Source organism: Diplotaxodon limnothrissa, linkage group LG11 (genome assembly GCF_057381915.1).
Source record: "Diplotaxodon limnothrissa isolate DT_005_m linkage group LG11, D_limnothrissa_male_GT1.1, whole genome shotgun sequence".
Taxonomy (NCBI): Eukaryota; Metazoa; Chordata; class Actinopteri; order Cichliformes; family Cichlidae; genus Diplotaxodon; species Diplotaxodon limnothrissa.
The window spans coordinates 26,328,406-26,468,881 of NC_140606.1; the positions used below are offsets into that span (position 1 = coordinate 26,328,406).

At 40.1% G+C, this 140,476-nt stretch overlaps 12 protein-coding genes across 19 annotated transcripts in view; 7 read left to right on the plus strand and 5 right to left on the minus strand.

Moving 5' to 3' along the window:
• The window catches only part of fam131bb (family with sequence similarity 131 member Bb), a 30,495-nt gene extending 22,007 nt beyond the window's left edge, over positions 1-8,488 (plus strand). Inside the window, exons 7-9 of the mRNA XM_085364917.1 lie at positions 1-112; positions 881-1,144; positions 8,273-8,488. The exon at positions 1-112 is cut by the window's left edge and continues 196 nt beyond it. Coding sequence (XP_085221043.1) covers positions 1-112; positions 881-1,144; positions 8,273-8,488 — 592 coding nt within the window. The remainder of the gene's footprint in view (positions 113-880; positions 1,145-8,272) is intronic.
• A 5,434-nt stretch (positions 8,489-13,922) lies between these two features.
• clcn1b (chloride channel, voltage-sensitive 1b) lies at positions 13,923-46,203 on the minus strand. 3 transcript variants are annotated; one of them, XM_085366463.1, is made up of 23 exons: positions 45,690-46,203; positions 32,497-32,719; positions 31,413-31,544; positions 31,158-31,286; positions 30,890-31,023; positions 29,577-29,654; positions 26,374-26,452; positions 24,533-24,658; positions 22,517-22,601; positions 22,275-22,376; positions 21,728-21,812; positions 21,214-21,369; positions 21,010-21,079; positions 20,816-20,926; positions 19,051-19,264; positions 18,824-18,957; positions 17,387-17,568; positions 17,217-17,301; positions 17,041-17,123; positions 16,710-16,754; positions 16,488-16,592; positions 15,804-15,890; positions 13,923-15,514 (listed from the first exon to the last, which is right to left on the minus strand). In XM_085366463.1, exons 1-23 carry the CDS (start codon positions 45,738-45,740, stop codon positions 15,059-15,061), a joined length of 2,952 nt encoding a protein of 983 aa, XP_085222589.1. In that variant the 5' UTR covers positions 45,741-46,203; the 3' UTR covers positions 13,923-15,058. The 3 variants fall into 3 exon arrangements, with proteins under 3 accessions (XP_085222589.1, XP_085222590.1, XP_085222588.1); XM_085366464.1 differs by lacking the exon at positions 45,690-46,203 and adding an exon at positions 39,195-40,716; XM_085366462.1 differs by lacking the exon at positions 45,690-46,203 and having other exon boundaries at positions 32,497-32,834.
• Positions 46,204-48,497: 2,294 nt separating this feature from the next.
• casp2 (caspase 2, apoptosis-related cysteine peptidase) lies at positions 48,498-55,960 on the minus strand. Of its 3 annotated transcripts, none has more exons than XM_085365506.1 (11): positions 55,786-55,960; positions 53,869-54,039; positions 53,699-53,773; positions 53,048-53,117; positions 52,521-52,612; positions 52,086-52,268; positions 51,409-51,537; positions 51,203-51,293; positions 49,436-49,624; positions 48,949-49,058; positions 48,498-48,844 (listed from the first exon to the last, which is right to left on the minus strand). In XM_085365506.1, the coding sequence occupies exons 1-11, from the start codon at positions 55,933-55,935 to the stop codon at positions 48,710-48,712; spliced, it is 1,395 nt and encodes a 464-aa protein (XP_085221632.1). In that variant the 5' UTR covers positions 55,936-55,960; the 3' UTR covers positions 48,498-48,709. The 3 variants fall into 3 exon arrangements, with proteins under 3 accessions (XP_085221632.1, XP_085221631.1, XP_085221633.1); XM_085365505.1 differs by having other exon boundaries at positions 49,424-49,624; XM_085365507.1 differs by lacking the exon at positions 53,699-53,773.
• A 2,703-nt stretch (positions 55,961-58,663) lies between these two features.
• rap1gapl (RAP1 GTPase activating protein-like) lies at positions 58,664-65,839 on the plus strand. Its single transcript, XM_085365508.1, has 19 exons — positions 58,664-58,734; positions 58,886-58,918; positions 59,039-59,129; positions 59,326-59,361; positions 59,455-59,502; positions 59,619-59,816; positions 59,897-59,994; positions 60,454-60,532; positions 62,018-62,071; positions 62,329-62,412; positions 62,522-62,622; positions 62,707-62,836; positions 62,988-63,149; positions 63,910-63,981; positions 64,999-65,085; positions 65,200-65,355; positions 65,441-65,524; positions 65,639-65,658; positions 65,749-65,839. Exons 1-19 carry the CDS (start codon positions 58,664-58,666, stop codon positions 65,837-65,839), a joined length of 1,695 nt encoding a protein of 564 aa, XP_085221634.1.
• Positions 65,840-67,654: 1,815 nt separating this feature from the next.
• On the plus strand, positions 67,655-76,377 carry LOC146622908 (glutathione S-transferase kappa 1-like). 3 transcript variants are annotated; one of them, XM_085366468.1, is made up of 8 exons: positions 67,655-67,716; positions 68,059-68,166; positions 68,245-68,326; positions 68,436-68,564; positions 75,037-75,179; positions 75,264-75,380; positions 75,478-75,571; positions 75,926-76,377. In XM_085366468.1, exons 2-8 carry the CDS (start codon positions 68,098-68,100, stop codon positions 75,973-75,975), a joined length of 684 nt encoding a protein of 227 aa, XP_085222594.1. In that variant the 5' UTR covers positions 67,655-67,716; positions 68,059-68,097; the 3' UTR covers positions 75,976-76,377. The 3 variants fall into 3 exon arrangements, with proteins under 3 accessions (XP_085222594.1, XP_085222593.1, XP_085222592.1); XM_085366467.1 differs by lacking the exon at positions 67,655-67,716 and adding an exon at positions 67,733-67,943; XM_085366466.1 differs by lacking the exon at positions 67,655-67,716 and having other exon boundaries at positions 67,953-68,166.
• Positions 76,378-79,675: 3,298 nt separating this feature from the next.
• styk1b (STY kinase 1b) lies at positions 79,676-83,506 on the plus strand. Its single transcript, XM_085365509.1, has 9 exons — positions 79,676-79,730; positions 79,960-80,127; positions 80,692-81,027; positions 81,121-81,302; positions 81,449-81,523; positions 81,653-81,861; positions 82,051-82,091; positions 83,109-83,205; positions 83,314-83,506. The coding sequence occupies exons 1-9, from the start codon at positions 79,676-79,678 to the stop codon at positions 83,504-83,506; spliced, it is 1,356 nt and encodes a 451-aa protein (XP_085221635.1).
• An 845-nt stretch (positions 83,507-84,351) lies between these two features.
• On the minus strand, positions 84,352-91,259 carry phc1 (polyhomeotic homolog 1). The gene is made up of 14 exons (XM_085365510.1): positions 91,156-91,259; positions 90,329-90,450; positions 90,081-90,194; positions 89,917-89,982; positions 89,429-89,572; positions 89,073-89,216; positions 88,218-88,964; positions 87,984-88,116; positions 87,702-87,880; positions 87,549-87,612; positions 87,374-87,461; positions 85,550-85,721; positions 85,113-85,344; positions 84,352-85,024 (listed from the first exon to the last, which is right to left on the minus strand). The coding sequence occupies exons 2-14, from the start codon at positions 90,443-90,445 to the stop codon at positions 84,873-84,875; spliced, it is 2,352 nt and encodes a 783-aa protein (XP_085221636.1). The 5' UTR covers positions 90,446-90,450; positions 91,156-91,259; the 3' UTR covers positions 84,352-84,872.
• Positions 91,260-93,654: 2,395 nt separating this feature from the next.
• On the minus strand, positions 93,655-97,902 carry m6pr (mannose-6-phosphate receptor (cation dependent)). The gene is made up of 7 exons (XM_085365511.1): positions 97,613-97,902; positions 96,015-96,187; positions 95,687-95,850; positions 95,403-95,512; positions 94,891-95,039; positions 94,679-94,805; positions 93,655-94,559 (listed from the first exon to the last, which is right to left on the minus strand). The coding sequence occupies exons 1-7, from the start codon at positions 97,616-97,618 to the stop codon at positions 94,437-94,439; spliced, it is 852 nt and encodes a 283-aa protein (XP_085221637.1). The 5' UTR covers positions 97,619-97,902; the 3' UTR covers positions 93,655-94,436.
• Positions 97,903-104,016: 6,114 nt separating this feature from the next.
• arhgef5 (Rho guanine nucleotide exchange factor (GEF) 5) lies at positions 104,017-116,820 on the plus strand. Its single transcript, XM_085365512.1, has 14 exons — positions 104,017-107,359; positions 108,140-108,185; positions 108,924-108,973; positions 109,644-110,005; positions 110,856-111,016; positions 111,634-111,786; positions 114,350-114,479; positions 114,573-114,647; positions 114,799-114,888; positions 115,049-115,191; positions 115,385-115,528; positions 115,618-115,688; positions 116,442-116,546; positions 116,644-116,820. The coding sequence occupies exons 1-14, from the start codon at positions 104,017-104,019 to the stop codon at positions 116,784-116,786; spliced, it is 5,016 nt and encodes a 1,671-aa protein (XP_085221638.1). The 3' UTR covers positions 116,787-116,820.
• A 6,932-nt stretch (positions 116,821-123,752) lies between these two features.
• LOC146622913 (gamma-aminobutyric acid receptor-associated protein-like 1) lies at positions 123,753-128,031 on the plus strand. The gene is made up of 5 exons (XM_085366469.1): positions 123,753-123,947; positions 124,846-124,935; positions 125,590-125,668; positions 126,496-126,614; positions 127,418-128,031. Exons 2-5 carry the CDS (start codon positions 124,846-124,848, stop codon positions 127,481-127,483), a joined length of 354 nt encoding a protein of 117 aa, XP_085222595.1. The 5' UTR covers positions 123,753-123,947; the 3' UTR covers positions 127,484-128,031.
• A 2,419-nt stretch (positions 128,032-130,450) lies between these two features.
• LOC146622914 (C-type lectin domain family 6 member A) lies at positions 130,451-135,891 on the plus strand. 2 transcript variants are annotated; one of them, XM_085365514.1, is made up of 7 exons: positions 130,451-130,607; positions 130,855-130,953; positions 133,886-133,993; positions 134,277-134,405; positions 134,771-134,922; positions 135,058-135,155; positions 135,436-135,891. In XM_085365514.1, the coding sequence occupies exons 1-7, from the start codon at positions 130,517-130,519 to the stop codon at positions 135,563-135,565; spliced, it is 807 nt and encodes a 268-aa protein (XP_085221640.1). In that variant the 5' UTR covers positions 130,451-130,516; the 3' UTR covers positions 135,566-135,891. The 2 variants fall into 2 exon arrangements, with proteins under 2 accessions (XP_085221640.1, XP_085221639.1); XM_085365513.1 differs by lacking the exons at positions 130,451-130,607; positions 130,855-130,953 and adding an exon at positions 133,608-133,805.
• Positions 135,892-136,158: 267 nt separating this feature from the next.
• trpv6 (transient receptor potential cation channel, subfamily V, member 6) overlaps positions 136,159-140,476 on the minus strand; it is an 8,705-nt gene continuing 4,387 nt past the window's right edge. Inside the window, exons 6-16 of the mRNA XM_085365515.1 lie at positions 140,089-140,264; positions 139,848-139,994; positions 139,662-139,741; positions 139,421-139,556; positions 138,565-138,651; positions 138,394-138,470; positions 138,136-138,301; positions 137,917-137,983; positions 137,550-137,818; positions 137,349-137,455; positions 136,159-136,390 (exon numbers count right to left, since the gene is read on the minus strand). Coding sequence (XP_085221641.1) covers positions 136,159-136,390; positions 137,349-137,455; positions 137,550-137,818; positions 137,917-137,983; positions 138,136-138,301; positions 138,394-138,470; positions 138,565-138,651; positions 139,421-139,556; positions 139,662-139,741; positions 139,848-139,994; positions 140,089-140,264 — 1,544 coding nt within the window. The remainder of the gene's footprint in view (positions 136,391-137,348; positions 137,456-137,549; positions 137,819-137,916; positions 137,984-138,135; positions 138,302-138,393; positions 138,471-138,564; positions 138,652-139,420; positions 139,557-139,661; positions 139,742-139,847; positions 139,995-140,088; positions 140,265-140,476) is intronic.

Genomic DNA, 140,476 nt, shown 5'->3' on the forward strand with positions numbered 1-140,476 from the left:
GCAACAGCAGCAGCAGTTCACTCTCCAGCAGAGTCAACTACAACAGCTGCAGCAGATCCAACAGTTTCAGCACTACCACCAACAGCAGCTTCTGCAGTATCAGCAACAGCAGGTGATTGATTGAGAGTGCCGCCGTCTGGGTTTTAATCCAAATGAGACACTACATGTTGCTGCTAATGCGTAAGGCTTGAGTATCAGAGATGGTTGTTATAAAATACTGTCTGGTAAAATAAATCTATCAACACATTATTTTATTTATTTGTTCACTTTTGTATAGGCACAAGTACAGCACATGAACAAACCCACACATCACAGCATTTATAGACTAAAAAAGCTGGGCTTTTATTCAGAACATGTTCTCAGAAACTCTTACCTCCTGGGTTTCATGCTCAGTCTGAAATTCGCTCTTGACTGTGGAAATAGAAATTCAACAAAATAATCTTAACTCGACATTTTTCTATCTAATCATCTCCTTTTATTCGTTTTTGTTTTTGCATTACTTCATAGAAAAGATTTTAGCCTAAGCAATGACTCAACCGCATCTGATGTGAACGCTGACACACCTCACACTGTTGAGTCATCACTCTTGTCAAGAATCCCTCATTAAATGCTCAGCTGAACCTGCAAAAATATGACATTCTTCCAAAGGGACACATCCAAATCATTTTTTAAACAAAAATAAAAAGAATTCCATGCATGAGGATGGAATTTCTTATACTGTACAAAAAGATCTGCATATCACCTCTGTTGCCTAAGGAAAACAAAGTCAGCTTACTGCATACTGACATGGGGAGCATGTCATGAAACATTCAAGCTGGCAAACAGGTCGCACTGCTCATTCCTCACATTTTACTGATTAGTCTTTTCTGTGTGTTTCAAGTCTCTGGAGCACAGGCTACACAGTGCCAACCACTCTTTGCAAGCAACACCCAACAGCACCATCCACAGTCTGGTTCATCAAATTCACCCTCCGCTGGTTGATCTGTGGAACACGGGGCAGATGGAAACCTATCAGGCAGAAGCCGGCGGGTACATGGGTGTGGCGGCGACAGTGGAGCCAAGCCTGTGCGTTCCCACTGGTGAAGAGATAGTAGGAACGGAACACTCCCCGCTACTGGAACAGCAGGAGGAGGAGGAGGTCAAGGTGAGTTGAACATGGGGTTGCATTACATAAAATTATCTCTTCAGTGATTAATATTTGATTTTGTAGCTTTCTAAGCGAGTTCTCAGAGGCACCAGACTGGAGGTTTAGTTCTGCTTACTGCAACATGTGTGTCATTTCTGTTTTAAATCTGCAGACTGTACTTAAAGTTTTGTCTCGAATCATTTAATCATAAGATTGGTTTGATTTTATGCACGTGTAGCAATCTAAGATCAATTTGTCAATAGAGGGGATACTGATTGACATTTTTGAAAAGAATTGTCTGCCAGTACTTTAATTCAGTTCAGTTTTCTTTGTACGCATAGCACCAAATCACAACAACATTCACCTGAAGTTACTTTATATTATAAGCTAGAAAACCTACAATAACAGAAGAAACCCCAACCATTAGATGACCCCCTTTGAGCAATCACTTGGCAACATTGGAAAGGAAAAACTCCCTTTTGACAGGAAGAAACCTCTGAGTGAACCATGGTCAGGAACGGGCAGTCATCTGCTGTGGATGGTTGGGGGAAATGGCAAAAAGAGGAAAGTGAGGATTTCTAGCTTTTCCTTGGGTACATTTAAAAGTTTTATTACGCTAGCCGGGCAGCTGTGTTCTTGGTTAAGATACTGAACCCATTTTTCCCCCGAGACATCGATCAGGGTGCGAGTATGTGCATGATTGTTAGAAGGGTTAACACCATCACATCCAGAAGGTCCTGGATTAGGATTTGCTGGTCAGATGGGGCTTTCCCATGTGGAATATTCATGTTGTAACAACTATGTCTATGGCTATTGATGGAATTTTGGAATGTTTGACTATTGAGATTATGAATGACAAAAAGAGAAATGTTATAATAAGTTGCATATATCGGACACCCAGTTCAAGTATTGACACTTTTAATGAATGGATAGAAAAAACGTTTGCTTCGGTGAACCAAAAATTACTATTTATCTGTGGTGATTTTAATATTGATTTGCTAAATCCAACAAGGTTAAAAGCCATTGATGACTTTACTGACACGATGTACAGCTTATCACTATATCCAACAATAACAAAGCCAAGCAGAATAACTTCACATAGCGCCACTATTATTGACAATATTTTTACTAATGTCATGGATTTCCAAATTAATAGTGGCCTGCTTGTCTGTGATATAACTGACCACTTACCAGTTTTTACTTTGTGTGACTGTGATTTAAAAAAAATAGATACCAAGATCATGATAGCAAAGCGAACAATAAATGAAAAAGCAATTCATGCCTTCAATTTCGATTTAGCACAACAAGATTGGAGTTCGGTGTATGAAGAGTCAGATGTGGACAAGGCTTATGATAATTTCCTAGATATTTTTACTATGTGGTACAATAAACATTGTCCTGTAAACGAACACATGACAAAGAAAAAAAAGATAAAAAGTCCTTGGCTCACAAAAGGAATTATTAATGCTTGCAAAAAGAAAAACAATCTGTATAAACAGTTCATCAAAGTAAAAACAAAAGAAGTGGAACAAAGATTTAAAGCATATAGAAATAAATTGACTGATATTATAAGAACGAGCAAACAACTTTATTATAGAAGAAGATTATATGAAAATAAAAACAATATAAAAGGAACTTGGGATGTGTTAAACAACTTAATTAAACAAGGATCTTCTGGAACATCATATCCTGAATATTTTACTGATGCAAATGGTGAAAATCACAACATGAGTAATATTGTCGATGGTGATAGGTTTGTAGCTTGAACCCATCCGCTGGAACGTTGAAGACAATATAATTACACTGCAAAGCAAGACACAAGTAGGCAAGCTTCTTCATGTTTCTCGTGCACGGGAGAGAACCGGACAGGCACCGTTCCTTTGCTTGACCCCAGTTGCTCTCGTCCGTTCTCCCGTACCACTGTTCTTTTATTGAGGTTACATGAATATGCATAAGTTCATTAACATATGACGTCTACATACACACAAAGAGTACCGTGTGTGTGTGTGTGTGTGTGTGTGTGTGTGTGTGTGTGTGTGGACTGCTGATCAAAGGGTCAAACATCCTTGGTCAGGAAGAGGGTAGCCTCCCCCTCACCCTAGATGGTTCATCCTAGATAACACGGTGAGGAAGTCCTGCAGTTCATCTAAACAAAGAGCACTTAGACTAGAACAGACGCAACTACGTTAATCCTACCATAAAACAATAAGACACGGTATGACCTCTCATGCTCCCAAAGTGCTGTCTAATACACACAAAGTTTGCAGACTATCAAGGATCAAAACCTCTACCAATCTACAACTAATTACAAAACTCTAAGCATATATAAGTAAATATTTCTAAGCATAAATGACAATCAACAATACAAATCTAACAGATGGGTTCAATAAATTCTTCATAAATGTTGGCCCTGAACTAGCAGCAGACATCCCGTGTCATAAAAATGAAAATATCAGTAATATAAAATCAAATCCCTTTTCACTGTTCCTCTCAGCTACAAATGAGCAAGAAGTAATAAATATCACATTAAAATGTAAAAGTAAGTCTTCAATGGATTATCATGACATAAATATGTCTGTAGTTAAACAGGTTATTCTGAATATTGCTAGTCCCTTAACATATATCTGTAATTTATCATTTCAGTCCGGTTGTTTTCCAAAAAAAATGAAAATTGCGAAAGTAATACCACTATATAAAAGTAATGACAAACATAGTTTTACCAATTATAGGCCTATTTCTCTACTGCCTCAATTCTCAAAAATTCTAGAAAAACTTTTTAATTCAAGATTAGAAAAATTCCTTGAAAAACATCAAATAATAAATGTTGGTCAGTATGGTTTCAGAACGCAAAGAACCACTTCAATGGCGATAATTGAGGCAGTAGAAGAAATTACTGATACACTGGATAAAAATAAATATGCAGTTGGTATTTTTGTTGATCTCAAAAAGGCCTTCGACACAATCAATCACTCAATATTATTGGATAAATTGGAAAGATATGGTATTCGAGGGAAAGCTGGTAACTGGTTAAAAAGTTACCTAACGGGTCGGGAACAATATGTTAGCATAGGGCATTACCATTCAGAGAAACTTGGTATTACATGTGGTGTTCCCCAAGGGTCAGTGTTGGGACCAAAACTTTTCAATGTATACATAAATGATATTTTTGATGTTTCTCAAGTACTTAAACTCATACTGTTCGCAGATGACACCAACATATTTTTCAGTAGCGATGATTATACTGATCTTGTAATGACCGTAAACAGGGAGCTAAAATTAATAAAAAAATGGATGGACATAAATAAATTATCATTAAATATAAATAAAACTAAAGCAATGTTTTTTGGTAATTTAAAATATAATGTAGAATTACCAATTATCATTGAAGGTGTACCAATTGATAATGTGAGTGAAAACAAATTTTTGGGAGTCGTAATTGATAACAAAATTTCATGGAAACCCCACGTCAGACACATAAAAACCAAAATTTCCAGAAGCCTCGCAGTTTTGAACAAAGTGAAACCATACCTTGATAAAGATGCACTTCGTACTCTGTACTGTACTCTGGTTCTTCCATATCTTACATATTGTGTGGAAGTGTGGGGAAACACATATAAAAATACAACTAATCCATTAGTCACAGTACAGAAACGAGCACTGCGTATTATTCACAAGGCTGGTTATCTAGATCATACTCACAAATTCTTTCTTCAGGCAAAGTTACTTAAATTCCAGGATCTGGTTAATTACAATACATCCATAATTTTGTATAAAGCTTTTACTAAACTTTTACCGGCAAATTTACAAACTAGATTTGAAATTCGAGAAAAGGTTTATAATGTGAGAGGCTTTGGAGAATTCAAATTACCCAGAACTCGAACAACCCATAAAGGTTTTTGTGTGTCTGTATGTGGTGTGAAAATCTGGAACAGTCTGAGTTTACAATTGAAACAATGCAAAAATATTCATAGATTTAAATTTCTCTACAAACAGTTGGTCTGGTCACAGTATACTCAATGATGCTTTTAGTGTGCTCTGTAATGTCTGTCCTCTTACCATTGCTGGTATGGATTCCAAAAAAAAAAAAGTGTGCGTATGTATGTACATATATGTACATGTGTGTGCAGATATATATGTATGTATATGTATGTGTGTTTGTTACTTGTAGTTATTACTGCCTGTTACCTGTGGTAATGCAATTTATAATTTATATATTCTGTATTCAGTTATGAAGGCTCTAATTGTTGTTTGCGAGCTGCCGTTTAGATGCTTGTATGTGCCCGGGGCTGTTGATGGGTCTGTATGCAATGATGGGCGTAGCTGCGGGAAGTTTGTTTTTTTTGTTGATGAGTGAGTATAGGGGTGGGATTTAGTAAGTTTTCTTCGTCTCACTCCTTTTTCAGGCAATTTTTGTTTTTTGTTTTGTGCATTTTATGTTCAATATAGGTATTTGTTGTGCCTGAAAATGAACAAATAAATGAAATGAAATGAAATGAATGTTCTCCCTGTACCTGTGTGGGCTCTATATGGGCACTCTGGCCACAGTGCACAGACGTCCATATTAAGTTAATTGGTGAAATAGGTGTGAATGCTTATCTGTCTCTCTGTGTTAGCTGTGCGACAAAATTGGCAACCTGAGCAGTTGTACCCTACCTTGGTATCGGCTCCGGCCTCCTGACCCTTGAATTAGATAAGCGGAATAAACTGAATGGATGGATTTTTTAACTTTTGACCTGCCGAAGACATATACTTTTACATTTCCATTATTTTGACTGAATTGATGACAACATTAACTGATGATAAAAATATTAGATTTGTGGCCTCAATAAGATAAAGTTGGGGATGGAAAAATTTGAATAGATTAGATAGCAGAAATGTCAGGAAACAAGAGGGAGAGTTGAAAACCACAGTTGCGACAGGCCTCCAAACTTCAGTTATTTTGGGGATAAATTATGTAAAAGGTGTGAAGCAAAAGGGACTGCTATGAAAGTTTTCATGAAAATTGCAGGGAGCAACCTTATTAATGCACAAAACAATCAGTCACCTATATATCTAATTCATGAAGTCCTCATCTTCAGGTTGATTTTGCTGTGCAGCTCAAGAAGGCAACACTTTTTAGCAGCTGAGCTCTTGTTGGCAATCCATCATTGAATAAGCAGTGGTATAGGATTGGCTGCTCTTCCTTATGACAAAAACCGTAATCACAATTATTTTGGTCCATATAAATGGACTGAATGCTGAATGGTACTTATGTAGCACTTATCTGTTCTAACTGAGCACTCAAAGCATTTTATACTACGAACCTCATTCACCCAATCACATACACATTCATACAAATCAACACCTAAGCGGTTTTATCTAACATTCACACAGACACGCCAAACTCTGATGGATGCGTCGTGACTGATCTTCTGATTGGTCAACATCTTGTTCTACATCCTCAGCTACAGCTGCCCCTATAAAACACAATCATATAACACAATAATTGTTTTTATCCCAATTGGATATATTGAATATAATTTTTGACTTTGACAACCTACAGTGGTATCATGGTAGCACAAAAAGCTTTAGGAAAAGATTCATTGGCTTTTCCACCCATGTCAACAAACATGCTAACATTTCTACCTGTTAGAGAGTAGTAAGCTTGTTCCTACTTGTTTATGTCACAATATAACTGCAATTTTACTGAGAGAAATGGGGGGAAAGGGGGAAAATGGTAACAGCCACTAAAAACGGACTATTATGTATCCCAATAGTGTTTTATTATAGTGCAGAGAGGCTGATAGGTTGGTCATTCGATTTCTGACTACATTTAAGAGTCTTTGAGCAAAACACTGAACCCCAAGTCACTTCAGAATGTCTGTGTGAATGACTGCAAAGAGCTCTGCAGACACAGCTAAAGTTAAAAGGCATGCTAAGTGCAGACCATTTACCATTAAAAATTAATTATTTGGACTTTGGAAACCTTGACTTTAAACCAGCATTGACTTGAGGTCTGCAGAGAAAGATTATGTATTGCAAGCTTCAAAACAGTTTGACAGTTGGCCTTGAGTTGAGACTGTCTTGACAAAGTGTACTTTGATGCGTCACGGTGATCTTCATATTTGCCAATCAGTCTGTTAGCTGATACAGTAGGAGAAATCTGAGGATGGATTTTGGCCCACTCCTCTTTACAGAAACTTTAATTCCTTCAGATTTCTTGACTGCCCATTGGCAACTTGAAGCTTCAGCTCCTTCCACAGATTTTCTACAGGACTGAGGTCTGGAAACTGGCTTTGGCTCATTGTTTCTCTTCTCCAAAAACAGCGGGTTGAGTTGATACCAAAGGTTTTGGTTTCATCTGACCACACTGTTCACTGTTCAGTAGAAAACCTAAGACCGATCTTCACATGTTGCTTCTTGAGCAGGGGGGACCCTATGGCGTGTGTTATCAGTGGTTTTCTTGGGGACTGTAGTCCCAACTGCCTTCAGATCAGTAATAAACTCCACCTGTGTAGTTTTAGGCTGATCCACCACCTTTCTCATGATCATCCTCAAAACATGAGGCAAGATCTTATGAGTGAAGCTCCAGGAAAAGCGCAATTGATGGTCATTTTATATTTCTTTCATTAGCAAATAGTTGGACCAAGAGTTGTCACCTTTTCACCAGGCTTCTTGCTGATGGTCTAGTAGTATATCCCAGCCTTGTGCAGGTCTATAATCTTATCCACGATATCTTTTGACAACTCCTTGGTCTTTTCATAGTGGCGGAGAGGCTGGAAAGAAAGAAACTGACTCTGTGGACAAGTGTGCTTTATACACATAATTGAGATCAAGTGCCTCTGTTATTGGTTGCTTGGTTGACTGGTTGATTGATTGGTTGAATGATTATACGTATCATGCTTACTTCACTCAATGCTATGCAAATCAATTTATAACTTTTATATAATGTGTTTCCTGGATTTTGGGGTGATATTCCATTAAAATGAAAATATCATAAAAACCTGAGACTGTTCATTTCTTTGTAAGTAACCAAACTTACAAATTCAGCAGGGGATCAAATATTTGTTTTCACTACTGAAGAGGACAATAGGTAAAAATCTATCCACATACATAAGTTAGTCATCTAGTTGACCTTGTGTGTTTCACTCTTTCTGCCCTGATCAGGAAGAAGATGTGGCACTGTGCATGGAGCAAGAGTCGGCCACATTGACTCCACCCACACAACAAGGGGATGCTTCTGGTGGCAGTAGTCCGGGGCAGCTGCCAGCAGAGCCAATCACAGAGCGGAAGTTGTCTGATGTCACTTCTGGTCTCATTCAGACACTAGAGGAGAAGGAAGAGCCAGAAGAGGGGCCTCCTGCTTCTGTGGCAGCCAACTGAGTTTGTGGCAGACAAGAGACAAATGAAGAACTGACTGGGGAGTCAGCAAGAAATGAGCATAATAACACAATATATCTCTATTACTCTGTTCCTTTTCAGGTATCAAAACCACAACTTTTTTGGTTGCAAGGTCATTTCTTCAAAATGGTGAGAAATAGATTTGGTGGACTCCCAATAACAGTAGAGCTGATGCAACAATGGACACCTGTTTCTTTGCAAGCCTTACATCCCAAAGGTAACTGAAGAAAAGACAGATGAAGGCGGAAGAGAAGCACCAACCGAGTGAATTATATCCACCGGGAAACTGCACTGAGACAAAAAAGAGGGGAATGGAAACATGCATGCTTTTTATGAGACAAGCAACTCAACCCTGTCATCATCTAATAATGATAATAGAAATCTAAAGTAATAAAAAAAATAACAATAATTTTGTAATAAAAGAAACAAAAAAAAGGACAACAATCTATGTATAAGTGTATGATAAGATATGAGATTTCCAGTGGGAGAACTACTCTGTTTACAGCTGTTATTCAACACATAAGATAGAGTTTAGTCAAATTTATTTCCCCATTGCATCAAACACATGCACTATACTTTACATCTGGCAACCCAAGCACTTTCACAGATGATTGAAGTAGGCCCAGAAAATCTCAGCATTTCAGTGAAATGCCGTTTTCCCCGAGGCACAATCCAGGGACAGGCTCGCCCTGCTGACTGGACACCCAAAAACCCTGCACAGATAAGGATTGTACTGTATACCGTGCTTCCTACTCTGTCTCTCTGTATGCATGTTTCTTCAGAGTACTATGGAGTACCTGTACTATACAGCTCTGTATAGACTTTGCACTGAACCATAGTATCCCAGGTGTGGCCACAGTGGCCCTGCAGTGGGCCTGCGGTGGGTTTGAGCGGTGGCTTTCATGACTCAGAAATAAACAAAGAGCTGCATATGTGAATCTCTTTTGCACTGATGCAATCCCAACAGATCAGAGGTTCCCTTTGGACTGTTGAGGTTACCCAGTTTCCGCTCTGAAAGCTTTCACCGACAACCAAAACCGAGCCACTTGACAACGCGAACCCTCAGCTGCTTTTTTTTTTCCATAGACGTAATCGCGATGAATAAAGGATGATAACCACTATTTTGAATGTACTGGAAGACAGGCGGCAGTACACGAGTGCTGCTTTGATGCCTCCTCCGTGGTCCACAAGAGAGAGAAGGGAGCGCTGTTCTGTTTTGTGAAACAAAAACAAGTGGGGGAGTCTTTCAACCATGTTGGAAAGTGGATTCACTGCTGGCTCACCAAGACCACAACAACACACACACACACGCACACACAGATATGAATATCTAAATTGTAACCAGCAATAGGCAGGCGAGACACTGGCTTCCCAGATCAGTGTCAGCTCTGTCACAAATATGTAAATATTCTGAGTAAATAAAGAAATTGCCTCTCGCTCACAATCACAACTGTTCTATTACAGTATGATTTCTTTATTTTTGTACACCTCTTGGGTCCCACCTTATTTTGGGGATTGCTCTCAAACTCACAGCTTAGCCTAGCAAAGTTTAGTTTTTTCTTCTTCTGTGTGCAACAACACAAAGACAAAATCGGAGGAAATGGGAGGGATGTTGTGTTTTAAGTTGGGTGATCGAATCAAACTGAGGGGCATTCAACTCGCTGAGACCATCGGCGGTGGAAAAAGTTTGGCGACGGCGACAGGAGGTTGCCATTCAGTCAGCCAATCAGGGAATAGAGCGGACGATAAGGACTGAACACTGGAGCTGAAAAGATCGGTGTCTTCCTGCTCATCGTTCTTACTGTGAAGCAGCTGCCTGGATGTTTGACAAGCATGGTTTATTTTTTGTGGGTTTTTGTTTTTCTTTCACTGGAGGAAGGACGGTGTTTGCTAGCGAGACGTGGAGTTAAACAGCGGCGGTGAACAAAGTGGACTTTCCGTGCATGGCTCACTGACAAAACTTTACGACACTACAAAACCACTGTTTTCTCTGTTGGAGGAGCACCTTCTCTCACTTTGATGATTGTGTGAGAAACTTTTAAGATGATAAGATATATGGTTCATTGACTTGAATGAATTTATTTATTGATTGCTTCTTTATGCAATGTTGGGGACAATGTTTATTTTTCTACTGACCTGCTGAATTCTGAGTTAGAGTAGGTGTCACGGCTGTAAAGCACTCTCGTTTTGTCTGGTTTTGAGCACTTTAAACCAAGAAGAGATGGAGCAGTTTGGCAGCTCACTGTTTTTAAAAACTTCAAGAATTTCAGTAGTGCCAGGTGACAAAAACAACTTGAAGACTGCTCAAAACTGCAAACAGAATGTCTTTACGCAATGCAAATATTAATTTATTTATTGAAAAATTACTTGGTGGGGAGGAAAAATAAGACATCTTGTACAGAGTATAATTTCACGCGGGTACCAACCCTTCTGGGAGCAGTATCTTTTTTTTTTAATGAGTCAGATGACGTAATGTGGTGGAAAGACCAATGCTTTATATATATTTCTTTGACCATCGCAGCTTATTTGGGCTTGACTGTTTGCTAATAAGCTACATCACAAGGAAACATGCATGAACTCCATTATAGACACTGCTTCGCTTTGGGTTATTTTTATTTATCTTTTTATTTATTTTGTGTTGTTGCTTTCTTTCTTTTTTTTCTTTTTTAATTAAATCTCAATGAATGAATAAACAAATAATAAGAAGCCAAAAATATTTCTGTGGATGTTAAGGTTTACTGATCACATCTTTGTTAACCTACTGGTTTGCAGTTGAGTCACTCTTTTTGTATTTCTACTGCCATCTTCCAGTTACAGTTACAACTTGTCTGCAGGCATGATGCTCAAAACCTGCTTCTGGTCCTCTGCCTTGCTCCTTCTCTTCCTTTCCGTCTATCTCTTTGTATCTGCTCTGTATATTTGTGTCTGTCTGTATGTCTGTCTGTGTACAGTAAGATGTCCACTGTCTTGTTGGAAAAATCACTGCCAACAAAAGAGAGAAAAAAAAACAGAAAAATAACTTGACGTTTTCACATCAGTCATAGGGAATTTGATAATTATAATCTGGAAGTGTCTGGCAAAAAAAGTAACTGCTGTATAAAACGCTGTATAAAATTGGATGGCTTCTGTAAAAGTCTGCATAAAATTGGATTTGTTTGAAATGAGGCAGTGTGACTGGTGATACCAGTGAACACTTATAACACTCCCACCTATGCATGCTTGTTGGATGGCTGTCACAGGATGGTTCTTCCGTGCTCCCCCCTCTCTCTCTCTTCTGTCAACTCTCTGTTTCTTCCCGTTTCTCTTCCTTTCCCCTCTTTTTCCTGCACGACCTCCTATTGACCCTCCGGCTCCTTTTACCTGCCTCCTCTCCTTTTCCTCCGGTGGAGAAAGAGCAAATAAACAAAACCAACAAACGGCATTTCTTGTGCACACGTGTGGTTATGTTTTCATGTTTTCACAGGTTGGAAATAATTAGATTCTCACATGTTCACCTCCTTTCTCTCAAGAGCTTAGTGATATGCTTTTGGGGGAGGGGGGGGGGGGGGGGGGTCTTTTTCTTTTTTGGACTGACAGTGGGTGTCTGCGACCATGTGCTTGACAGGCAAAAACAGCAGTCACAAGGAGCTGGCAGCAGAGTAATCCAGCCTGTCATGCTTTTCCAAAAACATCCCTCTCCAGTCCTTATCAGGGACTTTTATGCCAGGAGAATATTAACACAGCCAGGCCTCCTCCATAGGGACTAACTGCTGATTTGTTCAAGCTCACATAGGAATCAGAGGCTGGAACACACTGCTGACCTTCACAGCACAGAAATCTTTATATGCATGCAGATGTTCTCTTTTTAGACTTTTTTTTTATTACCCTCCTTTTCTTGACGTAGTATATCTCAACAATTACAAAACTAATTTGTACAAACATTAATGCTCCTCAGTGGATAAATAATTGTGTTCCACTTAAGCTTTACTTTTACTGAATGTGGAGTATTTTAAAAAATATGAAGTACGCTTATATCATGTATAGATGTAATATATACTCTATTGATACATGTTGTAATTTTCAACAACTTATTATACTTTGGGTTGTTTAATCTGTGATCTATACACCTTGCAGTAATTATTAAGTTGATAACTACATTATGGAACCCAGAAACTCCAAACCAAAGCTCAACACTAAAAACTGTGAGCGCCTTAAGAAGTTGCTTTGCAGGTGCTAATGTTACCAATGCTAAACATGAAGTCATGGGAGTGACATACAACAAGACAGTTTTTAATTTAAATTTAACCTTTATTTAACCAGGAAAATCCCACTGAGATTAAAAACCTCTTTTTCAAGGGAGACCTGGCCAAGATATGCAGCAGCAAGTTACAGATTTTTTCCAAAAATTGCCAAAATGTCAATAAGATGGCCAACCTTTTCTCAGATCCTGCAGATTAAAAAGTCTGTCAAATTTTAGAAAAATGTCAGTGGTGATAAAATTGTGCGTTTAAAAAAAATAGTGGGTTCAGCAGCAGGTTAGAGAGAAATGCTCCCCCACGCACACTAAATTTGTCCACTCCAGCTCTGAAGTTTCTGTCTCTTTACCTTATAATTATGATAATTATTAATACTATCCCTCTTTGGCTTTTTTGTGACAAAAAAATTGCATTGCTTTACAATAACTGTGTCAAACAACAGATCAGTGCTATGACATAATATAGAAATAGAGTACTAAAGGTGAGTACAACCGTGCTAAAGAACACTACTTCAGTAACAGCACACTGTTGCTCTCTGCTGCTGACATTTTCCTAATGTTTGCATGCTAACAGACTAAACTAAAGCCAGCTCAGGCTAAACTTGAAGGTGATAATGTTACTAAAACCATCTGAGTACAGTGTCTTCAAATAAACCTGATAAATATAGAAGATTTCTCTTTATAATTAAAAATGGATTTGCAGTTAGCTGGATAAAGTTTTATTTGTTTTATTAGTTGTTTTATCTTCTCCTGGGTAACGCTGATACAGGATTAAGTAAACTGGGGGTGCTGCAAAATTGCTGTTTCAGACCATAAAGTCAAATCAATCATTCTCCAAACTTTTGTTTTCCATCTGCTAATCTCAACCTTCTATAAAAACATTTCCTTTTTAATGTGTTAAATATTTCTTCAGTGACAAAACCCACATTTTCAGCATTGCGTCTCAATCCAGAAACAAATGAAAATATATTTATTTTAGCATTTAGCTGGAAGCACTGCTGCATCCAGCCTCACTGAGAAAGATATTTAACAGCAGTAAAGAACTCAAATAAGTTAGTGGACAAATATAGTATTTATTATTTTTTTAAAAATTACAAACCAGTAATAATGATTTAGATTCACAATACAGAAAATACATAATAAACATGTTATAACAAGTTATAATTTTAAATTAACCTCAATCAGTAAACTTTAAATGTGTGATCTCTTTGACCCATCAGTCAAATTAATTAAGTCTTAATCACTATATTATTTCATTATAATACAATTCTTTACTGTCAGCTACCCTACAGGTACTTAAAGGTATAATATGCAGGATTTTCCTAAAACAGTAAAATCTCTCAGTTTTCCTTTACTGTTGTATTTATCTGCACAGACTGATTTAATATATTCTGTTTTTCCTGTTTTCTGTACATTCCTGGGTTGCAAGCATTGGGCAATGATTGTGTAGCCCCCAGCTAATAACAACAGGAGGGCGGGATTACATCACTGCCTCTATTTCTTTCCTCATAAATATTATAAAAGAGCTGTTGTGATGTTAGTTTTCATTGCATGTTTTCATTACACCAATATCCAAAATAAGAAAGAAATTTTAATAATTAGACTGGAATAACTACTACTGACTGGCACTCATGTTTTTATGGTTTCCAGTGTCACACACTGGGCAGTAGCTACTTAAAAACTACAGAAAGTATTAATGCAATGTTATCTGGTAATGTTATCATACGTGTTATAGTCATTGTCAACACCAGTTTATAGCCTAGAGCCACACCTAATTCACACTAAATTAAGAAATGCAGCACCTTCCCTGCTGACTTGTGTGATTTCTGCTTCAGAACTCAATCATTGTAAAACAATTAGAAAATTATGCTTCATTGCTTTTTTCTTGCTAAAGCTGTTCCCTCCATCCTCATTCTCAAGGCCAAGTTTACAATAACTGACCATTGCTGCATATTATACCTTTAATGACATTAACAGATCTTAATACATGTGAAAATCAGCTGTTTTCGGCATTTCAGAGATACGCTTGGAAGATTGAACTTCGGTGAAACGGTTGTCAGCAGTTCAGAAGACATGGGAAAGCACCTGAGATTTTAAAGAGTGGAAAAGTGAAACTATCATCAGAATAGAAAAAAATATCCTGTACTAAAAGTTTCTTGAGCTTTGTGTGCACCAGTTCCTCCTGCCCACCGAGAGCTGAATGTCTGTGACAGCCGCAGGTGGCTTTGACTCCTCCATCTAAACTGCAGCTTTGTCTTTTCGGAAAAGGAGTGACATTAAAAGAAGGTAAAAGTTTTTCTTCTTGAAAGCCACTTCTCCTAAATGGGCTCATCAGAGTCCTCGCTCTCCCTCTCCTCCTGCAGGGAGGACAGTGTGAGGACAGGGCTTGTGGCTGACATGGGAGAGGCAGGGGCTGACGGCGAGGTAGAGGAGGAGGTGGAGGGGGATGCTGCCTCCTGAGCAGGGCCTTCGGCCCCTCTTGTGGAGGTGGAGCTACTATTGCTCTCCATGGTGCTGGGGGAAGAGGAAGCAACGTCACACCCAGGAGCTCCTCTTGAAGGCTTCCCTCGGGAATCGTCTTTGGACTCCCTCCTCACCAGCTCCCCTTCCCTTCTGCTACCCTCCCCCCACAGGTCTCTGTCCTGTGTTGGCGAGGAAGTGGTGGATGAGGGAGGCTGGTGCTTCTTGGCTTTCCTACTGGTGTCTCTGAAACTGGCCAGAGGAGGACGAAGCCTCACCCCGCTCCGAGTTGAGCCCTCTATGGCTTTCTGCAACTGTTACAAGAGTGAACGAGGTTTAAACATCCACAGAAGCAAAAAAAACAAAACCCAAACATACCACGAAGCAGAGCAACAACATAAGATCATTAAAGTGAACATCCAGCGAGATGAGTTGTGAGGGCGGTTAGTGGAATAACTGCATGAATCAGAGCGTAAAGAATGATGCACGCGGTGACAGAACAGCTCACAGCTCGTCATGCCACATTACCGGATCAAATCCAGAGAGGTGACAAAAAACAAGCCGATAAATTAAAACAAAATGAAAAGCAAAAAGTGACTTTACCTCTTTCAGTGCCACAACACCCACCAGCTTACCAATGCTGGTGACATAGGCGTGACTGAGACCCAGCAAGGAGAACAGAGTGTGGGTCTGAGTAATGAGAGAGGAGAGAGAGGACACGATCCAGTCAGTGTTAGATGTGCTGTACTGTGACAGTGTTCTGCTTGCATGACTGCACTGTTTCTCATAAGCAATTTTTCTGCAACAAAAGAGGAAATGCATGGCTTTGCTACATAGATGCATAATAAAAAAAATTCAAGTTTCAAAGTTTTATCATATGGACAAAGAACAAACAGGGCGTTCTGTTTGTTCAGACTCTTAGGCCAAGCTGAAATGAGTCTAATGTTTCATCACAGCTTTCAGAAAGCTCCTTTAGAGCTACAGTTGGCAGACAGGTGGACTTGGTATACACTTAAAAAACTGAAAACTGAAGCTGGGACAGATGAATCAAAAACTCACAAAGTCACACACAACAAAGCTGGTTCAAAGGGAGCATAGCATTTATGGGAGAGAGGCTAAACAGTTTGTTTCAGGCAGAAGATGAACTTGGATATAGTTTCAGTATAGTTTAGTTATGAAGAGTTTTTTCCCCCCGTTTCCAGTCTGTGAGCAGAGATCATGACATGAAAATAAGTCATAGTTGTAAGTGTACAGAACCAGTATGTGTATATGAGTTTTGATGATCACCTTATGCAGAGACGTTCTTTCCACCAGCTGAAATGGAGAGGGGTCTATGCGTATCTGCTCCATATCAATTGGTTTGTTCAGCTCTGCCTCTTCCCAGGCTTTGATCTGCAGCCAATCACAAAGCAGAGAGACGAAGGCGCAAACTAGGTTGTAATTATCAATTAGAGTGGTTTGTTGGTCCATCGTTGAGTATGAGGCTGCGCAATCAATAGTGTAAAGTACCTCCTCTGGAGACATGGTGTCAGTCAGCTGAGGGGTTGTGGTCTCCTGAGAAAGGTGGAGGAAGAAAGAGATGATAGACCAAATGATGAAAAGAAAGATAGATGCCCCCTGCTGGTTTTAAAGTATTACCTACTGCAAAAGTTATCACTAGGTCAGCTTCAGGTTATGCCCCCACCCCCCTCATCACATTATTGAGGCTGGCTTAGACTGCCATGCTGGACTGATATCCCTGTCTTAGCTGTCACTGCCAACTCAGTAGCAGATCACTGATGCACTGCTTCTTTGAGTGTTTAGCCTCAAAGCAATGGATACATAAGGTTGATCCCAGTACCTGAGTATCTGTCTGGCCTGACAAAGACGTGGAGGAGAAGAGTCTTTGAAGGGTCCTCCTGACAGATGGCAGCTTGCGCTTGTCTGGGGATGTGGTATGGCAACGCATGTCAGAGTAGAGACAAGTGACATGGATGAGCGAACCTGTCCCTGTATGTAGTGGAAATAACGTGTTACCTGAGTCTGTGTGGTTGGCGGAGGGCTCCTGAGGTTTGGGGGCAGGAACGGGTCCATTACATTCTTCCTGCACAGGAGTGGTGGTCTGATGGACACAACGCTGTCAGTAAGGGGGTTGCAGACACAAACAAACAACACCTGATGGTCAGGAATAGGTCACATTTTTCCACCTTGTCGGGGCTTTCCTCGCCTCCCTCCTCATCTACAAAGGTGAATGACTCCCAGCTGATTTTGGAGGCTTGACCCGGTGAACTTTGACCTCTTTCAAAGACTCGTCTTTGAGGTGAAAGCCACCAGTCCAAGAGGGCTTGAAGCTCTGTCCTCTCAATTGAACCTAGCAGAATCATAGATTCTGCAAAAAAGGAAGTTTCACAGAGAAAAAGTTTGGCATTCAGGGGGAAACTGTTGATACTTACATGAGATCAGCTTAGCACCAAGTCAGAAAAAATAAGTTTAAGGTAAAAAACGAATTTAATGGTCCTTATTTTCTGTCATAAATATATATATATATATATTGTTACAATGGATAATGTTGACAGTGGCCAAGGTTCCAAAAAAGAGGTGAGAGTAATCCCTGTTAGACAAAAGCTCAGGCTTCAGACAGTAAAAGCTGTTTTCTTAAAATTTTCTCTACTCTTGGCTCCATATGATATCATTAGGAGCTGATATCTCCCCAATATGATCATCTCATGGACACAGCTTTGCCTCTGCGCACAGAAGCTCCACCCACATGTGATTAAACCCTTCTGTTTACGAGGGCGGCCAATCAGAAGCTTGTTTCAGACGGATAGTCAACTGAAGATCTGCACCAAGGCTAAGAGGAATTATTTTGAACTGTTAATCATGGAAAGCTACTTATAGACCTGGTCTATCCCATTAGTACTAAGCCTTTTAAAAGCAAAATAAAGTATTATTGTTATGGTCCTGGGTCGGTGACCCAGTGTTTTTGGTTTTTGTACTTTTACTTTTGATTTCATCATGGTTTGTGACTGTTTGTGTTTTGGGTTTCTATCCTAGTGTTTCTAGCTCCCTAGTTTTGTGGTTCTGATTTTTAGGTTTCGTTCTTTGACCTCCCAGTGTTAATTCCGTGCTCCCTCTGTTCTGTGTCATCCCTACCTGTGTATTCCCTCTAGTGTAGTCTCTGTGTAAAGCCCGCGTCTCTGAGTCTGTGCCTTCGCGCGTGTTTTGAGTTTCCTGTTTTATTGTGAAAGTCTGTGTCTTATGCCAGTGTGTTCGTTTGTGTTTCCCCTGTCTCGTCTTGTTGATCATAATCAGCTGTGCCTCCCTCCTGTGTGTCGTTTCCTCGTTCCCTTCTGTGTATTTATAGTGTGCGTGTTCACTCATGTTAGTTGCTAGTCCGTCTCGGTTTCTCCCCTTCGTGTTTCTCCCAGTCGTCCATTCAGGTTCGTTTTGTTAGTCATTCCCAGTTTAAGTCACCTTGAGGTTTTGCTTTACTCGCTCTGTTTGTGCCACCTGTGTTAAATAAAGCTCGCTCACTTCCAAGCCAGTGCCTGCGTCTGGATCCTGTCTCACACTCATCACACGTCTGCCCCCGCAGCCGTGACAATTATGGCTCACAGAGACGGCAAAGATGTTGGTCATCCTACCTTTGGAGTCGACGATGGGGATGGTTTTCAGGGTCGTGGTGTCAAGCAGATGGTTTAATTCCCGAAAGGTGGCTTGAGAAGACAGAAATCTCACTTTGCGCACCATAATGTCCTCCACAAAGATGTTATACTTGCTGGGAATGACGGGATACAACAATAAGCACAGGTTGTCTTTCATGACAGCGATATGAAAACAAAATAAGGACTTTTAGGTATTTTAACTTTACCTTATGTGCCCAAGGGCCAGCTCAGGCAGGTAGGGTAGCTTCTTCACCTGGATGATGGAGTCGTAGAGAGACGGCTGTAGACCCTGCGCCACCATATTAGCTAAGATGACGGCCACCATCATGGGTAGGATGTGGGAGATTTGACCAGTGAGCTCAAAGCAAATTACTGCTGTGGAAACTGTATGTGTGACGGCCCCCGTCATCGCTGCTGCACCTGTGATGGGGGTGTGATATAATTCCTCCTGATTATTGTACATCGTCATTTTCAGAGGAATGGTTTTGTTTGTTAGTCCACTTAAAACTGACCCATGAGTCAAGCATAAAAAAGACACCAAATAAACCTGTTTCTATCTACACCTTAGCAAAGAGTCCATTTTGAATTGTATCTTTAGACACTTTGTTACTAGCAACCTTGAGTTCAATCTGCAAAAAAATGCAGGCATGAAGTCTATCTCAAAGTCATGCCTTTAATAAAGAGAAAAATATTCAGTAACGATCTGACACAGGACCTGATAAATGTCCTTCATGCCCTTCAGCTGATCATCTTCTGTTCACCGAAGCAAAAATGGACACAGAGGAAGGATGGCTATCAAGAAGCCATTATTAAGGAAGGGAAACGGGTAGAAAAGGCTGAGATATATGAAACTGATGAATCCAAATTGAAATTTTTGGGTCAAATCATCATCTGTACAGTCAACTTAAATGTACTTTTATTCAACCAGCAAGTTTTTTATTTTGTTTTTTTATTTTATTTTTTTCCCAGAACGATGCCTCTTCATCGTCTTATCATCTTTTGGGAGACGCCTGTGTCATTTCTGGTCAAAAAAACCAAAAACTTGCCTGTTGAATAAAAGTAACTTTAACTCAAAATTTACCAGGGGTATGAATAATTATGGGCTTGACTGTATATACAGAAAAGGTCAGGAGAGAGGTACAACAGCGAGTGTCTACAGCCGTCTGTAAAACACTGACAAGGCTCTGTCATAGTTCAGGGCTGTGTTTCAGTCACTGGTGTTGGGGATTTTACAGTGAAAAGTACAGTGAGATTTTGATCCACCATGTAACACCATCTGGAAAGTGTCTGATTGGCACTAACTTCATTTTTCAGCATGAAAGTGATCCCAAATGCACCACCAATGCAGTAACAGCATATCTGGATAGAAAATAGAAGAGCCTGGACCTCATCATTATTGAACCAGTGTGAGATCATCTTAACAGAGAATGGGACAAAAGGCAGGGGAACCATCCTGAAGATTACTTAAAGAAATTATAAGAAAGTTTGAAAGAGTTCAGACTGTTGAAACTTTTACTTTTAAGCTCGTTAGAATTGTACAAACTCTGTTTTCTGTGTATTTCAGTGTGGTTGAATGTTTTAGTAAATCACTACACCTATTTCAGCTAAATAAAACAAACCATCAATTAGCTTTGAAAGCATTATACTATTTATGACACAGTAAATCAGAAACCTTTAGGAGCGTCAAGAGTTTAGCGGTCTTGAGAGGCAGATAAAGTACATCTAGTTTTAAAAAACACTCAGTTGTTATCAAATGTAATATTTTGTAATGACTTTTTAAATTATAATTTGTTTATTTTAGCACACAAACTGATCATTTGGCATGTTGGGGGTGATTTCTGCTGCTAAATCTGCAGCTTGAACAAGAGAATATAAAACACCAAAAAAGGAAAGAACTTTTCTTAAACTTTTCTTAAATCTACAACTCTTCAAATAGCCTTTGGGGACCTGGGGGAAGGTTAACAGACTGACCAATGACAGCGTAACCTCCTGGCAGGATGCGGTAGACTATCCCATCAAACAGGATTCCATTTGGGAACAGAGTGGCCATGATCTCCCCGACAAGGCGACCGAAAGCAGCTCCTTGAGGAGAGAGATAAGGCACTCTGGTAAAGACAAATTGAACTGAAGATCAGCAGGAGACTCGCATTACAAAATCCTCTTACCTAATATGAACACCGGCATAAAGGCACCTGAGGGGATGGGCATAGTGGTGGAAACTGCTGACATCCAGAACTGCAACACAAAAACAGGATCAAAGTAGGATCGAGACCGATCCCAGAGGTTTTTCACGCTATCGCACACAGTGCTTTTCAAGGCAAAACCCACTCCATACACAATGTGAGGAGGAGGCAAGAAGGAAGAGATACCTTCATGATGAAGAAGAGGAGAAGGATGATAAAGACACTGACACGAGGATGAAGCCACGCGGCAGAGCGACCCAGGCCGGGGGGAGCAGGGTATTCTGAGATTTTGGTCCAGGTGAAATTATCAAAGAGTGAGTTGATACACTCTCTAGGCATCAGCTGCAAGAGGAAACACAAACACACAGAAAAAAATTGTCCTAAACAAGGTTTACATAAACACAAAATCATCACATCCTGATGACGCTACATGTTCATAATAAAAAAACCTAAAATGTGACATGTAGTATAAAAAATATTCAGGAAGAATAGAAATTATATATGTTCCAGGCCATTTACATTAAAAGAACAATCCTATTAATTTACAATCATGCGACAGACAGCCACACTTTCACAGGTAAGGTTTTAGTGTTTGCGGACTTAGTGAAAAGTCATCTGATTCATATCAGGTTTTAAAAAATACCACCAGAAATGAACATGAAAAAAGTCAGAGAATTGATGAAGATTGATGAATTCTGACCTCTCCAGCCATAAACTGTCCAAATCCAGGAGGAAACGTGATGGTGGCGATGATCAATGTCACTGCACCTGGATAGATCAAACGACTGGGACAACACACAGACGGAGACACACACGAGTTCATTAAAAGCAGCAGTGTATCCCCAGAGGACTACAGTTGTCTTGTCATAGAAATAACCAGTGTGTGTGAACCAGCGCTGATTGTAGAGCTCTCTTGATGCTGCTACTCTCTTTTCTCTAATGGTGAAGACTAATGTTCCCTGACTGTTGAGTCTCAGAGGGTAAGTGAATCTCCCCATTGAGTGAATAACTGGCTGAAAGGTTGTTAAGGCTTTGCTGCTGTCCTGACCAGTGTTGTGAGACTGATGAGTTTGGAGAGTGGAGCTGAGAAACATTAAGAGGAATTGGATTTAAATGCACAAATGGTTTCAGTTCCAAGAAACAGTTTCTGCTACCAGAGTCACAGCAGTTTAAGGGCTGAGCGCCACATTAATCCACAGCAGCGGGGAGGTCTCTGTTATGTTTCTGCGTCTGTATGGGGATCTTACTGTTTGGTTAGAAAGCGTGTAAGAGCCGTAGGCCTTCTCATGAAGAGAACCACCTGTCTGTTCAGGTAAACGAAGAACGCTCCCAAAAAGCCGCACGAGATCCTGAAAGACGAAAGAAAGCTGGGTTAAGGAGCAAGGATGCAGCTTTTACGTGACTATCTCAGATTAAAGGAACCTTGCTGACTCATATTATTTCAACACAAACACATGCAGGCATGCAAGTGCTCACAAAGTCTCCTCACCCTATTATTGCAAATGCAGGCAGCTCTTGAAGGTCAAAGGGAAAATCCATCCGAAAGTTTGTTTTGAAGAGGGCTGTGATTGTGACTGAGAGGAAGAGAGAAATAACTGTTTCCCACCAAGTGAACATGTGGTCTCAGTCTGTCATTCCTATGCTAATACTTTGACAACAGGGACAACAAGATAAATTAAACAAAGTATAACAATAAAAAACAAATACTCCAGTCCACCTGATGAGTCTGAGCCCATATTTAAGCTCCCTTAGCTGTTTTTATGTCTCCATCAACTCCTGAAGGAAACAAATGATTCTTTATGTGGCTCGTTTCAGTCCACAATGTGCTGCTATGTAATATGCAATGGGTTCCCTAACTTTTAAAAACAACTCTCTCTCTCTGACAGTTTATTAGGTACACCTGTTCAACTGCTTGTTAATGCAAATATTGGCTCATCCAATCACGTGGCAGCAACTCAGTGCATTTGGGCATATAGACACGGACAAGACAGTCTACTGAAGTTCAAACTGAGCGTAAGAATGAGGAAGAAAAGTGATTTAAGTAATTTGAACATGGTATGGTTGTTGGTGCTGTACAAGCTGGCCTGAGATCTGGAATTTTCCCATCCAACCACCTGCAGGGTTTGCAGAGATTGGCTGCTTGATACCAGAGATCAGAGGAGAAAGATCACACTGCTTTGAGCTGATTGGAAGGCAGCAGGAACTCAAATAACCAGTGATTATTTGAGCAGAAGAGAATCTCTGAATGCACTTTATGTAGATGGGCTACAGCAGTACAAGGCCACACTGCGTTTCACTCCTGTCAAATAAAAACAGGGACCTGAGGCCTCACCAACATTGAACAATGGAAGATTGAAAAAACCTTGTCTGGCACAATAACATTCAAACATTAGGGTCAGAATTTAGTGCAACCAACACGATTGCATGGATCAGTCCTGCCTTGTATCATCGTTTAGGCTAATGGTGCTGGTGTTTTAATGTGTGGGGGATATTTTCTTGGCACAAGAGTAACAACTGAGCATCATTTAATCACCGCAACTTACGTGAGTATTGTTACATGCCATGTCTATCCATTCATGACCACACTGTACCCATCTTCTAATGGCAGCTTCCAGGTAAGTAATGTGCTATGTTACAAAGCTCAGATCCTCTCAAACTTGTTTCTCGAATATGCCTCCACAGTCAACATTACTCAAACCAATCCAGCACTTTTGGTATTTGGTGGAACGGGAGATTCACATCATGAATCTGCAGCAGCTGTGTGACGCTATCATAATAATACAGGCCAAAATTGGTGAATCTATGCCATGAAAAATGAAAAAAAATGAATGAATACTTTCTGAAGGTAAAAACAGCCCAACCCTACCAAGGTGTGCCTAATAAAATGTCCATTAGTTGTATATTAAAAGAGCAGTAAACAGTAAAGTTGCAGGCCTGAAAACCAAAACAATGAAAACAGAGCTTACAGATACTTAAATACTTTGAGGTACTTAAATACTTTGAAGTATTATACTTAAATAATGTAAATACTGATTAACGGAGCTTCAGTGAAGAAGATTCATGAACAGTGTATTCTGAAAAATCGAACCTAATCTAACTGGTTATGTTTGCAATAGAGAAAAAAATTCACCCTGGCACATTTCTGTAATATTTTAACATAAATTCCATGAAACTGAGGTTTCAGACTTTAAAAGATGAAGATTTCCCAAAATCTGTTTGGGTAAGAGTGGCTATGTAATGATCACCCCTTTCTGAGTTATATATTATTTATAAAATTACACTGGAAATGTGAAAATATCTAGTATTGTAATAAAGAGACAGGGTCACCTGAATGCAGCTTGTAGGGATTTTAGGCTACAGGGCTGCTGGGCTGCTTTAAGACTGCGATGATGTATTGAAACATCAGCTGTCATATTCAGCTACTTTTAATAAACAGCAAGCTCAGCTGTCTTTTTTCCAGTAGTTTGTGTATATCTGTTGAATATGCATTTCCTCTGCTTCTCACCAGCATCCTTGTTCCAAACAGACAGCACCCGGAATATGAAGGCACTGAATGTGGCGGCAAAGTATCCCCGCCAGTAATTCCTCACCGCAAAGTAGGTAGACGTGACCTCAATACTAAACAGCACCCCTGGTGATGGTGGATCGACAGAAAAAAAGGGGAGGAAGGACAGAGGGAGAGGAGGGATTACAGAGAGGAAGAGCAATGAGGATGGGCAGTGAGAGAAAATGAGGGGGAGGAAGAGGAGAGGAAGAGAAGGGAGCGAGAGAGAGAGAGGACGGTATTATGAGTTAAAGCAACACAATGAATTCAAAAACACTTGAAGCTGAGGGTGTAATTATGCACACCAGGAGAACCACGGGGAGTTAACACACATTCAAACGCAGCTAAACACACACTTACATGTAGTCTCGCTCTCTGACACACAAACAGAGACATAATCAGCATGTGAAGCTATAAAACAATAATCAAAGCTGTGTGAAGCTTCTAAAAAAAGATTTAAAAAACATATTTTGGGACCAACATTATGTCAGCAGTAAATACATTCTAGTTTGTTTTGTATACATCTAGTGACTTAAGTATAGTGCTGTGCAAAAATTGTAGGCATTTCAGAAGTTTAGATTCTTATCTGTCACACACCCATCCGCCCTCGGGGAGAGCTTAATCGTCCCAAAATTATTCTGCAGCGTGACAACAGGGCCAAACAATAAGCCGCTGTCATTAAAAGAGCCACATTCGACAGTAAGAGCGAGCCTTGCAGAAGACGGTCTGTCCTTAATCCCCTCAGCTCAGCATTACAGGAAGAGACAAGAGACACTGAGACAGACTAATTACCCAACAAGCACCTTGAAAAGCTGAGAAGTGGTCAAAGTTAACTAAATACTATTCACGGCATTATCTTTCAAACTTTCCTTTTTTTTTTTTTTAATGCCTAAAACGTTTGCACAGCATTCGATGTTTTGTTGACTTTTGTACTTTGGTTGGTACTTCAGCTCATGATTGTTCGCACTGATAATTAATAAACAGATTATTAACCTATTCAATAAATGATCTATCAAAAAACTGGGATCTTTACAAAGCTTTTCATTAGAAGAGTTTAATTATTGGCTTACTAACTTCAGCTGATTGGACCGTTGAACTGTTTAACCTCTGTTACTGAGGGGGATTTATTGATTTTTAATATGAACCAGTATTGAGTCTTTGAATTACTCACACTCTTTATAACTTTCAAGTAACACTTTATAAAAAATGGAAATTCAATATATTTTATTTGAATTTACAGTGTAATACTACAAATACTTAAGGGCATGTACACTGCAATAAGGGGGTAAAAAGTCAGGTTTTTACAGGAAACAGAGATAATTTTACTGTAAGTAAATTGAAGCACTAAGTACTAAGTTTAGTCTTGCTAGGCAAGATCAATCCACTCCATAATTTGGCCTAAAAAGTGTATTTACAATGTGAGATGGGGAAGTATTACCATGAAATTATGCAGAACGTTTATCATTGTGGTCACAGTCACTGGTTTGGAGGAGAGTACCTTGTAAGAGTACATATTGCTTCCACTGAAGGTGTGGCTGACCTGTTTGAGCTATTTGATTGCTCACATGTGTATCTCTTAAAATGGCAACTAAGTGCATATTTGTCACTGGTCTTCAGTAACTGTAATAGTAATGCTCACGTTCAATAATTCACAAATCAGACATATTATATATGTAAAGAAATAAAGACAAGCATAATGTGTCCCCTTTGGGAAACAAACAGGTCTAAGAATCTGATCCAGTACAGGAGGACGGTTGGTGCAGAGGTTGTGGCTGAGAGGCAGTGTGGAAGATGTACAGTACCTCCTAGTGGAGTGCCAAAACAGCATCCCACCCCCACGGCACAGCCAACAGTCAGTATATCTGTGTAACCATAAGGGTTCTACTGACACAGAAAACAGAGGGGGGGGGGGGGGAAGGTGGAGGGGTGAGTCACAGAGTGAGGGATGAAAGGCAAGAGATGATGAGGGGTGGTGGTGGTGTTGGGGGGGGGGGGGGGGGGGAGGACAATAACAAGAAACATGAGTGTTGACAGAAAGACAGCAGAGTGAGTCGGAAAGAGGGGGAGAGAAAAAAAGATCAAGGTGGTGAGGACAAGAGGGGGACACAGAGGGAGAAATGACAGAAAAGAAAATTGGAATAAAGTGAATAAATAATGTTCACTAGAGTGTGATTAGAAAAGTTATAAAGGAGGGGAAATTACACCACGAGGATATGAAGCAGAGGAGGCGCATGCCAGTGTGAGTATACAGACTTTGAGGAAGCAATTAAGCAATCAGGAAGCAAACCAAGTGGTCACATTGTCCTTGGAGACAGATCCCTGCAACTGATTGCAGACTGAAAATTGAAGGTAGCACACATGAAATACTTCCACTGATTATTCATGACCTTGAATGATGAGCTGCTGTTTAACTTTTTAGGATAGTTTTAAAGGAATAATCTGCAATTCTTGTCTTTCTGCTGAGAGTTAACGTGCAGTGAAAAGTATTAGCCCCCTTCCTGATTTCTTACCTTTTTTTTTGCCCATTTGTCACCCTTATGTGTTTTAGCTCATCAAACTAATTTTAATATTATACAAAGATAACCCAGGTAAATAAAAAATCCTGTTTTTAAATGATGATTTCATATTTCAAGGGGAAAAAAGCTATCCAAGCACGCCTAGCAATTGTCCCCTTGGTTAAATAATGAATTAACTGTGATTACCCACATTTATGTTTTAAAAGCTGAGTTCAGAATGATATCATCATTTAAAAACTGCATTTTGTATGTACTCAAGTTATCTTCATATTCAAGTTTGTTTCATTTGCATGATCTGAAACGTCTATGCATGACAAAAATATAAAAGAAAGATAAATACTTTTTCGCAGCACTGTAGATGGAAAAATTTATGCCATATTTATATATGTATGCTAAACATAAAGCTTAAGCCAGCAGGCAGTTGAATTAGCCTAATTCAGTCTTAATGTACCTTCTAGCAAATACAGCTAATTCACAAGTTCTCATTAAATTTGTCTGAACCATATAAACGACTGACTGTGGGCTATTGTGCAGTAATTCAATTCAATTCGGTTTTATTTATTTAGCGCCAAATCACAACAAATGGGGCCTCAGGGCACTTTATATTATGAGGTAAAGATTCTCCAATAATACACAGATAAATGCGTAACAACATCAACATCGGGGATTCAAATTCAGTTATCCCAACTACATTTACAAAATCCAATATTCACCTGACATTGGTCACTTTTGTGGTGTTTAATGGAGCCTATTATCGCTCCATATTTTTATTATTGTACTCTGCCAGAGGGGTGCCACAGTTTTGTAGCACTGTCACCTCACAGCAAACAGAAAGACTACGGGTTCGAAGCAGCTGCAACCAGCAACAACTGGGATGGGCTCCAGCTTCCCTGCAACCCTTAATTGGATAAGTGGGAAAAAAAATGGATGGATGAATGAAGTCTACTAGAGCAGATCTTCATGACTGAGAGAGCAAACTAATCCTTATTTATCTTATTTAGCTGGCCCCTCAGCTCCTAAACAAGCCTCATTAGCTCCAATCCCCCTCCCTTTAAAGCAGCTATTTTTCTGATTTGCTACCATGTACAAACAAAAGGTTTGAGGAACATCATACTGTCATATTTTCATGACAGACAAGACAGAACAGTAAGTGCCCCCTTTAAAAGCCACCTCGTGATTTAAGGAGGCATCCATACAAAACATCCATACAGGGCAATTTGATTATCTGCACAGTTGTCAGCAAAAACAAAGTGGATCTGCGCTCCATATTTGTTTTATTCTACATCCTCGGCCCTGACTGCTAATTTGTATTTCTTATCCTGACCTTTGCATCACGTCCAGTCAGAAAGAAAAGAAAAGCAGCTCTTCCGTGATTTTGCTTTCATATTTCCTAGAGTTTAAATGTGGATTGTGTCAGACTATAACCTTGTGAAAACACACTATGTTTCAGTAGCACAAAATGTATGCAAATGAAGAGCCAGCACCTTTAAAATATCCATTGCAGGTGTAGCATTGATACTGATTCTAAATATAAATGTTTGAATAGTGGTTTGGTTCACTTTCAAGTAGTGCAGCACACTGATGTGAGGCCAGTTTTAACCTCCAAATTAATTGTAACTGATGTTTCTTGATGAGGTCAAAGCCGACCGTAGACCTGAGGCCGAGCGAGCAGAGCGGGACTTGCCTCCGATCGGGGCACCGAAACAAGTGGCTACTCCTACAGCACACGCACACACCAGCAGGTCCTGGTTATGGGAGCCATTCTGGGTTAAAGGTCAAGGGTGAATGCAGAGATGAATGAGAAAGCCAAGGGGAGGGAAGGGGGGGGAGGGAAAGAGGGAGACAGGGAGGTCACTGTTAATACACATGCCAGACATAACGGTCACACTATTAATACAGTGAGACAAACACAGACGAGGCGTGAGGGGGCGAACCAAAACAAAGACACGGGAGAAACGGGGAGGGGCTGGCGTGAGCTGGATGACAGAGACAAAACACAGCCACGGGGTTCCCACTTTTTCATTAGTGTTAAAGTTCTTTCAAAAATTTCAGGGACTCAAAAGTAGCTTCATTTAAAATTCTATAATTAAGGGTTCAAGTTCAAGGACCCTGATATGAATGCTCAACACTGACCTGTTGATATTACAGTTACAGCGTTCTGCTCTCCCAATCATCGTCTATCATGGTGCTATGATAACATTTAAGAAACAAAGCAAGGTTCTCAGGGATGTTGAGATAAATGGCACTAAATTTAAAATGAGATAATTGTACATATCTAGAAATACCTGAACTTTTTCTGTTTTTCAGATTTTAAAAAATAATGAGAAAAATAGTGGGAACCCTGTAATTACAACAAAGATGTCAGCAACACCATAAGTTATTACAAAAACACTGCATTCTTCATTTAAATCAGCATGTTGACTGTGGTCAGTAAAGAGATGGGGGGGTTGTGGGTAATGTAGTCGGCTTTGGTCAGGGGCTCAGCTTACCTCATAGACTCCAGAGAAGATGGACATGAATCGACTCAACACTGCGGCGCAGATGCTGGCAATGTGGACAAAGGGACCCTGGGGGTGATGGGAGGACATTACTGACACAGATATGAGTGACGTGTAATGTTATCTACAGAGACACAGAGTGCTGTCTGTAAAAACAGAGAGTCTAAACTGGGACATATTTTATCAGAACTGATAAATCACTGTGTAATTACTGGATGTGACACTTTCCATGCTACTGTAATAAGGAAAACGAATGTGGTTCTTTGCTGAGGACTGGAGTAATTTGCCTCAGTCCCGTGAGAAGAGGGCGAGAGGAACAACATGACAGAAGATGATTTATTACCCCCTCCCAGTTGGAGAGTGAGACAGAAAAAGGACTGAAGATGTGGAACAAGATGCTGAATGAGTGGGGATAGACACAGAAGCACACAAGTAGTAAGGAGGTGAAAATACGTGTTTGCTTCAGTGCTGGATTTAATGCAATGCAAAGCAATGGGCTAGAGTCTGTAGTAATACAACCTGTTAGCTTTGCAAACAATCGCTTATTAAGCTGTTTTTTAAATATGTGTTATTATTAACATATTACCACATTTTCCTTCTCTTTTGCAGTGAGGAAAGAATAATATTTTTCTACATCCCTGTGAATCCTTGGCATGCATAGTGGAATGTATCTAATCCTACAGTTGTGTTAGTGCTGTAGACTGATGCAGCTCCTGGGTCTGCAAGATGAAGCCAGTGCACAAGTTTCTTAAAAGTTCCCTGTTGTATAAAAGTCTGTGATAAACGGCCCTTTTTGCTCCTTAACCTCAGTAAACACCCATGACGCCTATTAGTAGATAAATCAGGTTTATGCCTTACACACTATTATCCAGCAGAACCTATGGTGAGTGCAAATATTAAGATCAGCTTTTGTGACGACAGACAGGGTGGATGTTACATTGCTGAGGTATTTGAATTATTATCATTGAGTGTATTTGAGCTGCCAAGGAGCTCTATGTCATATTTTTAAAAAACATCTGTAAGCTAAAACACTGGTAGTGAAGCAAACTGAGCAGATGAATGATGCTGGTGCTAAACCTGTCACTCTGAGGGAAATGAATAAGCTTGTTCCTGTTTTATGGTGGAGGAAATGCTGCCAGTACCAACTTGCTTTGAAATGAGGTAAAGTTAACATAGTCAGAAGTAGAGCAGTAGAGGCTGATCTACTCTAAAGAGTTTCCTCAGTCGGAAACGCTGTAACACAACTGATCTTGTAATGTAACACGATAGTTTTTAAAGTAATGTTGCCTAACACGGGGGTTTACCTCTTTGCCCACAGGCATCCCACTGCCCAGGCCAGCGGTTAGGCCGATGACTTTAGCTATGAAGGCTTTAAGGGTCAGATATTCTTTTAAGACTACACCTCTCAGGATGGTTTTCAGCTCAGGGATACCAGAACCTGTATTTAAAAAACAGAGAGAGAAGTTATCATGTCAGTACTTTACAATAGACAAAATGAGAAAAAAGAAGCAAATACAGGAGGAAATATAATGAGAGAGGATAATAGAGGCTGACAGGTGATGGAGGGCTTACCGATGGCCTGCGGGGAAACCAGGTGACAGAAGAGCGAGGCGAACATGACAAGGATCATGGGATACGTAACCCAGGCGAGGTACTGGAGCAGTACATTGTCCTTAAGCTCCCCATGCACCCATTTATAGGCTGCAAGACAGAATAACAGTAGAAACAGAAAAAAACAAGAACAGGAAAAAAAGCACATTACACAAAGGAGCAGTGCAGAGAAAAACTGGAGATTTGAAATGGCAATAATCTCCATGACAGCTCTACCTTGCAGGCTCTTGGCACTAGCATAGTCCATACTCCAGCTAACTAGAGCCATAGTCAGTCCCAGAAGAACCAGGAAAATCCAGTCCTCTCCCATTTTTGTCACTATGTAGCGCCGCACACGAGCCAAACAATCTGGAACAGAGAGATAAAATCAAAGAGTCAGGGAGTCACTTAGTGAGATCATGGATGAAACAGATGCAGTAAATAAAGTAAATGTAGACTGATAAGTACAGATTAACTCAGTCAAATAGTCAACAAATGCAACATGAAAGATCACAAAGTCAAAGCAGTGTAATTATTTACACAGATAGAGGTGACACTCCTATAATATAAGAATCTCAATATTCCCTGCACTAACTCCCACTTGATACAAACTGCATATTTATTTTCCTTCTCAAAATCATTGGAATTGGCTGAAACAATGACGATGAGGATCCTGATTTGAGGGGCCCTCTAGGTCAGTTTAAAAAAACTCAGACAAAGCTGCAGTCACTCAAAATGTATTAAAGTCAAAATAGACATTACAGCAAAACCTAAAACAGCAGCAAGAAGGTCAGAGAGGAGACTCAACCTCCCTGACACCATGTCAACATAAATACACACCAACAGTTCAACTCTGTGCACATGTTCACAATACTGAGCACAACTCCTTCAAGTGCTTACTCTAAAGTCCCTCTTATGTCATAATCATCTGCATTTATAGCCTCCAAAATATAGCTACAAAATACCTTCTATACCTTAAGATTTGGGTAAATGTTTTGAGTCTTGCACCTTTAGAGATTTTCTTTTTATAACTCTGGGTAGGTTACATTTAGATACCCCATCGCAGTAGCCCTTAAGTTCAAGTGGTATTAAGTCTAAGTGCCTCGTGTAGCCTGATTAAACTACCGTGCTGCCTCATATTTTATGAGCTCATCATGTTGCATGTAAAATCATAATGTGCAAAGTAACCAGAAATTGAAACCATTAGACAAATGCAAAGCTTCACTCTTTGAAAAGTCATGTAATAAAACAACAAAGTGTGTGGAAGTGGCAAAGCAGCCAAATGTTTCCATATACATTTTCATAACCACATGCTGGTCACCTTGGCATTTGGAGTAGGGACGAGGCTTCTTGGTGGAGGAGGCATGGCTGTGATGCGACTCCAGGGTCACAGGGTGCTGATGATGATGCCGCCGGCCGTGGCCTTTGCGGCCTGTGGCTGCGGTATTGTCCCCTGCCTGTCTTCTCCATTGTCTCTCTGTCAGTAAACGGGCAGCCTCCCGTCGGGCGAAGTTTCCCAGCTGCTCCCTGTACTCTCCGTAGAGCTGTAACCAAGGGGACACACTGGCAATCACTATGAAACGAAAAGCACCCAGTCGAGAAATCATGTGTTTCTTGGGCTGCACAGAAGAGAAACAACACGCTAGAATGGAGAGGAGGGAGAGAACGAAAAACAGGCGAAATACCTCTGACAACTGAGACTTGGAAGAAGGATAAAACTGGATCTAGTGTGAAGAGTCTTGAGATAACGAGAAAGAGATGGGGAATGTGTGGCGTGTATGTAAGGGATACACACCAACCTGAATAGCCTGACAGACAGAAATAGACAAAATGGGCATAGAGATTGGAAAATCCCCGCCCTGAGCAAAGGAACGGTCTGGAAAAAAGCCAGAGGAAGATATTCGGAAAGAGAGGACATTCCACACGTTCCACTTCCGACTGCGTGTGCATTTTACACCTATGACTACACAGACACCTACACACATGCTGTCAAACACACACACATACATTCGGTCAGCTTGCACCGGACTCGTTAAAACTGTAGAAGCTGTAAAATACTGCAGATCCGGATGCAGCTATGGTGTGTGCAACTGAAACCTACAGATCACATGCATCCCACCACACAGCAAAGCAAGAAACTGAATCATACAGAGAGCTGGCTGCCACACATTTCTGTCTCATGTTCACACAGGAAAGGAGAGCGGCCACATCCAACCATGAGGCCCAACTAGGACAAAAGCTCGGCTAACTGAACATAATTATGTGCTGGTGAAATGAAAGAAAGGTGAGACAAAAATCCACATCTTCTCTAAAAGTCTTTACGTCTACAGAGCACAAGTTCATTTTTCTCCAGTTCAAGTGCACACAAAAAACAGCCTCACATAACCAGTCCACTGCAATACATGACTCACTACAACCACATGACAACGTGACTGATATAGAAGTTTATAATTAATACATGAATATACCACATAGCAGGTGGCCAAGCAGTTACTGCTGGAGGCTTTTGAAAACCTTTGATGCCTCTAAATCGTCGAGGAGGTTATTTTAAATCTCACTAAACACCACAAACTGTTATTCAGAACAATGCTGCACCACTAACAGCTTAATACTCCTGTCCTTCAGCCCCGTAAAACCTGAGCTAACAGCAGGAGAAACAAAGTATTGTCAGTTATTTGTTAATATGCAAAGAGCTGGTTGAATATTACCTCCTCAAAACGGGTTGCAAGAGTTTGCATCACGCGGGAAAACGTATATTTAAAGTAAGTTACATACAAGTTTTTCTGTGTGATGTGAAGATGGAAACTGATGAAAGTTTTTGCAACGGAAAACTTCTCCTGAGTTCTGCTGCGATTATTTCTTCCAAAGGTTATGTTTTTTGACAGCAACTGAAGGTACCGTCTTGTTTCTATCTGCATACACCCACTGGACACTTTATTAGACACACCTGTTCAGTGGCACAGGCAATGGGGATTTTATTTATATAATACATTTAATTCATTATATGTAAACTGAGTAGCACAAAAGATAAAAATACAAAACTCCATTTAGGTTTACAGTGCCTCAAGACAATGAAAACAGCGAAATAAAACATTAAAAAACGCAGGTGTAGACCTGTGTGAACAAAAGAGTCTTGAGTCTGTTTTTTGAATGTTGGCACAGATGTTACTGATCTCAGGTCAGCAGAAAGCTTGGAACAGGACTACAGGAACTGAAAGCACTCTCAGCTAAAGAAGCAAAACAGAGAGGTGGAGTGTGCGGAGGAGCTTTGTGAACATGTGAGATTACCATCTAAGATCAAACAGACTGTCAGTCTCTGACTTTTTGGACCAACAACAATATTTCTGTCTTGTCTCTGTTCAGTTCTAAAAAGTTTCGAGACAACCAGCAGTTGATGTCATTAATGCAGCTCATTAGCTAATAAACAGAGGTCAGATCTTCAGAGGAAACTGATAGGTACAACTGTATATCATCTGCATAAGAGTGGTAGGATATATTATGATTCGTTATGACAGTACCAACTGGGAGAATGTAAATTTTAAAGTCTGTGAAGGTTCTCAGTCATCCAGGTCATCGTAGTCAAAGGAGCTTTCAAAGAAAAGCGTCTGGACTTCTTTAAGTTGCTTGAAGACGTTTCACCTCTCATCCGAGAAGCTTCTTCAGTTCTGGCTGATTGGGACCCAAACCCAATTTCACACCTTGGCTCAGGCAATTAGAGGATCATCAGGGGGTCCTTTTGTCCCTCTGTGGGGGGAAACTCCCGCTAGGTTTAAATCTGGGACTCTCCACCATTTGACCTTAGAACTGAAGAAGCTTCTTGGATGAGAGGTGAAACGGCTTCAAAAAGGTGTCCAACCAGTACTAGCAAGGTGTATCTAATGAAGTGGCCAGCGAGTCTATAAGCACATAGGAGGATCTTTTCCTATCACTTTTTTAAATACAGAATTTAATTTAATTTCACACAAATGTCTGTCCAAGTTGTGAACAATGGAAGAACATAGTGAGGGAGATCTTTATAACAGAGAGGATGATTTTGTCGCTGAAATCTAAAGGAGGCACCTTTTTACATGAAAGTGTGGGAGAAATGCAGGACTGAAGAGGACTCAGATGGTTAGGCACTAAGATAATATATTATGAAATGTTAGATTATTGTTTATAAATTTGTTCAAATTTACTGAATAAATAATTAACAAAGAAAAAAACCCTCCATGTTTGTTGTTAGAGTTTTGTTCTGTTGCTCTGACGATGGAAACAACCTAGGTAAGGGGATTAAGTAAAAGAAATAAAACATATGACAAGAAAATAGAGCTGTGCTAAAAAGATATCGTACTGAAGAATTTTCTGCTGCAAGTAAAGATAAAACGGTCTCCACTCATGACACTGACATATCTTATTTTCCTTTCTTTGTCTACAACCTTAAAAATGAGGAATGAATCCGTCAGTGAGCTGTTTGTGATTGTTTATTGTCTGCACTACAAACGAATAAAAATGTTCTAATGTGAAAAAACATGTTTTTATTTTGGGGCAAACCAGTTTACCTTCACATTTTGCTGCTTTAAAGGCAACAAGAACTCACATACTTTTACAGTTCTTCAGTCTAGCAAAAGATCACAGAGGTCACTGCTGATTACTTTCTAATTTCACCGCCTGCAAATGTATCACACAAATAACAGTGACCTCTGTCATCTTCCGCTGTATGGAAGAACAGGGCAGGTAAACAAGCCGTATTTTCATACGTTTATTAAAAAAACAGCAAATATTTAACAATATGGTTTTACAATACAGGTTTCTTGATTTTATATGTCAAAGTACACAAATCAGTAAAATGATCAATCGGTAAAATGTTGGAAAAGAGAGCTACGAAAAGAAATAGAGATTCAAATTCAGTGCATGCATATGATCCAAAGTGAATTTTGAAGATTAGAGAAAGACAGCAGAGGGCTGTGTAATTAAGTCATGGCAGAGAAAACAGAAAAAAAGAATCAACCTCTGACGAGCTACAGCCTTCGGTCCTCATGTCTTTACCTGGTTCTCATCACCTGTCTGTTGCATGATGCTGCAGCAGCTCTGTCTCTGTTCTGTCTCCGTGTCCTGCACTGCACGCAAATTCACCACTGCACTACACATTAGCACCAAAGCCCTAATCCATCAACATCATCAAACAGCCGCTGGCACCAGACAGCATCAAAACCAGGGACAGAAACAACAGGAACCTGTGCACTGTTCATAGAGAGAGAGGAAAAAATGTGACCTCTCATGCCCTGCCTCAAGGAAAAGAGAAAAATAACTGCAGCACAGTTGATGATGTCTTTCAAGCTTCTTCTTCCTAGTGTCTATCCTTGTTGAATAGGTGTGTTGCGTATGAACACGGCTGACAGATCATGACCATTGTTTAAAAGATAATACCCAACCCACTCCCAGATTGAGCCTGGGACCCATTTAACATAGTTAGACATTTTTTATTCTACACTTTCCCTCAGTTCAAATGAGATCCAGGTTGCCTTGAAGCTGCTGATGGAGCCTCAAAATGAGCCGAGTGACCTTCAGATGTCTGATAAGATTTTTTTTTCACTACCACACTGTGAACCTCAAACGAATTACAAATCTCATGTTGTGTAAATATAATCTTTAAAAGTAAATATCTTAACATATTCCTCTTGTTTTAAAGTAATTATTTTTAATTAACTGGAATTATTACTCAGCCAAATCCCACTTAAGTATAATTTTACTGGTCTTATCACTTTCACTAAAGAGGTTGTGTTTCTGGCAACGTTTGTATGTGTGTGTGTGTCATGCTGCCTGTAAACACGAGAGCTCGAAAAGAGTTTAATGAATTCTGATAAAACTTTGTAGGGGTGCAGAGGGGATCCATTAACATTTGGCTTACATTCACCAAAGTCTTCAAGGTCAACTTGAGGATTTATTGGTCAAAATTCTTAAAAGTGTGGTGTTTACTGTCAACATATAGAAAGTACTGTGTAAGGATTTAAAATATCATGCCACATTTGACCTCTGACCTCTCATTCAAGATCAACAGATCGATCAAAGGGATAAATCAGTGATTGCTGCTATTAATTATTTAATTAATTAATTAAGTTTTATATCATCTACATAGTGCAGTGGATGCACCTCCTTCTTCTGCTGAGTTTTATTTGTTTGCTTGCTCAAAATCTCAAAAAGTCTAAAATCTTTGTTGTTTCAATCTCTTTATCTTTGTGTTTTATGTTAGTTTGGGGTTTTTGCATTTGTCTTCATGTCACAATCAAAAACAAATTCAACAAGTGTGAAAAGTTTATTCAAAAATGTCATATTTGGGCATTTTTGGACTATTAATAAAGAGAAATTCACGATGTCACTTTGGGCTTTTAATATTTCTGTCACAAACTGAGCCGCAGCTCCTGCATTGTCAGAAAGTCACCTGACTGTGAAATGGTGAGACATAAAGACAAATAAAAGGTGAGAGCAAGCACGTCTCAGCAAGACAACAATGCCGACTGACAGCGTGAGAAAGACACTGAAAGCCGCGATTTATTAATGTCAGGTGACTTTGCTGTTTTCATCCCTCAGCCTTATGTTTACACTGTTTCGCATAACCTTGCATGTTCATTACACACCGAATCTCACAATCAATCATCATCAGTAACCACAGTTTGTCCAACTTTCACATACTTTTTGCACATTTTCTGTTGCCATTGTTTGGCTCCCAAATGTGGAATGACCTTCCCACTCCAAGTCAAGAACACAAGGACATATCCCTGCCTCTCCAAACTCCTCTTCCTCCTTTTCCCACACTTGTTTACTCTCCATGAGATTCCTGCGTAGCTCTCCTTGCTTTTTTCTCGTTAATCTCCGCGGACACACGGACGTAGCCAGGCGTTACTGTACGGTCCTGACACATCTCGTTATTAATTTCTCGCAAGAACCCGAGCTTCTACTGTTGTTCTTACTGCAAGTCTCACGGGATGAAGGAAATCGGAAAAATGTAAAACATCACTCCCTCGGGTTTGTTAAGACTAAAAGCCTGTATTCAAATTACGCCGGTGAGCAGTCGCGAGCTTTTAATTTGTTCATGGATCTGTTCTGTACGAGTTGGCTCGAACAAGATATTAAATATTGTAAAATAAAAGAAGCTTCAAGTGTAAACAAAACAAACAGGTTTGCAGAGAGAAAGAGAGAGAGAGAGACATGGAGAGAGAGAGGTTCAGTCACAGTGAGAGCTGCTGATAGATGCAGAGGTTGAAGGGCAGTGTGACATTGAGAGTTAATTAAAAAATACAAGCATATTCCTGTGTCCCTTGTGAGGGAGCACTGCATATTCATAAATATCTGTGTGTGTTTGTGCAGGTTTCTCAGCGCACAGAGTCTGTGTTTGTGTCTTAAATGAACATTACGTGTGTTTGTTAAGTGTGTGTGTGTGTGTGTGTGTGTGTGTGTGTGTGTGTGTGTGTGTGTGTGGTGAGGCCTTACAACAATATAGCCCTGTCCTGTAGCACAAGGTTAATGATAAAACCTGACCTGCTCACTGATGGACAGATCAGCAGATTACCCCCCTTACACACACACACACACACACACACACACACACACACACACACACACACACACACACACACACACACACACACACACACATCCCAGCTATCACACACACTTCCACGAGTGTCTCCATATGCATACACTAATTAGCCAGCACAATAACAATTCCATGCCTCATCCAAACACTGTTCAAGCTGTCATTTTCTAATTAAGGCAAATCGAGGCAGCCAAAAAACAAAAAAACAAACTGTGTCTTACATGCGAGACCACACTTCATGTTACCACCAAGAAATTCAGAAAAATCAAACCAGTGAGGCCATTAAATCCTATCTAAACCTGGTTCATGTTCAATAAATAAAGGCACAACATGAAATTTAAAGTCGGCGAAAAGAAAACGGAAGCTAGAATTCAATTACTTTTGCATACATGCATTTCATCTTGCAAAAGCAGTTCACTATTTAGGGAGGAAATAGTGAGCCTTACCAGAAACTGATCGATATTCAGACCTGTCTGAAAAGTATTGATGCGCTCCCTCATCTTCTCAGCTCTTCCTCCTGCTCACTGTCTTGCATGTGTCCAACACTCAGTAATGCCTTCTCTGAATATCTGTCTTACAACTGTCCTTCCCTGTCTTTGCCAGTGTGAGGGACACGTACCTGCTACCTGCTTCCATACAGTGAAAGAGTGTAGTGACTCTTAGGTGAGTGTGCGCGCACACACACACACTAAAAAGGGAAAGCAGCAGAGGTTAATACAGACACTTGAAGCTTGACAATAAATTGTCAGCAGCTCTTAATTCAGCAGGGTAGATTCCCAGTCATGCAGCCAATCTGGCAGATTCCAGCAGCAAGATCATAAATGATACCCAGCAGGCAGGATGCAAGCTCAAGGCATGAAAATAATACCTGCTGACTGAGAGAGGACCATAAATATATTAACATTGTGTATGGATAATGCTGCACTGCTCTTCAAGTGCCTTCAGCATGAATGGCATGCTTCACTAAAGCCTGGCTGAGCCCCGGTACAATGTGCCATATCATGTTTTTATTCCTCTGTTTCTGTACACAGAAGCCTTTTTTGGTGCCATTAATTAATGCTTAAGTTACATAAAAACATGATGTGAGACTTTACACACAGTAAACCTTACTGTAAAAGCACAAATTAGCTTCCTTTAATTATAAAATACAGCCTATAAAACAGTTTAATCTTCTATAAAATGTTCATTACAAACTCAAAGCGATTTCTTTGGTTTAAGTTGATGACCTCAGCTTCTGTTTTCCCAACTGTGGTACTTAAAATGGGTCAGTCTGGTGTTCTGTTCTGACCCAGCAATTCTCACGTGGTTTATGTGCCATTTGGGGAAGAGGCAGTCTGATTTGGGAATGTTGAGTTTGACGTGGCGATTTTATGGATTTATAAACTCTATAATTGTTATTCTGGATTAGTTTGTGTTTATGTGTTTACTCCAGCAATGCACTTCACAGATTAGTTAATAGCTTACTGTGAAGACACCTCTCGACTTTGTTGCATATGTGCTGCATGTTCTGCCACATGTGCTGTAGAAGGTGCTGATAGTATCGTAAACAATGCCTTTGGAAACACACTAAATTACCCCAAGTTATGGTTTTCTTTTCTCTTCTGTTTGGAGAAGCATACGCGTTTTTGTACACATATTGCACAGATATGAACTGTGATGCCAGTATAGCCGCGATAAGCCGTGGATATCAGTCGGCTTCTATTTTGGGGAGCTGATGATTTATGATCCCAGCAGGAAGCAGTTTGTAATGTTCTTGAGATCTGGCAAAAACAAGAAACGTCAGTCAGTTTGGAGGGCTGTCGGGTTGTATTTAACTTGAACTGTGGTAGTATAGGATCCCCTATCATCACCAGCAACTACAGTTAGCCCTGCACTTTTATTAGTAGTTATTATTTTACCTGTTTGTAAGAAATATTTCACTTCATATGTGTAGTAGAAGACAGAATCCAACCACTCTTCTTTGCACAAGCATGTCCCAAAAAAAGACAGATGAAAGCAGATTTTTAATAGAGAACTAATGCACATCAGTCTGAAAAAATATTAAGCCGCTGTGAGTGTAATGGATGGCCTTCTTTTTCCTGATGTAAATATTTCAGGTATCACTCAGTATTTTGGGTATTTTATACCTTATTAGAGAGGAAATTAGTGGAAAGAAGAGACGTGGTGGACTGACACTTTGACATAGTCTGACTGTGGCTTAAATCCTTAATCCCGCCCCCTTTGATATCAGTTTGATTCATTGTTTAACATTTATTATTTGTTTACATTTGTTCTCTTCTGGGCAGTCTAACAACTCTACATTTGTGATTTTTAAAGGGGACCTGTAATGAGTTTTTTTTTTGCAGATGTTCATATATGGCTGAAGTTTCCTGTTGTCAGATCAACATATGTCCAAGCAATCACTGTGAACCAAAGGGTCAGAGTTCAAAATATTCAAAAAGCTTGGTTTCAGGGGTTATTTTCTACTCTTGTTAGGTGAGGGCTGTGTGCGGACAGGGATAGGACCCAAGGTGCAGACTCCAGAGACAGATGTGAACTCAAAACCGCTTTAATGTTAAACTCAAATATAACATAACTGGAAACAATCAAAATAAACTAACACCGGAGGACTGACAGAACACACAGCTTGGTAAACAGTAGATCGCGACACGGAGAAACACAGGGCTTAAATACACAGAAGGAGCAATCAGGGAATGAATAACAGGAGGGAAACACAGCTGGGGCAAATCAGAACTGACGAGACAAAAGGAAGCGTAAACTGAACACACTGAGATAAGACAGAGACCTTCAAAGTAAAACAGGAAACACATAACACAGACTCACATGCAGGCACTACAGAGGGAACAGAGACGTGGGACCAGGGCAGACACAAACACTGACTGAACACGGGGATATAGGAACTAAGGATACACAGAGACGCGAACTAGACAAGGGGATACAGGTGATAGGGGAGACAGAGCAACTAAAGAAGACAGAGACATAAACCATAAGACAGAACTCAAAGAAACCAAAGACTAAAAAGTATAAATAATATAATAAACTCAAATACCCTGGGTCAACGACCCAGGCATCCTAACAACTCTTGGCTATGAAGTAGAGTGGATTTCCATAAAATCCCTTAAACAAAGGAGTAAAAGGGGCTAAAACAGCTTATTTCAGACAATAGTTGAACACTGGAGCGACATCAAAGTCCGGTATGAGTTAATCAAGGCTTATTGTGACTGAATTATGCAAAGCTACCCTGAATCTGAAATTAAAAATACAAAGTTGGAAAAAAGTACAATGGGTTTCTTTTAAAACTGATATATTAATAGAAATGTATTCATTTATTAGACAGAAAGCGTTTAAGTACCAAATTCCCACGAGTCCATTTTATGGAAGTTTGTTTTTGGGTTTATCTGAAAAGCTCAAGTTATGCATCTTGAAATTCAGAGTAATTAACTCAAAGTTGTAGTAAAATTTCAACATTAAAAAAAAGAAATTTAAACAATCCAGTGGTGGCAACAAGCTTTCATATTTTCAGTCACCAGCAGTATTAAATGTTCTATTTCTTGTGATTTTGGCTCCACTCTCCATAAGCAACACAATGTTTTATGATTTTCCACTTTCACACACCCATAAAGGTACCGTTACAGATCAGAAATCTGCGTTTATGAATTTCAGAAACACAAAAAGTTACTTTTTTGTCTATTTTTCCAAGCGGTCTCTCTTGCATCTGGACTCTTTGGAGACCTTTCACCTTTCTGCCTCACTCTTCACCCTCAAACTTTCCCGTTCACCAACCCTTGTCCACGTCCATCCAACCCCCCCACCCCTGAGGTGAAACCTTACTCGTCGATAAATTTAGCAGCAGTGTGATCCAACGTTCACTGACACACTTCTCCCCAGTTCTCCCTCTGCCTCTCTCTCTGACGCTGTTTGCCTCTCTTTCGGGCCATCTCTCCCAGGAGGCTTGTTGAACAGACAGATGGAAGGCTTTAACCTTTACACAAAACAATAACAAGCTATTGACACTATTTAGCAATGTGACATTTCACCTTTATGCTATGGAAGTAACATCCAACTGTTTAATTATTACATTAGAACTACCCCTGTAATTGAAAAAACGTGTCCGCATTATCGTATGAAATTTAATGGCTTAATCGTCTACATTGCAGTCATTCCAGCCCACGGGACATTTGGCAGGTGAACGTTATCCCTTTTAGTAGCCTGTAACATTTGAGACTTATGGGATCTATTTCACTGCTGTTGACATTCTCACAGATTGAGACTCGTCTCCTCACACAACCTCGCTTTTAACCTCATCCATCACATCAACTGTTACACACAACCAGATGTAAAAAGCAGGCACAAATATACACTGTGTGTGTGTGTGTGTGTGTGTGTGTGTGTGTGTGTGTGTGTGTGTGTGTGTGTGTGTGTGTGTGTGTGTACATCTTCACAAGCAGCGATTTGCTCTTGTCACTGTGGAAACGTCTGTCAGTGTGACAAGAGTCCACAGAGGGAGCTTCCTCTTTGGGAAAGTGAAGAGTCACCAACAGTTGTGTGATTTTAAATTAATAAACACTACTCTGCAAGGCCAGTGAGCATTAATTTTTGTGGGTGGATAATTTAAAGATCCATCACTTAAATGTCATTAAATATCACAGAAAACCAGATAAACAAAAAAGAAACTAAATTAATTCAAATCTTTTATTAGCTTTTGTCTAAAGTTGAACTTTTCTAATTATTATATTGGTATTTTTAAACTTCTCCATATTCTCTACCCTCATTGGACTGACAGTGCAAGTCTTTTGGTGTTGCCTGGGCTAAACTGTTGACTACACCTGATGAGGTGTGGATAAAGACATGCCCGAGGCCAAATTGAAGGGTGGACAGCATTTCTTTCCAGACATCCTCATGATCTCTTCACTGCCTTTTTAAAAAAGATTTTTTAGCTGAGATTATTAAGCAATTTAACAGAAAACCCATAGGTTAGTGGTTTCCACATTCACAGAAGGGTCCCTGGTTCAGTCCCAAATCCTTTTGGTTTAAGGAAATGCATTTGGCGTAAAAATCTGCCAAATTAAAAATTTGGTGCTAACTGTATTGGCGAATCATTGCGAATAAGGAAGCAGCTTAAAATTGCTTTTATTCCTAAAAGCTCTGGTCAGTCCGCACACTTTTGTGCCAGGAACCTCCAGAAACCACTGCCAACCAGTTGGGGAAAACACATTTTTCCAGGGCAACCAGTGTTTGGTCCATAGCTCGAGAGTAATCTGCGCATGAGGTCACATGAGAAAAAAAAAAAAAAAAAAAAGAGGTCACACTTTTGCTTGTTATGAAAATGTATAAATCAGTCGACTGGTGCCACTAAAATCTTTCGTCACCTAGTTTGTGTAATTTGTGAAGAACCAAATCATGTAAGTGAATGAAAACTAAACATTAACCTTCTGAGGGCAAAGTTACTTTTTTTTGTAATACGGCTTCATTCATCACACAATCCTCTAAAGCAAAAACTGACCCTCGAGTGCTGTTTGAACATCATTGAAAGGCTTGTTGTGAATTAAGTTGAAATAACAGTTATATGTGATCTAAAAGCAAATCTCAGGCGTAACATCAACACTTACTGCACCTAAAAACAAGCACTAAAAACAGACAGTCATCTTCAGTTTAAGGCACCGGTGTGAATCTGTGAACCAGCCAAACTAACCACAGGAGAGTTCTCCTGATCAATAAACAAATTATATCAGGACGATCTATTAACAGCTCTGCACATAAAATCCTCTGATCCTTCAAGGCTCGAATTTCCTCTCACGCAGACACAGCTTTCACACCTGAGAGATGTGTGACTTCACAGAGACATTAAGCTTGTAAACAGCGTGATTTAATTAATTGTCTTATTTATATCTGACTTGTGCAGCACCAAGGGACTGAAGGAGGACCAGGGATTTGGGATTTGCTCTGGACAATCGTCCATCTTCTCAAAGGCGAAGAGGAAGACGAGCAGAAGGACGGACTGACACACTGCTGTTGCTCCTCCGCACTTGATCAGTTACATGAATATACACAGCCCAGCTGCTCCAGCCTCAATTGCTCATTGTCTTGTCTCAAACTCACAATCAGCTCTGCAGAAAAGAGCATGCTGAAGCTGTTAGTAATCTATGACCACAGCAGAGAAGAGAATAAAAATGCTAAAAAAAAAAAAAGAGTCAATAGTGGCTAAATGTCACCAGACATCTTGAGATGCTCCTGGGAGGAATGACTATCATTCTGGATAAGCATTTAAACAGATGAACTGGAGGATAAAGTGACATGACTTCATCTCACCACGTACATCTAACCTGTCTGCTCCGGTTTCCTGTATATAGGTATTTATATCCACCGCCACATGTAAACAGCAATGACTTTACAAGGCATCAGAAAGAAGATGCACATGAGTCGCAAAAGAAATGTAAACGATCGAGGGTTTTTTCCATTTTCCCAGGGATGACTTTCCATTTATCGCCTTCACTCAGCTGGTTGAGGCGTGGGCGGTGAGAAATTGTACAGACTGTTCGTGTCTATCCGAGCTGCAGAAATAAAGTTGACATGAAGTTGCATAAATCTTGTTCGAGAAGAAAAGACAGAGTTGGGGTGGGTGGGGGGAGGATGAGAGCGGAGATGAAGATTATTGATTTAGTAGGAGAGCACGAGGAGGACTTTGTATGATGGAGCAGAGAAGCATGATGGGTAGAAAAAGTAGGCGTAGGAGAGAAGTAATGAAGGCTAGACCAAAAAAAAATAAAATCATTAAGAATGAAGAACGGTTTAAAAAAAAGGGTTTGAAGAGAGGAAGTGACAGGTGAATTGATGGAAAGATGAGAGAGAAGCAGGACAAGAGAAACGAGGGAAAACCTTTGGAAGTTAAAGATAGGACAGCATACAGGCAGGCAAGTAAAGGAAGATTGGGAAAGACCTACCAGGGTCTGTTGGTATCTCAGAGCCTTCCTTTGCGATGCATCTGCAGCCATTGACACGCTGTCACTGATCCAAAAATAATCTCGCTGGACACCCCAGCATTTCTAATGGCGTGGGCAACAGCAATGCCACACACACATACACAAACACACACACACGCTGCCTTATTGTATACCCACTTCACACCAGGTCAAAAACACCACAAAAACATCTAAAGTTTCTCAGTCTCAAACACACTCATTGCATAGAGATAGTCCGTAAGCACAGGTGAGGTCCATCCCGAAAGCGCCTTTCTCCAGATGACCCACAGTCTAAGAGCCATCCAGCTCCACCGCAACACCGACAGACACAGACAGAAATCAGAAAGGCAGACAAAGCAGAGCAAAGCCATCTGATGAGGCAGTGAAGGACACACTGCTTTCCTTTATTAGAACTGCAGACACCTAATAACACACACACACACACAACTTGTTGCCCTAAGCAGCACCCTCCCTGCCAGACGGCCATTAGGTGTGTGTGTTTGGATGGCCTGTTCTTGTTTGGACAGGAGTGTTGAGAGGGGTGGTAGTTGGAAGGATCCCCCCCGCCCCAACATAGGGCTGCCCCTGCAACGTGAGCAGGAAGGTGCACATGACACCCCTATGACAGCCCGCACCTATTCAGCCAATGCCGCAAGGCAATCCCCGTAACACTCACATGCTATGGCAGCCCTCTCTTAGAAGGAGGGGGAAAGAAAAAAAAATCACCCCTAGACACACCCCCAATAGCAAGAGCTCAGCTCATACTGATCAGCTCTGCACAGGCTCCAGGTACCAAGAGGATAAGCGAGGAGGTGAATTTGTGCTTTACATCGGGCCTTTGGTGTGCTCAGCCAACATCCCATTCAAGCAACTTTAAATTAAACATCTCTAGTTCACTGGCGGGTTTCTCCTCTGGTTCCTCCTCCTAACCCGTTGACACCGGCAGCTATTATGACAACCACAAAGGCACAGGCAGATCCCCCCCTAACCCAGCCCTGCTTTGTGGCCCACACGCTAATGCATAACAGCCTGATCTCACAGCTATACCGGAGGCCAGGGAGAAATGTGTTACACAGACCACCGGCGTGTGCGTGTATGTCAAACGAGAATGATTGTGGACAGCTGGCCCGGGGGGCTCTATCTGATACACTAAGAACATTATCAGTGGGTGGCGGGCAGTGTGAGAGATGTGTACGTTGTCCCGGTCGCAGCACGACCTGAGCACAGCGGAATAGTGGGGAGCCAGTTATACTATACCTGAGAACGGAGGGGGACAGGCTGAACTCCGGGAACAACACACACAAACACAGCAACAAGGAGGATCAAATGGAGCGGAGCATGCACAGGAGCGGCAACAGTGTACATTTGAGCAGAGGGCCTTGACTTTACGGATGCAACGTGATCTAAACCTGTGCATAAAAGCTGTCGTTGCAGAAAATGCAATTACAAACACAGCTTTAAGAACAAACACAGACATTTTTTATTGTTTAAAACCCACAGCCTTTTATTATACTCAACATTTGGCAGTAATTAATATTGAAGTCTCTCCTGCCCCCTCCCCACCCTACATCACATCACCCTACAAAGCACTTCAGCAGAGTTTGGCAGCAAAACGTCTCATTCTACAGGAAAACTATCCTCTTATAACAGTCCAATCTTTTCCTCTCTTAAGTTATGTTTCTTAATTATTAAAACTAAAACCTAAGTGGAGTGAGCACGCTTCAGACCAGGGTAAACTCTGCTAAGACCGCCTCATACACAGGATCTTTAAAATCATCCCTTTACTGATAGTTAACAATCAATACTGTTTCAACCACTGTGCCCCTCACTGCAACACTGCTGTAACTAAAACATACTTTGCCTGGTCAGTTTTCTTTTCTTTCTGGGAACCATAAATTCTGGAGCAGCTTTCAGAAATACTTTGTTTGGAGGTGTGCCAGAGACTTATAATATGCTATGAAAGCAGCACCATGGTCATAAACTTATCCAACACATCATCCTCAGCTGGCACAGGCTTTTTTTAAATGGAAGACACTTTTTTATGTGTTGTGCATCGATTATAGTAAAATACAATGGCGAGACTGACTAAATATGCAGCTCCTATGCAGGAACAAACACTACAAGTAAAATGTGTAAAGGTCAGAGTTCATACTGTCTGTAAGTGACCCTACATGTAGCACCAGACTGCACTCCACCACCCTGACAGAGAAATTTACTAAATATCAGTAAATGTCAATTTAAAGTGAGAAGATAAACTTCATACTGAAGCTGCCCTGTAGGTGTTGTTCTTTTCGTAAGGCAAACTATGTGAGGAAAAAAAATCATATATTTTAATTTAATAGTTCAAAAACTCTATTGTTTAATTTTAAACATAGCTGTCTGTAACCATGGCTGCCATGACAATAAAGCTCTTCTTCAACTGAAGGAGATGTTAATATTGATGAAATCAAGATGCTGAAATGCATTTTGCTGCGCTGCCCCCTGCCTGTCACTTCGTTAATAACAAGAAATGTTCATAACATTTAACATACATTATGTACAAATATAAGAATGGGCCTTACAATCCTTATAAAAAGAATTCCATACAAAATAAAGCCACAAAAATAGATCTGTGTACAAAATACATTTTAAAAAGAGGCTTGTGAAAGCTCAAAGTAGCTGTGCAGTTTGACTGCAAAGGATTAACATCTAAACCCTCTAACTGGCATAGACACAGACACACAAATATATACATGAGCACATTGTATGCCAATAGGTTGCCCATTTCCATGTACATGTAGATTAACAGAAGCTCGCTCCTTTTTTCTTTCCAGGATTTGTGTATATGTGTGTGTGCTTGTGAATGTCTAGTGGTTTGAATGGACAAATTAAAACCACTAGACATTTGGATGTCAAGTTGTAACAGGGGGGAATGTGTGAGTGTGTGGTGTGCAATAAACAGCTGTGATGCCCTTACTCCAGGCTTCAATACAAGGAATGATCTGTGTGTGTTAATGTGCATATTAATACTGGGGCTGGTGTTTGGGGAAAAAGTAGAGGTCTTTGCACAATGAGCTGGTGAACTCTGACATTTCTTTGCAGCGGTGGTGGGCAGTACCTGGGGCGTAGCCCTCCCTCTCCTTAATACGACTGTTCACCTGGGAGAAAAAGAAAAAAAAAAGACATGTTGGTTTCAAAAATGTATTATATATCAAAATAGCAGTTTGTAATCTGCAACTGCAGTCTGAAAAAACATGTTTACCTGCACCAATATGTCCGCAAGGTGGGTGTCTCTGGCGTGGAGGCGGAGTGCTGAGTTGAGTTCCTGGATAAACCAGGATCCTCTCTTAGTGTTTCGCATGGCTGCTGTGCCTTGAGGAGGAAAAGATCAAACAGCAGAAGTGTAATACATCAAGATGAGACACAGAAAGACGAAGCGAAGGTGTTGTCTGGTAGAGCTTTACATAATAAAGCTTTACATAATAAGAATCAATTTCAGATCCACTTTTGATTCGCTTGTGCACAAAAAAAACCCTCTCAAGCAGAAATTTTAATTGCACTGCACAAAAAGCAGAAATAATGATTAGGGCCAAAGATAATTTAAAAAAGAAGAATTACAAAACCATTACTGCTGATCCCGATGGCCTCATTAGTTTTCCTCTTACACCAGTGTTTCAGTTAATGAATAAAATATCATATATAAACCCACCCCAGAATAACAAATTAGATAAACTTACAAATTCTCTGACCTTTGAGAGACGCAAAGCCACAGATCATGTCCGACCGCTGGGGAAGTTTAATCCTGGGTCTTCCTGTGTCCCCCCTCTGTCTGGAGTCTGCATCCCCCTGTCCCTCCCTGCCAGCATCCCGCTGTTCACAGCTTGGTGAGCACGTCCTCTTTGGCCCGTCTATCTGCTCCACGCCACAGTCCATCTCCTCTGGAAGACAAGTAAGTTTCAATTAGGCCCAAAAAGATCTAGCAGCAATATTATTGCAATAACTGGGTTGGATTACTGCAGTTTTTAGTCATTTGTCTCAAATATTCTTTAATAATGAATGCAACTGTCCACCAAAGGGGCAAAGCATTTTATTGACACTATAGGCCAGTGAAAACAAACCAAAGCAGAAGAGATTAAAACTGAAAGATTAAAAAATGCATGTGTGATTCAACGCTGCACTGTAACACCACCTGAGCAGACATAGATGGAGCAATGAAGCTGTGCCTGCTCAGTTAGCATGCTTCTCAAGCTGTTGCCCCAGTCTTAAAAAAGCTAAACAGCTTGAACTCAATGGGTTTCCTGCAGCTCTTTGATAAACTCAAGTATTATTCCAAATGAATTCTGGAAAAAGTCTGAAAGCGAAGCTATCACTGGCATTTAGCATGAGCCCTGGTTGAAATGTTTTTCTAAACTTCTGAACGGCAGAAAACGAAGAAATCTTGCACTGAAATATACATAGCACTTTTCTAGTCCTCCTGACTGCCCCCAAAGCACTCTACACCACAAGCCACATTCACACAGCACTACGCCGCAGGCACTTTGAAGCCTTTAGCTATCCATCCATCCATTTCTTTAACCGTTTAAAGGACTCAGGGTCACAGGAGAGCTAAATCCTATCCTGGCTAACATTGAGTGAGGAGTGGCATACACCCTGGACAGGTCTCCAGGCTATCACAGAGACATTCACACCGGCGGCCAACTGGGAATCACAAATTCCACTAACGTGCATGCCCTAGACTGGTGGAGGATCCTGGGTTACTTGGAGGGAAAACCATGCAGGCACACAGAGAACATGTATATTCCACAAAACAAGGACCCTCTTGCGGTGACCTCACAGTGTTAACCACTGTGTTGCAAACAACACTTACTTATTTTTCTTACTTATTAAGAAAAACTGGCAGTATACCAATGTATCCATGAACACTCTAAATAAGCAATATCTGAATTTCACTGAAGCTATTTCCAGAGCTGCTAAGCACATCTAATAGCCTTTCAGCAGCACACCTGTGTTGGGCTCTGTGTGCAGGGAGGGAGTGTGGGAAGTAATTAGGTTTGCTCCTGAGGGGTCTAAGGATCTGTCATGAGCATCACTGGGTGTGCAGTCAGGCCATAACCTCCGTCACAGAGACAGAACAACTGACTTGGAGCTTGTTAAGCCACAGATTCATTTTATTTTTATTGTGCTGAATTTGTTTGAAGTTTCATCAAAATATTATAAAGAAGATGAAAACTGACACAAAACTGAGATTTTGGCACAATCCACAGCTGGAACTGTAGAGTAAATGGGCGATTCTGAAACTGCCACCCACTGTGATTCTCTCAGTGGGCATGACAATGACAGCAGACAACATCTGGCCATGTGAAGGGGAAGATTGGTACCACTATTTCATAATGCTGCACGGCTCTGAGAGATTTTACCCAGGTAGTTTCTCAGAACTGTGGACAGTGCAGTCCCCAGAACATGTTTACCGTATAATTATTTTTTATTGCTGTGCTGCACAATCTCATTCATCTTACCTCCTCTGCAGGCCTGGATGAAAAACATCTTTGGTTTGTTTTGTAGAAGTGGACAGTGTGCATTGTCAAAGGCCTCAAACACCCAGTCCAACTGAAATTGACCAAGTTAAACACAATTAGCATTAAATGTCAGAAAAAAGCAGTTGAATCTTTGTTATTGAATGACATACCATACATCTACACAGTAAAGTGTCAGACAAACTGACCTGGAGGAGTTTGCCATCTGTACCGTACACTGCCCCTTCCACTCCGTGGGAGAGCAGACACACCACACAGCTGTCCACTGTCCGGTGCTCTGGCCGTCTGGAAAAGTTCTCAATGCAGGTCCTCATACCCTACACAAGAATAAGAACAAGCATCAGCATATGTGGTCAAAGTCAGCGTTAACACAAACGCAACAATCTTTCAGTCCAAATTTCATAGAAGCTGTATTCAAACATTTTCATTCTCACTAATGGAAACACTCAACTTAGGGTCTGACTTAAAGTGTGCAGGATGACACCCCCTCACTAGCAATGGATTCATTAGACCATGATGTGCAGTAAACAATCAGGTTCAAGGCAGGATATGTGCATCTGGACTTAAATTAATTAAACGTGAAGTGTGTTTACTTTGTGACAAACCTCCCACCTTCCTCAGACAGCAGTGAAAGTGGGCTAACCAGAACAAATCCTACATTAAAAAAACCTGTCTACACCATATCCCCAGTCTTTCTTAACTTAAACATTTCAACAAGTGACTTTCTCCAAACTGTGTCAGGTGAAGAGGTTGCTGAGGATCTAACATCTTCTTTTGTTTGGCCCAAACGTCCTTTCTTTAGGTTTATCAATAAATAAGATAAAAGTGTCACATTTCCAACATCCTGCAAAATCCATCATTTTACCTGAGCAGTGAGGTCTCTGTGCACAGCAACAATGTAATCCAGCTCTGTAAAAACCTTCCTGAGGACCTCATCATCCACCTCGCCACCTTTTCTAGGGTCAAGGTCAGGGGCAGCACAAGGGTCAAAGGTCACATTACTGATCACCAAGCCAAAACCACGAGGCGATGAACTCAACCTGTAAGACTGAATAAGAATGGAATGACCTATATAAGAAAATTCATACACAATAAGGTTTTTTGTTTTAATCTGTTTAAAACAAAAAACCTTAACAAAGTGACAAAACCCAAAGATTAAATTTGCAATTTTTATGCTTGTTACATAAACATAGCTAAATGCTGAAGACATGCATTTTTAGGCGGTCGCAGTAAATCCAAACAAAACTGAGCACCTTTGCATGGGCTCAACTGACCCGCTGATGGGAAAACAAAATCGTACCTGCTGGCAGCGGGAGAGGTAAAAGTCAGGTGTGCAGGGTAGGACCGGACTGTTGATGGGACTGTCAGCATCCAGACTAAACTCCATGGATTCTGCAGCACATACACACAAACAATCACAAACTAATACAAACTGAACTATTCTTAGTCCTCATCACTGAATGGAGTTGTCTAACAGCAGAGTATCATGTTGTCAATGAGTCATTCTTGGGGTGTGGTGCCTGCAGGTAGAGACAGTAGGTACCTGCTAGAAAAACAACATTTCTACACTTTTTTCTATGATGTGTGTTTATAACAGTTCAAATAATCAACAGAATAACAGGAGACTAAAGGCCTAAAGTGGTCAGTGGCTACAGAATGGGTTTTTTTTGTGACATATATATTAAATTGTCTTAACAATGAACAACACATAAAGCCTTTTGTTGAGAAACAACTTCATGTCTCCAGGGAAACAAGACTGACAACAACATTACACACACTGAAACCCATTTTGAAATGAACGCATAGACGCTCTGCAGCACCGCTCACCATGTGTCCTTGCTCTCTTGGCTGCAATTTCCTCCTGAGTTGGAAGTGGAAGAGAAGAGTCCGTAGACCTCTGAAATTTAAAATGATACACAAATTATTAAAGACAGACCGTACAAAAAAGATAATGAAGGATTTTGTTCTATACAGTGGAAGCAGCTGTTGTTTTTGTAGGAATATGACATCTGCAGTCCTAGATTAAATATTTGGGAAACTCCTGCCTGCCTTTCTACTTCAGGTGGGCCATCTGGATATATATAATGAGATGGATGCATTTTGTGATTCTCACATCTGTCTGCATATCTGCTCCTCGTTTCTTTGTCCTCAGTCTCTGTTTGTTCCTGTCCTCAGCCCTGACTGTGGGTAAGTCTCTGACTGATGACTCTGAGCCAGGCCAGCTATCTGATGCCTGGACTGGGAATGATGAGGTGCTGCTCACCTCATACATTTCCTCTCTGTCTTCTGAAGATGCCTGCCAAACGTCATGTTACTGAAGCTTACAATTCCCAAAATATTACTCTATATAATCTTAGCATTTATAATTAAAGAAAAATCTATTAAAGAGGCATGAAAGGCGTTCAATGATGCAATGATGTCTTCTACTTCAAAAATGCCAAGAGTGACATTGCCTTCGATAATCTTAGGCAAGCTCACCTCTCTCTTCTTTTTTGTTCTTTCCATAACCAGCTGCCCTGCCTTCTCCTGTGGCTCCTCCTCAGGCTGAAAACTCTGTGAGCAGAAAGCAGTCTAAGAACTGCACTAAATCTGCTGTTTATACTGCTGCTGTGCGACATGTGTATGGTTGATGTCAAGTACACACTCACATCTGTGTGTGTCTCTCTGCCATCTTTCTCTGGTGATTTTATGAGCAGGTCGTAGAGGTGTTTCTGTTCAGTATCTTGAAGAGCTGAGCAGAAACTGCTGAAGGCTCTGGGTCCACGTTTTGGTAAGAGTAGAAGCAAACGCCAGCTGCGTTTCTGAGACGTTTGCTCTGCCTGGAGTAGAAGAGATCACATCGGAAACATAAAATTTACTAACAATGAATTAATTAAAAAATACATTTGGTTTTACTTTTTTTTCACCTTCTCAACATTATAACATTTGATTGTGAATTCATCCAGACACCTTAAACTTTAGATGTTTAAAGGTGGTCCTCAGACAGGACAGTCGGAAGTAAAGATTTCAACCTTGAGGGATTAAATCAAAACTTTCACAAATGCCTTTTCCACCAAATATAAGCCTGTTCTATGTTGATGCCTTTTGAGAAACAGCCGACAATTTGAAAGGTTACTATGCTGTAATTATTAGAAGTTGCAGTAAAATCATGGCAGACACAAACTATTTATTATGGCATCTCCTCTGACATTAGCCTGGCAATTTGTGGTGCTGTGCCAGTGCCAGCTTTCTGGCATTAGTTCTAGATTGGTAACCAGCATTGTGTCGGTGGAAAAGGGATATTAATGTCTCTGAAGGACGTTGCCCTGTGGTTCCCAGCTGGTTTTCTCTGGTAAACCTCTAAAATAGTAAGATCCCTAAGTCTTTGGATAGTGAGACACTAGACTCTCCAGTCTAGACTTTCAGTTTAAATGCATAAGGTTTAGCAAAAGTATTTTGTTAATAATTTAGGAAAGCAGACATTTCTTGCATTGTTACACATCTTTCACATGCTTGAAGTATTTAGAACAGGTGTGGCATGTTCCCTAATTATTTCAATTACCAAATCAAAATAATAAAAAGCATGTAGAGATTTTAAGTGCTGACTTTGCAGTTAGTCTATATATGCATCCAATGATAAATAAATATGAAGGGTTTTATTAGGCTGTAAAAACATTACATAGCTATTAAAAAAGCTTGCAGAATGACAGAATTAAAATGTGTTCAATTTTCATAATTATATTTTCCATTTCTGTGAGTCCGCTCAGGTCTGAATGAAGTAAATTTTGTCATCAGATGGGGAGCGTGAGTGGCCACGTGGACAGCCACGTGCCCGCCTGCATTTTGTGACTATGCAGAATCATCTGAGGAGAATTTACATTACAGTGAACCAACTATGTAAATACCTGAGGTGACGGACTTTAAAGAAGAATAAGAGTATACAGTTCGATTATACTTAACTAGAAAACCCAAAACTTCTCTGGGACAGATAAACCTAATTAAAGTGTACCTAAATCACAGCACAGAAGATAAAGGCCTCATTCAAAGCACAACTACTCATCACTGAATAGGCAGTGTTGATAATTTGCTGTGATAATAGATGTAGAAGGATCCATCAATCACATCATGACTGCTTTATTTCTAATCAAAAGCGTTAGCATGCTGAAAGAAAAATATTATACTATACTATAAACTATATCACTGTCGAACTTTATGGATTTGACTGTGAGAGATCTTTTTAATTGTAGAATTAATCATCTACTTTATTAACTACCTATCTAACTCATGTTTTCTCTGCCACTGGAGCCTATACTAGCTGCCAGAGTGCAGAAATGGTGGTAGTTCCTGTAAAACTGCAGGAAACATTTCTGTAGTCACCTTTTACTTAACAGCTATTTCATGGGAGGGTTAGAGGTTCTGACTCCCACATACATTTAAACCACAAGCTAAAAACTGACCATAACCTTCAGCAAAGTTGCTGACAGCCAAGTTAACTTCAATTTAAGCAAACTGAAGGTAACTCAAAGTCACATAACTGTTAAGAATCAGCTGTCTCACTGTTAATATAGTAGTTATTATCCACATACCATAATGCTCTCTGCCATGCTCTCCGTGAGGATGTCTTCTGCCTGCAGTGACTGTATGAGCAGCTCATCCACCACCAGCTGTCTGCACAGGATAGCTGAGTTTCTTCGGAGAGCCTGCCTGTCCCGCTCCATCATGCCACACTCCAACATTTTTCCCCTCAAAAACTGTATCCAGAGCAGGTAACAAGATACACGAACATTGTGAACAATACAAGCATATGGACGTTTTTGTCCAACACTGGGAACAGTCACTTTATTAGCTTGGCTCCTCAGTTACACCCTTATAACAAAATACAACACAAGCGATAACGTTACCATGAGGCACTCTTTGAGCCAGCAATAATAAACCAGTAACAACAGAAGCTGAACAATACAATGGTAAACTCAGTAAAGTATCTACCAAATAATAAGATAAAGAGGAAAAATAATGGAAGTATAATATTAGCAATGTAAGTTTACTATGCTGAGTTACAATAAAAGAGAAGTTACGCTAATCTAAATGGTGTTGGGTGATGGTGATAAACGCTAGCTAACTAGCTAGCTAACTTCGACTTTCTCTGCACTGAAGTGGGTTTAATATGACTCCCCGCATCCCCACTACTTACCTCTCTTCTGTTCCTGCAACAGACTATCAACACACCCTAAAAATGAGCAAAATGTCTCCGTAAGTCCCTTTACTAAACGCAAACTAACAACATCCCGTCTACAAGCCACAGACGAACTTCCGCGGGGTAAACAGACCATCAGACTCTTCGAGTTTGATTCTGACCAATGAGAGCGGTGTACAGTTTGAGTGGCGTTTCAGTGAACCAATCGTTTCTTCTTTTCTTCTTAATGGCATCTTAACCGTACAGTAAACTGCTGTGTGAACAACAGAAATAAGGGTATTTTGAATTTGAATCTCATTTCAGTTAATAAGTAACCAATTGATAAGAAGGCAGGCACAAAGGCCTCTCGAATAGAGAGCTATTTAAAAAGGAGGAGTGTAAAGACACTTAAAGGTCACATATTTGCAGCAGGGTTGCTGCACACTCTCTATATGCTCATTTAAAGCTGAGGAGCACGAGCCAAAGAATTTCATTATGGATAAATGTGGCTACACTGTTTATCTGTACATGACAATAAAACTTGAAACTTGGGTTTAAAATTTGAGTTTGTAAATGAGCAATGGCAGGATAAGTTGTAATGTAAGGTCCTGCCTCCAGTTACAATCTGATATTCAAAACAACCTGATGTCAGTTTTTTAGTATAAAGGGGAAAAACAAGCTCCATTGATATTTAACAAATGTTAAAATACCAAATAATAAGAACTAAGAAATAATGAATTTATCCCAGATTTGGGAAATTATTTTGTTATAACAGTTCTGTTATTACAGTTCTGTACTTTTTCAAACAAACAAACAAAAATACAAAACTTGCTTCTAGCCACAACAAGAGGAACAGGAAATTTTGAAATATGATAAGGAAATTGAGACACACGTTTGCAGTGAGGGGGAACAAAATAAGTGTGGGACACACTAATGATAAAAGGTAGAGTGGACTTTAATCATACAGGGTGACAAAATGTGGTATGAAATTATCAGTCCGTAAGAGGAGGTGATTTGCTGCCTGTCCAGGAAGTGGTGCAGAAGGTGGTCATGATTGATAACAGTTTGCTCAGTGACTTCCACCACAGCTTCAGAAGTGTCCAGTTCAGTGGAGGTGCATCTTTTTCTGTCAGTCATATCCCTTATACTTGAGTACTCTATGCTTTTCACTCAACCATGATTACTTGATAGCTAAACCTATCTGTTTAGCTGTTTAAATATATAAAATTGACATTTTAAACAGAGCATTCTTGTATACATTGCAAAGTTTGTGTGTGAAAGGAAGCCACCTGTTTTCCTTTTTAAATTATTCTTTAATGTTTGCCATTGCAGTTCCCTCAAAGAGATATTTCACTTAAATGTCATAGCTTTATTTGAGCTGGTGATTGAAATTTAGAAAGTTAGTCCATCTGCTCATGAAAAAGCAATACTCAGAATAAAGTTTACAATTTTGAATCCAAATTGTTGTACCAGAGGTTTCTTTTCTTCTTTCCCAGTTCAGTAATAATATTACAAGCTCCAACGTTGAGAACCATGAACTAAAATAATAATTAGTGCAATAAAACCATACTAAATAAATCATTTTAATGAATAAAATATGACGAATCACATAAAACTAATGGAGGAACATTTCTGGTACAATTTATTCTTACTAGGCGTATTTTACAATAAGGCATCAGAGTTACACACACATTATGACAAACACAGAGACAGACAGCAACCATTAATGCATTAGAACCAACAGGTGAGTGCTTTGCATTGCATGTATTCCTGCCTTTCTGTTTTTCTCGCTTTCTTACTTCCTTTTCCATCCCTCTCTCTCTGTCACTCCCTCCTTCACCCTCCCCTGCTGTCTATCTCCTCACCCTCACTGTGTGACCTGTCAATAATTGATGATTCTCACTGACTCAAAGGGTAGCAGGTCCGGGAGAAAATGTCTCACTCATTTCTTTATTTATTTACACGCCTATCTTTAAGCTCAGCCGGTCTGTGAAACTACCACAAGCGTCACTCGGGATCGATAGCGCGAAGCAGCGTGGAGCACCTGACCGTGTCCATCTTACAGTTAGCGGCGGCGGCTGCACCTGTGACCACGAGCGGGTTAATGCTGCCTGTCTGGCTGACAGCAGGACAGAGGCAGGAAAGGGAAGCTTAAATGAGTGAATGGCAGGGGGCAGAGGAGGAGGAAGAGGAGTGACAGAATGATAAAGTGAATTAATTCAACCTTAGCCAGCCCTGATTGACTCAGCACCAAACTGGCATGTACAAACATTCACAGTGACACCAAAGGCATGGAGAGAGAAAAGAGGAATGATATGTCCTACTCTAGAAAGAGAAGTTTCACTTTTGGGGCATATGGCAGGTAAGTAAAGACACTGTTAGTCTTAAATTAGGACTGGCATTGTCCTTGGAGCAGCGGCACAACCTGAACAAACGGCACTTTTTTTTAGATTTAAGTCATCTTGTCTGTTTATGCAGAAGTTTCTGAAAAGCTCTTACTTCCTTGTTTACAGTGTGGATAGATTCACATGTGGGGATGAGACGGGGTGAGGCTTTATTTTCCTCTCTACTGCAGCTTTTTCGAGTTAACATGTTAACCTTTCCTGTATAATGTAAGGAGTTACTAACTGTGCTGTCTTGCTGTGTAAACCAACCTGTTGCTGCAGACCTGAATTCGTGCAGGACAAAAGTCTGGACACCCTGGATTCTCCTACCAGTGAGCGCAAGCCTTTCCGTTCTTCCAGCAGCAACCAGAAGGTGACATCCTTATCATTTTTAGTGTGCACTTTCTCGCTTTAATTTTAATTCACTCTAAGGGATGAATATCCATGTTCTACATTTCTAGAAGTCCGTTTAGAGAAAGACTGAAATATGAGTCATGTTCCTCTTCCTCACCCGTGCTTCTGCTTTCCTTTCTCTCAACTTGAATTTCACTTTTTTATATATATATTAGGAATCAGAGCTGTTTGAAATCATTGAGAAGCTGCAGGTGAGTTACAGTGTCCATCATTTTGTGCAGTGTGTGCATCCATCAATGCCTGAGCAGCAGATGTTTGTAATCACTAAAGCTCTTGTCCATCAGGGCAGCAGGATCGATGAGCAACGATGTGAATTCCCCCTTCCTCTCAAGGTTTCTCTACTTGATAGTAATAATAAAAAAGTGACACAGGCTCTGTACTGATGATAACAGGTGTTTCCCCAAACAAACATCAGCCCAATCAGATTCTTCTTTTTTGTGTCTGTCAGTCTCCACTTTCTACAACTGGGAGAGAGCTGCCGCTTATCCTTCCTTCGAAACTGGGAGGCTATTGGATAGACCCCCCTCTGGACAGACTGGTAGATGTGAGTCCCACCTCTTCCCATTATGCCGTTGACCCAGAGAGCTATGACATCATGGAGAGAGACGGTGAGGCCAAAATCTATCACGAGTTCTTCCGCTCACGAGTAAGTAGACTTTAACTGTAAAATCTATAGGAATATTCTTTCTGCATTGATATTAATGTTTTAACCCTTTTGCCACGCAGTACCATCACTCTTTCACAGCAGTGGATCCAACTTTGGGCTCGCTGGTTCTCTCTGTGTGTTTGGAGGAAGAGGAGAATAGGCTCAGGGTGATTCTAAGGTGATCTTTGGCTATTTTGGCTTACTGTGAGACATTTTTTATTCTAAGCTACAATGCAGCCAAAAATGTTTAACAGAAAATTGTGCTTCTCCTTAAATGCCCCCTCAGCTCCAAAATGTCTTTCTCCTAGGGTTATTGTGTAAACTTTCAGATTCATATGCTGAAAGAGGAATGTTTATCTGACTTAAATCTGATGTGAAGGTGTCATGGGACAAGCAGAATTTCATTTTAGAAGTCAATCCTGGTTTAATATGCAACTTTTACAAGCATAACAAGGTCATTTAAAACTTCCCGTGTGCATGCTGTGCATCACAAAAGATCTTAAAGTATCTCTGAAAGGAATCTTTAAGGTTTCTTTGTTATAGTTTATATGTTTAATGTAGAGCGTGGTTGATCAATTATTACAAGAAACTGCATCACAGAAAAGGAGGCATAATGATTGTGCTTTATGTCTCACAGGATGAAGGAGTGTTCTCTGCATGGAGTCTTCTCTGTGTCTCTTTTCCCCACCCTGCCATCTGCAGTTGAATTAGCAAAGGTATCAAACTTCTTACTGTATCATACCTATATTTCTATTTGGCAAAATAGTAACCACAAATGAAAAACTATTATTTCAAGTAAAAGCATTAATTGTGCACATTCTGTGTATTTAAAGTACTTAAAAGCTTACATATGTGTTTTATTATTTTTATGGATGCACTGACATCATAATAGCTAAACGATGAGCGGCTAAGGCTAACTACTTTATAGACTGTTTATTGCCTTACATTCTACACTGAAAAATAAAGTTTTTACTGGACTCTATGTTGTTCTGTGAAAAATTAAGCACACCCTTGATGCTTCCATAGGAATTAAGACAGTAAGATGCTAAAACAATCATCCGCAAGTCTGACTTCCTCCATAAAACCATAACTTCTGGCAGTTTTTAGGTGTGTGTGTTAACACAATGACACACTGTTCCAGTAATGGACATGCCAGCAAATTCACCCCAAGGTCAGATTGTGCAATGCTCGTAGAAAAAAAACCCAAGAGTTATATCTCAAACTCTGCAGCCCTCAGCTAGCACATCAACTGTTAAAGTTCATGACAGCACAATTAGATAATGACTGAACAAGTATGGTTCATTTGAAGCATTGCCAGGAGAAAGCCTCTTCTCTCTAAAATGAACATGACAGCATGACTTAGGTTTGCAAAGCTACGGCTGTGTAAATCACAAGATTTGTGGAACAATATCTTCTGGACCGATGAGACTAAAATGAAGGTATTTGATCACAGTGCACAGTCCAGTGTTTGGCAAAATCCAAACACAACATATTACCTAAAACACCTCATGCACACTGTTAAGCACAGTGGCGGTGGGGCAATAGTTTTGCTTGTTTTGCAGCTTCATGCAGTGATTAAGTTGACAATGAACCCCTCTGTATGTAAAGGAGAATCAAACAGGCGGCCATCTGTCTGGTTGGCCAGTTAAAGCTACTGCAGGGCCATGCAACAAGACAATCATTTCAAACTCAGCAGCAAACCTGCGACATAAAAAAAGAATAAAGGTGTTTCAGTGGCCCAGTCCAAAGTCTAGATTTTAAACTATGGAATGCTGTGGTGGGAGTTAAAGAGAGCTGTGCGTAAAGGAATGTCTCCAAGCATCCAAGAACTGAAGCAATGAAGTGAGAGTCTGATAAAGTCATACAGAAACTTCAAATCTTCAAATCACATCAAGTTGCTGCTGCTAGTGTGGTTCTACGAGCTACTGAGCAGACAGCACTTTTTGCAGTACTGCAGATGGTGACTGTAGCACTTTTTAATCTTGCAGTTTTTCTAAAAGAGTAATATATATGTAAAAAAAAAAATGCAGCATAGTAAAAAGTATTGTTTCACTCTGAGAGGCAGCAGAAAACGGAGAAATAAACCAAAAGAAATGCTCAAGATACCCCAAAATCAAACCTCAGTACATGAATAAATGTTCTCACTTTCAAGCACCGAATACGTGACAAGCACTTATAATTATTCCTCACATTCTTTCTAGATGCTTTGTGACCGAGTGACTGCCTCAAAGTTTGACGTGGTCTGCTACCTGAAGGTAATATGCTCTGAAATGACTTGAAAAATTGACACATATTTCACATACGTCACAGGAGGAATGCCACAGGTGTCACCAAAAACAATAAGAATGGCTCAGTTAAACACAAACGGGTGTCCCAAACAGTGTGACAGTGAGCAGAAAGGTAATACAAAGAACCTGATGTGGTTTTTCTCCCTGTGCCTTTCCTACTGTGCCTTTCCTACTGTTTTCTATGAAGCTCTTCGCTCTTCAACTCTCTCTTCTTCCTCTCTCAGGCTCCAGAACTTATAACCACATTTGATGAACACAGAGTTTCTCCTAATTTCAAGTTTGGTGTTTTGTGCCAAAAGGACAGGCAGGTAAGAACTGATGCTTTACTTCAAAATGCCATGCATTTTTATAAAAAATGGCTAAAATATGGCAGCATATCATAACCAATCCCTCTCAGAGAAATCCATTTCTCTGTAGCTCACTGAGGAAGACATACTGGGTAACAATGAGGAAAGTGAGGAGTTTAAAGAGTTCCTGTCTATTCTGGGAGAGACGGTTCAGCTGCAAGGATTCACGGGGTAAAGTATGCTGACAATGTGAAGAAGTGACACAAGAAATGTGGAAAATCACATGGTTTCTTCTCTCCTCGCTCTTTTTCTCAGCTTTAGAGGAGGACTGGATGTGTGTCATGGTCAGACAGGAAGTGAAGCAGTCTACACTTCCTTTCATGGGAGAGAAATCATGTTTCATGTCGCAACTAAACTGCCTTACACAGAGGGTGACCCACAGCAGGTCATTAATCACATCATCCTCAGTCTGTTTGTGCTGATGATTCACAGGAGAGTCTCTCTGAGGATATTATGTGTAGTTAAGTTTATGTGGGGAGGGACGAATCAACTTATTTTTAGACACTAACCAACATTTTTCTCATCACCCTGCACAGCTACAAAGAAAAAGGCACATCGGTAATGACATCGTAGCTTTGGTCTGCCAGGAGGGCCAAACCCCCTTTCTGTCTGATGTTATCAAGTCTCACTTCCTTCACTGTTTTATTGTCGTCCGGAGGATTCAGAGGCAAGAGGAAACAGGTGGAGCAGCATATCAAGTAAGTGGGCAAAATACATCCCCATCAATGCAAATTGAATAAATTCACCATATTTGTAAAGGAATATAGCAGCTGGGTGGCCCGGTGATGTAGTGGTTGTGTGGTAGTGCTGGTGTCTTACAGCATTAACACTGACATTTTTGCAAAGCCATTGTTGTTACTTATATGCTGCCATATAGATACAAATATCCATTCATCCATCCACCCTAACCAGAGAATTCCAGACCTCCCTCTCATCCAGAGGTACACTGAAGGGAGGTATCCAAATTAGATGCCTGGACCACCTCAGTGCGGAAGAACGGCAGCGCTGCTTTCAATCCGTCCTGAACGACTGAACGACTGGGCTATATTTGTTAGGAACTTTTGAACCTGACTGGGTCTTTCTAGGGAAATTTCTTCTTGTTGGGGAACCAGACAAAGAGCATTTTACACAACCCCGATGAAGAAAAAATCATCAGGTACCAGAATACTATGTACCTTGGGAGGAAGCTCAAAGGAGCTAGCCTGATGACCAGGCTTTATCCCACGGGGCCCACTCTGACACTCAGACACAGCCTGAACAGGCAACACGGGCTGGCTGACCACCTGCAGGAGGCACTGTAGAGTACAGGTTTAATGACTGCTGGGTGGCAGTCAGGGGCGAATGCCCTGGCAGTTTGAAAACCAGCTGATGAGACTAGCTGTTGATTCAAATATATCTGTGATAAACTGACATCATGCAACAATCTCTGCTAATCTCTGCCATTTTTGTCTTCTGCAGGTGTCTGTCACGGCAAGAGAAGATGTTCCTCCCTTTGGTCCAGTGCTTCCAGATCCCCCTGTCTTTACAGATGTAAGAAAAAACAGAGCTTCATCTGTCTCAGTATACTTTGTTTATGTGTTTATTTATTCTTTAATGCAACAGCTACAGCCAATTCATATTTTTTTAGGTATATTGTACTTTATTTGCTTTGTCAGTAATATTCATTTGATGTCCACTGCGATTTTCTCCCAGAAATGTCAGTGGACGTCAAATGTTTAATAGCTTTTGTTGCTTCATCTCTGGATGGCAGAGCTTGCTACAGAAATGAAATCTTCCTAATTTTTTTCCTACTTGCTTGGTACTGAGGGGCCCATTGCATGCTATGAAAAGATTTACATAATAATTTGAGGTCTCACAAGATATTTAGAAATAGGAGTCATGCTACGTAAGTTGAGAGTAAGTGGCCAAAAGATCTACAACAATTTGTGACGCATGAAAAAGGTAAGAAGAGTTCATCCTTGTGTCAACAATTCAGGCTGATTGAGCTGATAGGAAGGCAGCAGTAACTCAAATAACCACTAGTTCAAAACATGGAGGTCCAACCTGGCAGTGGCAAAGTGGCCCTAAAGTGTATACTTGCTGTCCAGACTAGGGCTCTAGTGGACAAACCTTCTTCAGTGGAGACATGTCAGTTCGACTCGTCACAGTGAGCACAGGTGTAAATAGTAATATGATGGCTGAAAGTGGTTTCAGAATTCTGGTATTTTGTGGTTCATTGCCACACTGTCATGGCTTATTGAGACACTAAAACAGAGCTTGTGTTACTAGTAACTCCTGCACCTTCCTTACAGGTCTAAATATGTGCTCTAAAAAGACACAGCTTAACATGTCAGTCTAACCTTTGTCTTGCCTTGCTTTGCTCCTTTGGACGTCATTGACCATTCAGACTGCTTGAATGCGAACACACCTTGATTTAATTAGTGAAAGGTTGCTTCTGCTCCACCTGCTCTCTGTGTCAGTCCTTTATTTAAGGGAGCTCAGTATTTACCAGTATAATCAGTGTGTGAAATATCTCACAAGGTTTGTCTTCCTTTGTCCTTCCTTTAGCATTCAAAGTTCAGAGAGTTTCTGCTGGCTAAACTCATTAACGCTGAGATATCCTGCTATAAGGCTGAGCAGTTCAGCAGACTGGAGGTAGATGGAGGAACACTTTTCCCTAATGCACTTCATTATTGAATATCTGTGTTTTTTATTCTTCTGACTTTGACCTCTGCCCTTTGCATTTTCCCCTCCTTCACTCATACAAAGCTCCGCACTCGTTCATCACTCCTGGAGAACTTGCAGGCTGAACTCTTCACCCGTTCCCAGTGCATGATGGGGGATCAATCACTGATTGCTGTCCCCACTTCAGAGGGCCTGCGGGGGCCATCTGAAGGAAGTGGGGGATTTATTGAAAACTTTAAGGTGAATGTTTGTATTTCTCTGAAATACTTGCATGTTTGAATTTACAATTTTAACTAAGCGTTCTTACCTCTGTCTCCTGTACCAGAGAGCCATCAGAGTGCGGAGCCATTCTTTTGAGAATCTGGGGGTCCCCAGGAAGAATGCTAGCAGCACATCGCAGAAGGCTAAGGTAAAAAAAAGAAAAAGAAAGAAAAAGCTTGCTGTGCAATGGAAACTGTTTGAATAAAGTCATAAGATTATTCATACTAAATGCACTGATGTTCTCCTCTACCTTCCTTGACAGACAGAGAAAGATGGAGATAGGTGAGACTCATAAAAATATTCTAAAAAATTAAAATGTTCAGTTGTGTATGAGCTGAGGAAGTAAAACAAATCACTTTTTGTTCTTTTTAGTGACAAATCTTCAGGACCTCTGCCTGCTCCCACTGACAGTTTGGGGGCAGCTGAACTCAAAGATCAAACAAGTCCTCAAGAGGAGATATAAAAGCAAAAATGTACTTGTAGATTTTAGACATGAATATAGACATTGCTGGCCTGTATGGTTAGACTTTAAAATCCTGGTGGATGACCTGTATGTAAATAGACTGTAAAAGTAAATAGTTCTGAATGCATAAAATATAATTATATGACTGTTATAGGAGTGATATTCTAGATTCATGAGAATCGTTAAATTTAAATGTTTTGACTTAAAACAGATGACAAGAGTTTAAATGATAAGACAATATCAGGTTTATGCCAGAGACTGAATTTGCAGGAAGGCAACACCATATAATGAATTAAATTAAAACTGAACATAAAATGTAGAAAATAAATGGTTTGTTTTAAAGACCAATAAAATGTACCGGTAATTTGAAAAATCAGTTACTATTGTCAGGTGTTGGCTGTGTGCAGGTCTGGAGGACCCACAGTGCAGACTCCGGAGACAAAACGTGAACTCAAAAACAGCTTTATTGCTCAACAGAAAAACCATACAAAACCTAAACTGGGAAAAATCCTTGGTTATTTTTGATGTCTTAAATATACAAATCAACCAACATAAAGCACAAATACAGCATCTGGATAGAACCAACCTTTTAAATATTGTAAAAAATTGATAAATTGATAAATTGACCGCTCACACCAAATCGTCACTTGAGTGTGGTGGTTGTGGATAAAAGCAACACATGCACAATAAAAACTGTTTCTAAACTGATTTTAACAAAGTGTGGCAAGAACACTGGAATAACAATGAAATGAAGCAACAAAATAAAGGGACGTGCTGTTCTGTCCTGGAGTGATGATGCAGGTAAGGAGGCAGAAGGAGGTGAACTGTTACTGCATAATATATAAGATTGTTTGATTCGAATAAGATATGCAAGAGTCCGTCAAATAAAACTGCACTAAATAGGTCATCACTTAGTGTATGCACTCAGCCAGAAAGAAGAATATGTGATGAGAAGCAAGATTGGCAGTACAGGAAGTATTCAGATCTCTTACATATGCAGAAAATACTCATTTTTATGCATAAGTTAAAAAAAAAAGTATTTCAGCTATAGTGCACTATATGGCATAACTATTACATGCTTATGCTTTAATTCAGTGATGTCAAACTCATTTTATATTCTGGGCCACATACAGCCCACTTTGATCTTGAGTGAGCTGGACCTGTGAAATTCCCCTTGCTGTCAGTGTAAAGAAGTTTAACTATATATTCAATCCATTATAAATCAGCATATAAGTAAAAAGTGCGTTTTCAACACTAAACCTCACTTCTTCTAAATAGTAAAGAAATGCTGCTGCAGTAAATGAACTGTCATCATGACTTTTCTGGCTTAAACTGCCAGTCTGTAAAGTTCTGTAATTAGATGTTTTTTTTAATTATAAAAGACAAAGTTTATTCATAGCAAAAAAAAAAAAAAAAAAAAAAAACCCGGACATTTTTATAGTAGATATATATTAGATAGTGGAAAACTGGCACTTTTCTGTCATTTATTAAATATCTATTACTTTATTCCTTTGTTGTCGCATGAATAGCTATGGAAGAGGTGTTTATCAGTAGGAAAAGGTGTAAAACTTGTGAAAATACAATAAAAAGTCAAAAATGTATGTCCTTCTTCAGATTTTCTAAAGCAGTACAATGGGCCGGTTTGGAGTATTTGCCAGGCCCCCGAGCCTTATGTTTCACACCCGTGCTTTGGCGCGTAAGTTTGTAATCGTCATGGTTGTCTTTAGGGTTATCAGAGAGTGAACTACTGCTCGAAGTCGGTAGGTGGCAGTAATGCACATGTAGGCTGTCTTGCCTGCTAAGCATTCAAGAAGAAGAAGCCCGTGCGGAAGGCTTTTGGCTGTTCTGTACCACCTGATTTGTAGCTTTTAGAGCAGGTAGGCGAAATCATTTCGGTCCCCCTTGTGGTCAGACACTGCTACTGAGCTTTTTCGTTATTTATCTAGCTCAGGCTAACTCCTGCTATCGTTTTTTAACTCCGTCTTTAACACCATTTAATATAGCATCGGTTGTAGCTAACTGTTAAAAACAACGAGTGGTTTCTGCTCGCGGTCTTTGCTGCGATTAGTTTTATTTCTGCTAAGCCCGAGCAGCTCTGCTTCAGGTTAGTTGAACTTTGACACAGTGAACATTGCTCAGAGGCTGCCCCCAAAAACTAAACACTCCTTGAGAATTATTCGCACGCTGCCGTTAAGGTTTTTGTTGCTCTTCATTTAAAGCTCTTGCTAACAACTCAAAGAGCGGCTGCTGACCCCAGGATGACCTCCAGAAAAGTTGTGGAGTTGTTCTACGATGTAGTTTCTCCGTATTCATGGCTTGGTTTCGAGGTTTGTGCCGTCTTGATGTGCACCACAGCATCAGATCGGTTTGTTTAGGAGATGCGCAAATATCTCATGTGTTTGCAGGTCATGTGCCGCTACAGAAACGTTTGGAACATCGACCTCAAACTGCGCCCTGCGTTTCTGGGTGGCATCATGCACGGAGCGGGTCAGTAAAGATCAGACAGGCACCTGTAAACCTGCTGCAGGACACGCTGCACGGTCAACTCTGGGTGCGCACTGACTCTGTTTGCGCTCACATTTCTCTTTCTTGACAGGCAACAAGCCTCCTGGTTTGGTTCCTAACAAGTTCGCGTACATGACAAAAGATCTCAACCGCTTGGCAGAATACTTCAGTGTCCCCTTGCAGTCGCCTGCTGACCCCTTTGAGGTCATGTTCCAGAAAGGTACAAGCAGAATCAGCTCTAATGTCTATTGATTGGACTATTAGACCCAAGCTATTTGACCCTATTAGACCTTATTTGACCCCTAAAGACATTTTAACTGAAGCAATGACGCTTGATTTTGACAGAAGTTCCACATTTAAAGAAAAACATAAGTGTCTACTACTTTTTGTTGTTTTTTTAAGGGGGGGAAAACATGCAACTAAAACAGATTATCTTCAGATATGGGAAACTGAACTCTACTATTCTTAACTCCCAAAAGTTTGGGTAAGTGATAATGTCGTAGTCATGACTTGTGACATGGTGTTAAAGCAACACAAAGCAAATTTAATTTAATACTTTAAAACACTTGGCTGTGGCAAAACAAGCTGTAAGCACAACACAATATACACTTGACACTTTATTAGGTACATCTCACCAGTACCAGATAGGACCCGCGTTTGCTTTGAGAACTGCCTTAATTCATAAGAATTCCTCAAAGATTTTGGTCCATGTTGATCACACAGCTGCTGCACATCCATGACGTGAGTCTCCAGTTACGCAACATCTTAAAGGTGCTCTATTGGATGACGTCTGATGACATTTCAAGAAACCAGACAAAACCAGCTCTGGTAACAAGATGATATTTTCCCCCAGAGAACTACCGCTGTCATATTTTCTTTTTTTTTTTTAGACCATTCTCTGTAAATCCCAGAAGATCAGCAGTTTGTGAAATACTCAGACCAGTCTGGGACCAAAAACCATGCCACATTTTAAGTCACTTAAATCACCTTACTTCCCTATTCAAATGCTCAGTGTGAACTTCAGCAAGTTGTCTTAATCATGTCCACGTGTCTAAATGCATTGAATTTCTGCCATGTGATTGGCTGAATCAATATTTGCAATGAATGTGTGTACCTAAGAAAGTTTACTTCCCTTTTTATAGAGAGCCAACAATTCCAAATACTGTTGTATGGTTCATAAGAAACCCTCCTTCAAAATTTTTAATGATTTTCACCAAAGATCGAATAAAGAACTGCAGATTAAGAGATTTACTGAAATATTAGGCTTGAGATGTGACTGTCAAGTGTTCCTCTGACTGTGAGGTGTCCACACTTGAAAAAGACCAGACTTTGAATTTCACTCAACTTTATTTAGACCAACTAGTTTGATAGCTGGTAGGTAGCAGCAGGTAAAAAACCTTTCAACACAAAAATAAAGAACATTCCATTAACCATTCAGATAAATTACATGCATTACACAGAAGACAGATGAAATAACAAAATACACTTCAGTAAAGCCATTTACCATGTGGTTAACTGTTAATTTAACTGTGGTTCTTAAATAAATATACACAATGTGTCTTCTTTGCATTTAACACTTTTTTATAAACAATTGTATTTTAAACTATACATTTTAGAGTTCACAAACATTTTAATAGACTTTAACTAAGGATTTTCTTTACAAAGAATTATTTTCTTTAAATCAAAACCAAACATTTATTCACTAGTTTTACGATCCACCCAAGGATTTGGGGTAACTATTTTTAATATTAATTAACATAAATATGTGGGAACACTAACTGCACAAACAATTTATTCAAACTTAAACATTCATTTTTGTCAATATAATTAAACTTAAATGCAGCAACTATTTCCCTAAGCGTAAAACATTTGCACAACTGAGCTTCCATAGTCCCAGATACATCTGCAAAAGCAAAATGTGAACTCAAGAGCTTACCGATAGCCTGTCTTGTTCAAAGTCTTCCTCACAGTGGAAAAGTGCTTTGTTTGCCGTCCTCTCAGTATGTTGCACACGGGTCAAATGACTGCTGCATGCATTTTAAGGTCTACTAGGCACGCCCACCCTTGATTGCTCTAATGTGGCTCACCTGGCAGGGCGGCGCACACCAGGCCGTGCTTAGTTGTTGATTGCACCCAAGGTCTAATCAGCGGCCATGGGCAAGCAGCAGCACCGAACAGGTAGAGGGCAGGAGGAGGAAAAGAGGAATAACAGCCACACCTACTAGGTCAGCGCGACACCTCCCACTCGATCTTTGCTCAGCACTGTCTGGAAAGATCGCACTCAGGTGGGCTGGTCCCTCGCTTGATCTTCCACCGGTAAAAGGACCACAAGACGCCGGATGTCCCGATGTAAGGTGGTGCCCAGCTCAGGACTTGTGGTAGCAGGTTTTGGACTCTTGATCGCAATGCTGGAACTTGGAGTGACCCTCACATGCACATCTCGAACGATCCCTTTAGAATCAGGATTCACGCTGATGACTTTTGCGAGTCTGAACTGCCCTCTAAGGGCATTTTGGTCGCAGAGCCAAACTATGTCTCCAACAGCAATGTTTCTCTCTGCAGTATGCCATTTACTGCGGATGAACAGGTTTGGTCCAGCGAGTTGGCTCCAGGACCTCCAGAAGTTGTTGACTATGGTTTGTATTTCCTTCAGCCTTTTGAAAGGATAATTTGTGAAGTCAACAGTTTTGAAGTCCCCACTTTGTGTGGCTCGACCAAGCAACAGATTATTCGGCGTGATGTAGTCAATGCGATCTTCTCGGCTCTGAAATCTGGCATCAATGGGTCTCTCATTTGCAAGGTTGGCGGCTAGCTGGAGTGCTGTCAGAAACTCACTAAAGGTAAGAGCCTCTGTATTGCCGAGAGTATGGAGGGCTCTCTTGGTAACTCTGACAGCAGCTTCGGCGGCCCCATTTCGGTGAGGTGAGTCAGCGGGAAGAATCTTCCATGCCCAGATGGTCTCATTTTTGGCAGAGTATTCTTCAAGCGACTCCTTGTTTTGTCGTCTCAGGTAAGCATACATTTCTTCCAAGACAGGTTTGGCGCCGACAAAGTTTGTACCAGGATCTGACCAGATTTTTCGGGGATGGCCTCGGACAGAAGTGAACCTCTGGTAGGCAAGCAGGAAGCTCTCTGTTGATAGTGTGCTCGCTAGTTCGACATGAATGGCTCGGCTTGCCATACAGCAAAACACAACTCCCCAAACTTTCATAGTCACTCTTCTCTTGACATCATCCCTCACATGATAGGGTCCAAACAGGTCGACAGATGTGAATTCGAATGGTGCAGCAGGATTTGACCTCTCTTCAGGTAAGTCTCCCATTACTTGCTTACAGGTTCTTGCCTTTGCCTTCTTGCAGATGATGCACTGGTCAACGACCTTTTGGGCAATAATTCTTCCTCTGACAACCCAAGCCTTCATTCTCATCCGCAGTAAAGTTCCTGCCACTCCGTTATGTCCCTTGCTGTGTGCTTCTCTGGCAAGGAGGGTGGATAACCAGGCTTGGAATGGTAGAAGGGGAACGGCTCTGTGGTCCTTTTTGAAGGTTTGGATTCTGCCCCCACAAACTAGAAGTCCACTTGTTTGGTCTTTGTAAACGACTAGTCTGTCTGTTGTGGTGCTTGGGAAGGTGACGCCCTCTTGTGCTGCTAGGCAAAGGTCTCGGAAAGCATCTCGTCTTTCGCTGACTGTGAGGACACCCGAAGATGGTACTACCTCCCACTTTTCTTGGTCTCTGGTCTTTGATCTCATGAACTTTTTGGCAACCCTCCAGACCCACGCCACGGTCCCAATCAGCCTTCTCAGGTTGCTGAATCGCCTTTCGTCGATTAGCTGTTGGGTTGCTACTCCTCGTGGTCTTCTCGACTCTACGTGTACTGAGTCCTGAGCCGCCTTGATGTGCATTCTGGTAAGGACCGCAACAAAAGTCTTTTTCTGTAGCTTTGTGACCGTTTCTCGAGCTTGGGCAGCGACTTCTCCGGCGGATTTCTTCAGCCACTCATCTTCAGGAAGTTGGAGAAACTTTGGACCCGACTGCCACTCGGAGTCCTCGGTTAGGGCATTCGGACTGGCCCCTCTGGTGAGGATGTCTGCAATGTTTGCTGACCCAGGAATCCACCACCAATCCTGGGCATCAGTGCTACTCTGGATTTCACCAACGCGGTTTGCGAAGAAGGTCTGGAAACCGTAGCTCTCACGCTGGATTGCACCCAAGACGGTCTGGCTGTCAACGAGGTGGTACCATTTTTTGACCTGGATTCTGCAGTGTCTCTGGAAGTAGGTCTTCAGACGGGCAGCAAAGACTGCGCCACACATCTCTGCTTTAACAGGATCGCCTTTGTGATTGAGAGGCGTCAGTTTGGCTTTGGACTCTACTAGTCTCACAATGACACTATGGCTGCAGCTCCAGCGAAGGTACATCACTGCACCATATGCATGTTCACTGCCATCAGAGAACGTGATGGCACTGGGCTCTGCACAAGGATCTGGTGGAGTCAGGGCTCTAGTGAAATGCAGTTTCTTCAGGTCAGCATACTCTTCCAGAAGCTTTATAGCGTCTTCTCGGAGACCTTCAGACAAGGCTGCGTCCCATGTGTCTTCGAGGCAGTGCTTTACTTTTGCTTCTTGGAAAGCTCTCCTTACCAGGATGGCACCCTTTTGTTTGACGGGAGTCACTAGACCGAGTGGGTCGTATAGGCCGGAGACTTGGCTTAGCAGTTCTCGCCTGGTGAGTGGATCAGGTGTTTGCTCTCTGACTTCTTCTCTGAGCAGGTCTTGACCAAGGCGCATTTTCCTCCTTTTCTTTGAGAAGTTCACTGCGACCATGACATGAAGCTTGTCATCATTGATGGTGTAGCCAAGGCCAAGGGCTTTGTTGTCATCTTCCGTCAGCTGGTTTGGCAGGATCATAGTCTTTGGCTCTGATCGAGGCAACTCTTTCTTTGACTCCTCCCTTCTGACAGCACTCCAGCTAGCCGCCAACCTTGCAAATGAGAGACCCATTGATGCCAGATTTCAGAGCCGAGAAGATCGCATTGACTACATCACGCCGAATAATCTGTTGCTTGGTCGAGCCACACAAAGTGGGGACTTCAAAACTGTTGACTTCACAAATTATCCTTTCAAAAGGCTGAAGGAAATACAAACCATAGTCAACAACTTCTGGAGGTCCTGGAGCCAACTCGCTGGACCAAACCTGTTCATCCGCAGTAAATGGCATACTGCAGAGAGAAACATTGCTGTTGGAGACATAGTTTGGCTCTGCGACCAAAATGCCCTTAGAGGGCAGTTCAGACTCGCAAAAGTCATCAGCGTGAATCCTGATTCTAAAGGGATCGTTCGAGATGTGCATGTGAGGGTCACTCCAAGTTCCAGCATTGCGATCAAGAGTCCAAAACCTGCTACCACAAGTCCTGAGCTGGGCACCACCTTACATCGGGACATCCGGCGTCTTGTGGTCCTTTTACCGGTGGAAGATCAAGCGAGGGACCAGCCCACCTGAGTGCGATCTTTCCAGACAGTGCTGAGCAAAGATCGAGTGGGAGGTGTCGCGCTGACCTAGTAGGTGTGGCTGTTATTCCTCTTTTCCTCCTCCTGCCCTCTACCTGTTCGGTGCTGCTGCTTGCCCATGGCCGCTGATTAGACCTTGGGTGCAATCAACAACTAAGCACGGCCTGGTGTGCGCCGCCCTGCCAGGTGAGCCACATTAGAGCAATCAAGGGTGGGCGTGCCTAGTAGACCTTAAAATGCATGCAGCAGTCATTTGACCCGTGTGCAACATACTGAGAGGACGGCAAACAAAGCACTTTTCCACTGTGAGGAAGACTTTGAACAAGACAGGCTATCGGTAAGCTCTTGAGTTCACATTTTGCTTTTGCAGATGTATCTGGGACTATGGAAGCTCAGTTGTGCAAATGTTTTACGCTTAGGGAAATAGTTGCTGCATTTAAGTTTAATTATATTGACAAAAATGAATGTTTAAGTTTGAATAAATTGTTTGTGCAGTTAGTGTTCCCACATATTTATGTTAATTAATATTAAAAATAGTTACCCCAAATCCTTGGGTGGATCGTAAAACTAGTGAATAAATGTTTGGTTTTGATTTAAAGAAAATAATTCTTTGTAAAGAAAATCCTTAGTTAAAGTCTATTAAAATGTTTGTGAACTCTAAAATGTATAGTTTAAAATACAATTGTTTATAAAAAAGTGTTAAATGCAAAGAAGACACATTGTGTATATTTATTTAAGAACCACAGTTAAATTAACAGTTAACCACATGGTAAATGGCTTTACTGAAGTGTATTTTGTTATTTCATCTGTCTTCTGTGTAATGCATGTAATTTATCTGAATGGTTAATGGAATGTTCTTTATTTTTGTGTTGAAAGGTTTTTTACCTGCTGCTACCTACCAGCTATCAAACTGGCTCTAATGTGGCTCACCTGGCAGGGCGGCGCACACCAGGCCGTGCTTAGTTGTTGATTGCACCCAAGGTCTAATCAGCGGCCATGGGCAAGCAGCAGCACCGAACAGGTAGAGGGCAGGAGGAGGAAAAGAGGAATAACAGCCACACCTACTAGGTCAGCGCGACAGTGACATCTCATGATTTTGTCAATAGTGGTTCAGGTAACAGATGCATGTTAGTGCCCTTTTTTTTTTTTTTTTTTTTTTTTTTTCTTCTTCTTCTTCTTCTAGGCAGCTTGGCTGCAATGCGATTTGTGGCAGCAGTGCAAGAAAAAGAAAAGGATGGAGAGAAGGTGGTGAATGTGTCCCGTGAGCTGTGGAGAAGAATCTGGAGTGAAGACAAAGACATCACTGAACCTGCGTCGCTGTCTGAGGTGCAGACTCTTTAACATCCTGGCTGCATTTAAAACAAAATTAAGAAGCACAATTTAATTTTGAGACTTTTTGTGTTTTTGCAGGCAGCAGTGAAAGCTGGATTGTCTGAAAGTGAGATAAAAGAACTGTTGGCCATGTCCACCTCAACGCAGGTCAAAGAGAAGCTTAAAAGCACAACACAGGCAGCTCTTGATTATGGGGTCAGTTGTCCTTCAGCTCCTCTTGTAGATCTAGCAAAGTGAAAAACAAACAAACCATCAGCTATAACCCAAATCTCTCCTCCTAAATCCTTGTCAGGCTTTTGGTTTCCCCATGATTGTGTGTCATGTTGATGGAAAGCCAGAGATGTTCTTTGGATCTGACAGATTTGAGCTCATGGCCCACTGCATCGGTGAGAATACGATTCTACCATCTCTACAAATTTACTATCAAACTGGCTCAAGTAAATGGAATAAAATGACACCTTAACTTGTAGTCAGTGAAAGACTTTGCATACTTTTGGCTCTTTTAGTAATTCTTTATAGCTGAATATTGAATCGATATTAAGGAATCAATTGTCACTTATTTTTTGAACTTGTTGCTCTCTAACAATTAAAGTTATTCTAGTTTTGTTTTTATTGTAAATCACCTATGATTTCAAAATTACAAAAACAAACAAAGGTGTTTGGCACTCTGGCAGTGGCACTACTTTTCCTTCTTATTGTTGGCAGTTTCTTATTCAGTCACATTTTGTTCTCTGTTTCAGGAGAGAAATGGCTGGGACCTCAACCCAGCAAATCAGCTGCCAAGCTGTAAAATGAAACCTGTTTTCATCTAAAGACGATTTGCTCACAGTTTTGATTTGTCATTAAGTTCCATCTTTCATTTTTCTGGAATTAAAATCCCAGTTTTCCAAGTTGTGAAAGGCTCTGTCAGTGGCAGTAACAAGTTTCCAAACTGGTACTGTTGAGATATGCGTATACATATGACTTTTTTTTTAATGTTAGTCATAAAAAACCCTAATAACAACAACAACGAATGTGGGTGTAGATTTGGTCACATGATGTGTCTACCAGGATCAACCAGTGTTCACAGACCTCAGTGCTCATATTTTGACATATCATGTAATCTACTGCTAGTATTGTGATTAATGCATCATACAATTGTGCTGCTAATTATGTGCCTAATAAAAGCCTTTGAAATACAAGAAAAGTATTTTTGGCAGCTTGTACTAAACCTTAGTATTATTCTTATTATTATTATCATTGTTATTGTTACAGTAATATTCATGGTCCCAGCTGATACTTTTTTTTTTTCTCTGCCAGTGCTGACATTTGTGTGTGTGGTTTTTTTTTTTTTTTTTTTTTTTGTTTTTTTTTTTTTTTAATAAATGTCTTCTAACTGCCAGCTGGTCAGTTGGCCCATTATTTCCATTCATGACTGAAATATTGACCCGTTTTCTTCCACTTCACCAATTCAGAGTTGCAGTGGGGCCGGTACACCCTGGACCAATATATCATCCTCAGGATGATATCTAACATATATATCATCCTGAGTGTTAATATATTGTTAAGTGCTAATTTGGTTAAACCAGGAGGAGTCATAGTTTATGAGGCTGTACATCTTAGTTTAATCTCAAGTGGGCTGAAGCAGTAAAACTATGGTAATGATAACCTAAAAAACATCCCTCTAAAATGTTCATAGTTAACATATTTAAAAAAAACAATAATGAGTCATTATTCATTAAATGTACATTACAATTTACATTTAAGAGTGAATCATTCAAGGCACCAAAACCTTCATATGTAAAGTTTTTGTAACAGAGCAAAAGTGTTTTCTGCCTTTATGATCTCGTCTAAATATAAAAATACTTCTCATATATTTTCTTTCCTGTTTAGTAGTCCTGGCATCAAATTACAACACCATAAAAAGGCTTTTCATTTAAATTATTAACAACTAATGACTTTACAGTAATTTGAACTGGAATATCTGATGGACCGTTTCTGGCCCTTGTGCCACAGGTTTGAAACACCTTTCCTGACGGAAAGTTCAGACGTTCTTAGAAAGACGAGATGAGATTTTTGTCACCTCGCTGAGAACTACGTCATTATTAATTAATCCATCGATCCCTTTGTAACCCATCATTCACAGCAAGCAGGTTTTGAATTTCAACCCTTTCACAGGTAGGCAAGCAGAGGCCTTCATATCCTCCCTCAGTTGAACTGCATTCAGGTATTAATGTTGGAGAGGATGTGGCTTTTTGTTTGTTTTAGATTTGTGTGAGATTAATGACCTGTTGTGGGCGTAAATATCCTCTCTTTTCCTGGTCTGGGTAAGAACGGGATGTGGAAATGGATAAATGCATTAAATGTTTGTTATGTCACAAATGTATGATGCCACAACATAAAGTGGAAAGAAAGACGCTACAGTATACTGAAATACTGCACTTGCTGTTGTGCAAATAGCTGAAATCACTTCGACAGCACTGGCGCAGTGTCTACAGTGCCGTGCCCCTTTGATTGTATGCCTCGCCTCAAACGGCAGGGCAGCTCGGCTGTTAAACTCCTGAATAAAATCAAATGATTCATGCATAAAGTTCAGTTCAATTCATTTTTAATTAAATAACACCAAATCACAACAACAGTCGCTTCAAAGTGCTTTATATCGTAAGGTAGAGACCCTATAATAACGCAGAGAAAACCCCCAACAATCAAGCGACTCCCCTACAGATGAGCACTTGGCAACAGTTGGAAGGAAAAACTCCCCTTTAACAGGAAGAAACCTCCAGCAGAAGCAGGCAGCCATCTGCTGTGATCAGTTGGGAGTTTAAGTGCTGAAGACGGGACAAAAGACACACTGAGTGGAGAGCCAGCGATTAATGTGTGGTGTGTGAGCACATAGTGTATCGTAAAGTAACACAAGTCTGTGTGTGTTCAGCATTTCTAATGTTTAGCTTGAACTACGTGTTTTCTTGACAATAACTGTAATATTGCAAACATCAAGTATTGCTGTCATATGAATAATTACTTGTAAATATACTGTAAGTAACCGTGTCTTTGTACAGTGAAGGTTACAGACTCTCCTTCTACCCCCTACATTAAAATTTTAGGTGTAAATATTTTGCACTAAACACAAAAAAAAGAATCTGTTATGTGGTTGCTGTGAATTCTTTGGACCAAGATAATCTTTTCACTAGAGATGGCAGAGCTTGTTATACCAGTTCTGAGCAAAAGACTACCAAACACGTTTAACAAAGGGCCAGCGACTGAAACAAAATTACAAGGAGCAGCAGTACCAGTTTCCTTACACAAAGACGAGGAAGGCAAGGGTCACGAGTCGCTGCTGTACTTCAGGGAAAAGCACATTACAGAATGTGGTAGAGCACATCAGCACACTCTGAGGAGGAGGGAGGTGGAAAGGAGGAAGAAGGAAGGAGTAAATAGGAGAAGGATATGGTGAAGCAGGTGAGGGTGGAGTTAAGAAAACACAGAAGGCTGAACGAAGAGTAGCAGAGAGCGCATTGATCCCCTGAGCCTGACAAATCACCTGAGAACAACAAGACAATGAAGCTCTGAACAGCCCAGCTGAGCCCGGACTCTTCAGCAGGGAAGATGTATGAAAAGTGCCTGACCGCAATAACAGGATTTCACTTTTGATTATTTCTCGTTTGGCTGTTAAGAGTAAACTGCAGGTGGTGAGGTAAGGCTTTGACCCCTATTTTTCTTCTGTCTGTTTGTAACACATGACCTGTCCTTGTGGCAGCATGTAGGAAGAGTGAGCTGATTAATGCACGCTATGTTAACTTTATGAAAGCGGCTGTAGTGTGGTTGGAGCCTTTTAGTGATTTTTATGACATAATGTATTATTTTTAGTCTGGGTGAATGAGCCGGTGCTGTTTTGCCAATCATGTTTGGCCTTTGGGCGTGTAGTGCATCACTGGAACTAATGTGATGAAAAAATGCAGGTAAACAGGTTTGGAGCTCTTGGCTGTGACGTAAAAGCGTGCTCATGAAGATGAGCTTCTATGAATTTAGACATAAATCATTAGGACTGCTTTGTTAGGCTTTCTCTGATATACATCTTTGATTAAAGTAGTCCAAAAGCCTCCGTGACAAAAATAAAGGTGCTAGACTTTAACTCTGACGGGCTGTTTATGTTTATGACTAGTTTGTAGCAGGAGGGAAATGCTCCGTATACCTCACAGATAGCAATACGACATTTGACGTTTCTGGTCTCAGTTACCTGTTTGCTCAGATGCCTCCTCGTACTGATTACCTGTAAGAGTCACATTACTATTAACAGATTCTGTTGCAGGAACAACAGGCCTGTCAGGCAATACATTCTAATTTGACTACTTCATCCATAACAAAGAAATCAATGGTTTTCCTACTGAGAAAATATCTGGACAACTTTTAAGTGTATGAAAGCACTAAAAACCTCCTCAGTATGAAGTCTGGTTGTGTGAGCTTCTTGCATCTCTTCATCGCTTTTTATTTTCTTTTAAATATGTGACAGGATGTCTTCAGTATCAGCTGCAGACTCTCAGTGCAAAACTGGAGACGCTATCTGTGGTAAGTTTTGTGGCTACTTCTGCTCACTAAACAGGTCTGACCATTTATGGGGCTTGACGAGCCTAACCCTTGTTAGAGAGACGTCTTCTGTCTTCGCCTGAAGATAGAAGATAAACTCTGCACGTCAGCTGAGCAAAAATATTAGCATAGACTGCATAACCACATCTGCCTCTTTAAGTACTTTGAATCTAAAGACGGACGTTTCCTTGTGTACATTCCCTGTTTGCAGAGATCCGAGTGTACGAACAGGAGGTGATCGTCGTGCCCGTCTTCCTGTTGGCCAGCTTTCTGATAACTCTGGTCTTCATTTTACTGCTGCGCTTCTGTCCAGAGAAGGTCGATCGTATCCGTCCAAAGTCAAAGGTCACTACCAGGAGGATACTGCATGGCATTGATGGTAAGAACACAAAAAAGAATGAAGTCGACTCTTGTTGTGATTTGGGGCTGCATAAATAAAATTGAATTGATTGAATGTTTTTTGTGATATTGGTAGTTTAAGTCAAATTTGTGGCCTGTATTTGCTTGTTCATGAAACAACATTATATAAAATTTAATCTAAATGAACAAAAATAATACAATAATAATATTTTAAGCTTTTGTGTCCTTTTAATTTTGTTCACTTCTGTGAGACGTGCAAATTTTAATTGTTTTTCTGGAACTGTTTAATTTATTTAACTCATATAAGCAAACACGAACATTTAATAAATGGTTTGTAACACACTGTAATGTTGTGTTAGGCAGATGTAACTTCAGGTGAAGGAGTTTACAAATACTGTGCATTAATAAGTACTGAAAAAATCCTTATATAAGCAACTACTACAATTTTATGTGTTCAAAACCACATGCATGTTTCTGCTTCTCAACTTTTTATAAATGTTAAATAACATGACTTGAAATAGTGTCTAGGTTATGGTCTCATTTACTCCCTGTGTTTTCATACGAGCCTCTATTCTCTCTGCAGCTCCATCAGGTATCAATGTTCTGGAGCATGAAAGCATTGCTTTGGACATGCCCAATTCCTACTCTACCTTCCAGTCCCCGCACACCTACCTCAATAAAGCATTTTCCAATTCTGTGGAGACACTCCCTCAACATCCCAGCCCACCGCCACAGGAGATTTTCAAGCCCACTTTCACTCTCCCGCCGCAGCCCAGAGAGCTGCCCCGCCAGAGGCTCCCCGAGTCCTTCAACCTGGTCACGCCTCTCTCTGGCACCTTCTCCCTGCGCACAGACTCCTCCGTGTCCATCTACAGGGCCCGTATGGAAAACAGGAATGTGGTACTGCGAGTGCTAAATGGTGAGATTTTCACCGAGGTTTGTCTGTGAGTTTTGCAGATCTCATTTGGTTTTCAGTGCAAGATTCAGCATTTTCTTTTTCTCTCGTTGGCAGACTCGGCTAATGCCACAGAAAGGCACAACTTCCTGGGCTTTGCTTCCTTCCTGGCCCAGCTCGGACCACATCCCTTCCTGCCTGAGCTCCTAGGTGTGGTGTCACTGCGAGCTCCCCTGGTTACAGTTGTGGAAGAACTGGAAAACAGAGACCTGCTCAGCTTCTTGTGGAGATGCAGAGAGGTAGGGAGATACATTTTTAATGAGCTTCAAAGATGCAGCGTGTGCTACATTGATTCTCCTTCAAGTATGATAAAATCTAAATGTAAATCTCCAAATCGAGATGTAAAAGAAGAATTATTTAGACATTTTTGTGACTGCCTTTCCAGGACAATGGGGATCCGCCATGTGAAATGACAGAGAGACGAATATTTACCATGGCAAACCAGGTGGCCAGTGCACTGGTTAGTATACAAATATACTGTATTTTCATTGGCTCTTTTTTAATGCTTGAGGGCAGTCTTTTAATATTTATAGGAACTGCACATGCTCATCTGGTTAATCTTGACTTCGCTGTCATGTTGCCCGATCAGGCGTTCCTTCACAGCAAAGATCTTCTCCATGGAAACATCTGTGCCCGTAGTGTACTGATCAGTAAGATGTTCACAGCCAAGCTTTGGGGCCTGCATGGAGTCTATACACGAAAGAACCAAGGAGCCACGCAGAGGGAGGATCCGAGCATGAAGAAATGGCAGGCACCAGAGGTGCTAGCCAAGAGGCCTGCCAGTGAGAAAAGCGACGTGTGAGTTCTTGTTAGATCTCATTTGAGCCTAATTTTATGTGTCACGTCTATAAAAGATGTCTTGGTGCTGTTTACCTTAATATCCTCTGATAGAGATGTTGCTACATGAAATGTGTAGTCTACAAGCTTGTTATTAAACTCCTGGAAGAAAGACTGTAACATCAGTTGCTTTTGTCTGTCCCTTTTTAGCTGGTCCTTTGGTATCTTATTGTATGAAATGACAACTTTGGGTAAGTTCAATTCTTACTTTTTAGAATATACTCGTAACTTTAAAAATTATTAATGAATACATCTTTCAAGAGTTGAATAATAGAACAATTTGAATTAGCTGTTAGACATGTCTCTGTACTTTTTACTCTGGGTTCCTGTGTGCAGATGGACTCAGTGTTTTAAAAACAATACATTTGTGTGACAGTAATTTTGGATTTTAAAAGGATTTTTGTGCCGGTGTTGATCCTTAATCTGTAAATTATTTAATTCGATAGAGTTACCTAAGAAAGTCATGCAAACCGTTAGAATTTACTGTATTTTAACATTGCAAAGTAACACTTGTGTACTTATTTCTGTGCAGTCACATGAAACTTTGCTCAGTTCAGATTAATTTATCCACTGCTCTTCTAAAGTCTTACCACAGCATTTCAGTCAGATTGAGGTCATTTGAGCAATTCTGTTGTTTTAGCTATCAGATTGATGGCCTCATATTTGACTCTAGAATACTTTGGTATACAGAGGACTTCACAGTTAACTCAGTGTTTGATTTGACCAAACATCTCCACTTTAGTCTCTTTGCTCCAGAAGTCTTGTGGTTTCTTCAAATGCAGCTTTGCAAATCCAAGTCATGCTGCCGTGTTCTTTTCAGAGAGAAGAGGTTCTCTCCTGGCAAGCCTTCCAAACAAGTCGTACTTGTGCAGTCTTTTTCTAATTGTACTGTCATTAACTTCACAAGCTTCTCTGAGCTTTGCACAGTCCGGCCTCACTGACTCCTGGCAGCTGTCTTGAATGTTTTCCATGTGAATCACGGACTTCAAATTGTTTGAAAATAGCCTTTCAATTCCTCCAAGATTGATGGACAGCACCAGTTTCTTCTTTTAGATCATTACTGGTATCTTTTCCCAGACTGCTACTTACCATCTTAATTCCTATGGAAAGAGTAAGGGTGGACTTGGTTTTTTTCACAGGATTGCATCAAAGAGTTTTCACATTTATACACTATAATGTATCTACTAATTTCTCTTGCGTTTGTCCAGGTGAAGCTCCGTTTGCAGAGATCCTGGCTAATGAGCTTCTGCAGTTTCATCAGCGAGGAAAAAATCTTAAAAAACCATCAAACTGCTCCAACACACTGTGAGTGTCCACTGCAATACTCCAGAAACGCCAAACATGAAGCGCTACACTTCCTCTCGTTAATCACCGCAAAAGTCAGATAAATTTCTTCATCTCTTCTTCGCACAGGTACACGATCATTAAAGGTTGCTGCCAGTGGAAGGATCAAGAAAGACCCACTCTGGCAGAAGTGCGCAAGAAGCTGGCTTCAGGAGAGAAGGCGGCCTCTGACAAGGTCATCAAGGCATCTGGGACAGTTAACATTGAGCAATACCTTCAAGAAGCTGGATACGGCGAAGCCAACAGCTACACTGTTTTCTGATTGCAGTTATCCTCAGCAAAAGCACTTTTACGAAACAAAAAAATGACGTTCAGATGCAATACAATAGCTCAAAACTCTGGGTATGATCACTCTGGGAATTGAAATTGCTCCTTTTTCCTTCTTTCAACAGTTAACTTTGGGAAACATTAGGTTGTTTTTTTTCTTTTTTTTCCCCAAATTTCATTCATGTGTCTTGCCTTTCCCAATGTCTCTAATGTTCAGTTGGAGAAATAAAACCTCCGACTCGACATTTGGACCCGTAAACCTGACCGACGTACAGCTTCAACCTGAACCTGTGCTAAATACTGTCCATACATGATGGTTTGCTAATTTTGTTTGAAGATGCCAATGTATGTTCCAATATATATATTTGCCACATTTTTTCATGATTTCGTATCAGACATAAGTGTGGAAATGAAGGACCCATCAATGTAATTTTGCTATTATTTCCATTGTAAATTATGTTTACTGATCAAGTTCAGTTTATGTGAACATGAAAATCTGTTTACATGAACTCAAATGTGAATAAAATAAAGATGACCTTATTTTTCCATGCGGCTTTCATTAAGTGGAGGAGATAAAAACAAAAACACACAAAGCTCCAGTAACAGGTACTTTTTATTGGTAGTACTGCATACACGCACAGAGAGCGCTTCCAGTTGTTGAAAGAGCAAACCATGAGGAAAACCTATTTTCAGGTAGTTAGGTTGATTAAAGCCACTAAAACTACAGTATCCATGAAAAAATAATTTTGTTTGTAGTATAAAATGGAAAAGATACAAAACTAAACTTTCAATAACTGTTTTAATAACCTAATTTAAAAAGCCCAGGCTTTCTGTGTCTTTTCCGTGATATGATTGGAGCCTGGATGGAACATCTATGGCAAACTATAAGCTTAACTACAAAAAGAACGGAAATATCAACGTAATGGACTGTTGCTAATCACGTCGCTAAAGTTAAAGCACCGATTGAAATACAACAAGAAGGCAAGGTTCTTTTTTTTTTTTTTGCACCCAAGTGGTGAACTGTCCTAGCACCGATGTCGCTATGCTGTCTGATTTGCAGTTTCTCCTTCCACGCGTAAAAACGCCTCTACTCACAGTGACAGAAAAAAAACAAAAGAAAAACACTACTGACATGTATACTGGACTTCTCACGAACCACTCACACATATGCATTCATGTCTTCTGCACATTCAGTGTCCTGAAAGTAAACTCGCCATCTTCTTGTCTCTACAAGACCGATGGAGCATCTTCATTAATCCCAAAGTTCTCAGTCTTTTTTTTTTTTTTTTTTAAGAGTCCAAGTGTTGATTTCAGTGAGAAGTTGGCTATGAGAACACAATCCTGGAGTCCTTCTGGCAGCATTACTCACGCAGGCTGTTGATGGAGGCACAGATCTTGAGAGCGGGACCCAGCTTGATGTTCATGGTGGAGATGAGATGGTCCTCACGCAAAAGCAGCAGCGCCTGCCCGTCTATTTCCTGAGACTGAAACTGGGCAGCCAGCTCCTCACAACCTGATCGACCAAGAGACTCAGTTAATGCAGGAGACAATAAAGAGAAACAACATGTGACGAGTGAACTGTAATCAGATGGACCACCAACCTTGAAGTGAGGAGATAAACCTGTAGACTTCGTCCACGCTCCACTGGGAAGGAGTCGAAGACAGGAAGCTAGCCCCCTCTAGTGGAAGACTTCCAGGAGCTGAGCTGTCAGACTGAAGAGCGCTGTGCTCGGCTCTTGAGCAGGAGCGGGAAGAACTCGGAGACAGTGAAGGAGAATAGTCTTCTTCGCCATCGCTGGATACTTCATCTGAACGACTGGACTCTGAGTTAAACTGCACCCAAAACAGCAGACATTGAACTACAATCAGCAGCATTTTTATACTATTATTATGTTGCAGGACAAAAAAGAAAAAAGGATTTCCAAAAACAGCTGTGAATGTTAGTTTTCAAACATAATGGCCTTGATTTTTGTTTTGTTTTTAAGACTGTTAACAACAGAAAACACACGAGACATCCTTTAAAACCTACAGGTGTTACCTTGACAGGTAGATGCTTGGTTGATATTTTATTAGAGGTGATATTAGAACTGCTCCTGCGAGTGGAGCCCCTACGCCTAGCAGTGCTCTCTGTGGGTGCTGGATTTGGTGCCAGCCCTGCAGCTGTTCTCCCTCTGCTGGATTTGTAGTGCTGGCTGCAGCTTACATTATACCTGCAAATGAAAAGCAAAGTCAGCACTGAGAGAGACATTCTTGTTTGTTTGCCTCCCCTGAGTAAATTTCCAGTGTTACTATTGTCTAAAAAGGGGGTCAAACTTAGTTTCACATTTAACGAAACGGGTAAAATAAAAATCACATTAAGGATCAGATGTCTTCAGCACACATATCTTGCTTAATCTTCTCAAATAAAGCCAATTAACAGCAAATCGATGAACATATTTTTTAGCCATCTTTCTGTCAAGAAAAATGTTTTCAGATAAGAGTAGGCCACCATGGCGCCAACTCACAACAGCCTGAGTATAAAAGCTACTGCCTGAATTAAAAAAGAAAAAAGCTTCCTGATGTTAAAGCAGAATATTTTTGTTCTTGCACAGCATTTCTCACAAGCCCGAACATGAAACAGCTTTATCTGTGCCATAGTGGCAAATTGGAAACTGCATTCAAAGCCCCATCAATTTGAGATTTAGCTGAAAAAATATTTCAAAGATGTACATCACTTTCTACTACACTAACTTTCTCAAGCTTTTGTTCTCTGGCTCTGTGGCTCTGCAGCTGTGTAGATTCAAAATTACAATGCTAATTACAGGATTTTTAAAATGGCAGAGACTGTCTCTGACAAAGGGCTACGTGAGCCCTAGATAAAGAAGTACTTCCACCTCCTTTGAATCTGTCTACTTTCATCATTTGCTTTAATCGGTCGTGCCACCCTGTTAGCTAGTGTGCTAGCTTCAAACTTCAGTGTAAGTGGGTAAATTTGCTTATTTTAGCCCTTAGACAAGACCTGCAGATGGCAGCTTCAACTAGATAGGCCAGAACATAGTAAGAAACTTGCTCTCTTTTTAAAGCATTTTTAAAGCAAATAAATGCAAAAATACCCTCCAAATAATTCAAACTCACTGTAAGCACATTGTTTCTTTGCTTTGAATTTCACTCTTCAGAGCTTGCATGTTCTAACCCAGTGCTAGACCCCCCTTTGTTTTACAAGAAACATCTTCGATACATTTTTCAAAAAATGCCCGTCTGTGCAAAATGAGTTTAAAAACATAAACAACTGTGGGATACTGTTTGTCCGTGATTTGGACGGGGGGAACAAATTATGGCAGGATCAGCCTGATATTATTTGTATCCCACTGTAACTTTACTGTATGAAGAGCTAACATCTCCAAAATGTCAGGAGTAGTTAGTTATTATAAGAAGTGTTTGTGAACTTAAAATCAAGAATGTGGGATACTGTTTGTCCGTGATTTGGAGAGCCCAGCGCGTGCTCCCGACGCAGGGAAAACCAATTCTGCAGGGGAGACCTACCTTGGAACTTGTGCAGGTGAAGCCAAATTTGGCGAAGCTTCATCTCCTGCTTTGCGTTTGTGTGGGAGCCCCGTCAAAAACCTCTCCATTATGCTACCAGTGTGCAAGCAGTCTTTTTTTTCTCATATCGTGCCGCCCCCTGCAATGGCTCTGCGCCCCACACTTTGGGAACCTCTGTTCTAACCAAATACTGCAGTCAGTGGCTTAAACTGCAAAGGCTTTAGCTGTTTTCCTAATAAGATATGAATGTCCTTTGAACCTCTGAGCTTTTATGGCTAATTAAGAAGGAACAAAACAACACATAATGTGTATGTAAGCTGAAACAGAAACAAAACTGTACCTTTTGGCGCAAGTATTAGTACAGAACCTCTTTGATCCTCTGAACTGGCTGGCTGGAGCAAGGTTCCCACAGTATTCACACTTCAACACTGAGTAGGGAAAGAAAGACTTTACACTACTGACCATAAACACAGCTTAAAGCTACCATACTTAATGAATAATAAACCACCACTTACATGGAGGTCCATTTTCTGTGCAGCCAACCAGGGCAAAATCTCCGTCTTTGGGAAGCCGAGCAACCTGTCACATCAAGCTAGTAAGACACTTTTTTTTTTCTCATGGTAACCTTAACATTCATTATCTGACTGTGCATGTATTATCACACTTACAGGGAAGGGCTCAGCTCCCTCCTGAATCACAAAGCCCTCGATAACATGAGTGAGAACTTGTGGTTTGACGACAGCCTGGGGAACAGGTGCTCTGTCTTTGTCCCCGTGCCCTACTCTTGACAATGGGAGAGGCAAAGAAAGCGTGGGAGGAGATGAGAAGGCAGCTTCTGAAGGAGGAGCTGGTGAATCATGAAAAAGAAAAAATAATGAGCTTACAGTGAGAATTTTGAAGACGTTCTGCAAACGTTTTATGCATGAATTGGAGAAGACAAGCTGACGTACCTGAGTCCTTTGTAGGTGCAGGAGATAAAGGAGGAGCCAAGTCTTTCATGGGTGCTGAGTCTGAAGATTCTGTCATCTCATTCAGGCCATCACAGTCATATTTCCTCTTGAGAGAGCCAAGAGGAGCTTTTGTCTAACAGCATGTGGGGGGGGGGGAAAAAGCCTTGTTACAATCCCTTGTACAAAGACGTCTCTCCCTACACCTAACCCAAGCAGTAAATCCTTTGATCTTACCATAGTACTGTTGCTGGAGACCGTGCCAACATTCCCACCAGATGGACTTTCCTGGGCTGTGCTATTTCGTGCCTGTGCCAGGGCCACAGCTTGCATATTTCCTGCTACGCCCTGCCTGGCTCCCACAAGCTGGACAGGGATGTGACCTGCAGCAGTGGACTGATTATTGCTAGGTGGAGCTGGGAGAATGGGCGGTGGGTGTCGAGGGGGCAGCTGCAACGGTAAACGGTGTCCCTGAACTGTCTTGGGCTGTATTGGAACAGGACCTTTGTCTACATTAGTGCTGGACTGTTGCAGGGGTTGCACCACCAGAGTTTGAGTGTTAACATTTGCCTTTGGTGCTACTGAGCCAATAGGGTAGCCCTGGGTGGAGGTAGGAACATTTGACGTGGGTACTAGGATCACCGGTGCAGCAGAGGGGGTCAGGAGGAGTTGGGAGAGAGGGAGTCCTGGAGAGGAAGTGGATGAAGAAGCTACAGAAGAAGTAGGAGTTACAGTCATGGCAGCCTGATTTCCAGTCTTTACAGTCAGTGGATTTGTGGCAGACTGTTGTGTAAAGCTGCTCTTGGCAATTTGTTGTTGCTGTTGTGGTTGCACTTGTTGCTGCTGAACTGTCTGTGGGAAACTCTGTTGCTGTTGCTGCTGCTGACCAAGAGGAAAGCCAGAAGCATCTTTCCTTTCTGGAAGCTCAGATTTAACAGCAACTGCTTTGGTTGTGGAAGCACAGTGTAAGGCAAGGTTCTGCACCTGAGAGATGAAGAAAGGAGCAGCGTGTGATCAAATTTAAATAGTTCTTCCTTCACAACCATTTCTTCAAGATTACATGGCTAGAGCATTTGGTAAAAGCACACAAACCTGATCATTGTCAGACTGGGTGCTAGCACCGGTAGAAGCAACTTCGTGCTGTTGCTGCTGCTGCTGGGGCTGAGTTTGAGCAACTGCTGCAACAGTAGCAGTTGCTGGGCCACCAGGCATGAAGATGAGCTGAGAACGGTTGACCTATGTGGGAAACAGCAGAGATGGTCAACCTTTATTTCTCTTAATGACTGCAAGAAAGATTTAATGATTTCCCTGAATTTTCTCTGGATTGTCAGTGTGAATTTTACACAAAGGTTTCCAACCGTTCTTACTATATCATAACAATATGTTACATAAATTAATTCAAAGTATATGCATTTAATAGATTTTGTGGATAATCAGTTTTAACCCACTCTAAGATACATCTGTCCCGGTCCTGCTGAGTTTCCACCCAGCAGCACTGACTGGTTGATAGCAGTTTTGGTTGCAGAGGTGGCTGGACCATGAGGACGAGGACTGGACATAGTCCCTCCCGCAGAGGTGGTGCTTAGATTGACCTGGAAGGCACACACATATTTATATTTTAACTCAAACTTTAAGAGAGCCAAGGCTGAGGTGTTTTGAACATGTACAGAGGATTGATAGTGGATATATTGGACAAAGAATACTGAATATAGAGCTGGTAAGTAAGACGAATAGAGGAAAATCAGAGAGAAGGTTCGTGGATGTAGTGAAGGAGGACATGCAGATTGTTGGTGTTACAAAAGAGGAAGCAAGGGATAAACTGTGATGAACATAAATGATCCGTTGTGGCAACCCCTAAAGGGTGCAGCTGAAAGAAGATTCAAATCTTTCTAATTATCTGTAAGATATAATTAAATAATAATTTACAAAAACTTACAGTGGTGGGCACTTGGGAGATGCTGTTACTTGGAGTATTGGACTGGCGACTAGCAGCAAGTGTGGCCTGTTTTAAAGAGACATGAAAAGGTTTGATTGGGACATGTCTGTTTGTTTTTATTTTAGTCTTTTTCTTGTTGTTGTGCATGTATATTCTTGTCATACCTGTTGCACAGCAGCTAAGTTGTGGAACTGAGCACTATTTGCGATCTGCTGCTGCAGCATGAGCTGCTGGAAGTACTGAGCAGCATTAGGCTGTCTTTGCAGAGCTTGCAGAGCCTAAAAAAAACACATACATACTTATTTGGCTAATACCAATTCAAAAGTTTGTTTTTCATTTTTTAATTTAAATGGTACTGTTATTGTAACATGTAAAGCATTCGTTTTGTTAACATTTGGACACAATCACTCACCTGTACAGCCTGTCTCTCATACAGAGACATGCGGGCTATCTGTGGTGCATGAGAATTGCCACTTGTCTGAGAATTTCCATTGTTGGTGCCTGTATTTTGGTCTTCACCTGCATCCATGTTTACTGCTCAAAACGAAAAGGCCAATCATCAGAAGTAGCTGTGTCAACAGTTTTAACTATAAACGATCTATATGGTGTATTTGCTATTTCTCACTGTGGGTACAGAGAAAAATAAAGAAAAAAATAATTAATAGACGACAAATGAAATGATTAGTCACTAAATATAAACAAAGGCGGATTATTAAACGTCCTTTGTTGGACTGCACCCTCAAAGTTTCCAATTGATTGTTTATGTTTTTAAAGTGCAGCAGATTATTCGCTCTTGTGGGCATATCACGAGTTTTTACTATCGTGGCAAGCAGGAGCATTGTGGTATTTTCTACAGCAGGCCTGTTGTCAAGATGATAGATGGGTAGGAAAGAAAGACCAACATGGAGGAAAAGTTGAAAATAGCAAAGGAAGCTAGCTATCCAGCGATGGCTAACTACAAAGGATTACACAGGTTTAACGATCTCTCGACACTAGTACAGTATACCATAGTTTAAAAAATGCATTCCCGTGTGCAGCAAAACTCCGAATGCATATATAGAAAAATGAAAGTAGATGAGTCGTTTGTTTGACGCAAACACCTAACTAAAAAAACATAAACAGAGGCTAACTAATTAGCAATGCTATCTGTTTTCTGCAGAGAGAAAGCAAGCAGCTAGCTGACTATTACTGCTGCTACATGTCAGAGCTTAATGCCTTTCGGTGTCCGTTTGTGTCTACCTCTTCTTGGCTTTCCGTCCTTTTCACAGTTAAATTGAGTTCTTTTTCGGATATTGGTTGTAGCTGCCAACAACGACAGGGATTTCTAGGTTTTTTGCCTCCAACAAAACCCCGCCCCTCACAAAGCAGTTCTTTTCCCCTCCTTCTTCTTCTTTTTTGGATATTCTGGAAGACTGTAAACCATTGTTAACAGACGGACGGAGCCACCTACTGTTTCCGTGTGTAAACTGCATCGAAATCTATTTGTGTACTTTGGCAAACAAACTGGGATTTATGCAATTAGTTTTTATATGTTTTTTAAAAACTTACAGCGAGCTAACCTTTGTAATGAATAGAAGTACTTTTGATAACTACAGTATTCTGCAAAAGACACTCTTCATTTCTTTATATTTTCTAGGAGTCATACACTAACCTTTTAGTGATTCAAGCATAAAAAGACGCCTAGCCTAAATCTTCACAGTGTTCCCAGAAACACTGTCAGTACAGTGAAAACATACCTCCCCATAGCCTGGACCTCAATTTTACTGAAGGAGTGCGGGATTATTTTGACAACGGAGCAAAAATTACCCAACACCTAAAGAAGAGTTTTGAATGTCTTCAAGAAGCCTGGAGGACTATTCCTGAAGGCTACTTAAAAATTACAAGAAAGCTGCTAAAAGATGTGTGCTCAAGAATAAACATTGGTCATGTCTGAGCCTCTTTCTCCATGTTAGTTAACAACAGTTTATCACTATAAGCGCTTAATTGCACCTAATTTAATACAAGGTTTATGACTATTCTAGTTTATGAATGCATTTGTTTATATAATCCATTATTTCTAATATAACCTAATTTATTCCATCAAATCCTAAAAGATGAGTGCACATAGGTTTATGGAGTTATCACAGCATAAACTAGTTTTATCATTTCTTTTTAATAGAATCAGAAAAAAAAAACAAAGATTTGTGACTTGTGTCAACTTTTAGCCAAACATAACATTAATCATATGAAACCTCAGACCAGTGAACTAAGCAAAGAAAATTCAGTGTTAACACAAAAGCGAAAAAGACCAAATATCAGTGCTCACAGTGAATACAAGTAGTAACTCAATGATAATTAATAGAAAAATAACATTCATGTCCTGTTCAAAAAAAAAAAGCCTGGTTCAGTCCTTAGCAGCACTGATGTTTAGGTTTATGTAAAAATATTATAAATCCCAAGTTTAAAAGTGTAACATTTTTACAACTAGAGTACTGAAAATGAAGTACCCTCATTGCTGCCGTATGTATCTCCTACTGCAGCCTGAACATGAGTCTATAGTAGTAAGGTGGGTACATGTAGCACTGTTTCTGCGCTTTGGGTCAATTTCACCACATCAAGAAGCAGGTCAGCGTTTAAGCACTATAATGTTCATTATTAAACTGTTTTGTGATTATTAAAATGTAAATATTCCTTTATATTTGATTATTTCATGAAAAAGCACAGAAGACAATTTCTGAATAAGTATAAATAGCAGAATTCAGATATAATTGCCTTCAAATTCTCATCACATTTAAATGACAAAAGATACATTAAGTGAATTTAATTTTGAATTTTAGTTGGATGCTTTGCTCCTCACCACAAATTTCATTGGTATTGCGTCAGCACCACTGACCTCTGACAAAAATTAAACCGTGGAGCTCAGATTTCAGTCAAGCAGCCGACCTTCTGACTGGGATCTTAGCGCTAAGCTTCTCTGCAACATGTGAGAAAGGACGACGCCCAGCTAAAAATCAAATTCAGTTCAACTTTGGTTTGTTTGCACTGATTTCTAAATGTGTGGTAAGGCTGTAAGTACAGTCCCTGTACTTAAACATTTACATTCACATGTTACAAACCTGACTTTTTAACCTAAACAATAACTGTTTAAACTGCACACACATTTATTTGTATGCCTGTGAACATTAAGCAAGCTCAACCCAAATAAACACAGAGGGGTGTACTATGAAGCCAGATTAATGGGTTAGCGAGGTATGTTGGGCTTTCATTCACTCTCTTTTTAGCATCTTAACTACTGTCATACACGTAGCCTGGTCCTGCGCAGCCTTTCGGTTTGTAATTGAACTGAAGAGCCACATTTTCACTGATTCTCTTATTTACAGTAAGCTTTAGCTGCAATACAGATTCTCTGCTGTAGGAATGTCATTTATCCAGAATATAAAACCTGTTGAGACACTTCTAAAACAGCACTGCAGATTCTAACTGGAATATTCAATTTTTCTTTTATAAATGTCTTTATTTTTGGTCCTAATCTGCTAGAATTCCACCTACTGGAACAAAGTTTAGAACTGTTACACCAAGAATTCTGAATGAATAAAAGTAATTTATCTTACAAGTGACGACAAACTGAAGTGATGCTTTCTTTAGGCTGTGGGAGTGTGTTAAAGTTTAAGAGCTGTAATTTGTCACATTAGAAATCAACAGCAGAGGTGAAATAAATATATTATGAGGTAAACTATTTCATTTACTGATAAGTGTGCGTGTAATGATCGTGACTTCACAAGATTAAAGATTTTCGGCAGCATTACTCTCGTTTCCTTTGCAGCTGCAGTGTTGCATGTTATTTATAGATCTGTATCACCTGATTAGACGGAGCTCAAATGATCGATTTTGTAAAGTCAAAGAGTTAAATGACGCATCTAAAACTGCACAGAGCATGAAGCAGAAAGCCTGAGTTAATGAAGAAAACTGATAACCACCATTGTAACCCTTATCTCTTATCGGGGCTTCTAGGCTTTTATCAAGCCAGCTAACACAACCCCACCAATTATATTGAATTTGCTTTTCAGTACACCCCTCTGCTCGTGACAAACCAACAACATCTGAGAAAAAAAATAAAGCATTCGTTTAGCAGAAAAGAACTGTACACAATGTGGCATTTAGCTGACACAAGATAGAAATATGATTCTTCAAATTCTCCCTTTTCTGCCAGATTTTCACAGAAGAGTCTTTATTGTGAAATAGCTTTCTTGAAGGAATCACTCATTTGTCTGACATCAAACAACTGTTTGAAACGTACGGTGTAAAAAGTGTGGACATGATCATCAGCCCTATGAGTAACATGCCCTCCTGTGTGACAGGGAGATGAAAGATTTTTTTGCCCTAGGCACAAGTCTGGAATAAACACAGAATTAGCAAGTACTGACGTAATTCACTCACAACCCCCCCACAAGAAAACAGACTTGTGTCTACAAGCAGCCTGATAAGCTGTAACCGATTAAACTGCATCACACAGTGAAGATTTTAGTCCCAACATACTAAGGTCACATAGGCAGCAACTGGTCATCTCTCTCCTCTGGCTCTTCCTGTAAATTGTCTGTAGCCTCTCCCCTGTAAGCTGGCGATTCCTCTCGCTTGCGCGACCGGCACACAAAGTCACATCCATCCTGTAAGCACAGCGAAGAAAAAAACAAAAACAATTGTCCTTATTTATTTATTTATTTATTTTTATTTCATCAGACTCTGACCTTTCACTGACGGTGTTCATCAATTAGATTTAGCTTACCGCTGCCAGGTTTCCAAACTCCACCCAAAAAGCATAATTGGGGAATTGCTCCACCCCTTTAGCTCCAACGATCACCCGCTGGTAGAGGAAACCTCCAACAAGGTAAACAGCCAGAAGAGAGAAACCACTGAAATGTGAGAGGTTATGATTATTGATCATCTGTAATATCACAAGCTCTCACATTCATTAAATTAACAGATGACTTTACATACATGATGAGAATAATGGAGCCAGTGCTGATAATGGAGCCAGTGCTGAGCTTGGACTCAATTACAGGACACACTGAACTGGTGTCCAACTCAAACAGATAGAAACAGTTTTCCTCCTTTTCCCTCTCCTCCAGACCCACCTCCAGCTTACTCTGGGAGAGAGAGTGAAACACAGGTGTATACAAAGTGTCTTTGTGCAACTTTCTAAACATGCAACATGTGTATAACATGTTTTTATTTCAATAACTCTACTGTTTAATACAAATAGGCTCATTCTGTGTTCCACTGTATTAAACGTCTTCGTCACTCTACTGTAAATATCCTTGCTTGGTTTCAGGTGTCTGGAAAGCCTTGAGCTTCACGGAAACATTATTCAGAGCGTCCTCATGGATCAAATTTCATTTTCACAGACCTGATGCAACATGCCGCCACGGCTACAGCTGACTGCTTTTTGTTTCTGTTTTTTTCCTCAAACTCAAATCTGCTCGGCTAGAAGCTTTGCACATTTCATTTACCACTTTTACATTCCTGTCGCAAGAGATCATAATGATGGCTTTCCTTTCTTCCTTATTGCAGTGTGCATCGTATTTTTCACCATTTGTGTAGATCAGCATCACCCAGTCACCTGAAAGGACACGTTTGATAAGATTTAGATTTCTACTCCTCAGAGTTGGCCTCAGGCTATGATGCAATTATGAATTATTTATCAGTTTCCAATACAGTTAAGATTCACGCACATGCCCTTACGGTCATGTCTGAACTAATAAGAGAATGTTTTTCGGATTTTGCATAGTCTTACTTCCTCCAATGGCCTGTGTATGCGTGTATTTGCCAATCACTGTTGTCTTCTGTAATTTCTTGTCCACTTGAATAACCCCAGCATTGGGAGCACCCCCTGCATCCCCACATAACTGGAACACATATGTGTAGCTCTCGTTCGAAGCCTTGTCCTCAGCTGTAAAGCTGTCAAAAAAGAACAAATCCCAGAGAAAATTTAAATAAACATGGCCCATATAGATTCTTCCTTTAACATAAAATTATATTATTAAACACAACAGGGATTCCAAAAACATCTCATCTCCTAACAAGCACTGAATACGCTGGTACACAAGTGACTCATTCCTTACTTCTTTCCTACGAGCGGCTCTAGTCGCTCCAGAACTTTCTGCTGTAATGGACTGTGAGATAACAGTTTGCAGTCTTTGGTGCTCTTCACACTATACACCCCACTCACAGAGAGGACCAGATGAAATGCCATGATCCACATGAGGAACGAGATTCCTCTGCAGCTACTGAACACCTGGAACAGATGTTAGATGATAAAGAAAAAACAATCAAAATGGGCAATTCTCAATTGTGATTGCTTGCTATTTGTTTCATGTTAGTAGGATTACGTTTATTGTGAGACCATACAAACTGTCTAATGCAAGACTGTTTCATACCATTTACATTACAGTAATATAAACGGTGGCATTATTGAAATACTTGCGGTCAACCATACAAAGGCAGTGGAGATGAGCATCAGGGGTAATTTGTAACTGAAGGATAGCAGCAAGATTGAACGGGAAGGCTTACATGATTATAGTGAGATGGTAAAGGAGACAGTGGGTCTAAAATAGCAGGCACACAGGAGGTAGCAGAGCTGAAGATGCTAAGATCTTCAGTCAGAGTGATCAGAAGGGACAGGATTAGAAATGAGTACATCCGAGGGACGGCGGACGTAGAGCGGTCTAGAAAGATAGTTTGAGAGACAAGGTTGTGATGTGCAGAGGAGGGATTTTAGATTCATATGGAGCTGCCAGCCAGGAGAAAAGAGGAAAATCACAGGGTAGATTCATGCATGTCGTGAAGGAGGACATGCATGTGACAGAAGATAAAGGTAGCTTAAGCTGAAAGCAGATGTGCTGTGGCGACCTCTAAAGGGAGCAACCAAATAAGAAGCAGAAACAACTGCAGTGTGGTAGCTATCCCTTTAAGAGCTGAAACAGTTATTGGGTAAAGTCATAGTCATATGACAGAAAACTAGAAAAAGAAATATATTTAAAAATTTTAAAAACAAATATTTACTAATTTAATTTGAATATTCATCATCTGTTATATTCAGAGGAATTCTTTTGGGTTTTAAGACTGCTATCTAGAAAAAAATCTAAATATTTAGCAGCACTTTTTTTGATAATCGTCTGACACTTCAAAACACAATGAACCTGTTATGTTAGTTTAATGTGTACATTAAAATGAATCTGTGGCAGTTCTCATGCTTTTGACACCTTGTTACAGGTTGCAGGTTTTTGCATTAACACAAAGTACCTCAGTTATCAGGTACTTACATTTAATGCATTATTCCACAAACCGTTTGCGTTTTTTAACACCACAGTTCATAAAAATAGGTAAAACAAGGGAATACTCAAAGCTTCAGTGGTTAAACTTTGAATATGAAGCACCTTTCACATGCTTCCTGAACAAAGAGAGGGGCGTAAAGAGACGCCCACTTTCCTATTCATTTAAAAATTTAAAGACATAAAACATAGCACTAAACTAAAAGACAATAACGATATAGGAAATTCAGTTGTGAAAGGCGATGTTTGCAAGTCTTTCCTGAAAAGAAAGTATGCATCCAAAATGTCTGCTTCTATTTGCACGAGGCAATAAGTTTTACTGATGAGAAAACAGTCCGTTTATAATTTCTCTGACAAAGATGCTGCTTTGGCCTGGATTGCACACCTACCTTCATGATTTCCGTCACGGCGAATCAGCGGGGAAATCTTCTTTGTGAGAAATCTAACAGTTTATCATACAAGCTGACAGTTTAAACAGTTGCTCTGAGCTTCCTCACGCTAACGTCGCTTCCTGGTTGACTCAATTAGCAACTAGTCGACTCTTTAGATATGCGCATAAAACAAACTTCATCTGCGCGGAGTCTGTTTTATATTATTATTTTTAATCAACGTTTTCCGCCCTTTTAATTCTGCCCTGAAGAGATAACACGCTTTCCATTCAACTGTGCCCAAGAGGCTAACAGGCTAGAGATAGCGGTGAAGGAGTGCGGAAGTGAAACCAAACAGAGCAACACGCGCATGTGACAGTCCAAATGAAACTCAGCCAATGAAAGGCGGCTGAGGCCACGCACACCCGCGTCAGCTGACAGGGGAGCAAGCGTCACAGAAAGGTTTACTAAGTCACAGCGTCACCATTCATGGTATTTCTATGTCAGGCAAAAAAAATTAATACATACAATAATAAATAAAATAAATACGTAAGTAAATAAACAAGATAAACAAAAAAATGAATAATAAATACATAATACATATAAATACAATAAAATAAATGCATAACTAATACATAAAATAAAACTAAAATAAATAAAATAAAGTAAGCAAATGAATAAATGCGCTTGATGGTATAATGTGGAGTTTTGTGTGCGCTGCTAAACAGAATTAAACAACTATTATTCAAACAAATGTATCTAACTAAAACCTGTAAATTTAATTGATCACTGATATAAATAGCAAATATTATCTTTATAACTACATAGTGGAAATTCTTGTTTGTTCAAACAATGTCACATGTGACATTGTTTGGAGTTATTTCTATGATTTAGATCCAAAAAACATATTTTGGTAAAGAAATCATAATTAAAGAAAATTACTTAATTTTAATAATAATATGTCATAATACACAATACTGTCTTGTGCTTCATTTACCTGACAATCTAATAAGATGAATTTATGTAAATACATGTTTTTCAAATTTGCTAAATGTAGTAAAAATTACATTAAAATCAACATTGCTTTAATTTAAAATGAGCTAAAAAAAAATTTTGACTAAGTATAAAAAATTATTTCAGTTTCAGTATTTAGTCAGGTGGTGAAGGTTTTCACTGTGACTCAGACTCTACATGATTGCCAGTCAGCTGCCGACAATAAGTATTTTAATTTGTATGGTATTACTTCCCTATCATGATCATTAAAAAGACTAAAACACTGAAATGAATCAAAATTAAGAAAACATTTCCGAACAATAAAAATAATTCACCTTCTTGATTGGAAAACAAAACTACTTTCTGGGGAGTGAGCATGCATAAATGGAATTAAAACAACTTTGTCTATCTAAAAAGGGTGTTATGGGCTTGGCACATGGTATCATACCTGATGAATATTGCAATGAAGTTGGATGAAAATATCAGTTCCTCGCCTGCAAAATTTTGGTTACTATAGACATCTGCTGCTGGAAATCAGACATCCAAATATTTATAGTTCAAGCAAGCCATCATTCTGTGTTAGCCTGAGCTACATTCCTGAGAATTCATATTCAGAGACATGAATATGTCAGATATTTACCCCAAAAGTTTTTAAGGACCTAGCTCAAGACATTTATCCCAGATGCCTTGATTCTGATGTTTTAGACATTCTTTCAGCTCTGTTTGAAAAAGAGATCAATAAAAGGATTGAACATCAAGAAAATTCATCAGAAAACTTGTATCTGGTATCTCATTGTTTTAATTACCCAGGGATTGTGACTATAGGTGCACCTCCCAAGAAAAGTAACTACATGTCAGATTAGCACAGTCTACAGATGTTGTCATTGGCCTGTTCGGCACGTTCCTCCTGTCGATTTCCCAGTAATGAACATGGCTGCATTGTAACACTGAACAAACCCAAAAACCTATGCAACAGTGTACTAGAAGTTTGAGGCCACTCTGGTAAAAAAAACAATCATAAAACCTCACACCACCTGTCAACCTCAGTGGTTGAGCGATGATGATTTGGGTTTATTTTGCAGCCATAGAACCTGAGCACCTTGCAGTCACTGAGTCGACGAGGAACTCCTTTGTATACCAAAGCATTCTTGAGCCAAGTACAAGGGCAGCTGTTCAAAAGCTTAATCTTGGCCAGAACTGCGTCATACAACAGGGCAATGATCCCAGTTCTGAAAAAGAAATGAATCAAGGTGTTGCAATGGTCCAGTCAATAGATCTGTCTGACCTTAATAGAGCTGTGCAAGAAATGCCTGCAAACCTCAATGAACCGAAGCACCATTGTAAAGTTGTGGCAAAATTTCTGTGCAACTAAATGATAGACTCATAAAGTCATACAGAAAAGAATTATTTTAAGTTATTGACACCAAAGGTGCTTCTACAAGCGACTGAATCATGGGGTGTAGTTTCTCACAAGCTGCTTTTGCATTTTGTTAAATAAGGATGGGGGAATATGTCATATGTTGCTGTTAATGTCAGGTTGTATTTAGAGAATTTGAGAACATGCTAACGAACAGGTAATTTTTAATATGTTGTGATAAGTAAAACCTTAGAGCTGAAAGAGAGTGTACTTTCACTTTCACATGTCAGAATGTTTACTTGTGGATGACTGGTAGACCAACAACACAGATTTCCATTTCAAGATGGCATAACTGAGGTTACTGAAATATAATCATTACTCAGTGTTTTGAAAGGCAGATTAACCCCCACACTACTCTAGCGTAAACTAAACAATAGCCTCTAAAATTACCATGAACTTGAAATTCATTTAGTAACAGTGGTCAAGTATGGACTTGCTCAGCTTTCGTACAATGTATATATATATACACACACACACACACACACACACACACACACACACACACACACACACACACACACCTTGATCACTGTTTCACTTCCCTCAGTATTTTTAGATTGATCTCTGACTGTGTGTTTGAGAATCTATGGCCCTCAGTGTCTGTTGCATTCTGCTGGATTTCACTAAAAGGTAATAAGCTGCACTCGCTATGCTTGAGACCAGTAAGTGTGCTATAAGAGCTCTTTCATTCCTGCATGCTCTGATTAGCTCAGCTACATCAGGCTCTTTGACTTCATTTACATTGTACGTACCGTCTTTTTTATACCATTTTCAGAAATATCAGAAAGTTGACTCTGTTCATCTGGATGTAGCATTTTCAGATCAACAGAATCAACTTTCTGGGATTTCCTTGCCTGAATGATTGAGCATTTATCGAGATCCTTTTTTAAAATGTCATTTTTAGCTCATCTGGTTGAAACACTTGTTGAGATGTTCGCGAGGCGGCCCTTCACAGTTGCTACTCTTCCTGCAGTATTGGTAAGATTTTAGTTAACCTTTCACACAATATATCACCTAATGGACTTGCATCTAAATTAAGGTCAAGAGCGTATCAATTGTTTTATGAATACGTTTCCACTTTCATAAAAATCACTACTTCTCTTAGATTATTGGTCAGATTTTAGTGACATGAGATTAATGCATCTCGGATATGACTGTTTTTGAGGGTCTTTGAGTTTTCAGTGGATTTTAATCCTCATTAGCTTGTGCAATGCAGCCAATCCCCGACAAGGAATCCTATAATTTGCTTTCTGTACTTCTCACATTATAGCAACCTTTGAATAGTGATGGACCATGAGCTGGATGGACTAGTCTTTCCATTCAGGTTTTTTGCTTTAAAGAACTCTGTCTTACTATTTGGTTTGTTCATTCTCTGTTGTATCAGCCACCCTGAACTACTGATAGAAGGCAGGATGAATCCATGCCTTCATGTTGTTTACAGCATGTTGAATGTCACAGTAGAAATTGAGAGTCGTCAGACTAGGAAACATTTCTCCAAGCTTATGTTGTCCCAACGGGAATTTACCCGTTCTTAGCTGACAGGAGTGGCACTCGGTGTGGTCTTCAGCTATTTTAGTCCATCTCTTTATCATTATAAGTGGTTATTTGAGTTACTGTCGTCCCTAGCTGTCTGACCATTCTCCTCTGACACCAATATTTTCACCCAGAGAAGTGTCGCTCTGTGGATTTTTTCTCTTTCTGAGACCATTCTCTGTAAACTCTAAAGATGTTGGTGTGCGAAAATCCCAGTAGACCAGCAGCTTCTGAAATATTCAGACCAGCTTGTCTGGTCCTAACAACCATCCAACATTCAAAGTCATTTAAATCACCCATCTTCCTCATTCTGATGCTCAGTTTGAACTTCAGGTTGTCAGCATTTCTACATGCCTAAATGCAATGAAATCCTGTAGTTCACTGGTGAGACGCTGAGTAGGCATGCCTAATATAATAGGTAGTGCACAAATCTGTTTATAAGATTGGGGAAAGCTGCAATCAGCTGAGACTGAAGAAGTCACTTGGATAAGTGACAAAACGTTTCTCCCACTGAAAATGCTACGTCCAGATGAACAGAATCTACTTTTGGACATAAATCTGACAGTGATAAAATCTTCTCAAACGACAGAGTGCTGAACAAGTCATTTAAACAAGGTGTGGCCATGTATATAAAATCATCTGACAGATTTTAAAGTAAACGGATTTCCTTGTTATAAAGTAAATGGGAAAGGCAAAGTGTAAGAAACACCTTTCAGCTTTAAGTAAAATGCAGTAAAGTTGACTCATGGGGTGTAGTTACTTCTTGGAAGTTGGATCTGTTGCAGTTAGCCAGGTGTGTGTGTGTGTGTGTGTGTGTGTGTGTGTGTAGCAGACAGTATTTTTGTTTTTAAAAAACGTGGTGTTGTGCAAATTCGGTTAGCAAGTGCATAAAATCTGAGCGCAGCTGAAAGTGCAACAAAGTTGTGAAACAGGGCAGTGTGACAGTAATCATGTGGGTTTCTATTTAACAATGCTAATGAGAGTGAGTCACAGCATTTCAGAGCTTTCATGTCAGGCTTTCTCAGTAGTTAATAACCATAGTAAAGTTGTCATTGTTATACAAATCACTCACATATCACCCCTCCCTTAGTTTCCCCCTCTGTGATTGCTTCATCTCTCTCTCTTTTTAAATCATAAGGAACAGTTGGTGTTTCTCCCTCCCTGCTGCCTCCCTCTGTACAACCTCTCCAGGGAACGCAGGCAAGTTTTACTAGGCCTCTGTTTGCTTTGCTCCAAAGAAGTTAGTATTTTCAAACCTACTTTCTTCCTCCCCTCCCCCACTCTCCTTCAGCGCCCTTACCTGGCTGTGTGTGTCCGTGTGTGTGTGTAGCGCAGACACACCCGACTACCGCATATCAACCAATCACTGATCCAAGAGAGGCGCTCCAAGGAGGTGTGCTTCCTGTACTTCGTGTGAGACAGGAATGGTGCAGGAGTGCGTAGAGAGTTGTGTGTTGTGTGATTTGTTTTGGGTTTTTTTTTTTTCGGGGGGTTCACAGAGGCGATCTCATCGGCGGAACACGGGAGTGAAGGAGTGAAGCCGTGGACGCACTCGGTTCGAGTTTTGCTTGATTTATGAGAGGTCTCCCTGTTCAGCGACTGCGAGGACAAGACTGGGAGAAAAAGGAGGGCAAAGATAAGTGTCAATCTGTTGAGACTTGTTTGGGAATTTGAGCGAAGACGGGAGGTGGGGGAGAGGCAGCAAAGACATTTTAGGCGTAAACATTAACTTCTCACCAGAGGAAAAGCCAGAGGAGATTTAAAGCTGAATGTATGTATTCTTTAAAAAAGGAGAACTTTTTCTTGGGTCAATCTGATAATGTGAACGCAAGGAGGGAATTTTCTGTGTTGTGCAATCCCATGTTTTTGAGCTGAGCTGGGGAGGAGGAGGAGGAGGAGACCAGATCTTCACCGGATACAACATTCAGGTGAGTTGTTTATTATTATTATTATTATTTTAGATGGATTAAAAACACCACGCTGTAAATTGCTTCTGCTTTGAAGACAGATTTAGATCTGGTTAAGCTGCGAGATGTGGTTTGCATGCTACATGCCGTGCCTATGTGTCACTGGGCCTTGCTTTCTCGAAGGCTGCTTTTGGTATGCTGTTCTTTGCAGGTCTCTAATGCATTCTTAAATACTGTAAAAGGGTGTCCCTTTCTTCCACTGACTTGCTTCTTGATTTCCTGTTGTTAAAAAAAGATCTTGTCATTGATTTTTGTTTAAAGTGCAAAACTTGTTAAAAATGCAGACAGAAAACGCACAGATTATTGTCCAAGTTATAACATTTTAGAGGCTGTGGCTCTCCAGATGATTGATATGTCACTAATATTCATTCAAATTTTTATTAAGCTTTATACTTTACTTAATTTGGTCAATATCGTAGTCATTTATCTGACATATTGGTTTGAATCTTAATGCAATGCAATTTCGAGACTGACACTGACTGCTCTTTTTTAGGTTCTCCAATAACAATGGTACTATGGGGACCAAAAGGCCCAGTTGGACCCTCTTTGACACTTTAACAAAAACAAGCAGGTCTGACCACAAGTTTCAGCCAGGTGGAAAAATCCCCCTGGATTCAAGTCCCAGACCAGCAATGACTGGTTGGTTTAAGCGAGAGCTAGAACGCACGACAAAGAAAGGTGACACATTTCCCAGAATGAAAAAAGGTCTTACAAGTCCTGATAGAAGATTGTGCACTGAGATGGATGAAGAAAGAGGGGAAAGGAGGTGGAATGACAGGCCCCCCAAAAAAGCAGAGACTGATGTCTGGGGCCAAGAAAGAGAGAGGACATTCCAGGTTGAGAAGGAAAGATCTGAGGGTAGACGCAGAGAAAAGGATGAGGGGAAACCCACTGGAAGAGGATACATAGAAGATGAGAAGTTACGCCAGAGGGGACGATATCAGGAGTTGTCTGATATTAGGTTTCAAGACGGCAGAAGAGAGGTGGATGAATCTTGGGATAGAAGAATGGTAAGAATGGGTTCCCCGCACAGAAGAAAGGAGAGAGAGAACTATGCAGACAGAAAGGAGAATGAGAATGCAAGAAGAAGAGAGAAAAGGAGAGACATCAGGAGTGAAGGTGATGATGATGAGAGAAGGCCGAGGAGGGAAAGAGGGAGGGACAGAGAGAGGGAGGAGCTGATACTTCAATACAGCAGAAGTGAGGGGGACTACATGGGCAAAATGGCAAATGACAGAGATCGAGAAATGCAGCGATATAGAGACAGAAACAGAGACAAAGAAAGAAGGAAAGAAACTGACAGGCAGGACAAGGAAGGTGGGAGAGACTTAAAGGAAGATAGAAGAGACAGAAGAGAGTACGAGCCTGAGAGAGACAGGAAAAAGAGGGGAAAAGAAGCTGGTACTAGAATAGTTGATGCAACAGGCAGGAGCAGTCGATCACCGAAGGAGTGGGCTCCCGGTCCGCCAGCACGAGCTCACAGCAGTGGAGAGTGGAGCAGTGATCCTGACAATGAGAAGAGACACAGAATATACAGGGACAGGTATGAAGAACGTGAATCAAGGAGAGACAGCAGTTTTGAAAAGAAAAGAGAGAGAGAAACATGGAGGGATCAAGACAGAACTGCTGATAAAAGTCAAAGGCAAATAAGAAATGAGAGACAAGAGAGCGATAAAGGAGAAAAGACTGGCAATATGCCAGAGCAGAGAAGGATGTGGTTAGAGCCACAGAGGGGCAAGAATAGCACAGACAAATTTGTAGACAGCAACAGGCACACAGAGCGGAAAGAGCTACGGGGAGAAGGAGAGATGAGTATGTACTCCCAGACGGAGAGAGGAAGAGATGGGCGACCAGTAAAAGAGGAACCAGATTGTGAAAGAAGGCAGGGGGGGAGAAGTGAGTACAGGGAAGACGCACAGAGGGAACAGGAGGGAGTCGGTGCAGATCAGGAGAGTGTGGGGGAAATCAGGAGAGGGAAGGAACATATGTCTGACAATGATGCAGGGGTTGAGGAAAGCTGGCAAAAGGATGAACAAGGAGACAACGTCGTAGACGACAGAGAGGATGAGAATGGGAGCAATAACTGGCCACCCTCTGAGAGTGAAGGAGGAAGTGAGGCAGGGTGGAAGAAAGAGAGAAATGAAATGCCATCCACAGAGGATGGCTTCGTGACCGTGTCAAGTGGAGGAGAGGACAGTGAAGAAGGGTTTAGGGACTGTCAGGAATTCCAGGAAGGTGGAACCCAGGCACCTGCTGGCTTCCAGGGGTTTGTGGGAGATCAGAAGAGGGAGGAAGGACGGACAGTGGGGGAGGTGGAAACAGCTGACGGGGAGGATCAGGGGGAGGAGAAGCAGCCAAAGTACGTCTTCTGTGTGGTTGGGCAAACTCTTCCCCGATCAAAACCCAGCAATATTTTACCATTGCAGGTTGATCAGATTGGAGGAGTGGAAAGAAGCGACACGAATTTAGAAACTCACCATGAGTTGGTTGATGACATCACTCAGCAGCCTCAGAAAGACTTGCTTCAGAGATCATGTAGAAATGATGAGCACCCAATGATAAACAACTGGGACACAGGAAGTGAGCATAAAGTTCAGAGGGAGGAGAGGCTCTCCACAGAAGAAGCAACTGAAAGCAAAATCCACTCCAGAGCGCCTTCAGCGGTTCATAATTTAAAATATAGAAAGGAAATGAGACGTAAAGTGAAACAGTCATATTCTGAAATGGGAAGAAAGGACTCAAAAACTGAGAGACTTCTCCAGGAATGGAGAGAGAAAACTAAAGAGCCAACAGACAAAAAAGAGATGCAAACTCCAATTTCTCAATCAGCGATAGATCAACTGCAGCCCATCTTGGATCAGATAAACACTACAGGAATGAGTCCAGAGGAGGTGGAAGCTATTCGGATCAGACTGAGTGGGACATGGAGCGTGTCTGAGGAGCCCAAGCGGCATTCCCAAGCCCCCCACCTTAAATGGGCTAAAAATGTGGTCCGTGAGATCCTGGGACATTCAGAGGAAGAACCAAGCACAGAGGCCCAGGAAGATCAACCAGCTGCCAACCAGACTGAGACCAGCAACGCCAAGCCACAAGAGGAAGTTGCAGAAGAAACAAGGGAGGTACCTGCGATTAAGCTGAGTATGGAAGAAGATGACTTAGAGCCAGAGCTGGAAGAGCTGGAAGAGCTGTTCGATGCGAGAGGTATGGGGCAGAGCCAAGCCCACATGCATGCTGACCAGTTCACGGCTATGCATGTTGTAACGCATACACACACTCATGCTGACACGGCGCTAGAATCAGAAAGGAAGGAAGATTGCAGCATGGACAAAACAACTTTAGAGCCTTCTGGTGAAGTTCAGTTAGGAAAGTCAGACATAAAGGTGACAGTCAGTGAAACTGAAGACGATGAGGTTAATTTGAAAGAAAGCGAAAAAGAAAAACTCAGAGAGAAGGAAGCAGAGATGTATTTAAGTGCGAACAACACCCTTTACAAGCCTAACAGCTGCCCTATTCTTTATCATGACTGCGAGTCTGAGCTCCTGTGCCCCTCTAGTGAGGGTGAGAGCCAGGGGGTGGACTATGGAAGGGATGAAAGTGAAGAAGAAAGACAAGGAAGGGAGCCTGAAGATAGGGTTAATGCAGTGGACGTGATAGTACCAGAACTGACTGAGGTGAATTGCGTAGAGGCAGAAGGGCAAGTAGGGAATCTGGAGAGCTCCTACAGTTCTCAGAAACTGGGTTCCAAAGTGCCGTCTCGAAGAAAGGGAGTCCATAAAACAACTCAAAGAAGAAATGTAGACGTGGAAGAAGATGAAGGTGTTGGAAGGGATCGCAGAACCAGAGTGTTTTATGCAACAGGTAAAGAAAGAAGGTTGAGGATGGAAACATTGTGGCTGTCTTCTCAGTTCAGTCCTAATGTTTCCAGGAAAGCTGCATAGTTACCTCACCTCCCTCCTTTTTACTCATTTTTTTTAAAACAAAAAAAACGTCTTTCCTCTTTCAAATCAAATGGCAACGCATGAAATTTTAATCATTTAATCAATGACATTTCAAGATAGACTGACCTCAGAGGAAACTAGATTTAAACGTCTCAGGATTTACTCATGCACCAAATGATGCTTCACGACTGTGTTGGTTTATTTATTTTTTTAAAATGAATTTTACTTAATAGTCATCTTGTCATTTCCACTTACTTGAAGCCTTTACTTTTATTTTTGCTCCTTTTTTTTTTTTTTTTTTTTTTTTTTTAAATAATTTTTTAAAATTTAATTAAATTTATTTTGAATCAGTCACGGGGACCTCAGATCATAGGCAGACTTCATTATCATTACCCCGATCTGAGCACAAAACGCTACCTTCATTGGAAACTACGTCAATGTTGAGTATACAGGTAGTGGGGGGAGATAAGAGTAGGTGGAGATGGACAAACTCCTGCCCCGGGAAAACCCAGAGCAGGAGTTAAAAAGTCACAGTTGAGCCACAAGAAAGACACAAGAAATAAGCTTTGGACACACTAATCTCTTCAGTTATTTATCAAGCTTACTAAATTAACCAGCTTATTTATTTAAATTATTGCCTATTTAAATGCAACTATGTTGCTGTACAATGTGTCAACAAATGGATACTTTTATATTGCAGATGATGAGGATGATCGGAGCAAAAGCTTGAGCGAAATGGGGCTGAGGTGAGAATAACTGTCACATATACTGTGTGTGCGTGTGTGCGTGTGTGTGTGCGTGTGTGTGTGTACAGATGCACATATATATGCTCTTTTTTTTTTTTTTTTTTTTTTTTTTTTTTTTTTAACATTTGATGTACCTGATATTAAGAACAGTCTTGTCTTAACTTGTCTTAACTGTGTTGTTTGAGTTTGGGAGTGCTTAACAAATTTATTAGACAGCTTGTGTTTAAAACTAAAAAGGGTATATTGTTATTTATTAGGGCAAATAACAAATTTGAACTGGCACTCTGCAGTTCTCTGAAAATTCAGAATAGCTATCAATTAATTCATATCAATTAAGTAATCAAGCATATATAATCATTTTTCTGTTAATGAATGTAATTAAATTACTAATTTGGCATCTCAAAGAATAATAATATGCTTTACTGTGCTGTTTTTTTTCTGCTTTTGTGTAAAACAGTAAATTTGAACATTGGTGGAAAGCCACAATAATTCGTTTTAGTATTAAAAATATAATTTTGATTAAAAGGTTTGGATATTACAGAAGCATTAAAAAAGGATTTGGGCAAATGCTGTTAGGGCGGCTGTGGTGGTCTAATAAATTTGTTAAGTACTGTACATATTTCAGTGAAAGGTCACTCGTAATGTAAATTAATAAAAGAGAAATGCCTATAATTTACTCATTAATGCAAATAGGTCATGTCACATTTCTTATATTTAATTTCCTTCCTGTCGCTGTAGGAATCTTTTGGGCACAATCGAAAGACAGAAAAGTAATTCAAGGTTCTACAGTGAGTATCTCTGCTCTACCTGTCTTTTTTGCTTCTTTACCTTTTTAAAGTAGCCCATTATATATACTTTACATACAAGCCGAGCACATCAACTCAGTTCTTACGATGATTCATTGGAAGAAGGCAACAATATGTCGGTAACAAAGTGACAGGTTGTACTCTGCTCTAATTACAGTCGGGAAAAGTGTGATGCAACTTGAGTATTTCCCTCGAATGTGTGTGATTCATTGGCTTATAACTATAAAGGCCATAAACTTCGAGTGCTGTATACTAGTGCCTTGTCACGTTTATAAATGATGACTTAAAAGATCTAAAATGGCAGTGGTCCTTTTGCCTAATGATATTATGAAATGGATATTGGGAGAAATGGGGCAGTAATGTGTCTTTGGCTGCACTGTATATACCGGTGTATTTGAAAGTCACAGGCGTGTTTCTGCAAGCGTTCATATTTTCTAACATGTTGAGAGGAAACACAGCTGCTTCTACAACTTTGCCTCCACACACCTACTTGTTGGAATGCAAAGACAAATGCAAACAGCTCCTTATGGGTAGTGCTGTTCCTGTCTGGCCTGTTTTCCTTTGCTCCTTTTAATTTAAAAAAAAAATGTCTACCTTATTTTTCTCTCGTGCACTCTTTATTTATTCGTCTCTCTTCCTGCCTCTCACCCAGATGCTGCACAACTCTATCAGCAATACAGTGAGGCAGCCCAGAACTCTGAGATCCTGCGTCAGGCTCGTTCTGAATTCCTCTCTGTGAGTGAGGACCAAACTTCGTCTCCTCTTCCCTCACCTCCTCCTGCCCGCAGAGCTCTTCCTCCCATTCCCCCACAACCACATCCCAAGTCTTTCTCCCACACAGGCTCTTTCCCTATCCAAAGCTTGCATCTCCCTGAATGCCCCAGGGGTGAACGTAGAGCTTCTTCCCCACGTCTGTCAATCTCACAGTCGTCCTCGCTGTGGCGAGATCTGCCGGGGGTCAGGAACAGTGCTGAGCTAGATGAGCTCACAGAGGACCAGAGGCGGCTACAAGAGGTAACTTTGACTTAATCCACATATGAAAGGGTCGGCATTTGATTGCATAAAAATCATCACAAATCATGCATTTTCCTTTAGACTTCACTGGAGCAGGAATATTATGCAAGTAACTTTCCATCAGATGATCAATAGCAGTAATATTATTAGTCATTTTTTCATAGATGGGCTGTCTTAATAGCAGCTGTTTGCATCACAGTTATCTGTGACTTTCCTTACAGACTTCCTCTTAAGCTTCTGAGCTTGATTTAATTGTAAATTTGATATTTATGTGTAAATGTTAAGGATCAGTGTAACAGTCTGTATTTGCATTTCTGGGGAAAAAACTGGCAAAACATTTTTGCGTAGTGGAAATTCAGACTCCTCCAGATACTTAAATGCCGTTTTTAACATTTCTAGACTTACTCATTGTTTCTTTTGAGTTTTTCTTAAGATTGTAGTGATTCGGCTCCTTTTGCTCAATGTTTCATACAAGTGCTCAGATTGCATTTTACGTTGTCAGCTTTTTAAAAACTGTTTATAGGAAGTCACGTGACTTACGTGAATCAGCTTTTCATTATCATTGCATCACACTTATGCCCACTCAAATTGTCTAAATTATTCCTTGTATTATTCCACACTAACCCTCCGGGGTTTCTACGTTTTACTGGCAGATGTGCATCTCTTGCGAGAATATTCAGTTGCATAAACATGTGCATTTTTCCTTGTAAACTCCCAAAGACTTGTTGTGAAATTGTGCTCCTTGGAAATTTCCCAGCCTCTAGCAGACTGACAGCAGTGTGGTTATTAGCTGCAGTTTTTGGGCAGTTGACACATGCTTAACGTTCGCACTTTTGATTTTGGTTTCAAGGTGAGGTTTGAAGTTATTACCTCAGAAGCTTCCTACTGCCGGAGTTTGGAAATTGTCGTTGACCACTTTGTCAAGTCTAAACAGCTGGGGGCGCAGCTGACCACTCAGGACAAGAACTGGCTCTTTTCAAGGCTGGTTGATGTTCGTGCCATTAGCCACAGGTCAGAACTATAACTCTGCTATACATTTGCATTTACTTGAAATAGTTGTCTTTACATTTAGATACAGCTATGAGACTAAAGCCTGTCATTTACTGCTTTTTGTTAAATTTAAGATTAAAGCTGTCTGGATCAAATTCATTATTAAAATATGCATTTGCTCAAAAACTGCCTGGTTTACACTCAATGTCACTTACCCATTATATTGTATATTGTATAGCTTCCTTGTTATATGTAAAATTGTATTTATTTAAATTTTTACTTTTTAATTATTTTACTTGCATTTTTTTAAATCACTTTTATATTTAAATATATTTAAATGTTCATTTGCTATTTATCTAGGGATTGAAGAGTAACGCAATTTCTATTCTCCGTATGTCCTGTACATGTGGAAGAATCGACAAATAAAGTTGACTTTGACTTTGAAAAAAAAAAAAAAAAAAAAAAAAAAAAACCTCTTCTTATCAGTTACATGATTGTAGTTACTCATCATAATAAAGGTGTACTAATATATAGTAATAGTTTTGGCATGCATCGATATTCTTGTGCCCATTGTGCTTTGCAGGCACAAAGTTTGAAGTCGTTGGTTTTAAAAAAAAATGCTGCTTTGTGATTTTTAGTTTTCTGTCAAAACTGGAGGAGCGGGTGGAATCAGATGTAATGCACTTCACCGTCTGCGACATCATTTATCGGCAGTGTCCGCTCTTCAGAAAAGCCTATGTGCCTTACCTCACCAACCAGTCCTATCAGGATGCAACTTATCAGAGACTCATGTAAGCCACTGAATCATGCTGTGTTGCCTCTGTTTGGTTCTAAAATCTTGTATCTATTTATTTTATTTTATTTTTATTTATTCATTTGTGGTGTGTTGGCTCTCTCTAGTGGTATGCCTAGAGTGGTACGCCTGTCTACCCTTATTTGGATTACCGTACTGACGGTATGCCGCCGCTGCTTTCAGGAACCATTGGAATTCTTTAGATTGCGTGAACTATTCATTAGTTAAGGTAATGGAAAGGGTGGATGCTTGGTGGCAAACTCCATATCCCACAATTCATAGCACGCCTCTGCCGAGTCAAACAATGGCGGCCACTACTTTGTTTTTATATTGCTCTTATTACTGTTTCTAGGTCACAAAATAAACTTTTAAGACATTTTCAGGCAAGAATGTTGCTGTGTAAACTTCAAATATCTGCTCGTTTTATCAATACATCCCATATTAGCAACAGTGTTCAGATGTCGTTGGTGCCGCCTGACCGCTAACTCCCTAGCTAGCTAGTGCGGCTTGGCTGACAAGCGACAGCCCGGCCTGGATGCCAGCAAGGGCGGCTCACTCTCTCGTTTCACCCTTTCGTGATGAGTCTGGGTCACAGCTGGACTTATTTTTTGTTTATATGGGCCGTTGATTTATTTATTCAGTGAAATGTGGTGGATCTGCCAGATGTTAACTTCAAATATCTGCTCGTTTTATCAAGACATCCCATATTAGCAAAAGTGCTCTGACGTTCTGCAAAGAGCTAGACAGCTAGCTAGCTAGCCCGGGCTGTCTGACAACGATCCTGGCTAATTAAAGCCAGCGAGAAAACCTCACTCTCTGGATGTCGTTTTCTCTCTCTCTCTCACACACACACACAAACACCGGTCTTTCTCGTTGACTCTGTGTCATAGATGGACTTATTTTTCATTTTTATGGGCCGATGATTTATGTATTCATTTTAATAATGGTATAACAGTAGAAGGTGGTGAATTGTCCAGATGCTGGTCAATGTGAAAAAATAACTCAGTTCTTTGGTGGTGGCTAACGCGGAGCTCCAGCAGAGGCCAGCCGTTTTATGAAACAAAGGACAAGCAGAGACCCGAGGGCCACCGGTCCGAGTGTCAGGTGAACTTAACTTCAGGTGAGAAGTTTTGACCTGGAGTCTATCTGGGTCTGATATAAACCAAGTTTAGGTGTAGTTTAGTTTCGTTGTGCTGACTTTTTACAATCAGTTACAATAACTCGTACTGCGTGCTAGCTAGCATGACAGAGTTTCTATACAGCTGTGTGCGTGCTATGTTACTGATGTTGAACTTTATTTTATTCATAAGGTTAGTTAGTAGAGTTGCCAACCATCCCGTACAAACGGAATCATCCTACATTCAGAGAAAATATTACTGTTTCGTATTGAGCTGAAAAGGAACACAGTTTGGCCCGTACTTCAGCTAGAATGGGGGGGGAGACACAAAGCTGGATTTATTCTGTCATTACGCTGCACAGCTGCCTCTTGTGCTGTCATTCCATCCCTCTCTCGCCTGTTGTAACTTCAATCATGAAACTGATCAATGATCAGCTGATCGGCTTTTCTCTCGTGTTTGTTTATCGCCCACTTTGCGCCAGAAAGAGGAAACCAACGGATATCGTGCTAAACAACAGCAGCGCGTTTAAGCTTTATCAGCTTTTGTTAGAATTTATTTGATATTAATTTCTAGTATCAGCTGATGTTTGCTGGAGCCACAGCTGTAAAAGCTGCTGGTCATTATGTCGGTTTGGATATCCTAGTGAGAGGGGAAACATGAAGATGAAACCAGGAGATGTCCTTACTGAATCATCAGAGCTGAACAGGTGATGGAGAAACAGGTTTACCTTTTAGGTGACATGAATGAGTTGAAGGGAAGTTATGAACGGTTTCTGAAAGACAAATAACACCAGGATCCTTTTCTACAGCTGACAGCAGGTAACTGTGCAGGAGCGGATCTGGCAAAGTTTTTGCTAGGGGGGCCAGATAGGGCATTAAAAAGGAAAGGGGGGCACAAAGAAATACTTTTCTTTCTTATTCTCATTTAATATCTAGCTTTTATTAAATAATTATCTGAATCTCACAACCAAAGTTTGTATAATAATGCAAAAGATTGGCTGTAGACCATTGTCAATCAATCAGAACGCTGTGTAAAAATAACAAAAAACAGAATAGTGAATGCAAAATTGTGATGTACTTGCAGCCTCGTCCTCTTGTCTCTCTGTATGCTGCGCTGCATATAGGAGAGATCAAAATACAGTTTACTTTGATTTGCGCCTTGACCTGAATTTTAAAAATATTTGGGGAAAAAGCACTATGCTGCAAAAAATGAAAAATAAATATTTGCAAAATATCTGGATAAATATTTATTTTACGTGTTTGATGTGTGTGGCGGGGTGTGGTCTGCAGTGTCGCTGCAGGGGAGGTGGACCCACCTGAGCAGCATCTGCAATCGCGCCTCTCCGGGTTAAAGTCGGACATAAAGTCCGGCATAGGCACACTTAAAATTTCTTCTGAAATTTTCGCTGTCTAGTTATGGTTAAAATTTCTCTTTTCCTTCCAGGAATGAGAATCCAAGGTTTAAAATGATCGTGGAGAAAATAGAGAAGAATGCTGTTTGTCAGAGACTTCCTCTTCGCTCCTTCCTTGTGCTTCCCTTCCAAAGGATTACAAGACTTAAGTTGCTGGTCCAGGTGTGTATGAAAGCTCTCTGCAGCAGTTTTAGTTGACGTTTGGTCCTTTTTGCTATTTTGTCACCTGAACACATTCATGCTGTTTCTGTCCAGAATATTGTCAAGAGAACAACACGCGGCACGGCGGAGGCAACGCAGGCCATCAAAGCTCTAAAACAACTGGAGAAGGTACAGCGACACACTTTTTTTTTTTTTTTTTTTTTTTTTTTAAATTCACTGAATATTTACAAATAATAGCAAAATTACAGTTACTAAAAATAAGCGGAATATCTCAAGACTACTTGTTGTGAAATCAGTGTTTTATTTGTCGCTCTTCTAGATTATTCAACAAGGTAATGACAGCATCTCTCAAATGAAAAGCATCGAGTCTCTGGTTTCTCTCAGTGCTAAGGTGGACTTTGAGTGCAAGGTGGGTAATTAACGACCTTCCAAATGTGTCCAGTATGCTTCTCAACAATCAAAACTACCAAATCTCTGGAGTTAATTTTTCCCCATTTAAATAGTTTGGCATTAACAGTTAATATCTGCTTTATCTTCCTTTTTTTCTTTGTGTATTTTTTCTATTGCAGACTCTTCCTTTGATTAGCCAGTCTCGGAGGATAGTTCGAGAAGGTCCTGTCACTCAGCTGATGGATTTCTCTCTTAAGGAGACAGAGAAAAATGCTTATTTGCACCTCTTCAATGACTACTTGCTGCTTTCACTACCAAAGGAGTAAGAACAATCACGCTGTTTTGTGAATGCACAGTAATCCATCACAAGGCATTAAGCATCTCTCTCATTATCATTTGGTTCATCCTGTTACCCTCATATCTACTGTCTTATGTCGTCACCTCTTCAGTAATCAGTATTTCCTTCCGCTGTCTCATTTCTTCTGTGATTTTTTTTTTTCTCTTGCTGTTTGCAGAGGGGGAAGATTTACGGTAATTGATCACTGTCCAGTATCAGAGCTGCGTGTTGAGAACTGTCGTGTCAAACTTCACTCCCTACAGAAGAATCTGTTCCGGTTGTATATGGCACAAAAATCCCTGCTCCTCAGGACTGATGCACCGTAAGAGATTGGATAGTAGCAGTAGTGTCTGCAGTGTTTACCGCATAATAAAAATTTGTATAAGATGCATCTTATTTGTATTTTTCCAGGAGTGATAAGCTTCGTTGGATATCCGCCCTCTCCAGGCCCCATACTGAAGTAGATTTTTCTAGTGCACAAGGTAAAGTTTTCACCTTGGGTTAGATGTTGCAATTTGTTTAGTTCATGGTTAAATGTGAGTGAAACCCTTGAATTCCCTTTATAGCAGTCAATAAACCCAACAGTGTGTTAAAGATTCTTCTCCGGTTTATATCATCAATAACAATATGAATTTGTACATGACAGTAAATTAAACATCCGGCTAAAGCAAAGCATTTGATGTTTACCAAAAATAGGAACAGAAATTTTTTTTTAAATCAGATTTTTCTTTCACAGCAGTGCTGAGATTTGGAGAGTCTAGCATTCAAAACAGAGGCCTTTAGATGCAACATTGTAGACAATCTTGTATGGGCAAGTGACCTCAGTCTTAAAGGGAGAAAAGACTCTTGTCTGTTGTCTGTAATGTGACGTTCCTGCACCTAATGCATTTTTTCTGGGTGCTCTGCTTTCCTCCCATAATCCAAAAGCACGATTGTTGGGTTAATTGGTGACTAACTAATGCTAATGTAACTAATGTAACTACCTATTGCCCAATGTCAGCCGATGCATAGTTGGATGGACTACTGCAAAGGAAAACATTAAATTTGGCCCAAGATTTTGATTCATACAACTGTAGCATGATGATTTGTCTAAACACACATCAGTCCATTCAGTACTGGAGACAGCATCCCACAGTCTCCTGCAAATAACCTAAATATGTAAACAGTGGGAAACTTTAAGACAATAGTGTGTTAACTTCCTTTAACTTTTATCCTTTCCATTTTTCCTCTTGCAGATTTCGAACAGATGCAATGTATCCGAGCTTTTTTTGCTCAACAGCCAGATGAGTTGTCCTTAGAAAAAGCTGATGTCATTCTGGTGCACCAGGAAAGCAGTGATAGTAAGATCATCTCATTACTTTCATTGTCATTCCCAACTAGAAATGCCTACAAGTATTTGAAGAAATCACTTATGTTGGATTCTATCCTTTTTTCCAGACTGGGTAGAAGGGACGAAGCTCTCTGATCGGCAACGTGGATGGGTGCCCAAATCCCATCTGGAAACCATAGCCAGCTCCAGAGTCAAGAGTCATAACCTGTCAGATGCTCTCAAACTGACAGCGGCCACAGCCACAGCCTGACCTGAGAGTGGACACTATAAAGGATCAAACTCAGTTATCTGATTCAGGAACTGCTGGATTAAAGATGATGGACATTCAGTGACATTTCTAGAGGACAATGCAGCAGCTCAAAATGCTATAAGATTGCATCTCAGTGTAGCAGTGGCTCTCATTTGTTTCATGTGTTGAAACAATGTATTCACTTTACTGCATGAAGCAGCAAAGTGAACTGCTGAAGACTGCCAGAAAGGGGGTGTGGGTATTATGGTTTTTATCTGCTATGCACAGTACATTACAAATATTGTGTGTACATCAGTAGATTTGTTTTAAAAAAATATTTTCTTATGGAAATGACTTTTTCCCAAGAAATATTATTCTTGGAATCTGTATTATTTTTTTTGTTGTAATATACGGTTTTTGAAAAATGGGCCCCTGCGTGCAGGAGAGAAATCATGAGATGTATCATAAGAGATCTGCCAGACAATTCCAAGACGTACAACGAGGTTCATAGGTTACATGGGACACATTTCAGTAAACGCAGACTTATGAAATAAGATAAGATAGAACTTTATTAATCCCTCGGGTGGGTTCCTCTGGGAAATTCGACTTTTTTTTTTTTTTTTTTTTTAAATAAATAAAAATAAAAAAAATAAAAAAATAAAAACATATTTGAACATTGTGTGTGACTTGACAATGAATTGAGGCTGATTTCAAGCTGAACTTTTAAATTTTAAGCTGAACTACATCAGCAGACGGACACAATGCCAGGATTCTGATTTTTAGGTGGGCCACAGTACTTCAGGTTGGGCCTTGTAATTACATAAGTAAATGGTTTTAATACTACATTCATAAATTATTACAAGCAGGCACACCCGGGTTTACAAATTAAGGAAACAATACTCAATCTATCACTCATGTCTTTGTTGTAGACCAATAATTTTCCTGTTGACTTAAACTCTGAGATCCGTATTGCAATAATTCTGTCACATTCAAATGATTATAGCTGATAGACTGGGTGAGCTACATTGAGCAATATCACAGTGGAGAGAGAGCTCAACATACCACAGATTCATAAATGAATGTCAATAGAAACTGCACGTTCTAAATGTTGTCCTACTTTTAATAGAAAATGTAGTTGCTACATTGAGTGACTTCATCCTTACTCTAACACAAATCCAGTTAACACCTGAATTATGCTTATGTGCTTTACCAGTTACCATTCGTTGCAGCCACAAACTGAAAGAATTTTCCTACTGCAAAAAATGTGAAGGCCTGAATAAAAATGCAAGAAAAAAACATATCAGTTAGTCAGAGGTGATCTGTGATCAAAAGCACAGCTGACATTGAATAAAACACAAAGGAAGTGGTTCTCTTTTTTTCATAGTTAAAAACTTAATATTCTAACATTTTTCACCATGTTCGTGTAAAGTATAATGTAGTGTTTAGACTCAATGTAAGCCTTTGTCAGCTGATTCCAATTTATTATTCCTCTCGAACACAAAACATCAGGGGAAAAAAACAGCTTTTTTGAGGAAAGACACAAACCCAAGTGTGTTTGTGTGACAAGTAGAGGTCCACAAATTTGGAGTGAGGGTCAAAGCACTACGAGCAAAGACTACGAACATGTTAATGTCTTCAAACAAACTTTAATGCAACAGTTGCTGCTTAAATATGTTTGATTTTGAAACAAGTCAACTTTGATGAAGTGGCACTGTCTCACAATTCAACTACATAGTCATAAAAATCTAAATTCAGTAAACCTTCTCATGACATATAGGTCACTATTACATTTACAACAACACTGAACAGTCAGAGTTCACATTCTCTGACTTGGTCATTTAAAGCTTGTCTCATGTCGTGTTTTGGAGGATGGTGCTGCAGTGTTCTTGTTGGTTCCCAATAATGGGAGAAAACTCAAGATAATGCTGCTGTTATTTGTGGGTTAAGACTAGTTTATGGTGCTGCACCTAAACAAAGACAATTTTGGGAATGTGGCCGACAGGGAAGCTATTGAGACACCGTTATGTCCACTAAAGATTCAGTCTTCTCTATAGAGAGGTTAAAGCCAACAGCTCAAGCATAAACAAGAGTATAGCCCAATTTCCAGTTGAACCACATATTTTTTTTAAACTGCAGACAAGTTTCAACAAAAATCTACTCTATCTAGACTTGCCTGTAAACGTTTGCCCTGCACCAGTGCAGGCATAATGGTGGAGCCTTGAATTACTTCACTTTATGTGCTTAAATTGCTGACCAGTTTTAACATGTTAACTGTTGATGATGTTTTGGAGACATAGCAAGTGGCTGCACCTCTCTTTCTCTCCACGACAGGAAATTGTAAACTAAAATTAGGACTCCAATAGGAATACTAGGAATCTGAATATTTGTCCTCTGACAACAAATATTACGCAATTGTGTGTGCTGTGCTCCCAGGAATAGACTCCTAGAGTCCCGCATTTCCATAAAAACAGCCTTTTTAAAAATATAGAAATATGTTTGTGTTATTACAAGTGACGCAGTAATAGAGGAAATTAAATCGTCTAGATGATGTTGAGTTCACCTGCAGTTTAATTATAAAACTATGAATTTGCAATGAGAAAGTACAGTGAGCAGAGACATGCAGCTGGTCTCCTCTGAGTCCTCATGTCAGCAGCATGTTGTCCATTGTCCTTGATATTGCAGACAGTTGTCTTTTTGTTACGACATGGTGTAAACTCCACAACACTTATTTGTTGGTAGATTTAAAACTTTGGTAAAGAAATTGTGCTTAGAGAAGATCGCTTATTTATTATTTGTCTCCGATCCCAGTTAAACGATGTGTCATTAATTTGTTGATTGTTTTAAGCCAACTTTTATTTTGGCATTTAAACAAACTGATCTCAGCTTATAATTTAAATCACTGTGACAAATGAAATTCATTAAGCCAACTGACCTATGGAAAAAAAACAACAATAAATTAAATTTTAAAAAAATCTAATCTATGTCTAAACCCAACGATACAAAGCACACAGGCACACACACAAAACAACAACAACAAAAACACAGATCCTATGTCTCTTGTTTTCTCACACTGTATTTCACTTCCTCATCATCTCCTGTTTTCTCCAAAGTCCATTTTCACCTCTTCCAGTACGCTCACAGCTCAGCTTACAGAGTCCCACACCTTCAGCTTCCACTCAGGGTCTCAGGGTACAGACTACAGCATCCCTGGGTGTCTGCGACGTGAGCAAGTAGTCAGTCGGTGGGAAGATCGCGCATGCTCTCTGTGGACTATCTATGTAAGCTGGCTCTGAGATCCACTGCTTTTTCTTTTCTTTTTTATTTAAATTTTAATTTTCAAAGTTGCCAAAGGGAATACTAATTACAGTATTTAATATAAATGTAGCGATACATGTACATGTACTGTATCTGTACAGATAAAAATAAAGGGCAGGGTGCGACATTAAATTAAAATCCACATATACAAGGAGGGCGGGAAACACAGGTAAGATATATTTTATCTCATACGTCGAATTCATTGGGGAAAATAAATGCACTATAACTTAATAATACTGTAGATGCATGTTTGCTATTAGACATTTAATATTAGCTTGAAACTCAGGGAACCTGATCAGACTTACATTCTCCTTACTGTAAATCATTACAGAAATATCTGAAATATCTCACAAACAACAGGAGGGTTAGTGTTAAAAAAACAAAATCATGCCCAAGATATGCATTCACAGGAGTATCAGGAGCACCAACGAAGCTTGCTCCCCCCTTACTAAACAAATAAATAACCAGCTAGCACTAAGTAGACATTTTTCGAGGCAGTATCTCAAAATTTCGACATATCTCTCTAGTAAATAAAGTTTTATGGCTTTTGGATAGTTAAAAAAGCAAAAAACAAAAAAGCTTCCTTATTAATGAGCGCTTTTTATCCGTGCAGTCACGTGCCAAATGGGTGTGCTACAAGTGTAGATCAGAACACATCCAATGAATTCTGGATTTTTAACCTTCAGGTAGTGTCCTTTAGTGCAGGGCTAAACTTTCCACTGCACATTTTATGGTGACGCACCCACAGAGTAAGGAAATCGGCTACTGATTAGATCTTTGTTATTTCCTGAATTACAAAGCTCAACAAAACTCGACAAATCTAACAATTGTCTGAGCTGATAAAAAATGAAGGAAAGTTGCTTATTGTGAACAGAATAATGACTGTATGTGTCAAGCTGTGATGCTCACTTATTAAAATAGGTCATAAGTGTTATACAGCTCACAGAGTGAACAGCAGGCAAACTCAATTATCAATCAAGGAATCAATGGTGTCACAGGGTTAACATCCACCTGTGATTGTTGGCACAGAGGCACAGTGGTACGCCCCTGTCATCCTGTCTCACATTATTGTCTGAAGGTGATGTTGACATGGATTTGGCACAAACTTTTCATGGAATTTGTTTTTTCCTGCAATGTCTTTAATCTCATAAATTTTATGACGTAATTTGTTGCTGTTAGTGGGAAATGATGAATCTGTGTACAGAAATAACTGGAACTCAGGAAGTATGTAAACACAAAAGAGGATCCCCAGTTAAACTGGGCCCTATACTACGAAACAAGTTCAAACTGTCTAAGATATCTTTCCATTCTCTGATTCACTTCACCTAAATTGGGATAAACAGCCACACATCAGCATGCTAAGTCATCCCAGGGTTTCCCCGGTCCATTCATGGACAAGGAGTGGTTTTGGCAGCATCTGGTCAATCTAAGAGGGACATGTCACGGGTCATATGACTTCACAGGAAAATGTCTTGGTGGTAGGTAGTAGGTGTCATATTTTAGGATTGTATATTAATGCTTATAGAACAATATAGAAAATTGATGTAAAATTGTTTGCTGCTAAAAGAAGAAAATTAAGAAAAAAAATTGGTAGAGGAATGTATATTTTAAAATTGTGCTGATTCTTATTTCATACACTGTTATCACGATTAACCTTTGCATATTTCATCTTTCCTGTTTTCTGTTATCTGACCTGAACATGTGCATGCTGTTTCGGACCAGAATATTGTCAAGAAAACAACACGCAGCATTGCAGAGGCAACAATTAAAACTAAAACTTCTTGAGAAGGTAAAGAAAGGGGCTCCTTCAGATTTTTCCAAAGGTGTGGCCATATGGGGGCCACTAAAAGGATTCGGGTGGCACGCTAAAAGCGGAATTACAAGTTTTATTATGCTGTTGTCAAATATAGGTTACTTGAAAAATACGACAAAAAAGAGAGAAAGAAAAGCAAATTGGGCCCCCCCCTCCCCGCGGTCCCCCACTTGGAGGCACCCCTGGGTACAGCAATGCTCTCTTTTCACAAAAAATACCAAGATAAAAGTTAAATAGAAAGTAGTCTGAATATCTTCGACGTCTTGTTGATAAATCTCTTTTTCTTTCATTTTCTTCTCTTCTGAATTACTCGAGTAATGAAATCATCTGCTAAAGTATTGAGTCTCTGGTCTCGTTTAAGGGTGGACTTTGAATGCAGATTAGATGCAAGGGTGGCCCAAATCTCTGCAGAATGCCTCCCACAGAATATCAGAAGCACTGGATCTGCATCACAAGGAAATCTCTCATTACCAGTTGTTTCATCCTGTTAGACAGTTTTGTGTCGTCATCTTTTCAGTCTTATCACAGTTTTCCTTCCGTTATCTCATTTATCTTGTATTTTTGCTTTTTGCAGACAGTGGAGATTTACAGCAACTGGTTACTTGTCTGGTATGAGAGCTGCCTACAGATGATGATGTTCCAGTTGAATGACACAAAACTCCTTGCTTTTATGGGCTGATTCACCATAAGAGACTTAGACAAGAGCAGTTGTGTCTGTCACCTTATTATAAAAGCTTGCATAAAATGCAGCTTTCTTTTATTTTCCCAGGAGTGATAAGCTTCTTAAAATATATATGTCGCCCAAGGTAAAGTTTTCATGCTGGGTTAATGTTGAATTGTGTTTACTTTATGGTTAAACGTGAGTACAGCCATTCATTCCCTTCACAGCAGTCAATAAACATTTAAAACTTCTTTAGTTTGCATTATCAGTAACAATGTATAACTTATGATAGCAATTTACACAACTAGCTAAAGCCAGACATTGAGTTGCGTGAGTTTTAACAAAACAAAAATGTTAACGTTTCAACTTTAATACACTTAAAAAGGCAGAATGTGCCACACGGAAAACATAAATAGAGAAGGCGAGCAGCAGAAAATGTTAACCTCACCTCCCTAGTTATAATTATGAGAATAATTGCATGGTTTATAAACATGCCTAAACTAAACTTCTGTGGATTCGTATTGGGAAATGCAACTGTCTAGAGCTATTATAAAAAAATCCACAATCCAGCAAACAAAGTTTCCATACCTGATACACTGCATTAAGTAATCGATCTTGCAATCTTAATCTTTATGTGGTGTATTTTTTGTGCATTGTATGTTTTTGAAATTGGGCCCTGCATGCAGGAGAGTGGACTCATATAATGCAAAATCTACAGGACATATCCAAGATGTACATACAGCAGCATAAAACATAACAAAACAATGTACAACACGTATTTGAACATTGTACAACACGCTTGGAGTTCTTTCAATCAATGTTGTTTTTTGTAAACAAAAACTTCACCACCGGCGGTAATTTTGCACGTACACAGTAAGAGTTCACTTGCATTAAACTGCTGGCATGCGTCTGCAGGAGCTGTTTCTAGAACAAAATGAACAGTTCAGATAAAGAAAAAAAATCACGCTGTGCACGTAGCCAGACTGTGTGCGATCATGGGTGTGGGGCATGGCTCAAGTGCAATCTCACATACAGCCACATATTGGTTATGTCTGCCGTCACTCAAGGAATATGAGGCGGTGACAACTGGTCACGGATCGAGAAATCCACCCAATAGATTCCGTGCTTTCCGCTGTCAATCTACTTGCTCGTCCCCGATTGGCTAAGTTTACAGTGGGCGGGGTTTAAAGTGTTTGTTGTTGTTTTCGTTGAACAGAATAAGTAGAGCGGTCGACATCTTTGACAGCGATAGCCGTCTCGTGCGTGATCGTGCGTTTTTTATTAGCATTTAAAAAGAATTCTGGTTATTTTTTGGGGGGAAATTTGAAAGCCCAGAGCATCACTGGAGTATATCTTTTTTTCTGACCTGTTTTGACTAAAACTTGTTTTAAAGGTATGTGAGCAGTCAGTCTTGATACGTTAGCTGCCGTTACTAGCATTACATAGCATCGTATCGGATTTCTCTCACTGTAATTACGATCGGCCTTTACATGCTAGACTTGGAGGCACTTGGACTTGAATGATTTTAAGGGTTTGGTTGTTTTATGGTTGCTTAACATACGGGAAGCGAGCTTAGTCCGGTGCTGTTGTGAGAAATGACGTGGCCTAACTTCATAATGACCCCAACCTACGTGAACCCACAAACGGGTGTAACCATGATCACAACGGTACATCTGTACAATCTGCACAATCTCTACACTGATAAAAATCAGTCAAGGAAATGTCATACATTATTTTTGTCCATCAGGAGCAACCTGACTGAACCTAAAATGCGTTTTAAGTCTAATTGTCATGGTCGTGCCCTGTTTTAGTAGAGTTAATGAACATGTAAACATTGTTTTGTTTCCTAAAAATGAATCTAATCAAAATAAAATAAAAAATTAGCCCATCATAACTTTGCAGAGCTGACTGTGAGGTCTGCAAAATTTGACAAAAATAAAAATACATTTCCCGTTCCAAAAACGGCAATGGGTATTGTGCTGTTGACAGATAGATTTAAGGTACAATTTTGTGTTGTTTTTATTTTAATGGAAAACTCTAACCCTGCTTACAAAAATATGCAATGTACACAATGTCCATAATGTCCACAATTCCTAATACGACCTTTGCAAAACTCTTGACCTAAAGATGGATTGATATTAAACAATGATGCACTCTTCCAGCTGTCATCATCACTTGTTAACTGAATGCACTGGGCACTGAAGTCAGTCCACCAGTGTGCTTTCTCCTTTGTCTACTGCATAAATATAGCTATTGTGAGAAACTTCATGTTTCCCTGTGTATGGTTTCAGATGGGCAGTCAGTACCAGCGCTCAGTACCACTAGAAGTGAGGAGAGCAGAGGGAGAGAGAGTTCGGGCCAAGCATCCCGACAAGATACCGGTGAGTACAACAACAGTGACTTTTTCCCAGTAGACTTGATTAATTTTTATAAATTTATACACGGACAACAAAGTGCCTTAACAAGTTTAGCAATTTACTCTTGAAAATTATGCACAGCTAATTTAAGGTGGACTTTCTATGGTCATTTTAAGCATTTTTTTTTTAAATTCTTGGGCTCTATTAGAGTATCTTCGGTTAAAAAAAGATCTTTGTTTGTCTTCTACTGGACCTCAGTTCATCATCTCTCTAAAGCAACTGTTGTAGCCACTCTCCCTTTAAGACAACTTTCATCTGATTGGCTGGCACTTTAAAGTGGCACTTTTGCCTCTCAGGGATTATTTGGACATCTGCTGACCTCAATATTTGGAACTTTGGCCATGTTTAATGTGAGCACCCACCATTGTAACAGTATATATGTGACAGAAAGCAAATAAAAGTGTAATAGATCTACTTCATAGGTTTGTAATAAAAAAAAAATGACAACAACATTATTATTCTTTAAGACTCATTTTAATTGGTGGTATGTAGACTGCTGTTTTATATATATATATATATAAATGATAAATGATTTTTTTCTTGTTTATATTCAGGTACTTGTTCTCTGTGCCTTTGTTTGTTAATGATTGCTTTTTGTTTCGGGGTGTGTTTTTGCAGATCATTGTTGAGAGGTCCCCGAGGTCACGAGCTCCTGAACTGGACAAGAAGAAATACTTAGTACCCTCCGATTTAACAGGTGAAACGACATTACAGATATTTTGAAACCAAAGGAAAAATTAAAAAGTGAATGATTGAAGAGTATTTGTAAGCAGGACGTGTTATATTTTAACAGGGCCTGACAAACTATGCAATGTCAAAGCTGTTTTCAAATTACTTTAAGCCAGTGTCAACTTTGCTCTTCTGGTTTTGGTGATCAGCCAACACAGGACTAAACAGCAAATATCTGCTCTATCCACACAAGCCAACCGTATCTCCTATGATGTACTTTCCAAAGCTTTTGGACCAGACAGGATGTCCCTAATAAGTTAAAAGCTTTTGCGGGCATCTTTTTAAACATATTTAGAGATTTTCAAGTGTCAGTGGAGGAGCAGCACAGCAGGAGGCCATTCACTTTGATTAAAACAAAACTAACCACCTCCCATTACCAGTTTTAATGCATTTTTATGTAAATCAAAAGTGAATAAAAAGTACTATTTACATATATATGTAACTGTACATACTCATAATTTCAAACGAAATTCTGCTATTACTGCAACCCTCCCGCAGTACCTTCCCTGTCAACCAGGGGGCACCAGCCACACTTTGGGAATCATAGGTCTGTTTGATAATAACTCGATAAAATTACAGAGAGCTCTCCAGTTCTCCTTTATTGGTCTCTTTAATCTATTGGTAGTTCTCTTAACTTTACAGAAGTTTTGTTTTACGGTAACTGGTTGAGTCACAGACTGATCTGTGACTTGTCATGATCAGTTTTTTCCTCCTTTCTCATCTTACATGAAGTGAAACTCCTGTGTCTGCTATACACTGACCATCCACTCCTTTATCTCCTTCCCCTTTTTTTAGTCGGCCAGTTGTGCTTCCTAATCCGTCAGCGTGTGTCTTTGAGACCAGAGGAGGCGCTCTTCTTCTTTGTCAACAACTCTCTTCCCCCATCCAGCTCCCCTCTTTCTGCAGTATATGAGGTAAACATTTCAGTGCACGCACGCACAGACTCACAACAACAGTTATCCACATTTAGAGATTGCTTTCCTTTTCCAAAACAAAAAATGCAAAAAACACTACACTGTGGAATAGTCTTGAGTAGCCCCTCATTTCTTTATATTTTTCTAGGAAAATGGAAAATAGGTGCAGAAATGTATTGAAACAGGCACAAACCGGGAATGTTTTTAATAGATCCAACTACAGAAATTAAAATTGGTTCTCTGCTAATTTGTCTGGTATGTATAGACACAACACTGGTTCATCCCTTGAGTTCGGTACCTTTTTAATGCTTGAATAATTTGAAGGTCCATGTTAAGTGGCTTAAAAAGTAGGAAAAAGCTTTAAAAAGTTGCTGCTCTGGGCATAACATACTGAATTTGTCTTCACATTCTGAAACTCTTTTGGCAGATCTGCTTAGGCAGCAGTGTTACTTCGCTTTTTCTAATCCTATTAATACGCGCCTAACAGAAAGTAAACAGAAGTAAGGATGAGCTAAGTGATATTTTATCATCCGAAAAGTGATGCCAAAATCAGAATATATAGAAAAGAGAAGTGAACATCTTGATACAGTTGAGGGTTTGATTAGCTCTAAAGGTAACGTGTAAATGAAGACACATTTTTTTCCCATTCTTTTTACACTTCGTCAGAGAAGGAAGTTAGATAAATTGCTGACTTGTTTTATTTCACATCCAAAATAAACTTCTGTTTTTCATTGTTGTTCACAAAGTTCACAAACTTTTCATGCTCATTTGTGGATTATTCCCTGCTATTTTAATGTGTTCAGGAGCACCATGAAGAGGACCTGTTTCTCTACATGACCTACAGTAATGAGAGCGTGTACGGTGCATGAGGACGAACGAAAGACTCAAGCAAGCAAGAGAGCAAATGAGAAGAGTGATATGGGCTGAAGAAAGAATTGGGGCTGTTTCGAAATGCTTCACATCCACCTTTTATTCTCTATAATAGTAGCTTTGATAAGTAACTACCGTGCATGGTGGAAGAAAAGCTTTGTATAAAACAATGTGGTGCTGGCATGGTTTTAACTTTCAACAGTATTTTAAGGGGAGAAGGATGGGTAAGTCATGTTGATTTCCTTACTCAGTAAACAAAAACACAGGAAGGTTTGAAAGCACGAATTCTTTGTAAGAAGTGGAACTTATTGCAATTATGTTGAGAGAGCTCTTTTTTTCCTCACTTACCTGTATTTAATGCAAATAGTACTTTTGTTTTTGTAAATTATCATAAACTTTTGTGGAAAAAAAAAAGAAGCCATCCATTGTGTGCGTTCTTTTCTTATTTGTTTGCCACTGAACGGCTAACGTGAAGTACCCCTGAGCAAGGTACCGTCCCTACACATTGCTCCCCAGGCGCCTGATTGGTGGCTGCCCACTGCTTCACTAAGTGAATGGGTTAAATGCAGAGAGAGTAATCCCCACGGGGATCAATAAAGTGAATATTATTAGTATTTATAATAATAATAATATGTGTGTGTGTGTGTGTGTGTGTATATATATATATATATATAACAGCAGTCTACATACCACCAGACGCTAATGTTAGATCAGCGCTTGTCTACCTGCATCCTGCATGAGTCAATCTCCGAACAGCAACGGGCGTGTCCAGAGGAGTACACATTGTTGCGGGGACATCAACAAAGCATGCTTAAGAACTGTGCTGCCTAAATTTGTTCAACATGTGAAATGCCCTACGAGAGGGAACAAAACTTTGGACCATGTTTACTCAATTATTAACCAAGCCTACAGATCTGTTCCCCTCCCCCACCTGAGCATGTCTGACCACCTCTCTCTGCTCATTGTCCTGGCATACACACCACTCAGGAAAAGGACAAAGGGCACCAACCAAACTATCAACACCTTTTTTAGGAAGCTCTGGCTCAGCTGCAGGACTGTTTTGCCTTCACAGAGTGGAGTGTCTTCGAACATGTCGACCTAGAGACTCGCACTGCTGCAGTGCTAGGTTACATCAAGCACTGCATGGACACTGTCACCATGTAAAAGCGGGTACGGGTAGACCACAGCCATAAACCCTGGATGACAAGTAAGGTTCAGGCATTATTAAAGGCACGCAACTCTGCATACCAATCTGGGGACCAGGATATGTAGAGCAGAGAAAGAGCAGACCTTAAAAAAAGCATCAGAGCAGCAAAACTTGACTATTTAAATAAACTATCGGATCGCTTCTCAGATAACAACTCTAAGAAGGTATGGGAGTGCCTGAAACACACCACAAACTACAAAGGCAATAGGGCAAATACAGATAAAATAGACATCTCATTAGCAGAGGAACTTAACCACTTCTTAGCCTGCTTTGAGAGAACTGTAAACACCCCTACCATTCACACCACCCTGCCCATAGCCGCCTTTGAGCACAGCCCACACACATTTACTCCCCAAGAACACCAGGTTTACAATGTGTTCAAAGCAGTTGATCAGAGAAAAGCCGCTGGCCCTGACGGAATACCTGGGAGTGTCTTCAAAGTCTGAGCTGACCAGCTGGCTCCTGTGTTCACCAGACTATTCAGCCTCTCCCTGTTACATGCCACTGTCCCTCACTGCCTGAAATCAGCGACAATAGTACCAGTCCCCAAGTCCACCATCATCAGTGGCCTCAATGACTACAGACCCATCACACTGACACCAGTGGTTGCAAAGTGTTTTGAGAAGCTGGTCCTAAAGCACATAAAGGACTGCCGCCCACTCAGCTTTGGCCCTCGCAGGTCCACAGAGGATGCTGTTTCCACTGCCCTAAACTCTGCTTAGAATCTTGGGACTTCAGTAAGGAAGTCTCTTCATTGATTTCAGCTCGGTTTTCAATACCATCATCCCAGACATCCTTATAGCCAAGCTGGTAAACTTAGACTCCTCCCCCCGCTACATGTGCATGGATCAAAAACTTTATCACAATCTGTCATCAGATCGTCCTCCCTGTCACTCAGCACTGGCTCACCATAGGGATGTGTGCTGAGTCCTCTCCCATACACCATCTACACCAGTGACTGCACCCCCCGCAACCCCGCAACATCATCATCAAATTTGCAGATGACACCACCCTGATGAGAATCATCACCAACGTTGACAACACAGACAGAGGTCCAGGGTCTGACAGAATGGTGTGACCACAATAACCTTACCCTAAACACAGGGAAACCACCTGTCCCCTCTCCATAAAAGGTGACTACATGGAGAGGTTGTCCTCCTTCAAGTTCCTCGGTACCCACATTTCTGAGGACCTGTCCTGGACTACAAATACATCAGCCTGAATGAAGAAAGCTCAGCAGCTCCTCCATTTATTGAGGGTTCTGAGATGCAACAGGCTGCAGACTGACCTCCTAGTGTCCTTCTATCGTGCCACAATCGAGAGTGTGCTGGTGCACGCCATCCCTGTGTGGTACGTTGGTTGCACAACAGCCAATAAGGAGAGAGGGTCATCCAGACCCTCTCTCCTTATTGGTCATCAAAACTGCAGAGAAGGTGTCCACTCTCCATTCTGGACTCCATTACCAGCTCTAGATGTCTCTCCATTTAATGTAAAATGTCTTTTTTGTGCAATATTTTGGCAGATGTGCAGTTTCCATCCACCCTTTTTTATTATTTGTTATATTCTAGTGTACATAGTGTTCCTATATATTTTTTTCTTCTTCTATATTGTCTTTTACTTTTAAACCTTGTGGTCTTGTTACGTAATTCCATTGTGCAAGCAACTGTACAATGACAATAAAAGGTCTAAGTCCAAGTTCAAGTCTAAGTCACTTAGTGTCTGTGCAACTGCATGACAAGTTACATAAGCTCATTGTCAGTTGACTAGGCAGGTCTGAAAAGCTCCAGCAAAATCGAAACTGTGAGAAAACAAGAAGAGGGGAGCCATGGAGATGCAAGAGATCCCCAAAGAGACGGAAAAAGCCAAAGAAGGGGATGAAGGACCGAGCGAACCGATGCTGGAGGTGAAAAAAGAAGGTAAAAAAAAGAAGCTGTTTACATTGTACCAAAGTCTAAATTAAAATTATGTATACAAGTCATGCAAATGTTATGTAAAGTAAGTAAACTGTGCAAAAGATTCAAAACTTGTTTAATAAAAAGAAAATCCTTAAAGTTTTGAGATTTTTAAAAAAGTTTACTTTAGAAAATCCAGATTATTTGAAAGCCGACCACAGTTGGTTCATTTCTCTTGCTAAAATGTGTCCATCTGTATTTTTATCTTTAGAGGAAGCAGAACAAGACCACTACGCCAAACTGCAAATTTCATCTGAGGATGTCTATTCAGAAGCTTTCTCTGCGGCTGGTTCACGAAAACAAATACTGGGTACAGTTTTACACAAAATATTTGTGTCTTCAGCTGGTTGGTTGCCCAGTTTCGGCTCGTTCTTTCTTTTTTCAGTACGTGCTTTAGGTAAAACACAGGATTTAGTATCATTATTATACAGAATAATAATAAATGTGTTTTTTGTCTTTATAATCTACCATCTGGGAGATAAATTAAAGCAGTAAATATTTTGGTTTCTCACAAAAAACGATTCAGCCAAAGAGAAAAAAAAAAAAAAAGCAGAAGTGGGTTTTTTTTGGTAATCTTCAAACCGCATCACCAGTTACAGTAAAATGTGTATAATAGTAACCATTGCAGTGAAATTGCGCATGTTTAAATCTTTGTAGAATTTACTGTAGAGTCTGTATAATACTATTTTTTAATGTTTTTGTAGGATTATCAAATAAATATAGTACTGAATATTTGATATATGGTATTAAATGTTTCAGTTTGTAGTATTTAGGGCTGTGACCGTCTTTTTATTTTTAGTGATTTATTGTTGATGTTTTCTTGTTTTACACTAAAACTTACAATGTAGAGGCAGATTTCTTGTCTTTATTAAGACAATGATCTTTGACGTGGTACATTATTTGTTGCTTTTCAAAACAAATGAATTTATTGACCATTTTGTCCTAAGTAAATTGTTTCGGCATAAAAAGCTCCCTCAGTTTTTCCCATGCATTTATAATGCTAATGATATGCATCAAGAAAATGTGTTTTTACTAATGTCTGGAGATATTGCAATATATATAAAAAAGAATTTGTGTTAAAAAGTAGAAAAATGAAAATCACTGCGGAGTAACAATGTAAGTTTACCTGAAATATAAGGTACTCTGAAATATTGCTGTCTTATAATTAGAAGCAGTATTAATACAGCTGCCACTGCTAATAAAACTGTTACTTAACATAATCAATAATCTTACCATTAAAGAGTAATATACAGGAAAATAGAACTAGATATATTGGTGGCGTTTCATGATTTCGCAACTTATGGTGTTATTGTCATGCGCTTTCGGTTTAATTCGTCTAAATCACATGGAAATTGTGCAATTTTTAGTATCTAAAAATGCTTTTAAGCAGGCTCAGCAGAACATGGGATTCAGGATTTTCTGTTTTAATGGAGAGAAGAGAAGAAGGGTGAAAAAAATGTTTTTCATTTAGTGTGTACTTTGGGATACTTTAGAGAAAAACTTATTGTGCCCTCTTCTTGTTTAGTTTTTTAATTGTATAATCATTTATGTTATCATATAATCAATTAATTACAAAAATATTTTCTTTATTAATCATTTGTTTAGCATTAATTTTCATGTCTCTTATAGAGTAAAATGTGATATAGAATATTTTACTAATAATTACCTTCTATCTACACGTTAGTATCAAAGGTACTGGCTGTATCGTCAAGGGTCTGAACCTCCCTTACTACATTATAAATATATATTATATTACTATATTATATTAAATAAAATAAAATAATAGTTTCTCTTTACTCTTCTCTTTGTAGGTATATACTGGAAACTGTCCAGAATACCTATAGTAATTAAATTTCACGTATGTCAACTGTAAATGCTAAGTATCACTAAAAGTAAGTATGTTTAGTTAATCAAATTACATCCTAAGTCCAGAAGAATTACTTACGTAATTGTGTAAAATTACTCTGTAAGATCTGGGCTTTGTTATGAAATGCTACTGCTATAATTTATGTTGGTTAATTAAGCTTAGTTCATGAGTTTTTCCTTCATCTGTTACATCATTTTAATCCAATTTGCGTGCAACCATTATGATAAGACCACATGTAGTTTGAGGTTGCTGTGCTGTTAATGTAACCCAGTGCGAATAAAAATTCGCCCACAGCCTGAAGGCAAAACGGTCTGACAGGAAGTCTGTCTGTTGTGTGTCTTTACAAAGAACAATTTTAACTAAACTTCCCTCTAACCACATTACTCACAACCTGTTGTAGTTTGGCCTTTGTGTTGAACTTCCATCGTTCTTTATTGTTGTAGTGAGTCAGTTTAGTCGTTAAGACAACAACAACAGCTGCATAAATAAATAAATAAATAAGTACATAAGACGGCATGACAACATGGCACAGCAATGTGTCTAACTTTTTTATGATCACTAACCCGCAAAAAGGCAACAAAGCCAATTAAAGCTATCACAGCACGAGTCATGTTCTTTTTTGCAATTTGGTGAAATCAAATAATGGTTTTGTTTACAAGAATATGTTGTTAATTAGATTAATGGAAGATATTTTTATTACATTGCTGAGGTACAAACAAACAAGTCTTGCTCTCTTGTGCTTCATTAAGTTGTCACCCACGTCCTCTTTCTTTGCAAAACCTTGTACTATAACATGATATTTACAGACTAATGTTTTAAATCTGCATCAGTGACGTGTGCATCCTCCGTATCTCCAAAGCATTAGACATAAATACTGATCTGAAATTAGTTATCTGCTGTTTTGAAGGAGAAAGTCTGCTGTGTCTGTGTTTTTCTCAGAACTTTGTCACACACACAGACTAATGTTTAAAATGAGAGAGACAGGAAGAGAGTTTAAAGTTTGGGTCATTCAAGGACAAGCCAGGCACTGTGCTCCATGAATAACTTAGGAATCTATGAAGGTCAAGTTGCTATGGTGATGAGACAAAGGGGGCGTCCTATAACTGCACTGTTGCAGCCAGTCTTGAGTCAGCAGAGAAGACGGAGCACAACAGAGCAAACAAGCTTTCTCTCAAATACCAGGACGTTTTTCTCCATGTATATTAAATTCTGCCGCAGTTACGGTGAGGATAAGAAAGATGAGGCTGATGAAAACTTGCAACCCAAATTATCGGTTGAACTGGAGGGGAAGAAAGGTAGGAAGCTGCAGCTTTTGCAGGCTTCATGGCGGTCTTTGTTGTGCTCATTAACATTTATCTGATGTCGTCTTCCTCAGGCAAAGAACCAACTGGAGGAAATGTGCGTCTGTACCGTGGAGTGTGCTTATTCCTCACCTTAATGTGCATCGTCCTTCTGGTGGTTGTCATTATCCTCAGCCTGAAACGTGAGTAGCTGCAGCCATGGATCTGAATTCATGTCAGCGCTGTGATAACAAACCCTTCCTGGCACCACCATGTTTATAACACCAAAGCAGATTACGTAAGACTGAAGGTCCTGGCAGAGCAGGATCAAAATGGTGCACAGTTGTTTTCAGCTATGGATTTTTAAAATTCTATTTCTCATAACAGTGCATAACAAAGGAGTAAAACTATTGCTTATTGCTTTGCTGCAGCCTCAGGGCATTATTCCTTCTCTCAAATCTCCTCCCATTGTGCTCTGATTTCTAGTGCAAACTGGACCCACAGTCTGCCCGGTGGTAGAGGAAAGTGCAACAGCTAAAGAAGCAGTACCTGCGTTTGCTCCAGGATGCTCCTTCGAGAACTGCCAGGCCCAGTTCCCAGCTATTCACATTAAACGTGAGCAGGCACAAAAAGTGGGGGGGGGGGGGGATTCTTTCTCAATCACCTTGTTTTTAGCTATAGTTCTGCTTTCATAATGATTCAAATTAGTTTTTAAACAAGTCTCGACTCAAGTTCGTGTTCTTCTTTGGCTTCTTTTTTTGTTTATAGAACAGGAAAAATTGAGACTCTTTTAGATTTCTGTGCAACTGAAAAAATACATGCATAAAGATGAAAATATGATGAAAATTAAATCACAAGCAAAACCCTTGAATATGCAAAGGAAAAAAAGAGTGTGGGAAGCTTCAGGTCTGATTAACAGCTTTTTACTTTTTCATTAACCTGTTTTTTAAATAAGCTTTTCCTGTTCTCTCTGCTTCCAGATCATGGCTGCCGGCTGTGTGGTGATGGGTGGATGACCTTTGGCCGATCGTGCTTTTTCCTGTCGACTTTTAGACTGAAGTGGCACCAGAGCGAGCAGAACTGCACCTCCAGAGGGGGATCTCTGGCTGTTATTACAAGCAAAGAAGTTCAGGTGAATCTGATAACTTTTATGCCGCTCTCTTCCTTCCTTGAGTTATTAACTATATGCTTATATATTACAAGCAAGCAGTTTATGAAGTGGTAATAATTGCTAATAGTTACGCATCAATGGTGTTTTTTCTTTTAGGACTTTCTGACACAGAAAGGGAATCTCCAATACTGGATCGGCACCATTAAAAAAGGCACTGAATGGACCTGGGTTGACAGCACAAAGCTGCAAGAGAGGTCTTTATTCTATAAATGATTCTATAAATAGTTATTAAAACAGACAATTGACTAGTTTAGACATAGTTGTTTGTGGTTTAGATCAGGGTTGCCACTATTGCACTGTGCATATTGGTGTTTGTACATGTGTTAATAAGCTTATAAAATAAAACATTTATTGCACAGCTGGCAAATTGAATTACAAGTGTACCTAATAAAGTGGACACTTTGTTCAAACAAAGAAAAAATCCAGATATAGATTGCAGAATAATAGTTAATGACTCTTTCTTTTGTTTTGCAGCTATTGGGCAGAAGATCCAAGAACTGGGAATTGTGGGATCCTAGAGAGCACAGGCCCATCTGCCAGAAACTGGATTAGAGCTCCCTGCAACGTCGCCACTTACTTCATCTGTCAGCTGCAGCTCTTGTAAAAGAACCGCGAGCAAATCTGTTCCGCCAGCAAGCATCAAATTCAACAATAACATGCCAAGACATCTCTTTCCAGTATCCAGCAAAGAAATATAAACAAGCTTTTTAGATAACAGTTGCTAAGTCTGACACTTAGCAGTTTATTTACAGTAGATTTTCTTGCAGCTTAGTGTGGAATAATTTCTGCTCTAATATTTGATTGTAAAGCTTTGTAAGTGCCTTGCTCCTTTGTTTTGTATGATTTTATTATCTGCTGTCTGCTTTACAAATGAAGTGACAGTGAAACTGTTTTAAGAAAGTTTTATTCTCATATAAAATTACTCATTACCTACATGATAAGATGAATCTCTATGTTGTTTTTTTTTTAGCATATATTCCTGCTAGACATCTTTCATATTTCTATAAAAATCACAGTCTGTTCTATGGCATAATACTGCGGAAATAATTGCACTGTTTACTATGTTGAAAAATCAAGATAGTGTGGTTCTTTCACCCCAAGGTCACTGAAATTCAGCAATTCTTTACATCTACTTAATATGTATATGACTCAAAGTTGATGATAGGAAGGAACTTCTGGGTTAGATGGCATCTCTCTCTAAACATATTTAATGCTCTGTTCCTCCTCTGGCTCATCCTGTTCCATCTCCAAACCTAAAGCGCTGTGTCGAACCAGCTCCCACCATCCTCCTTTGTTTTTAAGTCTCAGCTTCAAGGTTCCCTTGAAGTCAGAATTTTCATCTCCCTCCGTTTCCTTTTCATCCTCTTTGGAGAAGACGTTTACGTAACGCCGCATCTTTTGCATCATGGAGTCATTTCTTTCCTCAACCCTGCAAAGAAGACGAATAAAGAAAAAGTCACGCATGTTTCAAAATTAATTATGTTACACTCTTCTTTTTAGTTTCCGTTTTTTTTTTGGGGCCCCACCTACAAAACAAAAAGCTTATTCACTTACAGAAGGAAAACAGTTTTGCCCACTGACACTAAATGAAAGCCTTTGATGGACTTCACCCATGAGTAATGCTGTGCCTGCAGTGAGAAGCACCATTCTTATCGTATTACTAATACTATATTTTTCCCCCTACTTATACATATATAACCTACTATTACACTTAAAAGGGTGTATTATGCACATTTTCCCTGTCTACACTAGCTTTCCATAACTTGCAGTTCAAAATGATCCTTATTAGTCTTATACTGGCTTGGAGCAACTCATATTTGTCCAATTCACTTTAAACTACCTGTCTTCTGATTGGTTGGCCCTCACAAACAGGAGCTTGTGCTCAAACAAGGGCTTGCATTCAAAGTTGTATGTCAAGAGTAGAAAGAACTTATAAAACTGAGTTACAGCACTTCGAATTTCAAGCTTTTGGCTTTTGTTTCATGTTTTCTTTCATATGAGCATTCACCAGTTGAGATAAAATAAGAAAAAACACAACCAAAGGAATATTTGATGTGTTGAGAAATAGACTGAATTGATTTGTACTGAAAGGCAGCTTTTGTTAGCCAGGCTGAATGTTTTTCCTCTTTAACCTTGATGAGACGGACGCAAAAATGAAAAGAATCGACTAAGAAAAACATGCAGTGTAGCCTTAGGAGGTGTGAAAGTAATATAAAAACTACAATAAAAAAAAAGAATTGAGCATTTTATAGCGTGACATGAGCTGTGGCTGTCGTTTCTGTACAAACTTCCTGTTTGACTTTATTTTTAAAGATAACATCCCTTTCTGCTGTGTTAGGTGATTTCTGTGGGTTTTCGTCTGTTCCTGACACAAGGTTGCATCTTACCTGAGATACCAGCACTCTTTCAGGCCATAGTTCAGCCCACAGACCCCAAGTCGAGGCCAGAGACAGCGAGGAAGCCTCCTCTCCAGCATGAGCGTCGTGGCCACCACCTGAATAACAACATTACAGCTGTAAACATGACACAGCAATGCTTAACGCACGCTGAAGAGGTGATTACACATGTGTGTGTAATAACCCTGTTACCTGAGTCCTCCAGAGCTCATCTCTCTCCTGGCCCACCCTCCATTGTGTGTCACTCATCATGGCGGTGAGCAGATTTAGCAGAAGGATGTGGGAAACCAGAGAGGAGGTGCAGTGCAACACATGGACAATCGCAGGTATAGGGATGGTGTGGTCCACAGGCAGATCGATGAGGCCAACGCTGAGCTCAAATTGGGAGAAGAGGCTGATGGGATATGAGCGATACGCAGGAAGGGAATCTACCTCCTGAGTCATGTAGACTATCCAGAGGGCTGAGAAGAAAAAAATGTTTGTAAGAGAGCAGGAAGGTCTCCTTTAAAGAATGTTTTGTAAAATTTGTGTTTATTTTTATTGCTAACAATATACTCACAGGTGGAAAAGGCAAAGAGCACAATGGAAATCAGCCACATAAACTTTGTCAGGTCTCCAAATATAATCTAGGGGGAAACGAGACACAAGCGAGCTCAGTCTGAAAATGTAAAACCTCAAAAACCAAAACAACAAATGAAAACATGTGTGAGCAGGTGTGTGAGCAGAGCAAACTCATGTTTTTGTTACTCATGGAGCTCGTGTAGAAACCCATCCGCACCTTCTGTATCGTGATGACGTAAGGGCCAAGCATTTCGAAGCCACGGGCGAAGAACATGACATTACACCAGCCGAGGACCAAACACACTGCCATCACCTCGGCCTCCCTCTGCACCTCACAGGCTCTGAACACGCACAGCAGCACCACCAAGCAGGCATAGCTGATACTGGTCAAAAACAAGAGCGGCAGCAAGGTTAGGCAGTGTTCCCAAACATTATGCTTTGCTTGGGTTCTCAGAGGGTGTGTGTGCTTGCTTACAGGATAACATGGAAAGGGCCTCCCAGTGCCGTCTGGCCAAAGTAGCGCTTTGCTCCAACTCTCAGAATATCTGGGATCTGTTAGGAGCACAGGGGATGCATGAGGTCAGAACAGTTCACAGTAATGTACTGTTGAATATTTTTAAACAAAAAGCATATTTTAAATGTCCACCTCCAGCACAAGGATGACAAAAGCTCCAATGACGCTGATAATCTCTCCTGCGAGCCGCACATTATCCCCATGTGTTGTATAACTCTCCTGAGGTGGACAAAGAGGAAATGATGCTGTTATAAATATTAAAATCTCATTATTGTCTGACAGTGTAACTTATGTAGGTGTAAAGTTTGGCATTTACACATGCATTTAGTGGATCTTATGTATTTGAATTTTTACGTAAGTTATGGCTGAAGTAATTTGGGGCAAAAAAACCTCTGGTGGTGCTGTAGTTCAGGAAGTACTAACTGCCAAAGTAGAAGTGACACGCTATGAAAGTGTTGCCTTCCTAAAATGTGTAGCAGGCCCCAGTGCAGGTGGGGACTGGGAAAATAGGGGGTAATAATGGATTCAATTAGAGGAATCTGAATTTTTAGTGGGGACTGACCTAAACATCTACACCCAAAACGTCAACTCCATAAAACTCATGTAATAGAAGTACAAACTGAAAAAATTAAACAAAGATAAGAGGGTAGAAAACTAAATCAAAGTACTCATTATGCAGATTCGGTCGACTATTTGGATCATAATAATTAGTACTAACACGTGAGAGCTGGTTTAATGTTACTTCTAGGCAGTCAGTTTTATAAATGTTCATATTTTATTTCCAAAAGGTTAATCTGAAATATGACTCTTTAAAATAAATGTGCTGTAATAAAAATCTAATTATATTTTTGGGATAGTTCAAAAACAGTCAGCACATTGAACATAAAAATTTCACTTTAGGTGTCTCATTCAAACAGTATAGTGAGTAAAATGTTGAGATCTGTTTAAGGTTTTCTAATGTCTATGATAATTCATAGTTCTGGCCCACCTTGAGCGTCTTCTGAACCCAGACAGTTTTGTCTGCATCTGACGTTGTGTAGTTCTCTGGAGCGTTCTTTAGGGGGCGAAACATACAGCACATTGTGAAAGTCCCGATGTACAAGAGATACAGAAACAGCAGAAACCTAACAACAAAAAGGGAGGAAGAAACCCAGTGTGTTAAACAGCAATAGACATGTGTACAATTCAAGTATTTTAGTTCAGATTTAACAAAACTAACAAAATCTTACCTGAAGTAATGTTTCCCATACAGGTTCCACTTCAGACTAACCAGCTGCCTCACAGGAGTGACCTCCAGGATCTTCCTTGCCTGGAGAGCAAAAATAGAAGAGATATAAAAAATCTCAGAGTCAGAACTAACGTCCTGATAACAATTAGCATTTTCTCCTGAATGCTACCTACATATTCTTCTGTACCTCTTTCTGCTGGCTGGCCACAATGACCTCCAGCACTGACATGCTATCGGCCCACGAGTCGATCTCGGACAGGTCATACAGGTGAGAGGTCAAAGGGCCCAGACTCCACTGGACTACACGCCTTTTGTTAACTAGGTGCTGGAATATCTTTAAGAGACAGGGGGTTAGGATGAGATTAGGAACAATCTGTTCCACCTTTCATGTTTGGGTCACCATGTGAATCTTCCATGGTACTACTCACCACTGTGTTTCCCTCTTTTGCAGCCAGCTTAAAAGGTGTAAGGCCTCGGGAGTTGGGAACCATATCAAGGGGCACTTGCTGGTCCAGCTCTGCATCGCGTGCCATAATCAAGTCAATGACCTGGCAGGCAATGTTCTTGTTGGGCTGCAAGACCAAAATGTGAAGCACTGTGTTGCCTGTATGGAGAGTGTGTACGCAGGAGGCACAAGAAGACAGGAGAAAGCTATTAATTGTTAATAAGACGCTCATATTCAGATATGCACAGCTGGGTTAACCTCCTGAAGGTCCCCATAAACCAGAAATCAGTCATTACTCTGAAACATTTAGCTATGTGAGCAAAAACTGGCAACAATTAGTTTAGCATTTAAAAATGTTTTTTTAATTTTTA

Coding starts and splice junctions, on each gene's coding strand:
- LOC146622913 (XM_085366469.1), top strand. CDS start 124,846: ATGGGCAGTCAGTACCAGCGCTCAGTACCACTAGAAGTGAGGAGAGCA. Junction 125,669..126,495: donor AGTACCCTCCGATTTAACAG/GTGAAACGACAT, acceptor CCCTTTTTTTAG/TCGGCCAGTTGTGCTTCCTA. Junction 126,615..127,417: donor CTCTTTCTGCAGTATATGAG/GTAAACATTTCA, acceptor TAATGTGTTCAG/GAGCACCATGAAGAGGACCT.
- LOC146622914 (XM_085365514.1), top strand. CDS start 130,517: ATGGAGATGCAAGAGATCCCCAAAGAGACGGAAAAAGCCAAAGAAGGG. Junction 130,608..130,854: donor GCTGGAGGTGAAAAAAGAAG/GTAAAAAAAAGA, acceptor TTTTATCTTTAG/AGGAAGCAGAACAAGACCAC. Junction 130,954..133,885: donor TTCACGAAAACAAATACTGG/GTACAGTTTTAC, acceptor CGTCTTCCTCAG/GCAAAGAACCAACTGGAGGA.
- phc1 (XM_085365510.1), bottom strand. CDS start 90,445: ATGGATGCAGGTGAAGACCAAAATACAGGCACCAACAATGGAAATTCT. Junction 87,881..87,983: donor TGCACCTACAAAGGACTCAG/GTACGTCAGCTT, acceptor ATGATTCACCAG/CTCCTCCTTCAGAAGCTGCC. Junction 85,345..85,549: donor CCAAGCATCTACCTGTCAAG/GTAACACCTGTA, acceptor TTTTGGGTGCAG/TTTAACTCAGAGTCCAGTCG.
- styk1b (XM_085365509.1), top strand. CDS start 79,676: ATGTCTTCAGTATCAGCTGCAGACTCTCAGTGCAAAACTGGAGACGCT. Junction 81,862..82,050: donor GCCAGTGAGAAAAGCGACGT/GTGAGTTCTTGT, acceptor GTCCCTTTTTAG/CTGGTCCTTTGGTATCTTAT. Junction 83,206..83,313: donor TCAAACTGCTCCAACACACT/GTGAGTGTCCAC, acceptor TTCTTCGCACAG/GTACACGATCATTAAAGGTT.
- m6pr (XM_085365511.1), bottom strand. Junction 95,513..95,686: donor TACACAGGCCATTGGAGGAA/GTAAGACTATGC, acceptor GTGTCCTTTCAG/GTGACTGGGTGATGCTGATC. Junction 95,040..95,402: donor GCGACAGGAATGTAAAAGTG/GTAAATGAAATG, acceptor TCTCTCTCCCAG/AGTAAGCTGGAGGTGGGTCT.
- rap1gapl (XM_085365508.1), top strand. CDS start 58,664: ATGGAGAGAGAAAAGAGGAATGATATGTCCTACTCTAGAAAGAGAAGT. Junction 59,362..59,454: donor AAATCATTGAGAAGCTGCAG/GTGAGTTACAGT, acceptor CTTGTCCATCAG/GGCAGCAGGATCGATGAGCA. Junction 62,072..62,328: donor ACGTGGTCTGCTACCTGAAG/GTAATATGCTCT, acceptor TTCCTCTCTCAG/GCTCCAGAACTTATAACCAC.
- arhgef5 (XM_085365512.1), top strand. CDS start 104,017: ATGGGGACCAAAAGGCCCAGTTGGACCCTCTTTGACACTTTAACAAAA. Junction 107,360..108,139: donor CAGAGTGTTTTATGCAACAG/GTAAAGAAAGAA, acceptor TTTATATTGCAG/ATGATGAGGATGATCGGAGC. Junction 108,974..109,643: donor AAGTAATTCAAGGTTCTACA/GTGAGTATCTCT, acceptor CCTCTCACCCAG/ATGCTGCACAACTCTATCAG.
- LOC146622908 (XM_085366468.1), top strand. CDS start 68,098: ATGACCTCCAGAAAAGTTGTGGAGTTGTTCTACGATGTAGTTTCTCCG. Junction 75,381..75,477: donor AGGCAGCTCTTGATTATGGG/GTCAGTTGTCCT, acceptor AATCCTTGTCAG/GCTTTTGGTTTCCCCATGAT. Junction 75,572..75,925: donor GCTCATGGCCCACTGCATCG/GTGAGAATACGA, acceptor TCTCTGTTTCAG/GAGAGAAATGGCTGGGACCT.
- clcn1b (XM_085366462.1), bottom strand. CDS start 32,782: ATGATTTCTCGACTGGGTGCTTTTCGTTTCATAGTGATTGCCAGTGTG. Junction 29,655..30,889: donor GGATGCCTGTGGGCAAAGAG/GTAAACCCCCGT, acceptor CATCACCCCCAG/GGTCCCTTTGTCCACATTGC. Junction 15,891..16,487: donor AAAGAACGTCTCTGCATAAG/GTGATCATCAAA, acceptor CTCATTACTCAG/ACCCACACTCTGTTCTCCTT.
- casp2 (XM_085365505.1), bottom strand. CDS start 55,935: ATGTTGGAGTGTGGCATGATGGAGCGGGACAGGCAGGCTCTCCGAAGA. Junction 53,774..53,868: donor GCAGAGAGACACACACAGAT/GTGAGTGTGTAC, acceptor TTCTGCTCACAG/AGTTTTCAGCCTGAGGAGGA. Junction 53,118..53,698: donor GAACAAAAAAGAAGAGAGAG/GTGAGCTTGCCT, acceptor TTTAAATTTCAG/AGGTCTACGGACTCTTCTCT.